Genomic DNA, 144179 nt, shown 5'->3' with positions numbered 1-144179 from the left:
GCAAGCGCTCCATTCTACTCTGAAGGTGATTCTTTGAAAGGAATTAAAAAAAAAAAAAAATTAGTCCAACACAATTCATTAGCAATGCCAGAGAAGGATTAAGAGGAAAATACATTTTATTGATAATAAATTGCTCTCTTTTGCTTTTATAGATATGAATTAAACACATTGCTTGTAGCTACTAAAATTTAATTTTAGCAAAGCACAACTTGCAGATTGAGACAAGAAGTTATTATAACTGGAGAAGATGACAGAGTCTGGTGTCAGACTGATCTTTTTAATTTCCTGCTCTAACCCCTGATTGATTTCTTTTGGCACAGAACTAGACATGTAAGAGATTTCTACTTGGGTGTTAATTAGGATCTTTACCTTGGCTATGCTTCTGACAGTGTTTGCATATAACCCTGTATCTTTCCTAATAGAAAAGATATGAACAATTTTAAGCACCATGAAAATGTGTTAGGGAAACCTAACTCAAGGTTAGAGTTGCTACGTACATTTTTCCCAATGAACTTTTGCTCAAAACACCTCCTAACTTCCTCCTTCCCTCTACAAAACATTGTTCTCCTCTTTATTCTCTGGACTTGTCTACTGCTGCTGCTAAGTTGCTTCAGTTGTGTACGACTCTGTGCGACCCCATAGATGGTGGCCCACCAGGCTCCCCCATCCCTGGGATTCTCCAGGCAAGAACACTGGAGTGGGTTGCCATTTCCTTCTCCAATGCATGAAAGGGAAAAGTGAAAGTGAAGTCGCTCTGTCGTGTCCAACTCTTCGCAACCCCATGGTCTGCAGCCCACCAGGTTCCTCCGTCCATGGGATTTTCCAGGCAAGAGTACTGGAGCGGGGTGCCATTACCTTCTCCAGGACTTGTCTACAGTTCACCAGAATAGAATCATTTGTCCCCAATTGCAGTTACTTTGAATAAACTCATTATTTTTGCTTAATTAAAATTGCTCTTTACTCTGGTTAAAGTTGACAGCAGCCTTACTTGAAGTGTACATTAAGGGGAGAAAGAGGTAAAGAGGATCCACAGAGAAATACAGGGGTGTAGGAAAAGATACTACAGATAATTAGGAAGAACAGATCAGAACAGTAGTTAGGATGTAAAAAGAGAAGAGAAGTCTTTTCTGATCCAGGATGAGATTCTGAATTTATGATTTAATAACCTTGCTCTTACAAATGCTGACTGAAGTGACCAAAATAAAAGAGGGGAGAGTTGCCCGTGGAGCCTGGCAACAGTGGAGGAGTGGAGATCATTTAAGATGTGGTGCGAGAAAGATACATGTGGGAGAGGGAGCAATAAGCTGGTGACTGCATGAGCGCAAGGGAAAGGACCGCCTGAGCAAAGTGAAGGGAATCTTAGTCAGATTGTCCTAACAATTTTTGATTGGAAAAGAATGAATATGAAGTGGCACATTTTGATCCTAAAAAAAAAAAAAAACCTGAGAAGAGTACTGGATGCTGAAACCCACCAAGAAATATAATAGCAACAATGTCAACAACCACCACCACAACCAGCTTCTATGGTGTTTTCTATGTGCTGAGCACAGGGGTAAGGGCTTTATAGATATTGACTCCCTCAATCAACACAGCACGGCTGTCAGGTGGGCACTTTAATCCGTCTTTAAAGATTAGGAGAAACTGAGTCATAGAGATGTTAATGGCACCCCACTCCAGTACTCTTGCCTGGAAAATCCCATGGAAGGAGGAGCCTGGTAGTCTGCAGTCCATGGGGTTGCTAAGAGTCGGACACGACTGAGCGACTTCACTTTCACTTTTCCCTTTCATGCATTGGAGAAGGAAATGGCAACCCACTCCAGTGTTCTTGCCTGGAGAATCCCAGGGACGGGGGAGCCTGGAGGGCTGCCGTCAATGGGGTCGCACAGAGTCGGACACGACTGAAGCAACTTAGCAGCAGCAGCAGAGATGTTAAATTATGATAGACAGTCAGGAAGTGATATGATTATCTTCCTGAACAAGTAGATTCAACCAAACATAATTAGAAGTTAAAAGAGCTCTAATTATGCATGAATAGATTTTCTATAATAAGCAACTTGTTAGAAATTGTGGGGAAAAGAGACCCTTAACAATAACAATAGAGATATAAAGATGTAAGAATAAACTTAAAGATAATATACAAGATTTATAATGATTTTATACAAAAAGTATACTGGAAGGCATAAAGAAATCCATGAATAAATGGAGAGAAATAAAACATTTCTAACAGTCTCCGAATACTGTAACAATATCTGTTCTTCTTGTCTGGTTAGCCTATAAAATGAATCACTATAAATCAACATCTGCTTAACATTTTGAGAAGGAGCTAAGGATATAATGAACATATTTGTTTTAATTTTATTTTTAATTAAATAATACACAAATATATAATCTCATGGATTAAATGAAACTACTAGGGGCAAATGTGGAGAAGGCAATGGCACCCCACTCCAGTGCTCTCGCCTGGAAAACCCCACGGGCAGAGGAGCCTGGTAGGCTGCAGTCCATGGGGTCGCAAAGAGTCGGACACGACTGTGTGACTTCACTTTCACTTTCCACTTTCATGCACTGGAGAAGGGAATGGCACCCCACTCCAGTGTTCTTGCCTGGAGAATCCCAGGGATGGGGGAGCCTGGTGGGCTGCCATCTATGGGGTCGCACAGAGTCGGACACGACTGAAGTGACTTAGCAGCAGCAGCAGGGGCAGATGTGGCTAAACATTGGCACAGTTTGAGGATAAAAAAGGTCTTCTGCTTATCGCTATAGGAAGCAACTCAAATAAAATCAACATTAAAAACTAAATAATAAACTGAGAACATCTGAAAAGATGAATGATATTTATTGGTTAGAATTATTGTAAATCAACAGGAAACACGTGAAAACTCAATTAAAATGAGTAAAGCACATGAACAGGCAATTTTTAGAGGCAGAAACAGAGATAACTGAGCGTATATTCAAGTGTTCTGTCTCACTAGGACTCGAAGATATACCCATTGAGAGCACTATAAGCTATAATTTTCATCTTTGATTTTCAAAATGTTTTGAAATATTTTTCAGTGTCCAGGAAAATGGACACTCTGATATATTTCTGGTGATAGTTATAGACACAAGAAGAGGGAAATGGGCAATAACTACTATTTTCTATATTCTTGTTCATTGGATGAATGAATTAATAGAAGTACTTTTAAGGAATGTCTAAAAGGAGGCAAAAGTTAATTTGAGTTTTATAAAAAATAATTTATAACAAGCTCATTGTATAAACTGGTATATAACATTGGGATATATTTTGTGTAAGTATTATCATGAGGAGCAAAGGATTTTTTAATTTCTCTTGTTCAGTCACAAAGTTGTGTTCAACTCCTTGCAACCCCATGAAATACAGCACACTGGGCTTCGCTGACCTTCTCTATCTCTCAGAGCTTGCTCAAACTCATGTCCATCCAGTCAATGATGCCATCCAACCATCTCACCCTCTGTGGTCCCCTTCTCCTCCTGCCTTCAATCTTTCCCAGCATCAGGGTCTTTTCAAATGAGTCAGTTCTTTGAATCAGGTGACCAAAGTATTGGAGCTTCAGCATGAATCCTTCCAATGAATATTCAAGGTTGATTTCCTTTGGGATTGACCGGTTTGATCTCCTTGCTGTCCAAGGGACTCTTAAGGAAATTCCTCTTAGGGAAAGCATAGTTATTTTATATTACTTTATATTCTATTTTATCTTATTTAAATGCTCACAATTACTTGTTATAAAGAATGATTACTAAACTCATCTCATGAGGCATTTTCTCATTTTTAATCCCAAAGGAACAGTAAGAATAGAGAAAGTGAGACCGAAAGGGGACTTGGAAAAGTAACTGGAGTCTGAGAAAAGCTAGATATTAGCTGTGCTAATATCAACCAAACTCATGAAGTCATTAATATGAGGATATTTTTGTGTGTGTGAAAACAGCCAAAGAACTGAGTGTCACATGAGATGACACAAGAACACAATATGTGTGCATAGGATCTGGAGGTGGAAAGACTGGGAGGACATGAGCTCTGGGAATTCCCAAGAATCATGGGAAAGGGTTTGGACATCAGAGGTCCAGCCAGAGAATTATGCAGCTTTCCAGTGTCATAATAACTCAGATTGAGTTTTATAATCTTCATATTTTTATTATTCTCATGTTTCAAATTGTGTGCATTTTTTCTTTGTATTAAGATAATATCTTTTACCTTGAAAAGTCAGCAAGGAAAGAAAATACAGAGGAGCCATTTCCCATAGGGCATTTTACAAGCTACTCATACCATCAAGGAGAAGGCGATGGCACCCCACTCCAGTACTTTTGCCTGGAAAATCCCATGGACGGAGGAGCCTGGTGGGCTGCAGTCCATGGGGTCGCTAAGAGTCGGACACGACTGAGTGACTTCACTTTCATTTTTCCCTTTCATGCATTGGAGAAGGAAATGGCAACCCACTCCAGTGTTCTTGCCTGGAGAATCCCGGGGACAGGGGAGCCTGGTGGGCTGCCACCTATGGGGTCTCACAGAGTCGGACACGACTGAAGCGACTTAGCAGAAGCAGCATATCATCAGATGTATTTTGCATTTTTCTATGTAAAGTTTTTATTTAGTACCCTATTCTTACTTCCATTTCTTAGTATTTCTAAATGCTTCACTATATTTAATACTCGGCCTCTTGGTTCATGGGTGGTGATGGGTTACTTTTTGTTCTGCTTTGTTTTAACAAATTGAAGTCTGAGTCCTATCTCTTAGTACTTGCAGTTTGATGCCAGTAAGTGGCCTCATGGTGGGGGAGGGATGGGAGCTTTATTTGCCTTTGACAAGTTATTGCTCACCAACCCATCCACCAAACTTATACACTCTAATTGGAGGCTTTATGTAAACTCTGCAGTTAGACACCATTCACTTGGGAATAATTAACCATATAAGTGATCAATTATTCATAACGCTCATTCACTGATGGGATTTGAGAAGCACCATTTGGTTTCCCATAGGTTAATTTAGGTCCTTGATTTTTTTAAATCCTTCATGGTTAGTTTGGAAATTAATCAAACTTCAAGGTCAGTTTCCACTCACCTCTCCTGGTAGGATAGATTATTTGATTAGTCAGAGCTGCTCAAAGAACTCAAAAGACTAAGTGAATTGAAGAGAATAATGGTAGCAAAGGAACGAGTCTTGCAGAAAAAAAGGGCAGAGTGGTACACATTTGGTAAAAGAAAACAAAATCCTTTTTTAATTTTTTAATTAAAGGAAAAAAAAAAGAAAAACCACTATCAGAGTAAAGTACTTTAAAGGAGCCCAGCCTGAATTGGCAGGGTTGTCTCTCAGGTAGCAATGTCACTTGTAAGTTCATAAATTAGCATCTGTTTACCCCCACTTGTTTCTGTCAAGCCCACTGTCGGTACCTGTAAAATAAGGATCATAAGATTCCACACAGAATCAGGAGCACCCAGAGACGTCTGGGGGTCTGTTCCCTTTCTGAGTCTGTGTGCTCATTGGAGGCAGCAAGAAGGGTCTGGGAGCCCGGGGAGAAGACTCTCGCTCCCTTTATCTCACCCTGACCTGTTTCAACGTGAAACCAGAGCTGCTACTCCAGCCGGCAGATAGCCAGGTTCATTGGTTGCTAACAAATGTGTTTTCCCAGTCTCTAGCATTTGTTCTCCTTATTGCTTATCTGATAATACTTTGATCTCAGGCTGTACTGTCACTGAATAAAATACTTTGGTTTGGCTGTCTCAAAAGTTTGGTTCCATGTGGCACATGTGTGTGCACACATCTGAGATCTTATAGAAAGAAGACCTAGAAGCTGAGGAACAAGTGTGTGAATGGGCAGAAACTGCACCAAACCTCAGTGCTTTAACTTCGTTTTCTCTGTACATTGGGTGTTACCTAGGATGCTCTCTCATCTCTGTGTGTAGATAGATCTGTGGGGAGAAGAGTATCCCCCATTCTGTTCTTCCAGACATAATCAAGCATGCCTGAGTCCTGCGGTGCACAGTTATTATCGCTTTTCATCATACAGGTTGGTGCTTCATTCAGTTCTTCATGGCATATTTATTGAGCATTTACTATGTGTCAGGCACCACAGAAAGGATATAGCTAATATCAAGGAGGTTAAGAAACACCTGCACGAACAGAGCTGCCATTCTGCACAGGAGACAAACTGTGCAAAAACCCAGCCCCAAATAATTAGGCTTGTGAGAGTTGGACTGTGAAGAAGGCTGAGCACCGAAGAATTGATGCTTTTGAACTGTGGTGTTGGAGAAGACTCTTGAGAGTCCCTTGGACTGCAAGGAGATCCAACCAGTCCATTCTGAAGGAGATCAGCCCTGGGATTTCTTTGGAAAGAATGATGCTAAAGCTGAAACTCCAATACTTTGGCCACCTCATGCGAAGAATTGACCCACTGGAAAAAGACTCTGATGCTGGGAGGGATTGGGGGCAGGAGGAGAAGGGGACGACAGAGGATGAGATGGCTGGATGGCATCACTGACTCGATGGATGTGAGTCTGGGTGAACTCCGGGAGTTGGTGATGGACAGGGAAGCCTGGCATGCTGCAATTCATGGGGTCGCAGAGTCGGACATGACTGAGTGACTGATCTGATCTGATCTGATCTGAAAGTATGTGTGCTGTGCTTAGTGGCTCAGTCATGTCTGACTCTGCAACCCCATGGACTGTAGCCCACCTGGCTCCTCTGTCCATGGGATTCTCTAGGCAAGAATACTGGAGTGGGTTGCCATGCCCTCCTCCAGGGGATCTTTCCAACACAGTGATCGAACCCAGGTCTCCCACATTGCAGGCAGATTCTTCACCATCTAAACCACCAGGGAAACCCCTGTAGTAAAATATAGGAAAGTAATAAAGAGAATTCTAGGGTAAAGACATCTTGGGGGGGTAGAGGGTCAGAAAACATCTCTCTGAACAGGGGATAATAAAGCTGAGACCTGAAAGATATTTTTTATTTTTTATTTATTTTTTTATTATTATTATTTTTTACTTTACAATATTGTATTGGTTTTGCCATACATCAACATGAATCCACCACAGGTGTACACGTGCTCCACATCCTGGACCCCCCTCCCACCTCCCTCCCCATACCATCCCTCTGGGTCATCCCAGTGCACCAGCCCCAGGCTTCCTGTATCCTGCATCGAATAGACTGGCGATATTTTTAAAAATCCAGATACACTATTCTTATAAATTTTAGTATTAGAATTTCTAAAAATGAAACTATTAATGGCATATCATTCAAAAATAAGTGAAATGGACTGCTCTGATAGAAGCTAGTTAGTGCCATGGCTCTGACACCTCATCTCTCTTGAGCATCCTCCGTCCCCAAGGAGACCTCAGATAGTCTTAGGGACCTACTCTGAGTCCCAGGGTGGGTTATAGACTCGTGTCAATAAACAGCCCTCAGAACGTGACCCAGGGCTCTGTGCAACCCATCTGCAAAGCACGGGCCTGAGTGGGGCCTGTGGGCAGTTGCTTCATGCGGTTCTGCCACGTCAGTCAGACATGAGGGTGGGCATCTCCGACGCAACAGAGTAAACAGTCGTGTCACCTCTGACACAGATTTCAAACTTTCCCCTCATGTCCTAAAATTTCAGATACACGAAGCACCACGAACTGCGTGTCACCTCTGTTCTTTGTCTAAAGCTTCAGTGATCTCTATCCTCCCAGGAAGGCTGGCACACTTGAATTAACATTAGATCATTAATGAGAATAACGAATGCCTCTTAGGTGTGTTTAATGAGAGTGAGAGCTTTGATTAACTGCTGAGAGGCTAAGCATTCCACTTGGACATCTCATCTTGAGAGGACTTCTTTTACTTCTGCTTTTTACCCGTACATTCCTGTTTTGTACTATGTGGGGCAAACGTAGGCAGTTTATACTGTTTGAGTAATCAATGTGGGTGTTTTTTTTTCTTGTTATTTTAATTCCACTGAAATAATTCAAAGAATTAACTACTTCAAAAAGTAAAGTACTTAATTTAGGCTGCCTGTTACTCCTGCTAGTTATATTGGGGTATCCAAGCATAATTGAAAAAATAATAAAATCACTCCCATTATGGTGTGGAAAGAGCATTTGCTTATAAAATATCTAGCCAGTTACTGTACAGTTCAATTCCATTCAGTCACTGTGTCATGTCCGACTCTTTCTGACCCCATGGACTGCAGTGTGCCAGGTTCCCTGTCCATCACCAACTCCTGGATCTTGCTCAAACTCATGTCTGTTGAGTCGGCGATGTTACTGTACACGGCCATTTAAATAGTGACCTATAGGACTTCCAGATTTTTCTTATATACTTGAGCTATATTTCATTTGTAATGAAAAAAAATTTAAGCCATGAATGATTCAAGTCCAACAGCTGCAGGATAACTAAGGATGCACGAATCAAATTTTCTCTTTAGGATCACTGGAATTTAAATAAGACAGAGTCCTTTGGTAAACCTATTATATAAAGATCATAAAAGCATCATCTTTCAAATGTCATAAAGAGCTAATGTTCCCCTGGTGAAATCCAAATAAATGTAAGCTATTTCCAGCTTTGATCTCTGCTTTCATTTTATTAGAACTCCATTTTAACAGCCTGTGCCTAGCATGTTAAGGACCAAGTTGCAAGTCACTATATCAAATGTGCAACATAAAAGAGAATGCGATGAACTGAACACTGTCCTACTTGATAAAATACTCAAGGTCAGGCAGACTTGGGATGGGAAAGTGGTATACAGCAGGCTGGTAGAGAGCAGTGGTGGGGGAAGAAGACCTTCAATAAGTAGGAGACACCAGGAATATAGATTTGTCCCTGCTCATCTCTGGATTTATATCATGTCTATCCTAGTCAATTACATTCAGCAATTAGAGAGAAGTCAGAGTGCATGCATTCCCATCCTAACTTTTTCAGTATTTCAAAGTTCTATGACTTTGGGGAAATTTTCTTAATTTATTTGAGCCTCTTTTTTTTTATTATCTGTAAATGGGATTTAGACAATCTATCTCACAACATTTTGTTGAGACTTAAATGACATTCTTTGACATAAAGCATGTAACTCCACATAATAAACTATCTTAATAAATGCCTGCTGTTATTATAAAACAATCGTTAAGGGATCTTCCATTGCCACCACCTAGGGAGGGTCTAGAGACAAAAATATGGGTAAAAGAGTCTGCATTTTCAAAGGGTTAACAATGTCAAAGCATCTTGTCAAGTTTATTATGGGGTGGGCTAACAGAGGTACCGGAACCTGTGCCAAAACCCTGTTGGGGCTGCATACCCTTTCTCCACCGTGACATGGCTTGGTTTTGTTCAGGGAGACAAACCCCCTGGATTTACTGTCACTGATGGGTGCATGCCACCTTGTCCTGGGCTTCATTTGATCAGAAATGACCAAGCAGCCAGAGAGCATCCTGACTGGCAACATTCTATTCTTGTCAGGTAGACTGACTGCTGTTTCTTTCACCTGGAGTTTACTCTTCTCTAGACATTTAGAAATTTTCCTTTGACCACCTGATGCAAAGAGCTGGCTCACTGGGAAAGACCCTGATGCTGGGAAAGATTGAAGGCAGGAGAAGGGAATGGCAGAGGAATAGATGGTTGGATGGCATCCCTGACTCAACGGACATGAGTTTGAGCAAACTTCTGGAGATAATGAAGGACAGGAAAACCTGGCATGCTGCAGTCCATGGGGTGACAGAGTCGGACGTGACTGAGCAAGTGAACAGCAACAACTAGGGGTGAGGCTCACAGAGAAATGAATTGAGCACTTTTTATGGCCCGGGTGGGTGAGCAGATGTAGAAAACGTGGGATGTGATGGCATCTTTTCTATTCTCCTTCCCATTTTTTTTCTCTCCCATTTCCTTCTAAGAAGGGCATTTTATACACTGAAAAAACCTTAGTCACCCTGGCCATTGTTACAAAGATGGTTTTCCGCAGCTGGGAGTCTTAGAACTTGGCTCACACTTCAGTGTAGTTAAAAGTTCATGGAATACTCTATTACAATATTCAATAAATCTATATTACATACAACCAGTGACTTGAATAGGTCCTAAACTTAATTTATTTTTTTTTAAAGTTAAAGAATATTAAAAAAAAAAAAAAGACTTCTTTAGGTTTTATTTCAACTTTCTGAAAAAAAATGAGCCCACCCATCAGAATTTTTTTTACCTCCTTATTATATGTACAGACTTACCTCAGTTCTCAAAAATGCTTTACTAAGCTTGATTAAGCAAATGGGAGGGGACTGAGTGGCACCCACAGCTCCTGCATCCTGTCCCTGTCCCATGATGCTGCCCTGTGAACCCAGGAGGACTGCAGCCCCTCCCAAGGGCGTCCACTCTCTGTGACCTCCTGGCCTTCAGGCCCCTGGGACTCACTCACGCCTGGCATCCTGCAGCTTTCCCCTTTCTCCTCTTTATGCCAGGGCAGCCAGGGAGATCAGCCCTTTCCTTGTTACCACCAAAAAAGTACTCACCCAAGATACTTTGAGTGCAGCAGATTTTACTACAGATTTAGGATGCAAATGTGGTTTGTGCTACAGAAATGCAAGAAATTGAAATTGATTATTAGTCTTCCCATTTAAAAAATATTTCTTGGCCCTTTACGCAAAATGAGCTCTACCTCAAAAGGCTGAGGACATATTAGTCAGGTCTCTCCCCTCCCCACTTCCTCTTCCCCTCCCCTCCTCCTTCTTCATCTTTTTCTTCCTCCAATTCTCTCCCCTTATATCCTAAATCTAAAAAGATAAGAGACTACTCTGCCACATATTAATCTGACGATATGAGTTTCTCACATCCTACCAGGAAAGTAGTCTTTGTCCTTTGAATATTTAAGCCTCACAATGTGCTCTGCTAACAACAGACCATCAACACTAAGGCAGAAGAGAGCAATAGAAGGATTTATTTCTCTTCTGAAACAAAATATGCTATCCTTCCCCAGGAAAGTAGAAACATCTCTAGGCACCTTGGGTTTTTAATAATGTTTCCCACCCTCCTTTTTAATACTAAGTGCTGGATTGTTGTTATTTTAATCTAATCTTGAGTCTCAAGAAACAGTTAATTCATTTACAGGTTTAACAATTGGTTATCTTTGGTGTGGAGTAGTTTAAAAACAACTATGGTTACTCCCAAGTAAATACAATCCCAGATCAGTTTTCTTTTTCAGTAGACATGCTAGAGTCATATTCTAGATCCCCTGTACTCTGGACATCTGGTCTTAGATGCAGTATTTATGCTCCAGGGTGATCATAACCCATAGGGTTGAGTGAGGATTACAGGAAATAGCACAGCTGGGTGGTATAGGTGCTCAACACATGAACAGAGGAGCTACACACAGCTCTTCAGAGCTGTGGTGTAAATTATGCTGTGAGTTGGCCTGGCTGCTAGCCCTCAGTGTGCATTAGCCTCCAGACACCAAGAGCACAAACGGCCTCCAGGCTGGCAGAAGAGCCTTAGGAATCTTCAGGAAAATTAATCCCACTCATTCAGCAGCACCACAATTCCTCTGGACTAAAAAAGAGATACAATTAAGTGGGGGCATTCAGTTCACTTAGAAGCACGGTCCTTCTTATAGAAGTTTCCACTGTTCTGTGCTTCGGTATAATTATTATTGATTAATTGCCTGAGAATCTTTCACACTGACTCATTTCCTTGGAAACAAATAAAAACAGGACTTCCCAGCCCCTGTTACCACACCTACCTCATCTTCATCGTGAAGTGTAGGGACCCTTTCAAAGGCACAAGTCCCCATTAGAACATTGTCCCTGGCTCCCATTCTCTCAATGAGAAACTCATCAACCCCTCCCCAGCCTCAACTCACATTTAGCAGGCCAGTTTTACTGAGAAGCTCCCAAAGGAAAACAGAGGCTGGGCTTCAGCACATGCCAGGTGCAGAGAGATGCCCTGTTAGGTTGGAGCTCAGAATCCCTGACCTAGCTAAACAGAATTACATAATTTTTCACTAATTTACTCATAAAACGTATCAGCAAAGCTCATTAATTTCTAAAATTAAATTCACAGGGGAACAAATTTAAGGCAAAGTTTTTCCATGAATTTCTAATGGCCTCTGTTAGTTATTTCAGTAGAGATACAGGAACAGATTGCAAGTAAGCCACTTTGTAGAAACAACAGGATGGGCTATGACTCCCTAGGAAATCCAACTAGAAATTACCAAGGGCTAATGCCCTTTATTCCTCTTAGTAGGAGCCAGACCAACATTTAACTTAAACCCTGCAAACATGACCTTCCCCTTTTCATTTAAACATTTCAGAGATTTAAAGAAGAAAATATAAATCACACTAGGTATAAGAAATCCAAATGCCCTAAGAATGTCTTTTCCAATATTCTATGATTGGAAATGCAAATGATTCAGATTTGAAACAAAAGTTGATGGCAAAGTTGTCACTCATAAAGAGATGAATGGTCAGTGTGCTGAATTTCATCTCCAGTAAATATGAGAAAAAAGTATATGTACTGGCATTGCTTTGCGGGAATAGGCTATATAAATTAAATAGTTGGGACCATGAAGGTTGAAATGGGAGGCATGTGGGAGTTTACAGAACTCCTAAACTTGGTTTCTTAATACAATATTAAAATCATGGTCAACATCATTTATTGAGCATGACTGTGTGGTACGTGATTGTGAAAACTACCTTTAATCTTCACAAGAGCCCTACAGGATAGAAATGACTTTTGAGCTCTGAATGCCCCACCAGAGTTAAAAGCCCAATTTTTGGAAGCCAGGGCTGATTTCAAAACCTGAGATTGTATTAAGTGGGGCTCTTGGATTCTTAAAGCATATTTACTGCTCTGACCTGTCACCTATTTATGGTTGAGATCTCTGACTTCAGTTTTTATCTTGAGTAATTCCAAAGACAAGCATATGTCAAATCCTCCCACTCCTTTTTATTTAGACAAATTGATATTTTTGTCTTTGAAATTCTAAATTGTTTAAATGAAAACAGGACAGTCATATATGTGGCTGTTATGTTAAACTCATGCGTGAAGATGCACTGAGATCTTCCAGACACATTTTTCTTTAAGTCTTGACCTATTCTGTAATTATCCCTGTGTATGAACAGAAAAAAAATAAAAATAAAAACACATACACATTCCTACGTTCTCTTTCTCCTCATTCCTTCTGAATCAATGCCCCTATTTTCAGTTTTGAGATGGGCTCGCCTGTTAGTCCTGGGTTCTTGGATAAATTGGTTCAAAGAACTCTTTCCGCACTGTATCTCCAAGGGACATGACAGTGCAAAGAATAGGGCTCAGAATGGCTATAAAGTGCTGAGTCCTAAAGATATCAGTGGTGGGTACATCTATGGCAGCCAACTCCATTTAGGGTTCCTGACCATTGCCCTGAGAAGTGAAAGCTGAGTCAGACTCATCTGTCCCTTTGATGGATGACACTTGACAAGAACAACATAGGCTTCATGCGTGCATCCTCTGCGCCTGGCACAGTGCCCATGTCATCTTAGATGCCCCATATATATGCTTGCATACAGGGCTTCCCTGGTGGCTCAGGCTGTGAAGGGTCAGCCTGCAATGCAGGAGACCCAGGTTCAACCCCGGGGTTGAGAAGATCCCCTGGAGAAGGAAATGGCAACCCACTCCAGTATTCTTGCCTGGGAAATCCCATGGACAGAGGAGCCTGGTGGTATGCTATAGTCCATGAGGTCACAAAGAGTCAGACACAGCTGAGTGACTAACACTTTCATTTCATATGCTTACAAAAAAGATGAAAAAAAATCTAATCTTCTCATGTTTGAGATTCTAGGCCTATATTGTAACATGTTTGATCCTTTTTACTAAACTAAGAGGTCTACAAGTAATTGTGGAAAAATCTATGATTGCTTCATGCATTGCAGACACAGGCTAAAATTATACACACACACATACTTCGTAATATCCTTCATACCTAATATGTGGGCTTTCTGGGTAGAGCAGTGGTAAAGAAGCCACCTGCCAATAGAGGAGATGCAAGAGACACAGGTTAGATCCCTGGATTGAGAAGATCCCCTGGAGAAGGAAATGGCTACCCACTCCAGTATTCTTGGCTGGGAAATCCCATGGACAGAGGAGCCTGGCAGGTGATAGTCCATGGGATCCCAAGGAGTTGGACAAGACTTAGTGACTGAACAACAACAGCGATCAGTGTATCAGAGTTGACTTTGAAACTCTGAATTTCATTCTGCAACTGTCCATCCTATGATCTTGGACAAATTACTTAATCTTGCTCAGTTTCATTTTCCTAATTTGTGACGTGAAATAATAATTATATCTAATTAACTGAGTTTTATGAGAATTAAATTAAATGGCTCAAAGTTTTCTTTGTGGGTGTGATTTTGTTAGGAAAAAGTCAAATAAGTCCCTGACTTTGACATCAGGTTCAGGATGGGTTCTGTGTGCAATATTGAGTGAGGCAGAGGAGAGAGGGTGGCGAGAGAGAAGAGAGGCCAGACCAGGTGGGCAGGGGAACAGGAAGGAGGCCTGTCTGCATCCTCCCTTCCTCAGTCTCTACATAAGTTCGTTCATCAGCTTTTATAGAAGTACTGCTGTTATGTGGGCTTCCCAGGTGGCTCAGTGGTAAAGAATCCACCTGCCAATGCAGGAGACACAGGAGACGTGGGTTGGATCCATGAGTCAGGAAGATCCCCTGGAGGAGGAAATGGAAGGCCACTCCAGTATTCTTGCCTGGAAAATTCCACGGATAGAGGAACCTGGCAGGCTACAGTCCACGGGGTTGCAAAAAGTCAGACATGACTGAGCGAATGAGCACACACACACACTGTTGTAATATATTCTGAATCTGGTCTCACCATTCCACTTACTCCACCAAAGTCAGGAGCAACATAAGCAGTGGAAACTAAAAATAAAAGTTGCAGCATCTCCATGTGGCTCTAGAAAAAAAGCAACAAAACTCCCTTCTGAGGAAACAACTATAGGAATTGCAGTGGGGATGCAGAAAGACCATTTAACCTCTTGAGCCCCAGTTGTATCCTGGACGATGGTAAGCAGTATTCCAGTTCTCTGGGCTGCCTGGCTGGGCAACTGCTGAGGGTGTGTCCTTTCCTCTTTTAAATCATGATGTCTCCACTCACTGAGAGGTAACCCAATGGTGCCTTGATACATTCTTTGCAACATGAAAGAACTACCAAGAACATGGGTACTGTGCTGCTCTCCCAGGGCTCTGTTACAATATAAATTGTATCCAGATTCCCTAGTAGGATATTGACAAAACATGACATAACCCAGGTCACCCTTTAGTTATTCCCATGATGCCATAAAAGTGAAAGTCTTAATTGCTAGTCATGTTTGACACTTTGCAACCCGATGGCCTTGTAGCCTGCCAGGCTCCTTTGAGCATGGGATTCTCCAGGTAAGAATACTGGAGTGGGTAGCCATTCCCTTTTCCAGGGGATCTTCCAGACCTGGGTGTTGAACCTGGGTCTCCCGTGTTGCAGGCAGACTCTTTACCATTTGAGCCACCAGGGAAGCCCATACTGTCTTGAAACCATGCAAATACCCTCCCTTACTGAAAGGAAACCCTCAAGGATACATATCTAGTACAGAAGCAGGGGTAAAATTATCTCGTGGGTGGTTGTTTTGTTTTATTGTTGGTTTTGGGTGGAGTCACCTGGAAGCCCACACAGTCACCCCAGAAGGCCCTGTGGGTGTCCTCTCTGCTCTTCTTTCTTCTCCATTGGCAGTGCTCTCAGTCATTTAAGCTGTTCTCCTGCTTTCAGGGCCCTAATTTTCTGCTAACCAGTTCTTCCCAGTTTCCTACAGGGATCTCTTGGGTTGGGTCTCCTCAGGGCCCAGGACTTGCTGACAGGGGCAATCTTTAGTTTTTTTCCCAAGAAAACATAGCAAGAGGAGTTTTCCCCATTGACATTGACCAACTTCTTCAGTATCATCATGCTGGCAGGTTCGCTTTTGCTCTGTTTTACCAGACAGGGCTGGGATTAGAAAAGAAGAGGGTGGGGAAAAGAATGCCATCCTGTCACACACATGTGAGAAGACACTACCACAGTTGCGTTTTTCTAGGTCACAGTTAATAAACACTGACAAATTGCCTATGAGCATTTTATTCCTGTTATGCTGAGATATGAATATTGGAATTCAGTTTCTCTGTTTTTAACGTTCGGAGCAGTCTGCGATCATCACAGGAGGCAGAGGAGATGGAGACAGCAGGTTAGAGGCACGGTGCCTGTAACAGCTTACCCTGTAGGTTTAATAATATATTCTTTCCCAAGCAGCATTTGCTTCGTGCACCTTATAGTAGATACCCACAGAGTGACTGTCTAATTTGCAAAACCTATAATGAGGGTGAATGGCAGCTAGCAGCAGGCAAGGGCGTCTAGACTCCAGAATCACAATTAAAGTAAAAGGGCTTCACCAATATTTGTCATCACACATTGAGCCTACACTTTGGGAGAAAAGCAAAATACCCAACACATTGCAATAATCACCAGCAGCAATTAACATTCGGTGAGCCTGTTTTTCTCAACACCTAAGTTCTAGTTCACAACAACCTCATTTGCTGTCCTCTCAAAACCCATGAATTCCTTTTCAGGCCAGAGAATACAATTTGTACCCTTGTGCATTGCCCTAAAAAATCAGGGAGCAGTGACCTACAGCCCCTGGGTTGGAACCAGAGCTCTGTAAACTGCAGACAAGTCATAATGGTTAGAGAGCTGAGGAAAGAGAGGACTGAACTTTAACTGGGATTCTCCCCGTGTGTATTTGCAAAAGCTCTCAAGGGTCACCATGTGAGGGTCTTATAACAGCTGGAATTCACTGGCATAGAAAGATAAATCCTTGGCGCTTTCTGTATTACACTGATGAAGCCACACGAAATACATGCTATTTACACTGCCCCTTTCTGAGATGTTCCAGGCCCCCCGATGAAGCATCCTTACTCATGAGTCACCTTCTCATAAAAGTCCTTGTAGGTTATTACGTTTGATGGTGTGAGACTCTCCAAAGAAATGGGTTGGACTAGGTTGGGTCCTTGACTGTGAAACAAAATGTCTGTACTTGCAATTAGTTTGAATTCTGGAATATCGTGTCTTATCTGCCCACCTGAATCTTCCTTGGACGATCCTAGGATGGTGGCTGGCCAGCTCAGTCATATCGTGCCTCTTAAGGAGTTTGCACGCAGAACCATAAAGAAAATGACACAGAGCAGAGTATTGTACAAAGTAATATACATACATAGCTTTAAATAAATAAAAAAAAAACAAAAAACTGAATCTCCCAAGCAAAAAGGGTTTATTGGAAGGATCCTGGGCCTCCAGGATTGACTGGAGACTAGTGACCAGGCAAGACCCAAAGATCTCTGGAAGACAGACAGCTAGAGCCCCAGAAGAGTCAAGCAGCAGCAAGCGAGTGTCTCTGAGATGTTGCGCTGTAGCAGCCACGAAGTGACTTCCAGTCATCTCTTACATCACTGAGTAGTCTGCTCCAAGATTCATGTTGATGTATGGCAAAACCAATACAATATTGTAATTAGCCTCTAATTAAAATAAATAAATATAAAAAATAAACTAAAATACATGAGATTAAAAAAAAAGAGAGATTCAAGAACCTCAGGCTCATGGACTGACTCGACATCAAATGCTCACTCCTTGGCTGCCCGGGTACAGAACTGTACAGGCTGGCCCCTAAAGCCATTGCAGCAGGAGTTGGCTGCTGCCTCTCCCCGTGATCACACACAATGGAAGATTATTTCAAAAGGCAGGTCAAGGTTCCATTTGGAAGAGAGGATTGGAACACCAGTTATGTCAAATGATGACTGCTGTCACTATTTTCTGCTGCTTAACAAATGTCCATGGCAGCATTATTCATAATAGCCAAAAGGTGAACTATATGACCATCAACTGATTATGGATAATCAGATATGATATATGCATACAGTGGAAAAGTATTTGAACATAAAAATGGATGAAGGACTAGTATATGCTACAACATGACCCTTGAGGTCACAAAGTCCATGCTCAGGGGTACCCAGCTTCCAATTCAGTTTAAAGATTGAATTTGTACATTGAGAGGTTGTCAATCTCTGTTAGGGTGGCTTATTTCAAGAATATACCTTTGTTACTTTTATTTGACAAGTCAGGGAAGGCCTTAGAGGGCTAGCTATCTTTCTATGCCCCAGGGATCCCATGAACAAGTAACCACCACCAAAATTCCTAGGAAGTCAAAAGACTCAAATTGCTCCCTCAGCTCTGCTGCCAATCATGGAGAAAGTAAGGGGCAACTGCATAACCTCTGCTCCTGAAAATCCTTCCACTGTCTTCCTTCTCCCCACTGCAATTAGGAGTCATATGTCACTCAGCCAACAGAGAACACTTCTCAAATTCAAGCTTTTGGAAAAAGAAGCTCGTCTTGAACTTCCTGAGGATATAGTTAGGCATTTACTACAGATTCATTCCAGCACCCCTATCCTTTTATGGCCTTGCTTTTAATCAGGTCTACTGAGATACAACTTATATAGAATAATCGTTGAGTCCTGCCGCAAGGCCACAGGTATGAGACCTTGTACCAAGGCCACAGAAGCAGAGTCCAGAACCAAGGTCACCTCCAAAGCTGACTGAATCACTTTGTAACTGTTGCCAATCCCCATTTCCCCCCAACCCTGATCATCAACAACAGCCTTCCTGACTCCAAATTAGGCAAAGATGTTCTTATAGCACCCTAAGCAATCACCTAATGCCAACCTCTCAGCAGGAACTTTCTTTGCCTTGAGGCTATAGAAATTGGCTACTAACCCATGAAAGCATTGACTCTCTCTGCATCTGTCAAGAGGGTGACCCACTGCACTTGCAGTGTCCCTATTCTCTCTGCTGTTTGTTATTAATAAACTCACCCCCTTCTGAAATGTTGTCTGGAAATTCTTTTCCAACCTGCACTCGGACTGCCTCAACAATAATCATCCTCTATTTTAAATGTATTTCACAAGTTTTGACAAACACATGGAGTCTTTTGTATTAGTTTCTTGGGCTTTCATAACAAAATACCATCATATATTATACTATATACATATATAGTTCATATATATAATTATGTTGAGTGAAAGAATTAAGCATTAAACAGTCTTGTGTTTGATTTCTTTTCCTCAAAATAACAATTTTAATATTCATTTGTGTATTTTGGCACAGCTATAGATTGTTCCTTTTTTTATTGCTGAAAGGATATACCACAAATTATTTATACATTCAATTATTGATGGACATTTAGGTGGTTTCCAATTTTTTTAATTTATTTTTACTTATTTATTATCGACTGCACTGGGTCTTCATTGCTGTGCGTGGGGCTTTTTTAGTTGTGAAGAGAGGGAGGTACTCTCTAGATGTGATATGCGGGCTTCTCATTGTGGGGCTTCTCTTGATGTGGCGCACAGGCTCTAGGCACATGGGCTTCAGTAGTTGCCACACGTGGGCTCAGTAGTTGAGGCTCTAGAGCGCAGGCTCAACAGCTGTGGCCCATGGGCCTAGTTGCCCAGCAGCATGTGGGGTTTTCCCGGACCAGGCATTGAACCAGTATCCTCTTGCATTGCATTGCAAGGCAGATTCTTAACCACTGGACTGCCAGGGAAGCCCTGGTTTCCAATTTTGAATTGTTATAAATAAAGCAGCTATGAACATTAGTGTACAAATCTTGTGTGGACATAAGTCTTCATTTCTCTCAGGTAAATATCCGGACTGAAATTGCTGGGTGATAGAGTAAGGATATGGTTAACTTTATAAGAAATTGTTAAACCTGATTTCCAGAGTGATAGTGCCGTTTTGAATCTCCATTAACAATGTATGGCAGTTCTAATTGTGCTTCATCGGCACTTGACATTGCCATTTAAAAAAGAAAATTCTACCTATTCTAATGGATATGTAGTTTTATCATGTTGTGGTTTTAATTTGCGTTGCCTTAATGAGTAACGATTTTTCCAGTAGTCATGTATGGATGTGGGAGTTGGACCAGAAAGAAAGCTGAGGGCCGAAGAATTGATGCTTTTAAACTGTGGTATTGGAGAGGACTCTTAAGAGACCCTTGGACTGCAAGGAGATCCAACCAGTCCATCCTAAAGGAAATCATTCCTGAATGTTCATTGGAAGGACTGATGTTGAAGCTGAAACTCCAATACTTTGGCCACCTGATGCGAAGAGCTGACTCATTTGAAAAGACTCTGATGCTGGGAAAGATTGAGGGTGAGAGGAGAAGGGGACGACAGAGGATGAGATGTTTGGATGGCATCACTGACTTAATGGAGATGAGTTTGAGTAAACTCTGGGAGTTGGTGATGGACAGGGAGGCTGGGCGTGCTGCAGTCCATGGGGTCGCAAAGAGTTGGACACGACTGAGTGACTGAACTGAACTGAACTGAATGAGTAATGGTGTTGAATACCTTTTCATGTGATCTTTTATTGGTGCTCAAATGGGTTTGCCCATTTTTGTTCAGTTGTTTTTTTAAATTATTATTGAATTTTAAGATATATTTGTGTATTTAGGATATAAGTCCTTTATCAGATATAAAGTTTGCAAATATTTTCTCTTTCATCTGTCTTTTCTTAACAGTTACTTTAAAAAAGCAAAGGTTTCAATTTTGATGAAGGCCAATTTATCAATTATTTGTTTTATAGTTTATACTTTTAATATTCTAAGAAAGATAACAAATATCTATGTTTTCTTCTAAATGTTTGATATTTGTAATTGTTATATTTAGGACAATGATCCATTTGGAGTTAATATTTCTACATTGTGTGAGGTAAACATCAGAGTTTAGTTTTTATTTTTGATGCTCTTCCTTTTATCATGTTGATTTAGATTTCTACCTAGTAACATTTTGTTTCAGCCTTAAGAAATTTGCTTAACATTTTTGCTTTACATTTTTTACAAACCAAGACTTTTGGCAATAAATTATCTCATCTTTTGTTTATCTAGAATGGACTTGATTTATCACTTATATTTCAAAGTCATCTTTAGTAGATGTAGAACTGTCAGTTTAATAATGTATTTCAACTCAGAAGACATTACTCTATAGTCAGGATAACATAATTTCTGATGAGAAATCTGCTGTAAAACTTTTCTTTGTTTTTTTTGTATGTAGTACCATGTATTCCTGGTTGCTTTAAATATTTTCTCTTTATCAGTGCTTTTTAAAGCTTTGATAATAATGTGCTTTGGTGTGATTTTTCTTTATTTTTTTAATTTATAAAGCTCTTCATAATATGGGTTTATAATTTACACTAAATTTTGCAAGTTTTTACCTGTTATCTCTTCAAGTGTTTCTCCCTCTTTCTCTCTCTCATCCACTTGGACATTTGTCAGATTGACAATGAAATAAGTCTATTCATTTTTTCCACTGTGCTGCTTCATTTTGGATGATTATTGCTTCATCTTCAGATCCACTGATCATTTCTTTGCAATATCTAATCTGCTCTTAATTGCTCGTAGTGCACTTTTCAGTTTATATACTTCAGTGAAATCTTTAAACGTTTCATATGGGTCTTTTGAAAATCTTCAGTTTTTCTTATCATCATATTCACATTTTTCTTTACATTATTGAGCATATATTTGTAATTATATGCTTGGGCTTCCCTGGTGGCTCAGCTGGTAAAGAATCTGCCTGCAATGCAGGAGACCTGGGTTTGATCCCTGTGTTGGGAAGATCCCCTGGAGAAGGGAAAGGCTACCCAATATTCTGGCCTGGAGAATTCCACAGACTGTATAGTCCATGCAGTCGCAAAGAGTCAGACATGACTGAGCAAACTTTCACTTTCACTTTTCATTTGTAATTAGTATTTTCAGTATTAAAACCATATTTGCTAATTATACCATTCCCTTATTTTCTTACTTTTTCCTACTGTTTCTAGGTCATATTTTCCTGCTTTATTTCATGCCTGATAATTTTTAAATGCTAGACATTGTGAAATTTATGTTGTTTTATAGTGAATTTTGTTGTATTCATTTAAACAATGTTTAATTTCTGGCAGAAAGTAAAGTTACTATCAAGTCAATGTAATGACTTTAAGGTTTTCTTTGAAGCTTTGTTAGGATGGTCCCAGAGCAGCCTTTATGTTAGGTACAAGTGAGTCCACTGCTAAGGCAAGAACTCTCCAAGGATTCTACCAAATTCCCCATGTAGTATGAGGTCTCTCCAGTCTGGCTGCAGGGGGAAAAATATCTATGTTAACTTAGGCTATTATTCAACCTATAGCTTTGGCAGCTTCTTTTTTCTACCTTATAGAGATTCATCTCATGCATACATAGATAAGCTCGTGCTCAAAGCTTCAAGGACATCCTCTACAGATCTTAGTAGTCTTCCCTGTGTACAGCTTTCTTCCCTTCGATATTCTATCCCATACATTCTAGGAACATAAGTGTCCTTGAGTTCCACAGTCTGTCTTAATTCAGAAAGACCACTGGGCTCTGCTTGAGTTCCTCTTCCTACATCGCATTATAGAAACTTGGTTGCAAGCAACAGTAATTGATATTTCATTCTTTCATTTATTTATTTAATGCATAGCCACTGAACACTCACTCTGGGTCAGACAATGTTTGATGCACTAAATACTTATACTGAACAAGCAGAAAAATATCCCAGTGCTTACATTCTAATGTTTCACAAGAAAAGGAAATTTACTGGAAAGAAATCTCTAAGAAACACAAAAAATACAGGCATACCTCATTTTATTGCTCTTTATTTTATTGTACTTTGCAATAAAATTTTTTTCTTTTTACAAATTGAAGGTATGTGGCAAATCAGGCATTTTCCCAACAGCACTAATTTTAAAATTAAAGCGTGTACATTGTTTTTATAGACATAATGCCATCGAACACCTAACAGACTGCACTACAGTATAAATATAACTTTTATATGCACTGGGAAACAAAAGAAAAATTCATGTGACTTGCTTTATTGCGATATTCACTTCATTGTGATGATCCAGACCCAAATCTGCAGTATCTGTGAGGGTCTCCTGTATGAGAGATGTACAGAAAATGCAGAAAGTCAGCAAGATAGCAGGAGCCAAGGTCATGCACAGAATCACCATGTTCTGTACATGCTACTGTTGCTGAGATGAATAATCCCTCTTGTCATTTTCAAATTCTTACATCATTCACTCAAGATTTGAAGTTTTAGAAGAAATGATCATATTGGCAAAATCTAAGATAGTTCTTTCTGAGAACTAGAAGAGTTCTAGAAGGAAGAGAGAAATTCAGGGTCCCTTAATTTTTGCAGTGGAAGTGAGGCCTTGTCTCCACAAAGACTGATAGAGATGGAGACCTCCATCTGATGGGATGATGGAGAATTCCTTCTGAGGAGAATTTGGTATCATTAGGAAGGAGGGCAGTGGTGAGAGGCTGAACAGTCAGAAAGTGGTAACCACCCACTACAGTTGCATGGAGATGGCAGCAGTAAAAAGCAAAAGTAGAGTAGAAACTGAATTAAATAATTAGAAAAAAAAAATAAAGGTTATGTATTCGTTAGCAGAGACAAAATACCCATAAGGGAGAGGAGAGCTGAGTTCTGAGCAGCTGGGGTGGCCATTCGGTCACCAGCGCTCATGCAGGCTAAGTAGAGCTACTGCTGTGTTCTGGATGGCAAAGACTGTGTTCCAGTTGCTCAGAGGACTGGATTTATGGCAGACATGATAATTTTCCCTCCCTTTTTATTCCCATATGCATTTACAATGAACTCATAATTAAACAAAGAAACGGAGTGTGTCTGCTTTTGATATCTGAGAGAACCTTCCTCTCCTTAGCAGTGGTGAAGTTTTGCCAGGGCCAGGAAATGCTGGAAGTCCTCCAAACCGTGTAAGTTCCTTTGTCCCCAGGGACTGGGGGAATCCTATCCATACTCTCACGGAACCTCCTAACCTTCCCCACCTACACTGGGCTTTCTTTTCCCGGACTTAGATTCAATGGTTTGACTATTGTGTCCACCTATGACTCCCTGCAGGCACGATTCCCTCAAAATTAGTCACTGAGCACAGAAGTTTTTTGCTCTGCTATTTACAGAAAGCATTTGTCCTACTTTGATTTTTCAAAATGCAGACTACTTTGGTTGTCTCAGAGGGCCAGACACAGTGGAAGTTCTGTCCAGAGAACAAACTCTCCTTAAGCACAATCGGCTGTGAATCAGGAGTTGTAAAGTGGAGAGAACAATTAAAATCAATGACAATATTTACCTTCCTACCAAGAGTGGCTTGCCCAGTTAACAGACTGCACTCAGACGCCTGCAGTGCGCGAGAACACCCCTGGGCGAGTTGGCTGCTCAGCTGGGGCCACACTAATTGCTTTTATTAATGAGGAGAGCTCCCTTTTCTCCAGTGATGTTTCTTGGACTTCTTTCTCACGCTTGGTTGGTGAAGCATCACTACTACAAGCTAAACCACAGTTACAATGTTTTCGGCCTAATCGAAACCAGCAGAGCATATTTTAAAAGAGGAAATGGGAAAAAAACAGTTACATTTAATTCCTAAGTGGTTCTTTACAATCATGAGCATTTTAGAGTGTGAGATCAAGTTTTTATCAAGTGAGTGTCAAGCAATTACCATGTGACACCCTCACATGCTGCATGTTGGCACCAGGGGTGAGAAGCTAGTTTTGAAGTAGAGCACTGAATTTGGGGGGGAAAAAAAAGGGCTCCTATACCAGTTGCTCAGGGTCATGCAGACTATCACTTAATGTTACTGGACTTTAGCCTTTTTTTGCGTATGAAAAAGGGATGAGGCAGGACCACACTGAATCACAGTCCTGGGGTTGGGGTTCAGTGAGATACTGAATATGAATGAGGTGTTAGGCAAATGCACAAATACAAGAGACTGTCACCCGAAACAGTGGGGGCTCGCGTGCATTCACTCTGTTTATCCCACCAGAAGAGGCTCACCCACCCATCAGAGAGGACATACATACTACATCCCAACCTTGCGCTGAATCAAAGTGTTAGCTTATGTCTGTGCTCGTACCTCTTTCAACTGCTTATGCTTCAGAGAAACACCAGCAGTTTTGTTAATAGAGCCATGGACAGTTACAAAGAAAGACACTCACTTGTTCCAAGATCCAGCATGACCCAGAATTAAAGGGATTATTTGAGGGGAATTATTGTCCTTCTGACAATATTTTCCCTTCAAAAGAAAATTGATTCTCCTACCAGTAGGATAATAATACAAGAAAAGAAAGCATTGTGTCTGGAGAAATATTGCAGATATGGGAAAAGGTGACAAGGAGAGAAGATAACAATAGAATGGACAGGAAAATAGGTAAAAGACTATAGAAGGAAAGAGAGTACTGGAGGGGGCGTGGAGAACAAATAATTAAAAGCAAAAATATATATATATTTGCAAAGAGAAGTGCTAATTTAGCAAGAAAGACCAAAAGACATGAAATCAACTTAGAAAACTGTATAACAGAGAGGTAATTTTGAAATAAAGATCACCCAATACACAGAAGTCTATGTGTGGAAAGAAGGATGGTCTAATTGAAACTATTTATGTAGCTTAAACTCTAGCTCTAGTGGTTTAATACCTCTGTGATTATGGATATAGTTGATACTCTTATAAAGTTTTATTTATTCTTCCGGGTCATATTTATTACAGTCTGTCTCCCCTTAAGAGTTATTTATGTCCCTGTCTGTCTCCTTTCCCAGAGAGTAGATCCTTAGGGGTGAGTCTTACTCAGTTCTCTGTTATCCACAACACCTGGCACAATACCTACCATGCACTAAAGGTTTAATAAAACTTTAAATTGAGTTGAATGATTTCAAGATTTTATTGTCTCCTCTGTGTGTGTGTGTGTGTGTGTGCATGTACATGCGTGCATGCCACATGGTAAGTTCTGGAAATTGCATTTTAGTTTTAACTTCTCTAGTTAGAGATATGACAAAAGTATGCTGAAGTACCAGGAGAACAAGTCTGAAAATCTGTTCACTAAACAATGCCCAGGGAGTAGTTATCTGTCTATTCTTGATGAGGTCTATCTGTCCTCATGTTTAGGGAGTAAGGAGAGGAAGAGGGGATAAGAGAATTCATATCTGTGCTGGCTGGTAAAACAGGCAAAAGGGAGTAGCGTTGTGTCTAGAAAAGAAATACAATACAAGCTACAATCCTTGCTGTTTAGAAAATATCAAATCTATTTAGAGAAGAAAAACTGAAACAAGCAACTATCGATGGGAGCAAGCCACATGTATTTACATAATGGGACTATTTTAGCAGTGAGTGACAGAAGGTGCTACAATTATTCTCCACCAGGACACTAGCTGTGCTTCACTCTCCTCTGTTTTTTTTCTTTAGTTATCCTGAGGGAAACTTCCTAGCCCAGCTCTTCCCGTGAGGTACTCCCACCCTGGCAGTGTTTGCAAATGTCCCCCAGCACCAGCGCCTGACGCTGCGGGGGCTGCTAGGGGCTTAGCCTGCACCAGTTGACGCTGCAGGGGCAGCATTTGAAAGTAATTTACTTTCTCTCTCAAATGACAGTAATGTGCAACTTCCTGATACAAACAGTAAAGCTGCTTCTTTTCTCTTTATCCCTATGTGACAGTCCACCCAGACTGTGAGTGTCTGCAAAGACCAGTGGGTGACTGTGAAAACTCTGACTTTAGCTAAATAAGCTGAACATTGAAAGATCAAGCCTGTCTCACGCACTTGATGTTTCCACTCATGCTGGCTTTTCTCATGCCATCTCCTTAGGCTGAAGAAGGCTGCCATCTCCTATTTACTATAGAAGTTTCACTTCTCATTTTCTCTATGATAATTTTTGGTTTTTAGACCTAAAAATAACCAGGAATTGTTTTTTATTGGAGGACGATGATAAACATAAGAAAAAATATCTTTGTTATATGAAGAAGGAAAGTTCTTTTCAGGAGGCACTGACAGAGGATTTTAAATGTTTTCTTCACTTTTCTAAATCCAAAAGAGGGTAGTGAAACCTAAGGGCAAAAGGAGAGACTGTCATTCTTAAAGTAAAAATTACCTGCTTAGTGATTACTTTAATAAATTGGCTGTGTTCATATCCAAAGTTGCTAATGGATTGTGCTTACGGTACTAGACAATGGCCGTAATTGTAGAGTTTAATGTTGCAAACTTGTGGGACATATTCAAGTGGTGTGAAGACTGTAAGAAAGAAGTGAGAGATGGGGTAGAAGGGAGGAAGAAAAGGAGAAAGAGAGATGATTTTGAAACAAAAAGACTTTGGCATTTACATGGCCTTTATTTAAATCTGGGAACATGAAATTTTGAAGAAAACTAAATTCACGCTGTCAGCTACATACACACAGAAGCCTTTGACATCTAGTTGTCTTTCTCTCTGTCCCAAATCTTTCCATCATAATAGTAAACATGAGAGGTTTTACTGATAGAAACTAAGAACACAGACTTTGGAACTAGATTATTGGGATCAAATTATGATCAACCTCTTATTTACCTACTGGATGAGTTGGGGGAAATACCTAGTCTTTCTAAAGTGCCCTTACTTCTTTGCTTTACGCCTCAGTCTCCTCATCTGTAAATTGGAATGCAGTAAGATCATGCATGCACACATGTTGAGTCACTGAGTCATGTCAGACTCTTTGTGACCCCATGGACTATGGCACACCAGGCTTCCCTGTCCTTCACTATCTCCCAGAGTTGGTTCCATTGAGTCAGCGAGGCCATCCAACCACCTTATCCTCTGTCATCTCCTTCTCCTCCTGCCCTCAATCTTTCTCAGCACCAGGGTCTTTTCCAGTGAGTCGGCTCTTTGTATCAGGTGGCCAAAGTACTGGAATTTCAGCTTCAGCATCAGTCCTTCCAATGAATATTCAGGAACCAGGATTGACTGGTTTGATTTTCTTGTTGTCCAAGGAACTCTCAAGAATCTTCTCTAGTACCACAGTTTGAAAACATCAATTCTTCGGCACTCAGCCTTCTTTAGAGTCCAACTGTCACACCCGTACATGACTACTGGAAAAATCATAGCTTTGACTATGTGGACCTTTGTTGGCTAAGTGATGTCTCTGCTTTTTAATATGCTGTCTAGGTTTGTCATAGCTTTTCTTCCAGGGAGCAAGCGTCTTCTAATTTTGTGGCTGCAGTCACTGTCCAAAGTGATTTTTGAGCCCAAGAAAATGAAATGTGTCACTGTTTCCATTTTTCCCCCTTCTATTTGCCACGAAGTCAACAGACCAGATGCCCTGATCTTAGTTTTTTGAATGTTGAATTTTAAGCCAGCTTTTTCACTCTCCTCTTTCACCCTCAAGAGGCTCTTTAGTTCCTCTTTGCTTTCTGCCATTAGAGCGGTATCATCTGCATATCTGTGGTTGCTGCTGATATCTCTCTTGGCAATCTTGATTCTAGCTTGGGAATGAATTTTGAATGTAAGGCTGACAAGAGCATCTGATGGTTTGAATACGGGATATGAGGGAAAAGAGAGAAAAGGTAATTTATAGGGTGTTTGGCTTAAACATTAGGTAAGTGGTGGAGCCCTTTGCTGAGATGGAGAAGACTGGAGGGAAAAGAAAGGAATTTCTCTTGTATACATTACGTTTGAGAAGCCTATTCAATATCTCACTGCTGCCTGGGCCCTGGCTGGAGGAGTCTGGAATTCAAGTGGGGAGAGGAGATGACATGAGTCTACGAGTCAGCAGTGTACAGATGCTATTAAAAGGCATGGGGTTCTGTGGATTCAGTGTGGGCAGGAGAAGGAAGCTGCCCAAGACCAAGTCTTAAGGTGCTCCAGTATCCACGGGCTAAAAAGAACAGAGGAGGATCCATTATGGAGCCTGAGAATAAGTGACCAGTGGGGTGAGACAAAATCCAGGAGAATGTGGGGTCCAAGGAGCCAAGGGAAACACTTAGAATGGTGCCTAGTGCACAGTAAATGCTCATAAAATTAGCAATTATTAATTCTTGTTTGAAGCTCTGTGATTCCCAAGTAGTCCCGCATGTTCTGACCTCAAAAAGGGTTGAATTCCACGACAGCTCTGACTAATTGAATATGGCAGGAACTGCAGTAGATTCCAAGATCAGATCTTAAGTGATAGAGAAATAGATCAAGCTGAGAATTTAGAAGAAGTATCATATTTGGCCTTCCCTGGTGGCTCAGTGGTAAAGAATCTGCCTGCAATGCAGGTGTCGCAGGAGATGCAAGTTCGCTTGGGTCTGGAAGATCCCATGGAGGAAGGCATGGCAACCCACTCCAGTATTCTTATCTGGAGAATCCCATGGACAGAGGAGCCTGGTGGGCTACAGTCCATAGGATTGCAAAGAGTCAGACACAACTGAAGGAACTTGGCATGCACGCACCATATTTGGCAATGTGAGGGTCATTAGTGACTTTGAGAAGAGAGGTTTTAGTGAAGGGGAGACACAATTCTAAATGAATTGCTCTCCAGAGAGAACAGCAAGAGGAGACAGGTACATGCCAAGTGAGGAATTCTGCTTTAAAGAGGAACAGAGAAATAAGGTAGTAGCCAGAGGAAGTTGTAAAACAAAGGAAGATTTTATTTTTGTAAGGTTTTTTTTTTTTTTTTTTTTAGGATGATTTCTGGTGGTGGAAATGAGCCAACAGAGAATCTAAATTAATGGTGTGGGCCAGAGAGTGGACCCTGAGTAGCTAAGAAAACATCTGATCCAGAGGCCAGGTGGAGACTCTGGCCACAGAGAGGAGCACAGGTCATTCTTCCATTGTTTAAAAACAACAACAACAACAGAAGCAGCAAAGCAAATCTCCAGGTGCAGAGCTGGTAGCTGTCAGATGTTTCAGTGGGAGCACAAGAAAGTTCAATTCTGGCCAATTTCATTTTCTCAGTGAAAAAAGGTCATCAGTTGAGGATGTGGAGGAAGAAGAGGGTATTGGAGGTTTGTGAAGAGAGAAGAATGTGTGAACTGATTGGACTGATTGGATGTGGCCAGTGTGGCAGCCCCAAGGGGTCCTTGGAGATGTATGGTCAAGTTAAAATCTGGGTGGTGTTTTTTAATTCAGCCATTGTTATGAATTTTTGTTCTCAAGTTGTTTGTGTTGTTTATGTTGTCATCAATGATATATAAGAATGCTTTTCCCCTTAATGTAGGCAGATCAGACCTGCCAATTTTTCCTCTGTAAATTCTGAGATTTATATATTCTCAAGAAGTCTCTACCTCCATGCTAAATTATTTAATTCTTAACTATTCTAAAGTTTTCATAATAAAAATTCACAATTTTATTCTATATATGGATTTTTGGGTGTGTGCAAAAGTGTCTAACTTCATTTTTATAAAAATGGATAATAACCTGTCCCAACATCATTTTTCAAAAATCCACCGTGACTCTTTTAAATGCCTCATTGTTCATATGTGCACACTGATTTTGGGCTTTTCATGGTTATTTCCTTTATCATTTTTCTGCACCACCATTACTAACGCTTCATTGCTTTCATCACTACAGTATTTTTCAATATCTGATAGTAAAAGTCACCATTCAAATTTCTTTCAAAATTCTCATGGCAAAACTTGAGAATTTTATCTTCCAGATGAAAATTATCTTTCAGATAAATCCAATTCAATACAATAATTGCCTTGTAAAATGTCATTTAAAATCCTGAAGGAGTTTTGATTGGAATTAAATTGAATTTATGGATTAATTTAGGGAGAATTAACATTTACAGTCTGAGGACTTTCCACTGAGAGACCTGTTATTGTCAGTATTTATTTGGGTCTTCTCTTACGTGCTTCAGAACAATTTTATAGATTTTCTTCGATGAGGAAACTCTGTGTCATCTTAAAGGCATTTTCTGGCTCTGACACCATAAAACAAAACTCATCTATTATCTCCTACGTGGCACCTTGAGGAAATTGATCTTCTTGTGCCATAGTTTCCTTATCTGTTAAAAGGGGACTGCTGTTTGGAATGAATGAGTTAGTACATGTGAGGCACTTAAAATAGTGCCTGGTGCTGCCACCATTATACCTCCTTTCAAAGCTCCACAATCCTGAGACATCCTTTGTATTCTGACAACATCAAACTGCTGCTATTCCAAAAAGGAAAATGTGCCTAACCCTTGCACACATTATTCCAATGTGTCTGAAAATCTAATTTCCAGACTTTCAGCTTCTATAATACATCAGAGAACCTGCTAGGGTGGGTTCAGTTCAGTCAGTTCAGTTGCTCAGTCGTGTCTGAATCTTTGCGATCCCGTGGACTGCAGCACGCCAGGCTTCCCTGTCCATCACCAACTCCTGGAGCTCACTCAAACTCATGTCCATTGAGTCGGTGATGCCATCCAACCATCTCATCCTCTGTCATCCCCTTCTCCTCCCGCTTTCAATCTTTCCCAGCATCAGGGTCTTTTCAAATGAGTCAGTTCTTCCCATCAGGTGGCCAAAGTATGGGAGTTTCAGATTCAGCATCAGTCCTTCCAATGAATATTCAATGGATTTCCTTTAGGATGGACTGGTTGGATCTCCTTACTGTCCAAGGGACTCACAAGACTCTTCTCCAACACCACAGTTCAAAAGCATCAATTCTTCAGCACTCAGCCTTCTTCACAGTCCAACTCTCATATCTATACATGACTACTGGGAAAAAAAAGCTTTGGCTAGACAGACCTTTGTTGGCTGTCTAATATGCTGTCTAGGTTGGTCATAACTTTTCTTCCAAGGAGAAAGCGTCTTTTAATTTCATGGCTGTAGTCACTATCTGCAGTGATTTTGGAGCCCAGAAAAATAAAGTCTCTCACTGTTTCCATTGTTTCCCCATCTATTTGCCTGTGGGACCAAATGCCATGATCTTAGTTTTCTGAATGTTGAGTTTTAAGCCAACTTTTTCACTCTCCTCTTTCACTTTCATCAAGAGGCTTTTTACTTCCTCTTCAGTTTCTGCCATAAGGGTGGTGTCATCTGCATATCTGAGGTTATTGAGATTTCTCCCAGCCATCTTGATTCCAGCTTGTGTTTCTTCCAGTCCAGTGTTTCTCGTGATGTACTCTGCATATAAGTTAAATAAGCAGGGTGACAATATACAGCCTTGACACATTCCTTCCTGGATTTGGAACCAGTCTGTTGTTCCATGTCCAATTCTAACTGCTGCTTCCTGACCTGCATACAGATTTTTCAGGAGGCAAGTCAGGTGGTGTGGTATTCCCATCTCTTGAAGAATTTTCCACAGTTTGTTGTGATCCACACAGTCAAAGGCTGTTGGCATAATCAATAAAGCAGAAGTAGATGTTTTTATGTAACTCCTGCTTTTTCAATGATCCAGCAGATGTTGGAAATTTGATCTCTGGTTCCTCTGCCTTTTCTAAAACCAGCTTGAACATCTGGAAGTTCACTGTTCACGTCCCGTTGAAGCCTGGCTTGGAGAATTTTGAACATTACATTGCTAGCCTGTGAGATGAGGGTAATTATATGGTAGTTTGAACAATCTTTGGCATTGCATTTCTTTGGGATTGGAATGAAAACTGACCTTTTCCAGTCCTGTGCCACTGCTGAGTTTTCCATATTTTCTGGCCTTTTGAGTGCAGCACTTTCACAGCATCATCTTTTAGGATTTGAAATAACTCAATTGGAATTCCATCACCTCCACTAGCTTTGTTCATAGTGATGCTTCCTAAGGTCTGCTTGACTTCACATTTCAGGATGTCTGGCTCTTGGTGAGTGATCATACCATTGTGGTTAACTTGGTCATGAAGATCATTTTTGTATAGTTCCTCTGTGTATTCTTGCCACCTCTTCTTAATATATTCTGGTTCTGTTACATCCATAGCATTTCTATCCTTTATTGTGCCCATCTTTGCATGAAATGTTCCCTTAGTATCTCTAATTTTCTTGAAGAGATCTCTAGTCTTTCCCATTCTATTGTTTTTCTCTATTTCTTTGCATTGATCACTGAGGAAGGCTTTCTTATCTCTCCTTGCTACTCTTTGGAACTCAGCGTTCAAATGTATATCTTTCTTTCTTTCCTTTGTCTTTCGATTCTCTTCTTTTCACAGCTATTTGTAAGGCTTCCTCAGACAACCATTTTGCCTTTTTGCATTTCTTTTTCTTGGGGATGGTCTTGATCATGCCTCCCGTAGAATATCATGAACCTCTGTCCATAATTCTTCAGACACTCTATCAGATCTAATCCCTTGAATCTATTTGTCACTTCCTCTATATAATTGTAAGTGATTTGATTTAGGTCCTACCTAAATGGTCTAGTGGTTTTCTCTACTTTCTTCAATTTCAGTCTGAATTTGGCAATAAGGAGTTCATGATCTGAGCCACAGTCATCTCCTGGTCTTGTTTTTGCTGACTGTATACAGCTTCTCCATCTTTGGCTGCAAAGAATATAATCAATCTGATTTTGGTATCAACCATCTGGTGATGTCCATGTGTAGAGTCTTCTCCTGTGTTGTTGGAAGAGGGTATTTGCTAAGACCAGTGTGTTTTCTTGGCAAAACTCTATTAGCCTTTGCCCTACTTTATTCTGTACTCCAAGGCCAAATTTGCCTGTTATTCCAGGTATTTCTTGACTTCCTACTTTTGCATTCCAGTCCCCTATAATGAAAAGGACATCTTTTTTGGACATTAGCTCTAGAAGATCTTGTAATCTTCATAGAATCGTTCAAGTTCTTCAGCATAACTGGGCAGGGTATAGACTTGGGTTACTGTGATATTGAATGTTTGCCTTGGAAACGAACAGAGATCATTATGTCGTTTTTGAGATTGCATCCAAGTACTGCATTTCGGACTCTTTTGTTGACTATGACCGCTACTCCTTTTCTTCTAAGAGATTCTTGCCCACAGTAGTAGATATAATGGTTATCTGAGTTAAATTCACCCATTCCAGTTCATTTTAGTCCACTGATTCCTAAAATGTTGATGTTTACTCTTGCCATCTCCTGTTTGACCGGTTTCAATTTGCCTTGATTCATGGATGTAACATTCCAGGTTCCTGTGCAATATTGCTGTTTACAGCATCAGACTTTACTTCCACCACAATTCACATGCACAACTGGGTTTTTTGTTTTGTTTTGTTTTTGCTTTGGCTCTGTCTCTTCATTCTTTCTGCAGTTATTTCTCCACTGATCTCCAGTAGCATATTGGGCACCTACCGACCTGAGGAGTTCATCTTTCAGTGTCATATCTTTTTGCCTTTTCATACTGTTCATGGGGTTCTCAAGGCAAGAATACTGAAGTGGTTTGTTAGGGTAGGTTACTACAGAACCTTAAGAAAAGAACAACATTCTCAAGTAATCATAAAACATGTAAAAGAATTATCTGGGAACACTCTGTTGATTATTTGTTTGGTACCATTTTTTCCCCCTTTAGATGTCTACATAATATAAAAACCTAACAATTGTTAAGTTTAAAATATTTTAAAGGCAGAGGAAGACTTTACCATAAATGAGTTCACTGAATATCAGTGTCTTTATATATAAACCAGTATAGTACATCCTTTGAACCAGCCATACAAACACATGACATGCACTTCATATTTAGCAACTTAAATCATACCACATTATGTTGTTTTTCATGTGTTTTAACACTGCTGCTTTTACACATATAACAGCTGCCATTGACTGGTAGAGAGTGTAAATAAAAACGGCAAAAAAAGAAAACCTGTATCTACTACTTCCCTACATCATTTCTCTTTGTCTCCCTCATCTCTCTCTCTCTGCTGAAATAAGGGAAAACATCTAATTATAGAACACAGTGGGTTCTCCTTCTTCTAAGTAGCAGTATAGCACCTTAAGAGAAGAACTACAAGTGTGTTTTGAACCACTGTCTCTGAGAGGCCTGGGATCATTTTTGGAGGCATGTCCTAAGTTCCAAGAGTTCAACTAACTGAAAAAGCACTTAAAAGAGGCAGCCCAGGTCTCTGGAGAATGTCTTCAGGAGAACACGGTAACTAGGGTACTAGGTCACTGCAAAGGTACTTCAAAAAGTAAGTGAAATAGAAAGAGAAAATAGCACATGCAATATTGATGCAGATTGCATTCAAGGAAGAGACAGCTGCAATAGCAGTGCCTCTATAACCCATTGCCCTATTTTTCAGGTCCTTAAACTTATGTCCTCCTGAACCAGCAATTTATGGTTTCTTTTTTTTTTTAATTTTATTTTATTTTCAAACTTTACATAATTGTATTAGTTTTGCCAAATATCAAAATGAATCCGCCACAGGTATACATGTGTTCTACTTCTCAGAGAAGTGTTCATTTCCAAAATTGTTGAGTTCATCATTTTTCACAGAGCAAAATAAGCAAGGTATATTAAAAACAGATGTCTCTGACAGAAAGACGGACATTTCTGAGAGAATTCTGACAGCTAGATATTTCTGACAGAAAGACAGATGTTTCTGAGAGATTTCTGACAAAGACAGATGTTTCAGACAGAAAGACAGATGTTTCTGTCACGTTTGTGACAGAAAGATGGACGTTTGGATGTTTCTGAGAAAATTCTGACAGAAAAACAACGTTTCTGAGTGAAAGATGGACGCATTGATAGGAAGACAGACGTTTCTGAGAGAATTTTGACAGAAAGATGACATTTCTGACTCAAAGATGGACGTTTCTGACAGGAAGTCAGACTTTTCTGAGACAATTCTGACAGAAAGACAGACATTACTGACAGAAAGACGGACATTTCTGAGACAATTCTGACAGAAAGATGGGCGTTTCTAATAGAAAAACAGACGTTTCTGAGAGGTTTCTGACAGAAAGATGGGTGTTTCTGACAAAACGAATGGATGTTTGTGACAGAAAGATGGACGATTCTGACAGAAAGTCGGACATTTCTGAGGGAATTCTGACAGGAAAAACGACGTTTCTCAGGGAAAGACGAATATTTTGATAGAAAGACAGACGTTTCTGGTAGAATTCTGACAGAAAGATGATGTTTCTGACTGAAAGATGAAGGTTTCTGACAGGAAATAGGACTTTTCTGAGAGAATTCTGACAGAAAGATGGACATTTCTGAGAGAATTCTGACAGAAAGATGGACGTTTCTGAGTGAATTCTGAGAACCATGGGGAGCCTGAAGGAATTCTTAGAAAAACAGAATGTTCAAGAGAATTCTGAGAGATGTAGTGTATATGCAGTTTATGAGATAACAAAATTAGAGGCATTCCTGATTGAAAATGGAATTCTGAAAGCACTAAGGTGAGTGAGATCTCTGAGGGAAGAATGATATGAATGATCTGAGAGAAGGATATTGTAAGGGAATTCTGAGACAAGGAGGGTGAGATGGAATTCTGAGAGAAAAAGGATGAGAGATTTCTCATATTAGGAGAGTCAGAGGGAATTCTGAAAGAAAGAGATTCAGATGGAATTCTGACAGTCAAAGAGTATGAGGAAATTCTTAGAATGCGGGGGAATATGAGGGAATTCTGAGAGGAGTGTCAGAGGGAATTATGAGAGAATGGGAAGTTTGTTGGAATTTTGAGACTAGGAAGGTGAGATGGATTTCTGAGAGAAGGAGGTTGGTAGGCAACTTTGAGCTTGAGATGGTGTGAGGGATTTATGAGTGAGGAAATTCTGAGATAAAGAGTATGAGAGGTATTTTGAGTGAGGGAGTGCAAGAGGGAATTCTGAATGAGTAACGGTGTGAAGGATTTTTGACTTAAGTAGTGGGTTTTGTTAATGTTTAGTAGCTAACTGGTTTCTGACTCTTTTAGGACCCCCATGTACTATATATAGCCTGCCAGGCTCCTCTGTCCATAGGATTTCTCAGGCAGGAATACTGGAGTGTGTTGCCATTTCCTTCTCCAGGGATCTTGAGGACCCAGGGATCAAACCAGAGTTTCCTGCATTGCCAGGTGGATTCTTTACCACTGAGCCACCTGGGAAGCCATAAGAGAAAGTGACAGGGAATTCTGAGAGGGAATGTGAGAGGGAATTCTGAGAGGAGAGTCTAAGGGAACTGTTCTGTACATTTACCTTTATGGAAAATTAAACATGTTTGTCAAAATGAAAAGCCATTATGAATTTAACCATTGTAACCAGCTAAAAGCAAAAGATTAACAATAATTTAAGGAAAAAGTATAGCAGAAGAGGTCCCAGAACATCTTATACCCATCACACAATAATGTAATAGTTACCAAACACTCAAACCAGGAAATATTTCTCCAGAAAACTGGCAAGGCTATGGAAAAAAAATATGATTTGCCCTCCCCTCCCACCTTGCAAAAAAAAAAAGTTCCTTTGAAATGGTTATTCAACTTATCATAGCACATACCTTTTAGCCCCTGTGATTTCTTTGTCATTTGTTTTCCGAGAGAGATTGCTCTGCTGATTTTTACAACAGTTTTATGTAGCTAGTAAAGTCAGTTTACACTGCTGACTCTTTGCAATTACAACTATGTCCTAAAGGATTCTCCTTCTGTAGGGACAGGGCTAGAGCTAGGGAACCATAGTCTGTGTGAGACAGAAAGCATATTCTAAGATAGAACTCACCTTTATGGAAATCAACCTGGTTTGGGTTTTATGTTTTCATGCAAATCTATTTATAAAATATAATCCACACAATGTTAGATAAAGTCTACCTTCTAGTTTGCAAAAGACTAAAAAATAAGATATATAATTGGCCATCTCCCTTGCTCAAAAATATCATCTTTTAATACTCCATGCCTTTTCTTTTCAATTAAGCTGATCAAACTGAACTTAAATGCAATAGAATAATAAGAACAAGGCATTCAATAAATAGCTGATTCATTGAGAGAAGTAAGAGGATATTCACAGAGTAACTATGGCCATGATGAGAAACACTGATTAAAATAATACAGTTGGTCTGGTGTTTTTAGTTTCCTAACAGGAAAATGGATACCCTCTCCCCAGAAATCAAGTTCATCATATGGAAAATGCAGGTAAATATAATGCAGTTAAAAATAAGAATCTATATGATTACAGATAAACAATTAGTGAGAAATTGAAAGATTACAAGGAAAGTGGGAAAAGATGCAGAGACATGGGCAAAATTTGACCTGGGAAACTCCACAGAGAGAGCATAAGAAGAAGGGGGTCTGAAGTACATGGTGGTTTTCCAGTCAGTCACTTGCTGTCTGTAAGAGACCATTTTCATTCTGGAAAGGTCTCTTGGATGAGGTGAGTTTTTAAATGAAGGATTTGGACAAAATGGTGAGACTGGCTGTCAGAGCAGAATACCTAATTCTGCAGCAGCAGGGGAGAGTGCCTGCCTGCTAAAAAGAAATGAGGGATGGAGCAAGGAGCCAGTACCTAAGGCTGAAGGAAGAAGAAAGAGATGGGGAGGGTGCGCTGACGCTGTTAATATGCAGCTGCCTCCGGGGACGGGCCTAACAATAACCACGTCAAAACTCAATTCACTACTGAGAGCGAAAGATATTGTGAGGAATTGAAATCAAATGAAAATAAAGACCATCAAAGCATAGAGAGAATAAGGATGTTAAAACGATAAGGGTCCCCTCTCTCTACCAGTGGCATTACATCATCAGCAGACTTCCCTCCTTTCGATTCTAAAACCTGGGGGGCCACGCAACCTTGCTGTTTCCAGAAACAGCAGTAGATGATGCAAAACTTCCCATCAGGAACCAGGCATTTTTATCTTTCTGTCATCCTTAAGGAAAAAATAAAAATAACCATAGCGTGTTTTACTGAGTGCTTCTTGTTTGGCAGGCACTGTTCTAAGCACTTCCTACATGAATTCAGCTATCTTCGGAACAACTCTATTCTATTATTATCCCCATTTTTCACTTGAGGAAAATGAGGTACAGGAATGTTAAGTAACTCCCGTAGACTTACACAGCGAGTAATCAAGGAAGATTGGTTGCAAATTCAGGTAACCCGGCTGCAGAGTCCAAGTTCATGACCAATGCATGTTGCTGTCTCCCCATGATACCAGCAGCAACAATGCAGATGACCTTGGAAACTTTTGCACCGCCTTCCAAGGGCCTCATTGTCATATGCAGGCAGGACACACAGGTGCAAACCAAGCTGTTTCTATTTCGGTGGCATACACAGTGTGAAGACAGGAGTGCTCGTACTTGTAATGAGGGAAATCTGGTTCATTTACCCTTCCTATCTGGTCCATTTCTGAGGACAATAGAGAAATATTTAATGTCATCTCATGCCTCTTCCCAAATCTGAACACCTAGTAGGCTCTTTATAAATCCCCGTTTGCTATCAGATTTAGTTTTTAAAATGATAAGACCATCTCTTACAGATGCCTAAGATAGCTTGCCAAATACCCAGTGTTTACACACTGTTGTCTGTATAGGTTTGAACTTAACTGGATTTTCTAATTATTGCCATTTTTGTTTTCCTGATATTGGGCTTCTATATTTGCAAATTTGTAGAATGGGCTCCTCTATGTTTGTCTTTTTGTGAGCACTACAAGCCATTGCTGATTTACAAGGTCAGGTTCACGTCACAGTAACAGCAGTTTGGGACCAGTGTTAGAAAGGCGGAAGAGAGGAAGAATAATAGGAGTTGTGCTAACTGAAAAAACATAGATAAATATATAGTCTAATTAGAGAAAGGATATCTGAGAAAATCAGTTATAAAAGACTCTAATCCTTCATGAAGAGAAAAATGCTGATGGGAATGTGTTTTCTTTTAATATTTTGATAGAGGTGTTCTCCTTGAAGACAGTATTCACTGCTTAACAGCTTTTGCAATTCTCCAGGCCCTCAGTCCATCCTTGTCTTGGTAATTTTAGAACACAATGTGGCATTTTCTTCTTGATGCCAATAAATTGCAGTGTTTGCTGCTCATCTTCCTTAACAAGAGTTCTTATACTTTTGTAAAAATATATATCTGAGTATAAAGATAGTCGAAGCCCCTACAGATATCTTGTTTTGAAGAGAGACTTTCAAATGAGGCGATAAAAAAATAAATTACACAACAGTAAATTTCCTAAGTAAGCAAGATAATAGAGTCTGAAAACCAAAGGTGCTGAGTGAGCAAGCTTCCACCTCATTCAAAACTAAGCTCTGATGTGACCCGAATGTTAGTCCTGCCGTGTGTAAGATGCATTATTGAGATGGCATCATCTGTTATTGGCATTAGTTATTCAGTTTGTATGACATTTTTCATTACTAACCTTCTCTCTTCCAAAGCCTATAACTCAGTGGTAAAAATTTATATCTTCCATTATTTTTAAAGGGCCAAATTTGGCATACAAATTCTAGTGCTTAAAATGGAATTTTATTTCAGTAGAAAATTGGGCTGCGTTCAAGTAAGATTCTGTGAAATATTACAGAAGCTTACTAGCTTAACTTTTACATTGAAGGATGAGAGACATAGCTGATATTGTGGGAAATAATATTTTTATTTCTGCATGCACAACACAAACGGACTTGCAACCATATGAAAATATTGATCTGGAAAGCTGGGAGCCCCCAGAAGATTCAAGTCCTTTTCTGGGTGCTCACTGAAGGTATTTCTCAGAATGAAGGTTCTAGAATACGGCCTTCAGTATAGCCTTTATGTTTTAAGGAAAGCCAGGGGACTTGTACATGTGAACTGCCCACAAGTGAAACCAGAGATGGGATGGATCGCACCACGCAGGTGGCTCTAAGGATCCAGGGCCAGAGGCAGTGTGCGCAGGAACTTCCAGTGGGCTTTCAGTGGTGTGGTCTCTCCCCAGAGAGCTGTTCATGATGTCATTAGTGGACATCAGGTCATTGACCCAAGACAGCATTTGTCAACATTTTAAAGTCACATCCCCCTATAACTCACTTGATAAACTTGTCATTTCCCCAAGACTCTTGTCTTGTCCACAGTGCTCAAGGTTAAGTCTTATTAAAACGGAAATATAATAGTCACCCTAACACATGACTTCTCATTTGTTTACTTATTATTAATTAGTAATCGACTAATTAAATACATTAGATCCTCCTCTAAAAAGAGGTTTTCACTGGAGGGAAAAGAGTATGAGGAAAAAATGCCTTTCACCATGCCTGGTATGTAGTAAATAGCAAGATCTCAAAAATGTTAGTTCTCTAGCTGGGTTACTGGTGGTAAAGATGGAGAAGGGAAACCAGGGTCTCCACCCATAGTGGATTCTGTACCTACTTGACAATGTATACTCAGGCTTGACTTGACTGTAGGTCTCTGACAGTGATTGGGGAAAATGTTACTGAGCTGATTGTCCAAGAGAAGCTGAGTTGTTTCTAGCTAAGAGAAGAAAGGTTATAAGAGTTAAGGAATTCATAGAGTTATCGACTCTAATACATTGCATGAAGTTATTTTTTTCTTCAAGGTGTTGGTATCCTGAATCTTCATATTTCCTATGGTTTATTTTACATGTCATCTTTTCTACTGTCCATTCAAAGGCAAGCTCTTTACAGAAAATACAGTCTTCTTTAAGCCTCTAAGAGCCCCCAGCCTACAGCTTTAAGTGCCTGGGCTGGATTATGACTGAAGGCTAGTCTTTGCTCCATATTGTGACACCACTTTACTCCCTTTCTATGGTTTCAAGCAATGCCAAGTACACAATTATCTCTCTTAGGTTGCTTTAGCATTGTTCATATACAAGAAATTGATTCAAGTTGTGCTTCATGTTGGGTAGAAAAGAAATAAATACTATATCTGTTCCATCTCCCCAGGAGTAGATACTCTTTGGATGGAGTGAATAACTAATAATACAATTCTAAGTAGAGCACAAAATGCTCTATTCAGAGCAATGTGCATTGACCATATCCCTAAGTATTAAATATCTTTAATATAGCAGTATAATATCAGTATATTAGGAACTGGAGTTATAGGAAATCAACTGCCTGTGAATTATAAGGTAAATTTTGCTTTGTTAGATATTAATTCAAAAATGGCAATGCCAAAGAATGCTCAAACTACCACACAATTGCACTCATCTCACACGCCAGTAAAGTAATGCTCAAAATTCTCCAAATTTGAGAATTCACCAATTCTCCAATCTCACGTTCAGCAATACATGAACGATGAACTTCCAGATGTTCAAGCTGGTTTTAAAAAAGGCAGGGGAACCAGAGATCACATTGCCAACATCTGCTGGATCATCGAAAAAGCAAGAGAGTTCCAGAGAAACATCTATTTCTGCTTTATTGACTATGCCAAAGCCTTTGACTATGTGGATCACAATAAACTGTGGAAAATTCTGAAAGAGATGGGAATACCAGACCACCTGATCTGTCTCTTGAGAAACCTGCATGCAGGTCAGGAAGCAACAGTTAGAACTGGACATGGAACAACAGACTGGTTCCAAATACGAAAAGGAGTATGTCAAGGATGCATATTGTCACCCTGCTTATTTAACTTATATGCAGAGTACATCATGAAAAATGCTGGGCTGGAAGAAGCACAAGCTGGAATCAAGATTGCCGGGAGAAATCTCAATAACCTCAGATATGCAGATGACACCACCCTTATGGCAGAAAGTGAAGAGGAACTCAAAAGCCTCTTGATGAAAGTGAAAGAGGAGAGTGAAAAAGTTGGCTTAAAGCTCAACATTCAGAAAACTAAGATCATGGCATCTGGTCCCATCACTTCATGGCAAATAAATGGGGAAACAGTGGGAACAGTGTCAGACTTTATTTCTTTGGGCTCCAAAATCACTGCAGATGGTGATTGCAGCCATGAAATTAAAAGACGCTTACTCCTTGGAAGGAAAGTTATGACCAACCTAGATAGCATATTCAAAAGCAGAGACATTACTTTGCCAACAATGGTTCATCTAGTCAAGGCTATGGTTTTTCCAGTAGTCATGTATGGATATGAGAGTTGGACTGTGAAGAAGGCTGAGCGCTGAAGAATTGATGCTTTTAAACTGTGGTGTTGGGGAAGACTCTTGAGAGTCCCTTGGACTGCAAGGAGATCCAACCAGTCTATCCTAAGGGAGATCAGTCCTGGGTGTTCATTGGAAGGACTGATGTTGAAGCTGAAACTCCAGTACTTTGGCCACCTCATGCGAAGAGCTGACTCATTGGAAAAGACTCTAATGCTGGGAGGGATTGGGGGCAGGAGGAGAAGGGGATGACAGAGGATGAGATGGCTGGATGGCATCACTAACTTGATGGACATGAGTTTGGGTGAACTCCAAGAGTTGGTGATGGACAGGGAGGCTTGGTATGCTTCGATTCATGGGGTAGCAAAGAGTCAGACGTGACTGAGCTACTGAACTGAACTGAACTGAATTCAAAAAAATTTTTGGCTTATTTGGAGAGATTTCAGTTGAAGGCAGGCAGGGCCTTTTGGCCATTTTGTTCATTTCTGCATATGGTCTTACTTAGATCTCAGGTACTTAAGTGTATGTTAATGAACAATTTGCATTCTTAAAAGACTGTTACAACTAAAAATTTAAACTATCCATGTACTTACTTTCTATGAACACCATTCCTATTCATTTTATTCATTTATAGCTCTTTGAGAACTATAAATTCCAAGCCAATGAAATCATTTGATTTCTTCCTCAGAGGAATTTTGAGTGAGGAGAAAATTGGTTCCATTTACATCATGTGTGTGGCTGGCACTCACATTGTGCTAGGCTCCACTCATTGAGCAGAGCTCTGATGTATAGAAAACGGAGCTCAAAAAAGTTAACCTGCCCTAGATGCTGAAAAACAGTGTGGCTCAAATACCAGATGATACACCAGATCTGACTGAAGGTCCCCAAAAAAAGATCGTGTGTCCACCCCTCCATACACTGTCACACTGGCCCTGTGTCCAAAGCCACCTCAGTGTTCATCAGGAGTAACCAGGAAGCTATGCTTCCCTGGTGGCTCAGTGGTAAAGAATCTGCCTGCCAATGCAGGAGACACAGGTTCCACCCCTGGTCCAGGAAGAGCCCTCATTCCATGGAGCAGGTAAGCCCACACACCACAACTACTCAAGCCTGAGCTCCCAACAAGAGAAGCCATGGCAAGAGAAGCCCTTGCACCACAACTAGAGAATAGACTCTCTTCTCCACAATAGAGAAAGCCCTCACACAGCCAGGAAGACCAAGCACAGCCAAAAATAAATAAATTAATCTTTATTTTTTAAGAGTAACCAGGAAACAGTGGTGACATCAAACAAGACTAGCGCACTGAGAGTGCCACTCACCACCAACCTCCCACCTGCTCTGGGGTGATGCTGATAGCACACCCCAGAGCTGCCAGGCCCATCCTTCACCCTCACTTTATCCTTCATTGTCTCTTTAGACTTCATCCCCTTTTCCTCTTCCACTCTTCATGCTCTCGCACCACAGAGGACCTTCTTGTTTCCCAGGAAGCCAAATCTCCTCACTCATTTATTCAACAATATTTATTGAGTACCTCATGTGTTCCAGGTTCAATGAAGGGCTCAAAGTTAGCTCCTTGCTGCAAACGGCTCTTTACTGCAGGGGAGGCTCACAGGGAACCACTGACACACACTGATTTAAGTGCTATACTTGAGGTTTTCTCAGTATCGATGACACACAGAAAGGCGTGAACAATTATGCTTTGGAGAGAGATGAGGGACCAGACCAAAATACGAATAAAGAGGTGTCAAAGCAGAGTTGAGAGGAAGGTGCATTTTATCTAGGATTGCAAGAAAGCATATAACTTTACTCATAAATTAATTCACACTCTGCATGATAGATTCATTTTTCTGGATGTCTCATAAAAATCTCAAACTGAGCTGACCACTCCTAAACACACACTGACCCACATTTGACCTGCTCTCCTGATTTCCCCATACTAGTTTTTGGTATCATTAATCAATAGCATCAGATCTTGAAACTGAGCGGCAGCTCTGATTTCTGTGTCTTCTTTATACCTCACATCCTAAGATCTCCAGGATGAATTCATTGTCCTCAAGAAATGTCGACTTGACCCATCTCCTCACGAGAAGGCCACATCAACCTTTTCTTGGACTGGTTATTGTAGACTCTTTATGACAAGTCACTTCTTAACAAGGAACAGGTAACATATGTATTTTTTTGGCCAGCCTCCAGCTGTACTGGGTGCCCTCCTGCCCCGTGTACCCACTGGGTAACACATACTGCACCATCAGGTGTCTGCACTGATCATGGTCCTCCCTTTTTTCCTGTGTTCTCTTGTGGAGTGTGTGTGTGTTTGTGTGTGTGTGTTCATATGTGTGCACAAAGACTTGCAGCCTGGAAACTCCTCTTTTTTGCTTTAATGCAGCCCTCCTCAGTGGCCTTTTCATGTGGAAAACTCTTTTCAGCACTCTAATCCACTGCTGTCTCTATAATTTTTCTACCCCCTTACCTGAATATCTTCAACAAAACACAGCACAATGAATTGTAAAGAATTATTTGAACAATCTGAACACATTAGGATACAAGCAGAAAGTAACTTGAGTATTTTGGGTCATTACTGCCTTTTAAACTTGCACTTTTGAATAGCTTTTTTTTTTTTTCTTTTTCCTCCCCCTCTATCCCCTTGGGTAATCTTGGAGTGACCCTATAGTTTTTACAGCATGCTCAGGTACTAACTGATGATGTAGGCTTGCAGAAACGTAAAGTGCAGACAGATCTACTATCGATCATTGATTCTGTCCGTCATTCAACAGAAAGCACAGGGAACTGGGGGTGACAGTGGTGAGTTCAGTGGAAAATCCCCAGGTCACATGGTTAATGTGGTGGTGTGCTGGCTCAAGGCCCGCTGTGGGTGCCCAGTGGCCACAGGTTGTCTCTTTATTTTGCAGGGATTGGCAGGGAGGTGGTCTTCATCAAACCTCTCTACTCGTCCTCTGCCACCTGGGCCATCTTACTGTCATTCCCTGAACAAGTTAACTTCTCCCAACTGGCCATGAATGACCCCTTCATCCTAGCTTCTGGCCATCCACCAGTGGGGTCCTTCTCTGATGGTCACCTTGCCTCAGAGATATTCAATTCCACAGGAGTTTTTTCTCAAAACAAACATAATTTAATTTTACTTTAAAAAATTTTTAATTCTTTTGACCATTCCATGTGGCATGTGGAATCTTAGTTCCCTAACTAGGGGTCAAACCTGTAACCCCTGCAGTGGGAGCATGGAGTCTTCACCACTGAACCTCCACGGAAGTCGCCAACTTTTTTTTTATAGGTTACAAAATATGTTTTTTTTAATTAATTAATTTATTTTAATTGGAGGCTAATTACTTTACAATACTGTGGTGGTTTTTCCATACATTAACATGAATCAGTCATGGGTGTACATGTGTCCCCATCCTGAACCCCGCCTCCCACCTCCCTCCCCATCCCATCCCTTAGGGTTGTCCCGGTGCACCAGCTTTGAGTGCTCTGTTTTATGCATCGAACTTGGACTGGTGATCTATTTCACATATGGTAATATACATGTTTCAATGCTATTCTCTCAAATCATCCCACCCTCACCTTCTCCCACAGAGTTCAAAAATCTGTTCTTTATATCTGTGTCTCTTTTGCTGTCTCGCATATAGGGTTGTCGTTACCATCTTTCTAAATTACATATATATGCGTTAATATACTGCATTGGAGTTTTTATTTCTGACTTACTTCACTCTGCATAATAGGCACCAGTTTCATCCACCTCAGAACTGATTCAAATGCATTCTTTTTAATGGCTGAGTAATATTCCATTGTGTATATGTACCAAAACTTTATTATCCATTCATCTGCCAGTGGATATCTAGGTTGCTTTCCATGTCCTTGCTATTGTAAACAGTGCTGTGATGAACTTTGGGGTACACGTATTCTTTCAATTCTGGTTTCCTCGGTGTGTATGCCCAGCAGTGGGATTGCTGGGTTGTATGATTTCAGAATATTTTTAGATTTACAGAAAAGTTGTCAAGATAATAAGAGAGTTCCCATGTACCTCACACCTAGTTGCCCTTATTGTTAACTTCTTATATCAGTGTGGTACATTTGACACGACTAATGACCTAATATTTGTACTTTATTATTAACTGATGTCTATACTTTATTCTGGAGAAGGCAATGGCACCCCACTCCAGTGTTCTTGCCTGGAAGATCCCATGGACGGAGGAGCCTGGTAGGCTGCAGTCCATGGGGTCACACAGAGTCGGACACGACTGAAGTGACTTAGCAGCAGCAGCAGCAGCATACTTTATTCAGTTCATTATTTGGTGGGGTGGGTGGGGGAGCTTCCCAAGTGGCGCAGTGGTGAAGAATCCAATTGCCAATGTCTGGCCTCGTGTCACCTCAGGCCCCCCTTAGCTGTGAAAGGTTCTCAGCCTTGGTTTTGATGAGCTTGCTAGTTTTGAGGTGTACTGATCAGGTTATCTGGTAGAATGTCCCTAATTGAGAACATTTCATATTACACTAGAGTTATGGGTTTTAAGGAAGAAGACCACACATGTAAACTGCCATTCTCATCACATTATATCAAGAGTACATACTGTCTGCATTAATTTTACTGTTGATATTGACCTTAACCAACTGGCTAAGGTAGTGTTTGTTCAATTTCTCCACTGGAAAGTTACTCTTTGTATTTTCCTCTTTCAACAGTGTACCCATTGGAAGGAAGTCACTATGCTCAGCTCACATAGTGGTAAGTTTTGCTTCACCACTTTGAAGACAGAATCAGATCAGATCAGATCAGTCACTCAGTCCTGTCCGACTCTTTGCGACCCCATGAATCGCAGCACACCAGGCCTCCCTGTCCATCACCAACTCCCGGAGTTCACTGAGACTCACGTCCATCGAGTCAATGATGCCATCCAGCCATCTCATCCTCTGTCGTCCCCTTCTCCTCCTGCCCCCAATCCCTCCCAGCATCAGAGTCTTTTCCAATGAGTCAACTCTTCGCATGAGGTGGCCAAAGTACTGGAGTTTCAGCTTCAGCATGATTCCTTCCAAAGAAATCCCAGGGCTGATCTCCTTCAGAATGGACTGGTTGGATCTCCTTGCAGTCCAAGGGACTCTCAAGAGTCTTCTCCAACACCACAGTTCAAAACCATCAATTCTTTGGCGCTCAGCCTTCTTCACAGTCCAACTCTCACATCCATACATGACCACAGGAAAAACCATAGCCTTGACTAGACGAACCTTTGTTGGCAAAGTAATGTCTCTGCTTTTGAATATGCTATCTAGATTGGTCATAACTTTCCTTCCAAGGAGTAAGCGTCTTTTAATTTCATGGCTGCAGTCACCATCTGTAGTGATTTTGGAGCCCAGAAAAATAAAGTCTGACATTGTTTCCACTGTTTCCCCATCTATTTCCCATGAAGTGGTGGGACCGGATGCCATGATCTTCGTTTTCTGAATGTTGAGCTTTAAGCCAACTTTTTCACTCTCCTCTTTCACTTTCATCAAGAGGCTTTTGAGTTCCTCTTCACCTTCTGCCATAAGGGTGGTATCATCTGCATATCTGAGGTTATTGATATTTCTCCCAGCAATCTTGATTCCAGTTTGTGCTTCTTCCATTCCAGCATTTCTCATGATGTACTCTGCATATAAGTTAAATAAGCAGGGTGACAATATACAGCCTTGATGTACTCCTTTTCCTATTTGGAACCAGTCTGTTGTTCCATGTCCAGTTCTAACTGTTGCTTCCTGACCTGCATACAGGTTTCTCAAGAGGCAGGTCAGGTGGTCTGGTATTCCCATCTCTTTCAGAATTTTCCACAGTTTATTGTGATCCACACAGTCAAAGGCTTTGGCATAGTCAATAAAGCAGAAATAGATGTTTTTCTGGAACTCTCTTGCTTTTTCATTGATCCAGCGGATGTTGGCAATTTGATCTCTGGTTCCTCTGCCTTTTCTAAAACCAGCTTGAACATCTGGAAGTTCACGGTTCACATATTGCTGAAGCCTGGCTTGGAGAATTTTGAGCATTACTTTACTAGCGTGTGAGATGAGTGCAATTGTGCAGTAGTTTGAGCATTCTTTGGCATTGCCTTTCTTTGGGATTGGAATGAAAACTGACCTTTTCCAGTCCTGTGGCCACTGCTGAGTTTTCCAAATTTGCTGGCATATTGAGTGCAGCACTTTCACAGCATCATCTTTCAGGATTTGGAATAGCTCAACTGGAATTCCATCACCTCCACTAGCTTTGTTTGTAGTGATGCTTTCTAAGGCCCACTTGACTTCACAGCTACAGAAATTATTTTTCACACTTAGCTTCTTCTGCATAGGTGGCCTGCCACTTACTGTTCTCTGAATTTGAGGCATTTGCCCCCCAAACTCTAGGGAGAGTTGTATTTATTTTCCTATTACACCATCATAGTTCCATGATTCTGCAAGCATTGTCCTGGACCAGCAGCATCAGCATCACTTGAGAATTTGTTGTAAATGCAATCTCAGCCTCACCCCAGACCCACTGAATCAGAGATTCTGGGGCTGGGTCCTGGCAGTCTGCATTTTATCAAATCCAACACCTGTTTCTGATGCAAGCTGACGTTCAAGCACCACTGTGGTTAACAGTTTGTGTGTACTCTACCCTGAACTTGACTCTAAGCTCTTGTGGACCAATCAGCCAGCTTAGCACATAACTTAACACAGGGTAGGAGCTCAAAAATAAGCTGTGATTTTATTCTAGATTATTTTCTACCATTGAAATTGCACTGTTTTATTTTTCCTGCTGTTGGGCCCTGAGTGCTTCCTCGTCTTTTATGAGTTCCTTCAATTCTGTTCATACCTTTTATTAAAATCTCTTTAGTTAAAACTTTTTGAGTATGCCATCTATTTCCTATAAAACCCTGATGGATACAATGACCTCAGAGTTTATTCATTTCTGTCAAGGACTGCAAATGGAACATTTTTTCCAAAGAAGAAATCACTAATGATGTGCTTTTAGGCTTTCATTATTTAAGAGTGAAGAACCCCCCTACACTGTTCTGAAGAAATAGCTGGATTGAGCTTCTATGTTCTGTGTGCCAGAATTATGCCCAGTTCATTGCACATTATCCGTTTAATTCTCACAATAATAATCATGAGGTTTTATTATTTCAATTTTACTGGAAACCAAAGGTCAAACCAGTTGTGACTTGCATCATATTATAAAGCTAGAAAAAGTACAACCAGAATTGTAACATCTGACTGATGACAAAACCAATGTCCTTAAGGCCCCTGCGGGCCCCAAGCATTGTCCCTCTGCATGGGCGACACTGCAACTGCTACACCAGAAGGGGCTTGCTGATGGGCCAGGCAGGGGCAGGGGAAGCAACGCTGCAGACACCTGCACTTCAGTTTCCGCTTCCCAGACAAGAACAGAGAACTTCAGCTGGGGCCCAACAGCACTACGGTGAAAACCAGATCAGCAGAGAGATGAGAAGTCAAAGTTAAGGGCATGAGTATCCCAAAAATGTGTGTTTAGGATTAGGCTGGAAAGTCAGAAGAAAGTTGCATAGTATTTACAGATGAAGAAAGATAAAAATAGACCATATTGCAACTCAATTTCAACAAAAGAGGCAATTAAGAGAGACAAATTATAAGGATGGTGCTGTGCTGTGCTTAGTCGGGTCCAACTCTTTGTGACCCCATGGACTTTAGCCCACCAGGCTCCTCTGTCCTTAGGGATTCTCCAGGCAAGAATACTGGAGTGGGTTGCCATGCCCTCCTCCAGGGAATCTTCCCAACCCAGGGATCGAACCCAGGTCTCTCCCACTGCAGGTGGATTCTTCACCATCTGAGCTACTAGAGAAGCCCAAAAATACTGGAGTGGGTAGCCTATCACTTCTCCAGGGGATCTTCCTGACACAGGAATCGAACCAGGGTTTCCTGCATTGCAGCTGGATTCTTTACCAGCTGAGCTACCAGGGAAGACCCATAAGGATGGTACCAGTTAGCATTTGGAGAGAGAGTGAGATTAAGCTATTTTGTCAACTTTTTTTTTGTTTTAGCTACACCTCACAGCATGTGGGATCTTACTTCCCTGACCAGGGACTGAACCCATGTCCCCTGCAATGGAAGTGCAAAGTCTTAACCACCGGACCACCAGGGAAGTTTCCTGTCAATGCTCATCGCTGGGACTTATTTCCCTGGCCTAGTTACCCGTGGGCAGAGGCTGGCAGTCACTAGAACATGCCAAGACAGCGCATACAGGGATGCAACGCCAGATGGGGGAGGGAGGGCTTAACTCCTTATCACACTAACTAATGGCACTTCTCTTGAGTACAAACAGCACCCACCCCCCACCCCAAAAGGAAACAGTGGATCTTAACTCAGTCTCCACTGAGCACAGCAAGACTTTGCCTTCCATAAATAGTCTTCTTAAGAACCTGCCTTGAAAATCACCTTTTAGTGAGTGGTTCATATAGTCATAAATAAATAAATGTCTGTTGAATAGGAGGGAATGGGAATCATAGCTAGATTGGAATGTCACCTTTTTGATTACAGTGCTCTGAATTGTGACACTTCATCCAGACTCTGTGATTTGTGCCGGGGAGGTCGCGGTGAAAAAGTCCTCGTGGAGCTTATCGCACTGCAGCAGGAGGGTCAGACAAGAGAGAAGTAAACTTTCTATCATGGGAGATGCCACAAAGGAAATAAACAAGATAGGATGGGGAACAGTGTGGTGGTCAAAGACCTCAGAGGAAGAAATACTCGGGCAAAGACGTGGAGGGTTTTAAAGAAAACACACACAAAGACTGCCCGCTCAAAATACACAGGCAAAGTTTTTCAGGTGGAGAGAGCAGTGAGGGTTAAAGTCTGGATTTGGGAAGGCTCTTGGTGTGTGTGCCCCAGGCACAGAGCGCAAGGTGGGAGAGGGCAGGAGATGAAACCGGAAAGAAGGGTCAATTTGAGACCACATAAGAGCCCTGAGGATTAGGAGACTATGTTGCCTCACCAATTTAGGGACAATGCCCCTTATCAGCTCGGAAGAATGAAAACGATGCCCCTTTCCCTAGGCAACAGAATCCTCCTAAAAGAAAAGAGGGGAATGAGAGGGTAACAGGCAGGAAGGCTAGGGGTCTCTAAATGGACAAAATAGGCTGCAAGTGTCAGACATTTTTTCTCTCTCTCTTAAGTGGCAGGAGGAAAAGAACTATAAGTGTCAGATTTTTGGCTTCCCTGATAGCTCAGTTGATAAAGAATCTGCCTGCAAAGCGGGAAACCTGGGTTTGATCCCTGGGTTGGGAAGATCCCCTGGAGAAGGGAAAGGCTACCCACTCCAGTGTTCTGGCCCGGAGAATTCCATGGACTGTATAGTCCATGGGGTTACAAAGAGTCAGACACGACGGAGCAACTTTAAATGTAAACGTAATGTGAGCCCTGGAAGAGCCCGAGGCCTCTCGGCCATGATTCTAAGGTGCCATCTGGCCCTGGGTCTCGGAAGGTGGATGCACTGTCCTTTCTTTGCTGCGGATCAGGTCCCACTCCTGGCAGGCTGTCAGGAGAGCTCTCACTTGGCAGGTACGGGCTCCCTTGATTTCATAAATGCACAGCCTGTAGTCAAGAATTTCCAAATGTGATTAAAATGAAACTGCCATGGAAATTAGGTCTGGCGGCCCATCTTTCCAGTACTTAGAAGGAAGAGCGCCTCCCAGACCTGGCAGGCGACCTCAGTGACATGGTTTGGAATAGATTTAGGAAGGGCTGCCAGGTAGATAAGAGATTTCAATAACTAGGCAGCCAAATTAGTCATTAGAAGGACTGGGTACCAGGGACGCACCAGGGAAAACCTCCTGACCTCTCAATAGTCGAAGTCATCGAGATAAATGAGCTCTGAAAACAGTGCTTCATTTGAGAAGGAGGACGTACTTTATGATTAACTCCAGATGACCACAGTCTCCGGAGGCTGACCAAACCCTGTTCCTGGAAATCAGAAAATGATAACTTTGCAGTAGCTTCTTTGGCCAGTCCAGTCCTTGAACAGTTCAAAAGAGGGAAGAATTGGCCCCAAATGTCCTATATCAGCAGAGAAACAGAGATAAAATTCATTTTCCTGGACAGACCAAATCACTACATACAGTTTCCTCTCTCAGTGGTTAGTCGTGCCATGGAAGAGATGGTTCCAGAAGGATAAACAAAGGTAATGCTTTAAGCAAACGGACCGTACTTGCTTTTGAGCTTAATGATGGTCTGCAGCCAACACGACCACAGCCCACTTCCTCTGTGGCTGGTCTTAATTGAAACTGACGGAGCTGTGGAGCTAGCTGGGTTTTGCATAAATCATCATCGGTAATACACTTTCAAGGGTAATCACAACATTAATATACCAAGCAGGAAGTGAAATAATTAAAATTTAGCACAGTGCAGTATTGAAGTTTCCAAAATTAATCTGAAGCACCTTTCCTCAGTACAAATGAGCAATTGCTTCAGTCCATAGAAAGGGACATTCAAAGAAGTACTACATAGGCCATCAGCAACAAAAGAAATTCTACTCTTCTTCCTACATTGTAAATTGTCTGCTTATATTTTAATTCCTTTTCCTTTCTTCTTTAGTGTGCAAGTTTTTTTTTTAACCTGCCTTTAAGCTAAATACATGTCATAAAGCCATGCAGAATTAAAATCTTGCAAATCTGGGAGCATTAAGAGAGAAAAATTGTTCCCTTATGACCCTTAGGAAGACAATTCCAGCCCAGAGAGTGAACGAGCATATGTACCTAGGGTGATAAGCATCTCATTTCAATATATCTGCATAGAAGGTAATAAAGTACCCAGGCTGGGTCCCCTAGTGAGCCACAGGGGTAAGACAGTGGCACTAAATGGCTCACTGCTTCTGATGGAGTGTCTTTAATGCTGGATGCCTTGAAAGATGATAAGCAAAAAGCTCCCTGTTGTCCTATGTAATCTCACAGGCAGACAGCTTGACAACAGCAATATTTTGCAGAGAACCACACCCCAGTGTTCCAAGACTGGGAACACCTTGACCTAGAAGCACAAAAATATCAATTGGACTTTGAGTAGGGGCTCCCTCCAATGGGCAAGACCCCTGGTACCCAGACAGCGTCCCAGCTAAAAGTCAACACTCCCTGAACTGTACAGCCGGTAAAGCCTGCACTCTGTCAGGAGTAACTTACCTCTTAACTCACACTGGTGTTTCTTCCTTTCTCCTCAATATCACACCTTCCGTAAGGAGTTAGAGGTCTCTGACTGCCTAGAGAAAAAAGTGCTAATGAGTCCGCATCACCCTTGTAAGAATTACTTGAACAGGCAATTTCATCTAGACGTCAGTGATGACAGCAGACACAAAAAAGAATATCCAGTGGTGGAATTTCAGCCCCTGGGGAAGGTGAATTAGCAGCGAGATATGGGCTAGGGCCCCCATGCCTCTTACAATGCATTGTTCAAGTCGTACTCCTGACGCTGCCTGTGATTAGAGTTAATTCTTAGGACTTATCATTTGAAATGGACACTGCCATTTCCTACATTAAAAAAAATCCTCTAGTAGGATTGGTCACCCTCAAGTGATGGGATATGGGAGAATAAATGTAGAGTAAGGAGAATTGTCAGTTAATGTCAGGTTTCTTCACTGTTCACCTGAACTATCATAGCATTGTTAATCAGATACACTCCAGTACAAAATGTCTTTGGTGTTAAAAAATAAAATTTTATAAATTAAAAAAAAAAAAAAACAAACATGTTTCTGAGGATCAACCAGCCAATGAGAACTCCCAGCAGACCATGACCAGAAAAATGACTTCCTTTGGAAAATAGTAAAAGCCTTTACCATATTACCTTGTGCCCTTTTGAAGGAAATTTTACTCTTGTATGTTCTCAGTACAACTCTTCCTGTTAATACCAGAGAGCTCAGATGCAAACAAGTCCCACTGAAATTCTATAGACAGAACCTAAGCACAAATGGGTACTCATGTCCTTGACCAAACCATCAGGGTCTTCAAATGTTTCTCATCTGTCAGATATCCAAAAACTTGTGCTACTGTTAAATCTCCTGTCTCAACTTCCTTGATGCTCAACTTGCTTGATGACAAAGTTATCAAAATTCAACTTGATCAAGCATCAAGCAACTTTCTCTCAATTTCAAGGGAGAGAAAAATTTAGCTGATACGGATGCCTTCAATTCACATCAAGTCAAGGTATGTTGAATGAATGCCTATTATGGGAGGAAAGGCAAAGTGGGAAGCAGAGGAAAGGAGGAGGAGGAGGAGAAGCAGCAGAAGCACAGGCTGAAGAAGGAGGAAAGAGAGGAGGGGCAGGAGCAGATGGAAGCAGAGCAGAAGCAGAGGGAGAGGGGGGTGGGGAAGAAGGAGGTAAAGTCAAGTGGAAACTGCCCTCAGCTTCACTGAGCATCATTGCTGTGAACATCTTCCCTGTCATCTTCAGATGCTGGCTGGTCACTGCCCACCCCCAATAGTGTGGTGATGACCCCTAGTCACATATACTCATACATAGGAGCTCCCATATTTCCAAGACATTCAGCATTTGGTTCCAATGTAGCCAACTGTTAGCGTCATTTTGAAGAAGAGTCTAGTTCCTTCCCCTCCAGGAAGTGCAAAGTGTCCTATAATATGTATAAACGGCTGTGATGGTACAGCAAGAGATATTTGCTTCCAGATTTTATTTTGGTTTTGATCAAGTTGAATTTTGATAACTTTGTCATCAAGCATAATTAACAAAAATAATGTAATTATGGAGTACATAGCACAGGTGAAACTTAATTATTTGGACTCCCAGGAAATGAGCTCTTACCAACAAAGTAGCAACTTGAAGGAGGACCAGGAAACCGAGTGGCATCCTCTCTGATTTAGCAGTGATGCCATCTGTACTGGGCTGAGTCCAAGCAAGCAAGCAGCCAGCCAGGAGGTTAAATGCAGGAGCAGTGGGTCACAACTCCAGGGAACATCTGGTCCCTTGAGTAGCCAAGGCAATTCCATAAATGGTGAGAGCCAGTGGGCCTTCAGAGAAAACATAAAAAATGAAAAGGTTAACATTTTTCTCCTGCCAGCTAACCTGCCCTACTTTGGCTTTCTTTCACAAGAAAATACAAGGCAGAGTGTATAATAAAATAGTTGATATAGACTGTGCCCCTCCAAATTCACGTGTTCAAACCTTATACCCAGTGTAATACTATTTGGAAGTGGGGCTTTGGGATGATTAGGTTGTAAGAACAGAGCCTCCAGGAATGGGGTTAGTGCTCTTATACAAGAGACCCTAGAAAGCACCTTTCTAGTACCTCTTCCTCCAGGTGAAAAGAGTCATGTGAGAACCAGGAAGCTGGTGCTCACCAGACACTGTACCTGCCAGCACCTTGAATTTGGACCTTCCTGCCTCCGTAACTGTGAGAAATAATGCCACGGTCACACAGTCTGTGTTATTTTGTTACAGCAACCCAAACAGACTTAGACAGTGGTAATTAGGGGAGTAAAGTTTCCCGCTAACCAGTGTATAACTTGAGAACAGAACCGGCACAATGCACCAAGTTACTGTTCAATTTAATACGCGCATTTACCCGTTAATTCTGCACCAACTTGGGTCTGAACTTGGGACACATTGCTACCGAGACCAGACCCAGAGATTACAGAGAGGTCTTGGTTTTCCTGCCCTTCAAACCAGGGGATTTTAGAAGCTGATTCAGAGACCGAGTCCTCAGAGGATAGTCCCAAAGTTAGCAGCTGGACAGAGATGGGAAGTGGGAGATCCCAGCATATGTCTGCGATCAGATAAAATTATCTGATCACCAGGGGCTTCCCTGGTAGCTCAGAGGTTAAAGCGTCTGCCTGCAATGTGGGAGACCTGGGTTCTATCCCTGGGTCGGGAAGATCCCCTGGAGAAGGAAATGGCAACCCACTCCAGTACTCTTGCCTGGAGAATCCCATGGACAGAGGACCCTGGTGGGCTACAGTCCATGGGGTAGCAAAGAATCAGACACGACTGAGCGACTTCACTTTCACTTTCCCTATGGAAAGCAGTACGGAGGTCCTTTAAAAAACTAGAAACAGAGTTACGTGTATTATCTTCCAATCCCACTCCTGGGCATATGTCCAAAGAAAACTCTAGTTTGTAAAGATACATGCACCCCCCATGTCTGCAGCAGCACTATTTACAATAGCCAGGGCATGGAAGTGACCTAAACTGTGCATTGACCCATTGACAGGTGAACAAAGAAGGTGAGGGGTGTGTGTGTGTGTGTGTACATATACACACATAGTGCACACATACATTACAGAATGGAACATTATTCAGCCATAAAAAAGAATGAAATAATACCATTTACAGCAACAAGGATGGACCTAGAGATTATCATGCTAAGTGAAGTAAGTCAAACAGAGAAACACAAATATCATATGATATCACTTATATGTGGAGTCTAAAAAATGGTATAAGTGAACTTATTTATAAAACAGATATAGACTCACAGACATAGAAAACAAACTTAGAGTTACCAAAGGGGAATGGGAGAAGGATAAGTTAGGAGTTTGGGAGTAACATATACATGCTGCCAAATATAAGAAGAGAATGAACAGGGCCAGCTGTAGAGCACAGAGAACTATATTCAATATCATGTCATAACCTATAGTGGAAAATAATTTGAAAAAGAACATATATATATCCATATATGTATATATAACTGAATCACTTTGTTGCATACCTGAAATAGAGCATTTTAAATTATACCCCAATTAAAAAGTTTAAAAATAGTTTAAAAAATGACATTTGTGCCAAAATTTCAAGTAGTAAAGCACTTCAGTTTGTGCATTCAGTAGAGGTACAAGGGATATGGAGAAAGAACAAGCAAAGTGCCAGGTATTTTTGGAGCATTCATCAAAGTCTCCTCATGTGGGAAGCAAATGAGTTTTTCTTTGGGTTTTGATCTTAGTTTCACCTCAAAAGGAAAACGCCTTTTTATTTGGCTTATTTGCAATTTTTTAAAACTTATTTTGTAAATATTTCATAATATTTAAAACAGTATATAATGACTGCATGCTCTTGCAGCAGAAAATAATTAAAATACTTGGCACTTAATGGCACTTTTCATTATTAAATCTCTTTGTAGACATTAATTAAGGAAAAGATACTTCATTTTTTAAAAGTTGCTGTTAGGCTCCTGTCAGTGAATTTCATGAATGTCGGTTGCAACAGGAAGTGAAATATGTAGAATCCAAAATACAAATCTGCCGAAGTTTTTCTTGAAAGATAAAAATAAGCCTTTGTATGTTTTCCATTATACCTTGTCCCTTTGAATAAGTTTGCAAGTAACTTTTATTCATGGCTCTATATTAATATTGGGTTTTCTTTGGTTATAACTACTGTGATGTCATATTAAATACTTCATATTTTATGAAGTATTTTCCATTATTCAAATGTAAAAGCTTCATAAATAAAGGCACCAAAACTACGTATGTGCCAGGAGAAACATTTGTTCAGTTGGCAAATAGGCAGAGTAGGTCCCTTTTCCTTCCTGGAAAGCAGAGGTTAGTTTAGCAAGAGGGATGATTCTTTCAGTCATTCTCCCTTCTTCCCTCTACAGGGACAAACATGCTCATTTCCAGGATGAAACTCACGGCTTGTTTCAATTATCCTTCCAGAACTCTTTCTCTTCATCTGTTTCCAGTGTCTAGAATTTTTAAGATAATCCTTTTATCATATAATTTGATGCAATAAACATTGCCTCCTACTTCTCATACAAAATAGTTGCCTGCAGGTCAGGATCCTCAGCGTTTTTCTTCATTTCCATCCTCACCTGCGTTTACCCCTTTCACTTCTGTCTTGGAGACTAGCTCCTATCTCAGTCAAGCTCATTACTCCATCAACACTTAGCATTTCCCTATGATTCCTCCAGCAGTCAACTCCTTCTTTATAGAGGTTTGTCATTAACATCTATCTTCCTTCTGATTCCTCGCAGGAATTCTTTAAATGCAAACCATATCTGTTGAATACATGGCCTCTAGGTACTATCTCGTCCTCTCTTCCTGTTGGGCTTCCCACAAAAGTAGCCTTCCATATGAGCAGCCTACATCATCATCTCCATTCCCTCACTCCCATTTATTCTTAAAATACAACCAACTGCTTTCCGCTCTCACAACTGCATGTTGGCACTCCGTGAGGCACACCAGCCGCCACATACCAGCCAACTCCAGGAGGTACTTGCCACCCATTATCTCCTGTCTGGGCTCCTTCGATGTCGTTCTTTCTTGGTTCACCACGTACAAGCTCAGTGCTCCTTTTCAGTCTTTTTCAGGTTCCATTTTCCCTGAATGTTAGTGTTTCCAGGAATTCTGCCCTATGACTTCTAATCACTGTTTTCATCCTCTCTGAGGGACTCTATCAATCCTAGGCCATGCCTGCATCCACACGCTTTGCCCCGTTCTGCTCTGTTTTCCCATTTTTTGTTTCCTCTGCCTGGGGTGTCATTCATTTTTGATGAGTCTAAAGAACTGCTTACCAAGACCTAGTTCAAACAGAATTCTCAAATGTCCGTTCTTTCTTCTCTCCAACCCCCACCTCCCCCAACCCTGACAGAATTAGTTGTCTCTCCCCAGCACTCCCATGGCATCTTACATGTATTTGTGTATATGTGAATGGATGTGTGTTTATATGTGTGTGTGTGTTGCTTAAGTTATGTTTGACTCTTTGTGACTGGAGCCCACCAGGCTCCTCTGTCCATGGGATTCTCCAGACAAGAATACTGGAGTGGGTTGCCAAGCCCTCCTCCAAGGGACCTTCCTGACCCAGGGATCGAACTTACACCTCTTATGTCTCTTGCATTGGCAGGCGGGTCGTTTACCACTAGCACCACCTGGGAAGCCCAGTGTGTGTGTGTGTGTGTGTGTGTGTGTGTGTATTACATATAATACCACAAGATTTGTCAAGGAAAGAGATTCCAGCTTAACTATCTTTGAATTCTCAGCACATAGAATAGTTGCAATAAGTCATATTAAGATGACTGTTTCATATTAGAGGACAGGAGAGAATAATAATGTGGATTTGGTTCAAGGTTACTTTTTCTTTGTTTTACTCCAAAAGCAGCTAATGAATATGGCAAAGGTTATTAATCAGACAAGGACAGTGGGGCTGAATGTAGCTCCCATTGTTTCTCTTTGTATCTCACGGAGATGTGCCCAGTTTTTAACTTTGCAACTCAGTTAAGTATCATACAGCTTAACAGCCAGGGCCCTAGCAGCAGACTGCTTGTTGTGCCAAAACTGGGTCAAACTTTGTCTGTACTTGTACTTTAGGGCCTAGGAATTTTCATATATGTCTTTTTATCAGTTTTTAATGGTCAGGTCTACATGATTTTCATAAATATTGAATTATTAGTTAGCAAATGAATACATGACCATTTGGCTAAAGTAACATACTGACTTGTAATCCATTGCCCAGACACCCATTGAGAGACAGGGTAACTCAGACACACTGGGTATGATTGGTAAAAAGCTTGTCATCATGCATTACTTGAGATATGCAGTTATCTGTGACAACCCAGAAACCTGCCGAGTCCAAGAAGAATGATTGAGTTTGAGAAATGGCATTTGCTTTCTCTTTCTCTCATTGTAATTTTGATATTTCATTCTATTTTCAGACTGGTACCGTGAATGATGACTGATCATGATTCCATTAAGAAACTCACTTGTAAAGGAATGGGGAATAGAGTGGATGAATGCATGTGTGTATGTATGCATGTAAGCTCATTCAGAGAAACTCAATATTCATTCTGTTTCAACTGAACTTGGTGACCTAATACTTCTATTTTATATAGTATCACTTTCATACACAAAATAGCAGCACAGCTGCTGATAACTTCAGTAAGGATTTAATAACACGGCCAAAGATTTCTAGAGATACAAAAGAAATATGGTTAGCTAAATAATAAATGCTTATGAAGGGACTTCTATGTGCCAAGGACTATGAAAGGCTGGTCTAGAGAGTCCAGGAACTTACAGATATGCTGATAAGGCAAAATACATAACACATGAAATAGGGAAGAGTGTATTTAATCTTGTGTTAAATTATATGATTCAGATGAAATGCTACATAATAAGAAGGTTATGTGAGCACACCATGGACCAGCACATTGCTGGAGGAGAGGCAGACAGCTCTGGGTTTAAGTTTTGCCTCTACGAGTTAACATTAATCTTAGGCAGGGCATATCTGATTTCTAAGTCCAAATTTCCTTAACCGTAGGAGTAATTCACCTATTCTATTAACTTGCCAGTTCTGTACCCTCCAGAGTTTTCTTCCATGCAGTGCTGGCATCCCTCAAGAGTAGGTGAGGCAATATCAATGCAAACATATTTAATTTGTTCATGACGTGTGTGAAAGTGTTAGTCACTCAGTCGTGTCTGACTCTTTGAAAGCCCATGGACTACAAGCACGCCAGGCTCCTCTGTTCATGGGTTTCTCCAGGCTAGAGTACTGGAGTAGGTAGCCATTCCCTTCTCCAGGGGATCTTCCCCAACCCTGGGATCGAACCCAAGTATCCCACATTGCAGGCAGATTATTTACCATCTGAGCCACCAGGGAGACCCCTTGTCTGTGATGGTTATGATCAAATCAGAGAAAGATGCAAATCGTCTCTTCCCAAGAGGTACCTGTACACTCAGTCTCAGCCCGACTCTTGTCCACAAAGCCCAAAGTCTTCCTCTTTAGGATCTGCTGCTCTGTCATCCAAACTCCTCCCAAACCTGTCTCTCAACCTTCACCCAATTTTGGAGCAAGTATGGCTACATATTATTCCCCTTTGATTACTATTTCTTGTTTACTTGCAGGTATAAAAATATGACCATGATGTGGAGCCAACCATGTGAAGACAGGGGGAGTGTTTCTTGGAGGAAGAAGCAGTAATTTCAAAGCTCTGAGGCAGAAACAAGTGGGATGTCTTCAAGAGAGACAAAACAGGCCAGTATACGTGGGACAGGAGAGTGAGGGAGGCAGTGATGGAACGTGGGGGAGGGAGCAGCAGGAAACAGGGATTTCTTCTAAGAGCAACACAAAGTCATGGGAGGTTTAGGCAGTGGGGTTTGATTAGTTTCATGATTCATTTGTACTGTCGGGTCTTTCTGAGGGAGCAGGAGGGAAATCATGGAACAGGTTAGAAAAATATTTCCATGCTCTTAGCTGGAGATGATGATGTTTAGCCTGAGGTTATGGCAATGGACTTTGAACAAAAGGAAGGACTCGACATATATTAAACAGAGATACTAAAAATATGTTTCCAAAAAGTGTGATGCATTTAAGCAATGGAAATGCCAGTGTCCCTGGGAACTGAGCCAGAAGAGGGATGGAAGTCTGGGGAGTAAGCAGGGTTCCCATCACAGACACCAAGTTAGGAAATTTGCTGTCATGTTTGGCAGAATCTGCTGTCAAATTAGATATGGGAGACAAAGGGAAAGAGATGAACAAAAGGGAACCCATTTCCAGGCCTGTGACCAGAGCAGCTCAAGATCTAGTTGTACCATTTATTGAGAAGAGAAGTCCTGGCAAAGAGTGTATTTAGGGAGGTGGAATCCAGAGTTCTGTTTTAGATGTGATAAGACAAGGATATGTAACAATAGTATGGTTGCTGGACCAACTAAATGGCCGAAGGTGCATAAAGCACTTAATCAATGAGACTTGTACATGGTAAGAACTCAAAAAGCTTTAACTGTTACTTCCATTGTCAACATTACTATACACGTAATACACTATCTTCATCAACTAAAAAGCTTACTAAAAGGCAGCCCCAGTCTTCTATGACCTCACTTTCCATCCGTTACTGACACTAACAGTGTAGGATGCAGTTTGTAGAAAATGTCAGCTGGCTCCTCCCCCTTTTGCACACACAATTGTTTTGTGAAGGGAGATGAAGTGGAGCAGAGGTAACCGACATGTACAAAGTCCCTCTACATCAGGTTTCTTTTTTTTTCTTTTCCCCATGAAGATTAAGGGTTTTTCACAGATGGATTACATTCTTCTCATCATTAGTTAAGCCCATCTTAGTGGAAATTCTACTTAGGAAAGTATCTGAGAAAGGCAGATCAATTTGACTATGCAGAGAGCTCTGCTTCATATAAAATCAGAGCATCTGTGTGACAGGAAACAGAGGTGCAAGACCCACGCCTGCTCCCAAACCCGCCCCTCCCCCCTCCAGTTGATAAACCGTCGCCCTCTTGACGCGTCCATATGCCCAGAAAGGAGCAGCAACACAGAAAATAATTGCAACACGCAACACATAATTTTCACTTGCCCTCAGGACATAAAATGCATCAGGACACCTTCTGTGAGTTGGCTGAGGGGGACCAATGATTTAGATCCTCACTCTTTATTTATCAACATCCCTGGAGCAGAAAGCAAAATGAATAATCCGTGAATGGACATCACTTCCAGACAACGTGCCTCTAAAAATGAAAGCTGAAAAGCACAAACATCTGTGTGGAATGTAGTCCTGGATTTGTCTGGGCGGTGGGTAGACAAATATGGATGTACTTGGCCATTCTTCCAAGCACCAGGAAGGATGCATAGGCTGAAGTGGTCGGTCGCTGCCATGTTCTGAACGCCAGTGGGCCATCAGCATGCCTGGGTGCCGTGTGGGACATCTCAGATGCTCCTCTGGATGGTGGTCAGTTGCCAGATGAATTTCTCAGGCTGAGTCTGATTCATCCAAAATCTTAGGTCTTCATATGGTTCACAATGGCTGTTTGTTTGTCTGCCCTGCAAGAAGCTTAATTTATCATTTTTAATTGACAAGGAAATGCTGAGTTCAATCAAAGGCAGATGTAAGAAGGGCTGGGAGTCATTGAAAATGCTACTGGGGAAAGGTCTGCGCCCCGAAATGGTATTTGGCTCTTAAGGAAGCACAGATGAGGCAAGCGTATTTGGGAATGTTTGTTGCTTTTTGTGACTATACCTCATTTCCCGCATCACCTGTACATCATGTTGGTGACATTTTCTCTGGTAATTATACATTTTCTTCCAGCAGCAGAGGGAATGTTCTGTGGAAGGCACAGGACTGTCAGCCCATGAGCTAGTGCTTTTCAGGAAACTTAAACAAGGACCCCCAGGGTCCAGATGTGTTCTTCTTCAGAGAATAATGCATAGCCCAAGCAGAAGAGTCCATAAGTAGAATCTTGAAAAATCTAAAGCAGAAGTACTGAGGGTTTAAGACTGAGATGTCAAAGCAGCCGCCCCCAAAAGAAAACAGGTTGCAATCCATCCACAATGCTCTGCACATTGCGGCAACAGTAGGATCATGAGGGGCAGGGATTCTCAAATTTAATATATATGAACTGGATATGCATTTGAGAACGGACTCCAAGATGTAGGGTTGGGTACAGTGAGAAAAGGTGGAGTGTAATCACAGAAAGCACATTGAGAAATCATTGTCCCTCTCTTTTCTTTTTTTTTTTTAATTAGGGAAAAAGTTATTCATATTAAATAAGTGTCAACCTGGGTCAAGTCTTTTTTCAGGGAGCTAACTACGCCAAACCTCTTAATTATAATCACAGCAGTTCAGTGTGATGGCATCTCCAGAGGGCCTGCTTGTGCACTGTTCGGTTGAGAGGACTGTATTATGCTCGTCCCAGCATCCTGATCTCAAGGTTTATTTAAGTCTGTAAATAGTTTCATGCTCCTATCACTTGTAAGAAAGGCATGAAAAAGACCAAATAGACCTCCAGCCTCCTGGTGTGGTCCCTCCCTGAGATTGTCTCCTTTGGAGTTCCAAAACTTCGTGTGTGTGTGTGTGTGGCCACACCACACAGCTTTCAGGATCTTAGTTCCCCAACCAGGTATCGAACCCGGACCTTTACCAGTGAAAGTGTGGAGTCTTAACCACTGGACCACCAGGGAATTCCTGTGTTCTAAAACTTTATCTCTGGATCCTTCTTTTCAGCAACATGCAATCTGTGACAGCAAATGGCACCAAGAATAAAACAAGAGGGAGATCTCCCTGGCCAATGGTGGTCCCTCTTCATTCAGGACCTGGGTCCATGGAAAGAAATCACACAATTTCAGAATCTCCCAGGTATTGAATACCGCAAATTCCTCAAAGATCTTTTAATGCACAGAACCAGCGCCAAGGTAAACAGAGGCAAAAGGGTTGCCTTCTATGGGAGCTTTTATTAATCTATCCCTGTGGCCTCTGCTCATGTAAATGACACCCAGTGAGAGTCCTGTATTAACTCTACCTGAGGGGAACAGGGAGGTGGGACCCTGGGCCCCTCCCCCGTGCACCAGCACCACCAATGGGGGATGCAGGGAGACAGGGTGTTGTCTTATAACCAGAGTCATGTGTTGTCTGCTGTGTCTTTGCTCTGTCCTTTTTTATTAACCCCAAAGATCCTGTCAAATGCTCTTGGTAGAAGAGGGATTACCAAACTAGAGCTGACACGCTCAGCTCCAGAGCCCAAGGGACTTTGACAGATTTCTCCAGTCGAACTGCCTGGTTTTAGGGAGGGCTTGGGATGTCACCTGCCTTGCTTCCTTAAAGCAGGTAAAGTAGTTCCAGATATGGCTGGTGGATTTCAACCCCTGCACTAAATGTTTTCAGTGGCAAGAACCCACAAATCCTGCTGAGACACTAAAGGTGACCAGTATCAATGCCAGTTTCAACTGTGATCCCTGTGAAATGTCCTTTCAGGGCTGGATTTGTATCATGCCCCCAAGATGCCAAGAAACCAGTCGCAGAGGAGAACATACATACTGATTCCATTTCTGGACATTTTTCAGGGGTGTTGTAAGAGAAACTTACAGAATTGTGTACTGAACTGAGTGGCTTTGACCTTCTCCAACTTTCTAGAATTGATGGAATGTCTCCATTTAAATCAGCTGGCATCAGCAAAGTGCAGAGTCTTAATGAAACTGCTTCAGATACTGACTTTAAATGACTGAACTACAGTGTCACTTTCAAAAGTGAATGTTTCAAACCCATATGGCATTTGTGGCTGTTCATGGCTCTGCTGAAAATCAGAGTTAAAACAGGATCACATTTGCAGACCAATAGGGGGCAGATGGGAGCCAGATGCCAGGGGAGAGACTCAACCTGCCTGCCAGCTGGAGTGGCCACAGGAGGCAAACAGCCCTGATGGAGATTCTATTCTAGGCGAGCTGACAGACCACGCCAGCGAGGGGCCCCCATGCCTCACTGCATTTGCACAGATCATCAGGGTAAACCTGCAGCTCTACCAGGAGAGGGACCAGACTCTCCCTGAAAGCCTGAGGGAACACAGAGCATCATTCTTACCTGGGTCTCTACTGCAACAGCTAAGGAGAAATGGGAGACATGGTGACGTGGAGAGGTTATTCCAGTAGCTACATGTGAAATGGTATCATGGGCATTGCTGTGAAGCATTACTGAGGCTGTCGAATACACAATTCTAGTCTTAGAAGGATATTGTCAGGGAGACATTTATGCACAGACCAAGCTGCCTGGCTTGGAGCCCTTCTGTAAGGAGGACCCTGGACTTCACAGAATACACCAGCAAGCCACTGGTCTCCTTGAGCTGAATCTTTGCTTTCCTATTCTCAACTATATGGCCATGCAAAGACCTAGAAGTCACTACCAAACCATAACATGAAGGTCCAAGAACACTCAATTCTCGTTCCTCTCTAGCCCTGATCCTAGCCTAAAGGTTATGTCTCTATTCCTTGAAGGAGTGAAAATAATTAAACCAGGAAGCATCTACCTGCCATGCCTTACATGTTTCACTCTTGCACAGGTCAAAACCTTTGAGGAGCTAGTGAGGTATATCTGGGGGCCTGGACTTTTATTAAAAGATCAGGCTTATGGGTGTGTGTGACAAGCCACATAGAAATTCTGAAAAATCTGGTATGTAAAGAACCCCTGAGAAACGAGAGCAGAACAACTTAACCCATGTCTACACGTACTCACTGAGACATTTAGACACCCGTGTGCCTCCTTGGGCCAGCTGGCCAGAGAGCAGCCGGTGGCCGGGACTGGGGGATGTGAGGACGTGGCCCAGAGGCCACGTGTGTCCTAGAGCAGTGTGACACCGGGCAGCGAGGCACCTGCCCGCTTGGTTGGTTTTAACCAAGTGGAACAGGCTGTGACCTAGGAGGCCTGGGAAAGTTCTTCCTTGAACTGGGTCAGGAAACACTGAACACAGGTGAGCTGTTCTCTACAAAGTCAAATGTGATTTTATTGCACTTACTGATTACCAGTGTGATTCATTGGTCTCAGCCATTGGACATCTGTGTCCACAAAATGCAGGGCACTCAGCCAAATGTAGGAATGTTCTGATGAAGTTTGGAATTTGGGTGCAATATTTTCCATGCTCGGCCGAACTGCCAGTAGAAAGCAAGACACTGCCTCATGAAAAGCACCCCAGAACGACTCACAGGATACATTTTCCTGGAATTGCTAGTGACTAAGCACTTTGCCTATTATCATGGCTGAAAAAATAAAGAGATGACACTGCACAAGTAGCGTTAGCACCTTCCTTTTGAATTGCTTTTTTTCTTTTGTGTTAACCCTTCCAGAGCCTCTTTTTCTACTTTCTCATTTTGCTTTTACAACTTCCTGTAGAGAGGACAAGGCTAGTATTACATAACTTCCAAGAGAGGCAAATCATACATAAACAGGTTAAAGGACTCACTTTAGGATTCCATTACTTCAGATTATGTGTGTATCAGAGAATCCTGGCCAGACACTGGGCTGATTTTAAGTAAAGGGAATTATTACAAAGGCATAGGCAAGGAGGAGGGAAACCCCTGGGGATGGCACAAGAGGCTGGGGCTGGGAAAGGCTGCTCTTACCATCCCTTTGCCTGAGGGGCCAGAAGAAGTGGAAATCACCTAAGAGGACCCTGGAAAGAGGGTGAACTCAGCCATGGGATGCAGCCCACCCAGAGCCAGTGGCTTGGAGGAACCCCCCCAGGGAATAAATACCCAACCCAGTTCTCCCTGACACTCCCCACTGGCCTCTGTTGATCTCCTCACCTCTCCTCCCCAAACACTGACCAAACCCATCTGAAAGACTGAAGGCAAGGAAGCCTACTAGTGGAATCCCAACAGTGGAGCCTCCAGGGGGCACTTCTGGGAAGAGAGGCTCTACAAAAGATGGTCTGTAGAGTGAGCCTCAGAGAAAGCCAAAGCTTCTGGTTGCTAGTTCCAAGGGCCCTCAATGCCTCATCTTTCACTGTCATTTCCCAGATAAGTAAGAACAGGCATATTATCACCAGGGTTATAACCACCCTTGCTGGTGACTGACAATATTCCCAGGTTTCAGCCTAACAAGGGTGGGCTTCTGCTTTCAATTAAGTGCAACTCAGAAAGCGCATTTCATCCCGTGGTGAACTATGCACTGGGTACATTCTCATGAGAGACGTATCAACTAACACAGTGCTGCCCTTTATAACTGTTCTCCAGAGCACTTTTTTATGTGTGGCCCCATCCCTCACACACACACACACACACACACACACACACAGAGGCACATGCACTCAACAGTTCACATCAGAAGATGAGAACAAAGCACAGCTTGTGTTTCTAGCTCAGATGCCACAAAGTTAATTTTAGCTGGAAAACTCCTTGACAGACTTCCAGGAAAATACCACCCTAAACAGCAGAGCTCCTGTTAACATCTGACCATCTGCCTGCTGTTTGCTCAGTGACATCCAATGCCAATCTCTTAAGTCCAGATTCTCAAACTTCCTCTGAAATTAGTCACCTCAGTAAGGCTCATGATGACACAAAAGCAGCTGTTACTGAAGGGAACTGTGGCATGGTGATGGTATTTGGGGAACAAGTCAATGGAAGCATGGATGGATGGGTGGGTGGGTGGGTGGTGGACGAATCGTGTTAGCTGTAAGATGGAAGAATTAATGAGGGGGGTGATTTACCTAACTCCCCCCCTCACTATTCTTTTTTTTTTTTTTTAACATAATTTTATTTATTTAGTTTTGGCAGTGCTTGGTCTTTGTTGCTGTGGGGGCTTCTCTCTAGCTGCGGCGTGCGGGCTTCTCTTGCTGTGAAGCACAGGCTCTAGGGCACACAGGCTTCCATAGCTGCAGCACGTGGGCTCAGTAGCTGTGGCTCCTCGGCTCTGGAGCACAGGCTCAATAGTTGTGATGTATCAGCTTGGTTGCTCCATGGCATGTGGGATCTTCCCAGATCAAGGATTGAACCTGTGTCGCCTGCATTGGCGTTCTTTACCACTGAGCCACCGGGGAAGCCCTCCCCTCACTATTCTTGGTGACATGAACCTGAGGTACCTCTAAATCCTGAGACAAAGGGGTCTCTGCCTGAAACCATTGACTTCAGACACAGAAAATATTATAGAATGTATTATAGACAGAGAGATAGACAGATCATGATAGATGACAGATAGATAGATAGACAGGTTGTTGTTTAGTTGGTAAACAGTGTCCGACTCTTTGGGACCCAGTAGACTGTAGCCTGCCAGGCTCCACTGTCCAGGGGATTTCGCAGGCAAGAATACTGGAGTGGGTTGCTATTTCCTTTTTCAGGGAATCTTCCCAACCCAGGGATCAAACTCACATCTCCTACATTGCAGGTGGGTGCTTTACCACTGAGCCACCTGGGAAGTCCTATTAGATAGGTAGGTAGGTAGATAAGCCTGAATTAAGTAGACAGATGTATAGATAAGTAGCTAGATAGATAAGCCTGCATCAGATCCCTGATGGCTCAGTGGGTAAAGAATGGGACATGACTGAGCAACTAAGAACACACGCACCCATTAAGAACTCTGTTTTGAGTTTTGAGCAAGCCGACATCACTTAACTAGCTGTGGAATGTCTCAGTGCTTCTACAAGGAATTTCACCTCCCTCTGCTCCTCTGCCTAAGGTGCAGGGATGCAGTGGCAGTGACAACTGCCTTCAGGCATCACAGGGATGAAGATCACCCTGTAACCCCCAAGTGTCTGGGTACAGCTTTCTCAGGAAAAAAAAAAAAACCGAGGTAAGAATTGAACTCAAATATCTATAACCAGGTTGGTTAGAAAATAATGCTTCAGAGAAGTTTATAATTTATGATAGAAAGATATGACACAACCCTGAAGGAGAAGAAAGAACCCGTGTGCCCTGGAATCTGGAAAAGACAGAGCACAGGGCAGAGGAGGGGAAGACGTGGGAAGGAGAGAGGCCGGAACTTGAAACCCCTCTCCCTGGCGAGGATCACTGATTTCAGTAGCATTTTAGGTCAAGAGCACTATCCACTGATAGAAACAGGGCAGAGTCATCTTTGCTAGGAGATTTGAGGAATTTCTAAGAATATGCACCTGCTCGTGTCACCCTGCCCCCAAAGATTTTTGAGCCTGGGACAAGTTCCAAGAGCCCTGAGGTTAGAGATATTATGGTCACGGCTCCTATGCCCACCACCCTCCTTGCCCTGGGCCTGTCCTGCCTCTCCTGGCCCATAGAGAGCTCCTTCCATTTGTCTGGGTGACTGTACATATTAGGCAGAGGTTCTCTGGGCTGCTTGGAGGGGGGATGGAGGCAGACCCTCCTAACCCCGGCTTCCCCAGCCTCTGGCCCTTCCATGGGGAACATCAACACAAGATGATGACCTCAGAAGCGTATCTGAGGACATGTGGGCTGCCCTTCTCACTAAAACCTGGTATGAAATTCTTTTGCCAGATTTGCTTCAGGAAATGAACCTGGATGTGGATGGCAGGGTGGTGAGAATCAGGAGAAGCTGGAGAGAGGTACCTTCTGCATGGGGAGACACAATAAGGAAAGTCAGGGGGCAGCAGGCTGGCCAGGGTCCTGGGGACACCTCTGCCCTCAAGTCCAAGAAGAAGATGGTCCCCCCCACCCCAGGCAGGGTCTCGCTTAAGCACTGGAACCCCCTATGCCAATATCTGCTGAATCGACTCAGAGTGAACTGACCTGCATCATAATTCCAGGCACTGCACCAGAAGTGACTTCAGTTGAGTTATGTCTTGTTTTGTTCTGTTTTAGGAAACAAGCTATATGCGGCCTGAGAACATATTGCTTTCGTTGCTGTCTGCTCTGAAGCTCAAAGATGTCACCCCAGATCTGGAAGTCTGACCTCACAGGCCCGGCTGGCTCTGTCTGGCGCGGGGGCAAGTTTCTCTAAAGCAGGGCCGTTCTCTGCTGGCTTGGGGTCTGGGCTTGGGCACCAGGACTCGGGAATGTGATAAATAATCAGCAGACAGTCTGCCTGTCAGGTGATGCTCTGCTCATCTTGGGATGCAGCCGAAGAGGGAGGTGTGAGAGCTGCCGAGGGAAGGGGCCAGGGGGTTGTGAGCAGGCCTGGGGCTCCTCCATGTGACACTGCCTGCCTGACCGCTGCTCTGAGAGCCCCAAGCTTGCCGGTCACCAGGCGCTGGGATCCCGCACTGGTTCACAGAAGCAGCAGCGCTGTCTGGGTCATTCCCAGCCCTCCTCCCACCACCACCACTTATCCTGACCTGCTTTTCTGGACTCATCTGGGAGGGGTGCAGAGTGTTACAGTAAGCTCCCGGCTCACACCCTCACTGAAACTTCTGGGCCAGGCGAAGCCTGCAGAGTGTGCTGAGAGCCAGGCAGCCCCAGAATGCCCTGCCCTGCTCCTCCACCTCAAGCCTTGTTTAGTCAAGTATTCTAAATCAGTGATGTTCAAACCCTCCTCGGTGGACCAATAGCCTCAGCATCACCTGAGAGCTTGAAAGAAATACAGATGCTCAGACCCCACCCAGATCCTCTAATCAGAATGGGCCTCTTACACGATCTCCAGTGACTCACATGCCTGTTACACTGGAGACAAGCCAGCTGCAGAGGATCTGATAAAACAGGACAGATCCTGGTAACGGGAGCTGAAGGACGTCAGGAACACAAACCCACCGCCGCCCATCCCCAAATTATCTTTCTCGCCTGTGTTGAAATGCCAGTGTTCATCCTTTTAGACCTTCATCTTCTGTCTAAACTCTGCCATTTTCATTAAAATACAAACATTGCCTGGGAGGGAAAGCACATGGGTCCCTTACTACTTAGTCAGAAAATTAAGAAGTTTTTAATGTGCCTGCTTTATGTGCCCCACATAGTACAGGATGCTAGGGGTGAGTGAGTTTAGTGCCAAATAATTACTTTTCCCCAGAGACAAGGGGTCGGGAAGATCCCCTGGAGAAGGGAATGGCTACCCACTCTAGTACTCTTGCCTGCAGAATCCCGTGGACAGAGGAGCCTGGCAGGCTACAGTCCATGGGGTCACAAAGAGTCAGACAGGACTGAGAGACTTTCACTTTTCAGAGACAAGAGAGCTGGGCATTCAGAGAAGAGCGGGCTTCTCTCTGGCAGGAGGGATTATTCAAGGGCAGAAGAAAGGGCTCTCCTAAGACAAGTGTGACCTTCTGCTATATCTTGATTTGACCCAGCTTGCCTCTAGGAGCCCATCAAGACCTTGAGTTGATGCTATCATTCCCATTCAAAGGCATCCTTTGTCATTTCAACTTAATGGAAAAACCCAATGGCATTTTGAAGACAAAATGTCCAGGTGCATATTTATTTTTAGAAGGAAATGGACCACAGCACATCCATCCTGCAAAAAATGAAGCAAGCCACCGCTTTGTGTGCTGAAGCAGAGAGCGGTACCTCAAGGGTGGAGAGATGGAACTCACTGGTGAATGGGAAGTGCCTCCTCTTACAGATGCTCTCTCAGGAAGCACACAGCATCCATCGAGCGGCCAGGAAGTGCAGTTAGTGCCAACGCCGAAGGCACTGGAGGGAAAAGCGAAACCTCTCCTTAAGCTTCCTGTGTTGGTTTGGGTACCTATGGACAATTAGCAACTATTTCCATTTCTAAAATCCTTGGGATACAGGATGATTTGTTTGCGTATTTATTTCATCCATCACTGAACAAGGTCATCTTTTAATGAGGTGGACTTGTCTTTGTGACCTAATAGCAGTAGTAACGGCAGTCAGCGAGCACTTGCTGTGTGCCAGGTGCTGATATAAGTGCTTTATGAGTCGAGAGTCGTCATCCACGGGTCCTTCACATTGCTGTGTGTCCTGCAAGCAGAGACACTGCCTTTGTCCTCGATGATGTTTTCCCAGCTTTGGGAGATAAAGAAGATAGAGTGTCTCCCTCCAGAGACAAGAAACAGACTTACTGTCCAAAACAATAAACATTATGTCCCCCTGTGAAACAAAGGAGAAGCGTGCTGCCCCCTGTTCTAAAGGATTCCCTCAGCCTAAGCTGAGAGTTCTGGAATGCGTTACTGCGTGTATCCAACTGTCACCTGGCCCTCTTTGCATCGTCCTGTGGGAACTGAGGCCCAAGAAAATGTGCTACTCTGGCTACTGCTTGTCCACTTGCCTCTGACACAGGGGTCTCATGTCTCCTGCCAGCATCAAGGAAACTGTGGCGGGATAACTCATTAGATTGTGAGCAGAGGAAAATCTCAGACTCTACCCCAGTTTTGGCAGAAGTTCAGTTCAGTTCAGTTCAGTTGCTCAGTTGTGTCCGACTCTTTGCGACCCCATGGACTGCAGCACGCCAGACTTCCCTGTCTATCACCAACTCCCGGAGCTTGCTCAAACTCATGTCCATCCAGTCGGTGATGCCATCCAACCATCTCATCCTCTGTTGTCCCCTTCTCCTCCTGCCTTCAATCTTTTCTAGGATCAGGGTCTTTCCCAGAAGTAATATCTTGGCAGAAGTAATTAATCCTCTGGACAACCTTGAGAAGATACTCTTATTTCCACCATTTTACAATTTAAAAACAAAATCAAAAAACTAATAGTCTATATTTTCTTAGGTCATAAATATCATGGTTGTTATCACTCAACTATACTGACACATCCACAGGGGGTCCCAATACTGAAATACCGGCCTGAAAGAGGCTTTCCTTTCAGGAAGTGTCAGCTTTCTAGGCCTTCTTTTTAAATACTGCAAATACTGCTGAGAATTACACTCAGTTAATTTCTACCCCTAATCTGTATATGAATTAGACATAGCCTAAGAAGTAGAATGTTAAAAGTGGGCAGAGGGGTACAGACAAGAGACATGGGAGACGTATTTTTGCTGCTTTCCTTATTTTTGACCTGGACTGGCCCAGTAAATGCCCAGTTCTTTGCATCACAGCGAGGATAAAGTACATCAGAATTCCATAGACGTGGTTCCCCTGCATGTTTACAGGGGTCAGAGTGTGTCTGAAGAGGGACAACATCTACTTGGGCTGCTCTTGGTCATTCCACTGGCATGTTTCATGGTTCAAATGATGTCCTGTCACTCCATCCATGACACCTAGAGGCCACAATCCCCTGAGGTGTTGGCATAAGTGGGGAATCGGCCAAGAAGACAAAATCGGCCACTACTGCTTGCTGTCTGAAATAGACTCGATAGTTTAATGCTCACGTAAGACTCAGTACAGCTGCACTTCTGCACAGATGTAGGTAGACGAGGCGTAATGGAGGGCTTAAATATATACTTTGTCTCTCATTTTTATAAACATGGTCCTGAAGGCAAAGAGGGAGTGAGGCCTACATTCACTTTGTCATCCGATGAGCATTTACCAAGTACCTTGGTATGGAGTTCAACAGGCATCCAGAGATGAATGAAATATAGGCATCAAGGCTGTATGTTGTCACCCTGTTTAACTTATATGCAGAGTACATCATGAGAAATGCTGGAATGGAAGAAACACAAGCTGGAATCAAGATTGCTGGGAGAAATATCAATAACCTCAGGTATGCAGATGACACCACCCTTATGGCAGAAAGTCAAGAGGAACTCAAAAGCCTCTTGATGAAAGTGAAAGAGGAGAGTGAAAAAGTTGGCTTAAAGCTCAACATTCAGAAAATGAAGATCATGGCATCCGGTCCCATCACTTCATGGGAAATAGATGGGGAAACAGTGGAAACAGTGTCACACTTTATTTTTATGGGCTCCAAAATCACTGCAGATGGTGACTGCAGCCATGAAATTAAAAGACACTTACTCCTTGGAAGGAAAGTTATGACCAACCTAGATAGCATATTCAAAAGCAGAGACATTACTTTGCCAACAAAGGTTCGTCTAGTCAAGGCTATGGTTTTTCCTGTGGTCATGTATGGATGTGAGAGTTGGACTGTGAAGAAGGCTGAGTGCTGAAGAATTGATGCTTTTGAACTGTGGTGTTGGAGAAGACTCTTGAGAGTCCCTTGGACTGCAAGGAGATCCAACCAGTCCATTCTGAAGGAGATCAGCCCTGGGATTTCTTTGGAAGGAATGATGCTAAAGCTGAAACTCCAGTACTTTGGCTACCTCATGTGAAGAATTGACTCATTGGAAAAGACTCTGATGCTGGGAGGGATTAGGGGCAAGAGGAGAAGGGGACGACAGAGGATGAGATGGCTGGATGGCATCACTGACTCGATGGACGTGAGTCTCAGTGAACTCCGGGAGTTGGTGATGGACAGGGAGGCCTGGTGTGCTGCGATTCATGGGGTTGCAAAGAGTCTGACACGACTGAGCGACTGATATGATCTGATCTGATCCTACCCCAAAGTTACAATTTAATTCAAACTAACACAAATACACAAGCAATAAAACATTGCAGACTAAGGAATAGATAAGATAAAGCAGACAGATCAAGCCGTGTCAGGACTCAGACCAGGAGTAGTTGTATCAGGCTGGGGAGGAAGATTAGGCCCTTCTTAGAGAATGGACAGAGTTTTCCATAGACAAGGGTGAGGAGGTAGAGAATTCTATGCTGATGAGACAACTTAGGCAAGTTATCGAGACTTGTTCAGGGTGGACAGTAGTGCAAATTGACCAGAGCATAAAGTGCAGAAAGGTAATTAGGGAAAGGTGAGGCTGGAAAGAAGGCCGGGTCAGATAGAGAAGGGTGAATGCCAGTTGGAGGCTTCAAGGCTTTATTCCAGGGGGATCCAGGAACCACTGACCATAGGTTGTCCAGGGGTGGAACACACAGATATTACAGAAATGTATGGCACATAAATAGCAAAGATTATTGACTATAAAGCCAAACCTTAGGGAGAGGTCTCAGGTCAGAAATCCACAAAGCAAAGAACTATTATTTTCTATACAGAAAGAGAGGAGTTACTCTTTTGAGGGAAGGGTGATTTTAGTTTAGGGAGTCATTAACTTGGAGTTTATCCAGTCTCTTAGTGTTCCATTTCAAACAGCATTAACTATAATCTGTTATGTTCTTATGTGGTTGGTTGGCTCCTTCACAGAAGAATTAATAGCTCTTCAATTAACAATCACATAACTTAGAGCCAAGCACAAAGTAGGTGTTAGTAAATATTTTAAAGCAATACATTGTGCTGCATGCCTGCTAAGTTGCTTCACTAGTGTCTGACTCTTTGCAACCCAATGGTTTGTAGCCTGCCATACTCGCCTGTTCATGGGATTCTCCAGGCAAGAATACTGGAGTGGATTGCCATGCTTTCCTCCAGTGGATCTTCCCAACCCAGGGATCGAACCTGTGTCTCTTAAGTCTCCCACATTAGCAGGTGGGTTCTTTATCATTAGCGCCACCTGGGAAGCCCATATATTACATTACACAAAACATTAAAATATCTTCAGTAAGTTAAGACTGCTGCTGCTCCTGCTAAGTCACTTCAGTCGTGTCCGACTCTGTGCGACCCCATAGACAGCAGCCCACCAGGCTCCTCCGTCCCTGGGATTCTCCAGGCAAGAATACTGGAGTGGTTGCCATTTCCTTCTCCAATGCATGAAAGTGAAAAGTGAAAGTGAAGTCGCTTAGTTGTGTCCGACTGTTAGCGACCTCATGGACTGCAGCCTACCAGGCTCCTCCGTCCATGGGATTTTCCAGGCAAGAGTACTGGAGTGGGGTGCCATTGCCTTCTCCAAGTCAAGACTAGATGCATCTAATGTCTGCAACAGGTATAAAAAAATCTGTACAAACATTCACTATTTCTGATTGAATGTCTTTATCCAGAGTTAATTATTTTTAATAGTCTGGTGATAAACACAAATATATTTTTATGGCAAATATGTGGCTTTTTAAATTACTACCATTAATACCAGAAAACCAAGTATATTTAACACTTCCATTTGCCTGAAACATCAATGCTAGACATATGACCTATTTAAACAAACAATAATTAACCTATTCACACAAATTGTAGTAAAGAGAACTAAATTTGATCATTTTCTCTCCCTGCTGTTACATATTTTAGTTTGCATTTTTTCTTTATCAAGAGTACAAATCTATATGTGTGTATACAAACCACCAGAAATAGATATGCAATATGGCTGTTAAAAAAACAAGGAAGTCATTAAGTCATAAAAAAGACTGTGAATCTATAGAATTCATCCTGTTGATTAATTCAGAAACCTCAACAGCTGCATGCCTTTGAATGCTTTAACTTGTGTCAATAAAATAGTGAAACTGTTAAATCTTTGCAGACAGGTAGAAAATGTGAATCTTAGAGCAGTGTCTGTTCAAATTTTAAATAGCTTAATGAATTTAAAAGAGAGCAAAGATTCATTCTCATGAGCACTTAAGTGATTCTATCTACTTGTGGGGATTTAATTAATGACCTATCTGATTGCCCCAAACTTTTAAAATTGGTCACCTCCAGCAAGAAGGCTCCTGAGGGTCCACTGCCGAACAGCCTGCCACTGCCCCCCAGCCAAGGGTTCACAGCAAGGCTGGTAAAGACCAGGAAAGGACAGATATCTCTGAGTATCATGGTGTAGTTTGGAGGGTGGGAACATTTCCAAATAGGCTATGCTTTACTTTGTGGGTGAACATTGCCTACCAGGGCACAGAGGAAAAGGAAGTCAGGCCCCCTAAAATAATAATTGGCCAGAATCTTGTTGTACCAGCAGGAGGAGAATCAGGATGGTCAGTAGGATGGGCTTTTGGGCCAGAAAAATCTGAGGTTGCTTACTAGTGGTGGGTCTGTGAATAAGGAACCCCACCTCCTTGCATCTCAATTTTGCCACTGTGAAAGGGGTAAAATACAGAGGCATACAGGAAGGGTCTTGTTCTGGGGTACAAACACCTTCAGATCTCAGTGTTAAAGCACTGCAGAGAACACAGCCTGGATCTGGATATTTATAGTGGCCACAAGCAATGGCAAGCCAAGCATTACAATGGAGGGATTTCACCTGATTAATGCAGAGGCTCTGGAACTTTATTTTCAACTTTATTTGATTAGCAGCACTCCTCTATTTGCTGTCTTCTGAAAACACTTAATAGGAGTCAAAGGGAAGATCAGGAAAGGAGAGAAGGTTGTGGGAAGGAAAGGTACAAACTGTAAAATCCTGCTTGTCTTCCTGCATGGGCTTCATTTTCTCTCTTTGAAAGTATTTTTACTTCAGGTACATGTGGATTAGAAATGTCTTAAATAGGAATGTATAGTAATTCATGTTTTATATCAACACTTATCCATGCTGTTCTTTATAGATAAATTGATAAGTCTTTTAAAATCTAGATGAGTAAAGCTTAATGCTTTTTATTGAAGTAACTATCATTTGGAGAGATCTATGCATAAGTGAAAAATGACTTTATCAATAATGTTCCTTTCCTCATTTCAACATTTTAATTATATATTTCTTTAATATTTCCTAGAAAAAAATAATTTAGCACCAAAATGTATTAAAGCAAAGGGTATTTTTCACCTGAGCACAATGTAAGAATTCTAATAAACCACAATATATTGGGGGTATTTTAAATGAATGGATGCACAAGAGAACTTTTAGAAGTCTAATCTGCTCTGTAATTGGACTTGATAGAACTGCTTTCCTTGAGAAACTCAATAAATAGTACCACTCCCTGCTGGTGTTCTGTGGCTCCCTACAAACACAGCATGTGTGTGTGTGTGTGTGTGTGTGTGTGTGTGTGTGTGTGTGTGTGTGTGTGTATTTTACAGGAGGGCTTCTCCAGAGAAAGAAATGAAAAGATATTGCTCTATCAGTCAGCAAAACAACAAAGCCCCATGCAGCCAGCCACTGATCCCTGGAAGTCAGAAGCTGGGCGAGGACCAACTTTAAAGACCACTTTTAATACCACTGAACTGTACCCTTAAAAATGGTTGACACTGTAAATTTTATGTTACGTATCTTTAATCACAATAAAAAATTGACAAGAAAAAAGAAAATGCTGCCTCGCATAGTTATGTGGTTGGAAAAGCGAGGAGTGTCTTAATAGCTTTTTCAGGTAATGGTGGATATCCTTCTGTCCGCTGGACTAAAACCCAGCAAGTGGTTTCTTAAAAGTTAGCTGCAAATGTAGAATCTGAAACCTTATCAGTAAAGCTTTTGTATTCTGTCACATTTTTAAAACCTTTTAAAGTGCTTACAAAAGACAGGATAAAACTACATTGTCCACGATGGCACCACTAGCCACATATGTATGGTTTTCAGCACTTGAAACGTGGCCTAGGGAGACCAAAGAATTGAATTTTAAAGTTTATTTAAATTTTATTTCAAAAACGTAAACCTGGTTCAGTTATTGGAAAAATTTTCAGTATGTTTGGGCCAACTTAAATATGATCATTTATTCTTTCAACTTAACTGTTGTGAAATCTAAACACAGATCAAGGCATTCAGAGTGCAAACGTAGGGCTCCAAATGAGATGTGCTGTAAATACACAATGAGTGCTGAATTTTAAAGACTTAGTAAAAATAAAAGAATATAAAATATCTCAATATTTTTAAAAATTGAGCATATTTCATACTGAATATATGTTAAAATGACACTATTTGGGATATATTGGTTTAAATAAAATATATTATTCAATTTGAAAAAAAAAGTTTCTGTAAAGGAAAAGTGAAGGATACCTGACTCAGGTTATTCTTAATTGACATAAGGGATCACCCCAGAAGTCTCTAGTTTGTATTCTGCCCAGAAAAAAAAAAAGAAGTGAGAATCATTTCCATTGGAAAAATGAATCATCATCGGATGCATACATAATTTGGTGTCAGTATCTGTATCTCCAAAAATACATTAGCTTTGATCACTCCACAAAACAGTGAAGGGTAGTAATAATAGCACTGAAAGGAGTGAGTTCATTTTGAAAGTGCTCTCCAATGTTAATGCATTTTACATTGTTACAGTATTATAATACAGACCACAGTCTGCATTTATGCATGAGAAATATCAAAGTAATAAGAGCCTTCTCATACATACACACACACATATATATCCTATATAATGTACATATATACGTGTGTGTATTAACTATATATTTCTAAACTTATCTCTCTATATATTTAGATATATATACTGTCAGAGGGCTTCCCCAGTGGCTGAGTGGTAAAGAATCTGCGTGCAGTGCAAGACACAGGAGATGCAGGTTCAGTCCCTGGGGTGGGAAGATGCCCTGGAGGAGGGCATGGCAACCGACTCCAGTATTCTTGCCTGGAGAATCCCATGGACAGAGGAGCCAGGCGGTCTATAGTCCATAGCACATGACTGAAGTGACTGAGCACTCTCATACTGTCAGAGCCCTAATGAAAGCTCAGGAGTTTCTCCTGGTTTCTTCTTTGTTTGTGTTAAATCTATTTAAGTATGGTTTTGCTAATAATTTGGCAATTATTAGGTAAATTTGAACAATCTGGATGGTCAAACTGATTATTTATGTTACAACATTCTAAAGCCTTAGTGATCTGCACTTCTGCCCATATTTTTTTTTTATCTGTGTTTCTAGACAATTGTTTACTTAATCCAATGTGGACAGAAATCTTTGTGCATATTTTTAAGGCTGTTTTCATCAAAGCTGCTGTTTCCAACTGAGCTACACACCACCAATGCCAAATGATCAAATTACTCACACAGAAACCATAAATGAAATCCATAGATAATTTGCAGACCTCATTTCAGCCAATGGTTTTAGCTCTTTTTCTCAGCAGATCTCTCCTGAAAGCTGCTAACAGGCTGATTGGAATTTTATATCCTCTCCACTCTCTGGTGGAAATGCTAATAAGCGATGAAATGGCTAAAGCCCAGTGCACAGAGGAGGAGGAGGAGAAGCAAGGAGCTGAAAACCCTCCAGCTTCAAAATCGCATCCTGAATAATCAGCAATTGACAGAAGCTCTTCACACGGTGCTTTCTCCACACTCACGAGCAGACTGGGCTGACTGTGAAACCTCAATGTTACGCATACACTTGTTTCAAAATTGCTCGACAGACTGCATTAGGAGGTTAGATGAAAGCCTGATTTGCCATCACAGCCAGTCAGATTTCTCTGCTAGTATTAGCTATCTTTAAAACATATTTCCATGGCAACTAGTTTAAAAACATATTTGACTGTAGAGGCGCTTCCGTTATGAAAGCAAGAAAAACCCAAGCGGCCTCTTCTTGTCAGAGCTCTTTTCCACCAGTGGAGCAACTCAGGCCAACGAGGATGAGAGCAAAGTTCTCTTCAGGCTCAGGACTATGGAGCATCCAGTTGCCTGGGTCCCATCCTTCCACGTTGCTGAAGGAGTCACTGCTTCTCTCCATGAGGCAAACCTCCTCCTGAGCTTAACCCGCTGACCTTTTCTGAACCCATTTCTGCTGATGGACATTTTTCCTTCAGGCTTCCTTTGATTTTTCCACGTCTGCACTAGTTTCAAAGGCCAGTCAGAATACAATTGCTTTAGAAGTGAGAGACAAAACTCCGTTTGCTTTTTAGAAAAAAGAAGAAGAAATACTCAGGGATCTTTATACAAACTGGCCTTTTTGTCACTACCATGTCTTCTTGGGTTGAGGCTTAATCCAGGGACGCTGGGACCCTGAGTTCTTGACCTTTTATTAGGAGAAATCATGAATTTTCTGTCCTATTGGCTGTGGGGACCAGACCCACAGTGAACCTCTCTCAGGGCCAAGATGAAATGTTAATAATAGTTCTTGGCTAGTTCTTCACCTCCAAGAAACTCAGGGTTTTCCCAGGCATTCTCTGTAATCTCTCCTAGATGTAGATCTAAGTATTACTAATTCTTATTTTCACACCTTGTGGGGAAGAAACAGCCTGTAACCTTTAGCCCAGAGGTAGACTCTGTGTAGACTGCATTGACAGACAGAGCCTACAACGTGATGGTTCTGCTGTAGCAATAGGGACCACACATCCAAAGGTCTCCCCTCCTGTACCCACAAGATGTTGCAAATCCACACTTCTTCAGTTTGAGACTTTATCTTCTAAATGAGATATAATTCTGCAAGCACCAAATTCTTTTTGAATTAAGGCAAGATAGGTATGAAACAATCAATGAGAACAATACTCATGAGGGCCCAAAAATCAGATTTGGGCCCTAATATTTTGTAGCAAGAATATTTCACTGAAAGGGAAGTAGGAGACAGAAAGATCTAGAATTAAAAAGAACAGGGCCAGGTTGAGTCCTTGCATTGCAGGATATCTCAGAATGGATCCTCTGTTCTGGAAGGTTCTCTCTGTTTTCTCAGCTTCTCCAGGGCCCAGCTTGCACTGGGTTCTCAGTGCACTCATCTCTGATTGAGGCCATATCGATATGCAGCTGGTGTCCATTTCAGCTAGCTTCATGGTGCATATTGATCACTGTCACAGATCACTCATTCACCAATCTTCATTGATCACTAAATGGCTGGAATTAATAGACTATCCAGTGGAAGGGCTATTTATTTAAGGTGCATAGGCAGAGGCAGTGAGTCCTTGGGGAACTTTTATTTCCCACTGTGCAGTGAGTGCCTCATCACTCCCAGTGAGTATATTTATGTGAGAATGTATACACTTCGGTGTTTGTGTACATAACAACTGAAATGTAGCATACCCAGGACACTTGCATTAATTTGAACATCAATCTGGAAATTGATGGAGCCACAGTAAAACCTACTTTTGGATTACCTATAAAGAGTTTATTTATTGTATATGCAACATTTCAGGGAGAAGGTGTAAATGGTTATGAGAGGAAAATAGTTTTAAGTAACTTCAAGATTATAATTTCAATGCTTTTCTTTCTTTTTTTCCCAAGCAAGCTATTCCTGTTTGTTTATCAAAACAAGTCTCCTAAGAAAACTAACTAAACCCATTTGGTTATCTGTATTCTGGTACTGTGTGTCCTTGAAAGTGAAAGTGAATTCGCTCAGTCGTGTCCGACTCCTTGAGACCCCATGGACTGTAGCCCACCAGGCTCCTCCATCCATGGAATTTTCTAGGCAAGAGTACTGGAGTGGGTTGCCATTTCCTTCTCCAGGGGATCTTCCCAACCCGGGGATCAAACCCTGGTCTCCCACATTGCGGGCAGATGCTTTACCGTTTGAGCCACCAGGGAGTGTCTTTGGGTAGTGGGAAACTGAGGGTTTGGCATCCAATTCCAACTTCCAACATTTTCCCCCCATTATCATCTGTAGAAGCATTGTGCATGCTCAGTAGTGTCCAAATCTTTGCAACCACATGCACTGTAGCCTGCTAGGCTCCTCTGTCCATGGAATTTTCCAGGAAGGAATACTGGAATCGGTTGCCATTTCCCCCTCCAAGGAATCTTCTCAACCCAGGGATTGAAATCAGGTCTCCTGCACTGGCAGGCAGATTCTTTACCACTGAGCCATCTGGGAATCCCTTTCCCCCCATTCCACCATATAATTCTATGCCACTCACAAACCCACGTTGTCACCTGTGCTTATGATTCACTGACTATAGATAGGAGGTTCCAACAACCCCCTCCTTGACTCTGAGTTCAATTAATTTGCTCAAATGACTCAACAGTGTTCAATGATTACTGGTTTACTACAAAAGGATGTAGGAAGGAAAGGTGTGACAAACCTAGACAGCATATTTAAAAACCAAGATATCACTTTGTTGACAAAGGTTCTGGGCTCCAAAATCACTGCAGATGGTGACTGCAGCCATGAAATTAAAAGATGCTTACTCCTTGGAAGGAAAGTTATGACCAACCTAGACAGCATATTAAAGAGCAGAGACATTACTTTGCCAACAAAGGTCTGTCTAATCAAGGCTATGGTTTCTCCAGTGGTCATGTATGAATCTGAGAGTTGGACCTTAAAGAAGGCTGAGCACTGAAAAGTTGATGCTTTCGGATTGTGGTGCTGGAGAAGACTCTTGAGAGTCCCAAGGACTGCAAGGAGACAAAACCAGTCAATCCTAATGGAAATCAACACAATATATTCATTGGAAGGACTGATGCTGAAGCTCCAATACTTTGGCCCCCTGATGCAAAGAGATGACTCACTGAAAAAAACCCTGATGCTGGAAAACACTAAAGACAAAAAAGAGAAGAGCACAGCAGAGGATGAGTTGGTTAGATAGCATCACTGACTCAATGGACATGAATTTGAGCAAACTCCAGGAGATGGTGAAGAACAAGGAAGCCTGACTTGCAGCAGTTCACGGGGTTGCAAAGAGTTGGACACAACTTAGTGACTGAACAACAAGAAGTCAGGAATAGCTAGATGGAAGAGATGCAAAGTGCAAGGTGTGGGGAGGCTCCATGCCCTCTCCAAGCAGCCACTCTGCCCAAGTTCCCACATGTTCACCAATCCTCCCCCATCCTTTGGGTTTTTATGGAGATTTCAATACATATTCATGATTGATTAACTCATTGACTATTGGCGACTGATTCAACCCTCCAGTACTTCTCCCCTCTCAGGAGGTAGAGAGGAGAGTGGGACTGGGACAAGAAATTCTAACCCTCTAATCATGAGGTTGGGTTCTCTGGCAACCCGCCCCATCCTTGGATTAGGTTCAAGGACTTCCAAAAGTTACCTCATTAGTGAAAGAACTTTATCACTCTTATCATAGGAAAGAGTATTAGGAGCTCTGTAACAGAAATAGGATGAAGACCAAAAAATATTTATTATAAATTGCAGTATCACAGAAACCCAGCTTAAGGGTAATCATGGCCCACTGTGTGGACTGGGAACTGTGGGTATGTGAACTGGGCTGATAGGGAGGGCCTACCCGGAGTTCATGTACCTGTGTTGTCTCTTGTTGGAAGGGATCCACACTGGGGCAGTGGGTGATGGGAAGAACAGGGACTTGCGTCTTTTAGATTTGCTTCTCTGGCAGCCTCTTGGATGTTATCTGAAGGCTGAGGAGAGAGGCATGATAGACAGATACTGAAGAAGTTGCTATTTGCATTCCTAATATTTGCAGTACTGACTCTATCAGGCATCAGGCTTTTGTCTTATCTGATGACTTGTTAGGTGAGAAAATGGGGGCAAGGGTAAGGAGAAGAAGCTTTCTTGATGAGGCACCTGTGATTTCACATCACTGGTGGTTCGGGAGGAAAGAACAAGGGGGCTGCCACTTGGCGGTGGTCAGGACGTGTTCCCAGAGCATGGGACTCATATCTCAGTGTCCCAGATACAATCATGGACAAGGGGCAATGTGGGGGCTAGAAAAGGGGCCTGGGAGAACAGAGGAATAAGGATTAAGGATTCAGTCAAATTCAAATATGGCTTATTAGAATTCAAAAATTGTTTGTTATCTTTTTAAAAAAGTTAAAAAATATAAGATAAAGACCCACATTTAACTACAAAAAAGGGATTAAAGTGGCATTATTTATATCCACAATTGATATTGCCACAGAAAAGTTGATCCCTGAAAATAATAAAACTAAATTTATTTTTTAAAATATTTGGAAGTGGTATAATACAGTGAAAGGAGCATATCAGAACCTAACACCAGTTATTATCTGAATGACTCTGGGCAAGTCGCTCAGTGAGCAGATGAAACCCGTTTTCCCTCCCATCTGAGCACACACATTGATTATGTTGCCCAGCCTCTCCACCAGCCCTGAGGGAACATGTGATGGAGCTCTGACAAACGCACCATGGACAGAAGTAATACATGCTGCTTCTAGATCCCATCCACTATAACGCCTTGTGCCTGGGAAGCTGGCATAAATCTGAACATCAGTTTGAACCTGATCTAACTCAGAAGGAGCTAGAATAAACCTGATGCGGGGTTAGCAACAAAGCCTTTATTAACTGTGTGAACAGTATTTCTGACAGGACCATGCAGAGTATCCAGCAGAAGACTGCAGTTCCCTACTAGGTGGTAGAGGCCAGACCCTGATTGACTACACAGAAGGCCATTCACCAGCCAGGAACATCTGTACTGGATGCTGCAGGAGCCAGAAATTCACTCTTACTGTCTTAAACACTTAGATTGGGACTTATGTGCTATACCAGTTAGCATCATTTACATTAATTAATCTACCTGAACTTCAATTTCTTATTAATAAAAAAATGAAAGAATATTATGTAATTTATAGAGGGCACTGTGCTTACTTGTTCAGTTGTGTCCAATTCTTTGCGACCCCATGACTATAGCCTGGCAGGCACCTCTGTCCATGGGGACTCTCCAGGCAAGAATACTGGAGTGGGTTGCCATGCCCTCCTCCAGGGGATCTTCCCAACCCAGGGATGGAACCCAGGTCTCCCACATTGCAGGCAGATTCTTCACCGTCTGAGCCACCAGGGAAGCCCATGAATACTGTACTGGGTAGCCTATCCCTTCTCCAGGGGAATCTTCCCAACCCAGGGATGGAACCCAGGTCTCCCACATTGCAGGCAGATTCTTCACCGTCTGAGCCACCAGGGAAGCCCATGAATACTGTACTGGGTAGCCTATCCCTTCTCCAGGGGATCTTCCTGACCCAGGAATCAAACCGGGGTCTCCTGCATTGCAGGTGGATTCTTTACCAGCTAAGCCACCAGGGAAGCCAATTTATAGAGTAGCTATAATTAATTATAGAATTAACTATAGAGGCACACAGAAAGTGCTAAATAAATAGAAGAATATAGTATATAGGCTCTTATTCAGGGTTTCCCTTCATTTAGATCCTTTTCTCATAATTCGTAAGTTAAGTTTATTTTCCATTAGTGGGACATGAATCATATGATGAAAGTGAAATGCAGCTTCAAGCTTAGATGGAAAGAAAGAACAATTTAACGACCCAGTATGGACATCAGCTGTAAGATATGGGACCTTGGGTACCATTCTTAAGTTTTCTGAGCCTTAGCATCCTCATTTGTAAAACAGGTATAAGAATTCACACCTCACAAGAGATATGTGAAAATAAAATGAGGCAGCAAATGTAAAAGTAGCCCTTACTCTTTGGAGTTCCATAAAAATGCATGGTTTACTATTATAGATTAGCCATTTTAAACTCACAGAGCCCAGCAGCTTTTGTGCAAACATTATCTTCCCAAACAGTATATGATTTTCCACTGGATTAGCAAAGTGGTTGCTTTATATTGTATGCTTTTCAATTCTGGTGGATACATGTGATTAATATCACCTTTCCATTTTCTCATATGTTTAAGTTGATGAACCAACAGCAGTAATGTATTTGAAATGTTACATTTTCTTTTTGTTTTAAAGATGGAAAGAAGACATTGCTAGCAGTAAATCATGTATGCCCAAATTGAACCTGATGGGTCAGGAAAAAGTAAGATCTTCACTTCTCTCCTGTCATTGAAATCTCCTTTGGAGAGAGATGCATTGGGAGCTCGGGCTTCATGAGAATCAAACACAATCTTGGCAGGTGTCAGTTAAGCTCTGCAGTGAATCTATGATCTACTCTAAACTTCTCGATATATTCTCTTAATTTTACGATTTATAATCTCTGAAAACACCTCACATGAATTTTATTACTGTGAATTGAAGGCTATCAAAAAGTCAAGTTTTCCTGAAAGAGCATTTGGTATGTTCCTTACATTGGCACACCATGTCAGCCATGGAGATGCCTATTTTTCTCTAGATAGAGAGTTAAAATTCTGAATATTTAAAATACGTATGCCTGGACCCTGAAGAAGAAAGCTGAAGTACCTGGTATCTTAAAGGAGATCAAGGGCCCTATTGAGTGGATGCAGTTTGCAGCCATGTGGAGGTGGTTGGGAGGAAAATACTTTCAGTTCATAGTTCAGCAGAAATATATGGAACTTCAACGAAATAATCAAATTGAACACTGCATTAAGGTCATGTTGATATCATGTGCTTCCAGATACAATGTCATGAGACAAGCACTTCACCTCCGTGTTATTTTAAAAACCCTCAAAACAAAAATAAACAAAAATATCTAATGATGAGAAAATTGAGGAATATTCTATGAAAATGAGGAACATGCTGCAAAATGTCCAACTAGTACTCACAAAACTATAAACGACATGAAAAATAAGGAAAGCCTGAGAAACTGTCACAGACCTGAGGTGACCAAGAAAACATGAAAACTTACTGCAATATGGTATGAGGACCCTTGTCTGGATCTTGGAATAGAAAAACATCATTAGTGGGAAAATCAGTGAAATCCAAATAAAGTCTAGAATTTGGTTAAGAGTAATGTGCAATGGTGGTTTCTTAATTTTGGCAAATATGCCATGGGAATATAGATTATAACATTAGGGGAAACTAAAAGTGGGAGAGACGTATACAGGAGCTCTCTGTACTACTTTTGAATTTTTTCCTGTAAATCTGAATCTATTTAAAATAAAATGTTTATTAAATTATATATGTATATGATTTTAATACGGCAACAAAAATCAAAATGTAACTTGTAATGAAATTTTATTTTTAAAAGCATTAAAACAAAACTTTAATAAATTGTTGTAACTATATTATTTTAATGAATAGATTATTTATCTATGAGACATCATGATGGTGACAGTATAATTTTCGATCTCTTGAAACAACCACATAAAAACAGATGAAGCAAAATAGTAAATACTATAGATTTATAGCAAAATAAAAAAAAAAAACTGACAAAATTTACAACAAATCTGACTGACATGGTATCTTCTATGAATGTTGAAAAGCCAAGCAGATGGGGATGAACCACCAATAGCCACCAGAACTGCGTGAAACCAGAATCTGTGCAGGAAGAAGCAGAGGGAGCATGAGCTGGATCTGAGGAGAGAATCCCAAGAGAGTCAACCAGTGTTCACTGGAAGGTGTGACCAGCTAACGTGAGAAATGCACCTGAAGCTGGGAGAGATTGTGCCCAATCTACAAGCAGGTGAGCGTAAGGCCCCTCAGTGAGGTATAAAGGGCCAGCAGTCAGCATCCTTAAGAACAACCAGGCTCCCCAGACAGAACTACCGCAGCTCCTCCATGACAAGGCTGCTAAATGAACAAAAAATGCTAGAACTGAAATTATAATTGAGCAAAATAAGGACACAAAGGTAAAGAAAAAGAATTTCCAAATAAAAGTCAGAAGGGAGAACAGAGCCAGGAAATCTCAGAGAGAAAACTGCCCTACTTTTTAATACTATATGACAAAAAAGCAAACAGAAGAAAACAATAGAAGAGGGTAGTCCATGAAGTGAACATTTGTTCCACAAACCTGTCAAAAGTTCAAAAAATTATTTTCTTGAAAGTGGTCAACATAAAACAATTAAGCAAAATAAAACAGGCAAAGCCATGTTGAGATCAACAATAAGGAGCAAAATATCATATAGATATATGGACATTTCAAAAAGTCATGCTGACCAAACAAAATCTGTACCTACTATTTCAAAACAAGGTAATAAACCTTGAATAATTGACATCAAAGAATAACTTAAACCAAAATTTTATAAATTATGAAATGAAGTGACAGAACCCAGTAAAGAATTATAAATTATTTTTTAAAAAGGTTATTTCAGACTATTAGACTAAAAGTCATACCAGACTACTGTAAGTGACACAGATAAAATAATGTCCTAAGAGAACCAGAAGATGAAAAGAAGGAAGCATTCTAAAATCATAAAAGAAATCAAAGGATAAAAAGATTCAAGAGAAAGTGAAAAGTATTGATGATAAACAAACAAATCCAAGCAATAGAAATCCCTGAAGAAGAAGATGAAACAAGAAAATATCACAGGATGAAAGAACATAAACTATCTATATTCTTGATAGTAATGACTGAAGCTAGACTAGGTGGTAGATAGAATGATGGCCCCCAAAATTGTTCACCTTGTAATTCACAGGATCTGTGACTGTGTTATCTTTCTATGGTTAAAGGGACTTTGCTGTTGTCATTAAGTCAAGGATACTGAGGTAGACAGATGAGCTGGCAATGAGTGGGAATATGCTGGAAAGGTAGAATGCTATTGCCAGAGATAAAATACCTGAAATTAGGATTACGGAGAATTGCAATCATTGGTACAGACATTCTCAACCAGAGTTCCCTGAGAGAATTAAGCTTTTATGCCCAATGTATCTAAAATATGTAAAGAATTAACTTCACTGCTATGAATTTAGAACGGTACTAGTCACATACCATCTTTGAGAGATTTGAGAAAATATTCATTTAAATCACCTACAGCATTCTATGGATCAGACAAAGAGCCCCATCTGAGAAAAACTAGAGGGTCTATCCATGGGAATAACTGAAATAGAAATATTTCAATAGAATAGAAAACAAGATCATTTTTAAAAGTTCAAAGAACAGAGAAACCAAGATATTGATATGATCATCTGTGAGGATACTGAATTCACTAAGGTTAAGATAAGAATAGTATTGAAGTTGAAATTCCTGAAAAAGAGTGACCTGGGAGTGGATAGGTGACAGCAACAAGGAAAGGTAGTGGGAGATATAATCTCAAGATGGAAATAGAAAAGCAGGCTTTCAGGGAAGAGCAAGGAGAAAGAGAAGTTAGCAATGAGGACAATGAGGAGGTTTGGCTACTTCCCCTCCAAGTCCAGAGGCACAACGGCTATGAAAGGGGCAACAGCCCCACTGAGGGGCTGCAGGAAAGCAGTGTCCTCAGGAGAGAGTCAGTCCTTCAGCCATGGGGTGAAAAGCATTCAGAAGATAGATGGAGGACAGATCACGTTGTTGACTGTTGTTGTTCAGTCACTAAGTTGTGTGAACAACACACAATGGGTTGCTCTTTGTAACCCCATGGACTGCAGCACACTAGGCTTTCTTGTCCTTCACTATCTCCCAGAGTTAGCTCAAATTCATGTCCATTGAGTCAGTGATGCTATCTAAACATCTCATCCTTGGCTGTCCTCTTCTCCTTTTGCCTTCAATCTTTCCCAGCATCACGGTCTTTTCCAATGAATCAGCTCTTTGCATTAGTTGGCCCAAGTATTATTGCCAATAATGGACCCTAATTTCCAGAGAGCACAATGGAAGGGATCAAGAACTGAAGAGGAAAGCTGGAAGGAAACAGAATTGAGCATGTACAGAGCCTGTGGGTTTCTTGTTGGGAGATGATGTTTTGACCTGCAGTTTGGGGCTGCAGTGGCTGACATACAGAGAGATAAAGGGCATAATAAAATTACTTACTATGCAGGTTCACTGGAAACTGTGCTGGTGAGTGTTGTGAAGGAGGGAGAGGTGGGTTTCAGGGATTCCCTGCTTTCAAGAAGGTCTCAATCAGGTATAGTCTTAGATCTAGTGTCACTAACCTATGTGATTAACTAAACTTTGGAGGCTCACACACCTTTTCAAGAATCTTACAAAATGACAGGTTTTCTAAAAAAAAAAAAAAAATCAGATAAACTCAAAATGGTGAAAATAGTTTTAAGGTAGAGTTTTCAGAGCTAAATACACCCACATGTGTGTGTGTCTCAGCCACTCCCATCTTGGATCCATGAATTCAAGATGAGAAGATATGATTTAGATTTTTTTTTTTTCTGTGACAAAATGATTAAATGACATATGCTAAATTTAAAGGGGACTAATTTTTTATCCTTCCTGGGAAGTTTATTTGCATTTGAACACAGACAAGCTGAAGACACAACTTAATGCACAGGCACTATTTGGGGACAGGAAGAGAGCTAGACTGACAGATAAAGAGGGGCCTTTAAAATCCACCATCACTCACACCAAGGCATAGATAGCATCATCACTTAAGAAAAACCCACCTGTGTGTGTGATGGTGGGGGAGTGCTTTAAAGGAATTGTACAAAGCAGCAGAAACAAATATGGGTCCTGACCTCAAAAAAAATGGAAAACTTAAGACCTTAGTTTCAGCCTGAATATGTGCCTTCTCATCTCACCTGTGCTTCCAACTCTCCATTAGGATCGTGGGTCAATCATTTAGATTCTCTGTATTTTAGTTTCAGCACCTGTAAAGTAGGAATCACAGCATCTGCCTACAGAGGATTCAAGATCCTCTGGTGGCTCAGATGGTAGAGTCTGCCTGCGATGCAAGAGACCCAGGTTCGATCCCTGGGTGGGGAAGATCCCCTGGAGAAGGAATTGGCAACTCACTCCAGTATTCTTGCCTGGGAAATCCCATGGACAGAGGAGCCTGGCGAGCTACAGTCCACAGGGTCACAAAGAGTCAGACACAACTGAGAGACTAACACTAACCTTGGAAATGTTGCTATTAATTCCAATCAGGGTGGTCTGTACACCTGTCTTCTTTTCTTTCCCAAAGTCTTTGGCCGAGACCAAGAGCAGAGAGAGCAAAGCAAAGACGTGTGATGGAAAAGGAGTCATAGGAAGTCACTGGCCCTCCGACCCACCGTCATCTTAGTGGAGATGAGGAATGAGCTCCTTTCCCCTGGGACTTGCTTTATCTGGACCTGAGACTTCAGAGGATCTACTCTTCTTGGCAGCTAAAAGCCAGGAAAATCAGTTCTCATATTTTAAAGGCCAGTGTTCATGAAGCAATTTGTGAAATGAAATGCTACATAAAAATAAGAAATGGGGTAGTTTCTGGAAAGGGAGGAAGCGAGGGTCAGATATCTTGGAAAATGCTAGCTTCTATTTCATCAAAGCAACACACACACATACACAATGTTAGCCCTTCAGTCATGTCCAACTCTTTGCAGCCCCATGGACTGTAGCTCATCAGGTTCCTCTGTCCATGGAATTTTCCAGGCAAGAATACTGGAGTGGGTAGCCATTCCCTTCTTCAGGGAATCTTCCCAACCCAGGGACTGAACCCATGCATCCAACACTACTGATGGCAGATTGTTTACCGTCTGAGCCACAGAGTAGCCCTAAGCAAAGTAGACTGGAGTTCTATATCTTAAGAGTTACTTGCACCCTTCAGAAATCACACAAAAAAGTTTCCAAATGGTTTTCCTAAAGTGGAATCTGCAGTTTATTCAGGCCTTCAATTAATATGTGGGTTATTTGAATTAACAATGAAAACATCTGCTCTCACTAATTTTCCTCTTTTAATATTAAATCAAGTCATAGTTTAATATCATAGATTCCAAACAGCTAAAGATTTCAAACTTCATTGGAAATCTCACCTAATTTTTAAATGACATGATTGATAGTTGTTTTCTAATGTGGAGAAATATAATTTGCATTTCTTCTTCGGTGTCAAGGTTGGAGAGCCCTTTTATTTGTCAGAATGATAAACTTTGCATGCAAAAGGTTACAAAGGAAGAAGCAAATTGGTAGATTGACATTTTCATCTAATTTAACACAAACATAATTACAGGTATAAAAATCTGAAATGGAAATAAATTAGAATTATGCTACTGCCATTTTGGACTGTGTTTCTTTTGAGCTAAAAAGAAGAGAACCCATTGACTTGAAAGGGGAGTGATATAATTGGGTATCAAAACCAATAAATAAAGAAAAAAGCTTTGAGACTTTTCACCTACCTAGTTACAAACTTTCTCACTTTTTCATTCTAGTTGAGCTGGCATAATAAACACAACAAACCAAACCATTTGTCTTCCTCATTCTGAGTTCTCTTCTTTAATTGGATTTATTTGTTTTTCAAAAGACCCATACTTCACATAGATGGAGCTCATTGGCCTTTAGCACCAACAATCTGTCATGTAGATTCCAAATCAACCTAGGAAATTTGTCATAGAAGGCACAAGGGGATTGTTGCTGAATGGTTACCTCTTCTGTTGACAACTCGGCCTCGCCCTAGGAGGGCAGGATTTTGATTTCAAGGTCAGAGACCGTTAATTTCCTCAAGTCATATTTTCTAAAAGCCAGGAAACTCAATATTCAGGAAAGAAAAAATTCTAAATTGTAAATGGAATATGCTCATGAACTAGGTACACTAGCCTCTTGTTAGAGCTTGAAGTTCTTTAAAAAGTTACCAGTTAGCTAGTAAATGTTAGAGCTGAGATTCTAACCTTGGTGTGCTGCACTTGAATAGTCAGTTAAGACAATCTATCTATCTGATATCTGTTATTCAGCTTTGGTATCAATCATATATTTATACATCATTATACAAACCATCTATATTATACACACATACCATGTGGGGTTTTTTTTTTACATCATACATATTTTTGTATTATGCAGTCATATGCATAACCAAGTGACAATGAAAGTCACTCAGCTGTGTCCAACTCTTTGCGACCCCATGGACTATACAGTCCATGGAATTCTCCAGGCCAGAATACTGGAGTAGTAGCCTTTTCCTTCTCCAGGGAATCTTCCCAACCCAGGGATTGAACCCAGGTCTCCCGCACTGCAGGTGGATTCTTTACCAGCTGAGCCACAAGGGAAGCAGGCATAACCAAAGTGAACCTTAAAAGTTAGCAATAACAACAAAAATGACATGAGTTGCAATGTTAAAATTATTCAATATTAGCTAACCAGATTTGAAACGTGCTATACAATTTTACCTTACTGCGGCATTTTCCTGAGTGCTATTTTGACTCTAGTTTGTACATGATTTGGGGCTGAACACAGCAGAAAGGCTTGCAGACTAGGGACAGAGTCAAGGCACTGGTGGGAATGGGAAGAGCAGATGAAGCAGAGCCGCTCTTGGGAGCACAGAGCCCTCCTCTCTGTGCCCTCAGGTTCCAGCTCCCATGAACAGGGAGGTGTCGTGACTGGAGGGAGGAAGTGTGATTAATATCCTGGCTTACACCTTGACACCTCGTTTAGCTGAATCAACTCTAGTCAATTTGGGACTTCCCCTGAAGATTGACTTGTTTTCCTATTAAATGCCCAGGCTCTGTAGAAACTGCTTGGCTTCCCAGCAATAATTTGCATGTACCAGTCCCCACAGACAGTGTGCAAGGAGGAGAGAGCTCTGTAGGCACATCACAGGGCCTCCTTGCTGCCTGACATCCCGCTGAGGTAGCTGATATGGGGCAGCAATGACCTGTGTCTGTGTCTGGCCTTGTCCGCAAAGAGAGAAGAAAAACATCCCTCCCTCCTGTAACATCAGGATAATCTTCAGACCCTGGAGTCAGGCTGGCTGGACTTAGATCCCAGCTCTGCCAAGTGACTGTGTGACTTGGAGCAGATTATAAAATACTTTGTCTCAACTTCCTTAACTGTAAAACAATGAGGAAAATAATAGAGCCTGCTTCTGAACTTGTTATGGGGATTAAATAAAACAACACATGTAAAGCTCTTATAAGAGTGCCTAACACACAATAAGCCCTCAAAATATGCCAGCTATTAATGTATGCAAACTTTAGAGAATATCTCCTTTAAAAGTCATAATATCCTACACTTCAGTAGCATGGAGAATCTCATATTCTTTCAGCAAACTCCAGATGCTATTTTCCAAAAAAATACAGTCTTGGCAAAACCCTAGTATCATTCGTCAAGCAAAATACTTGTTACCTCTTAAAATATTTATTTTCTGTTGGAATTACCAGAATGAAGAGAAGTAAAAGAAATGGCTTGCTATATTACCTATGCTGCCATGGTAGGAGTGACGTAACTGTGATTATAAAAGTCACATACACAAGAGTTTGGCTACACAAGTCAGCTTTAAAAGAGTTATCCTCCCATGTATCATTTCTCACTATATCACCCTTCTTTCAATCATCATATTGTTTTGTTGTTGTTGTTTTGTTTTTGCCACACCACATAGCTTGCAGGATCTTAGTTCCCTGATCAGGGATTGAACCCAGGCCCTGGCAGTGAAATCTCCAAGTCCTAACCACTGGACCACCAGGGAATTCCCTGAATCATAGTATTTTTCAGCTTCTACAAAATATAGTTGTATTCAAAGGACATGCAACTGAGCTGGGTAGGGAAAGCATGGATGAGTGACAAGCTAAATAATAAAACGAGACAACAGTCCAACAGATGTTAGATTCCGAGAAACACTGAGTGAGCATCTATCTGCAAGGCCCACTTTATGGAACTCTGGGGACCTGATATAGAGAATATGAACAGCAGAATCTATGGCCAAGAACTCAGTCTGGTAGAGGGTAAACATATAGTAGTATATGAGTACTTCTAATTCAAGAGATACTCTGGTGAGTGCTAAATTAAAAAAAAAAAAAAAAAAAGATTGTTAAATGTTAAATCAGGGTAGAAAGACTCTCATTTGAGGACATAAGCAGCATGTATGGATGAGAGAGAGGTTTGGGAAAGAGGAAAGAGTGTGAATAGGGATGTGCAAACAGGGTTGCCCAGGGCAGGTCTGGACTCTTCAGTGAGAGCAGGGCATGGGGCGAAATGACGTTAAAGATGGATTGAGCCACTGTATAAACAGTTTTATGTAGAAGGCTGAGAAGGAGTGACTTGATTCAATCATTGAAGGTTTTTAAAAAAAATAACATAATCAGAATGTCTGTGGGAGAATAACAAACCTGAGGTGTAGCAAAGATCAAAATATGAGGGTATTTGAGACCTTTCAGCCTTAGGCTGAACCTCCTTATGACCCAGGCTTCTATCACTCTAAGCTCCAAATTGGTTAATTCCTGCCCTGCCTTCATTTCAGGGCTCTTGTGAGCATGCACGCAGAATGAAATAGGGTGTGGTGACTAGGGTCACTGGCTGGTGGTGGGAGAGACTGCCGACCTTAGGACCTCTATTTATGGAGTCCACAGAAGCAGTGAGAACCTGTGCTGAGCAAAGCAGAATCACACAGGACATTAAAGGATTGGACTGTTTTTCTTCCCTCCAGTTCCCAGATAATTTATTCATTCATTGGGTTTTCTGTTGGAAGGTATTAACATCATCTCAAGAATAGCATTTCTGTAGGACTTCCCTGGTGGTCCCTGGTTAGAACTCTGCACTTCCACTGCAGGGGACATGGATTTCATCCCTGTTCAGGGAATTAAGAAGACCCTGAAAGGCACACAGCACAGCCAAAAAAATGCATTTTTCTATCACTTTTCACCACTTTCTTATATATTTGGGAGTAACCATGGTATGACAAGCAGACACCATTTAAGTAGTTCTATGCTTAATTTCCCTCACCTTGCATTTCCATTAAAAATCAGATAAAGTGTTTTTTTTAATCAACTAAAAATGGGAATGAATATAATTAAATCTTACATTGTATAATACCATGGTATTGAAAATTTTAATTCTGAAATTCTCTACAAAATATCTATCTATTTATTTTAATCTTTGATACATTCTACTCTTTTATAGTGCATACGCTGTGGACCCTATTTCTCTGGATTCCCTTTCTATCAATTGACCATTGTCTTCTTCCTATTAGGATGCACGGAAGTCCTTCAATACCTCCATTCTTTCCTCTGTCCTCTTACAAATCCTAGCTGCTGCCACAGCCTTTATTAATGGTCCTTCAGAGGGGAATCCATCTCTGCTGGCAGGCTCTGGAGCTCACGCACAATGCTGGTTTGTGCTTCTTGCATATGCTAACAAACATGCTCTTTCTTCCCAATGGATGTCACAGAATAATACATCTCTTAAGCCGAAATAGGAAGCTGGCTTTACAAGCTGAGGCTGTAGATTTCCAGGTATGTTTCCTTTATAGTGATACTATTCCTGTTCCAAAAGGCTGGGGCTTGCCCTGTGTCACCTGACTGATTGTAGAACAGTTCTACAAATTCTAGTCTCAGGCAGCCCATCTCAGAGCTTCTGAGTGTCCTGTAAGGAAAAACTAAGGATTTCTTCCACATTTTGGCAGGAAAAGATACACTCAGGACTTATTTTCTCTTGAAAATATGTAAAGCTAAAAGATTCTTCAGCCTGTGACAACAATCTCAACAAAGGCATTACGGTTTTTTAAATGAAGAGTTTGAAAATATTAATGCATGTCATCAGCAGAGGCACAGTCCTCATTTTCCATCCGGAATGTTACTTTATCACAAATCATGTAAATTGGTAGCTGATTGTAACTACTTTACTCCTTTGATCACTGTGCAAGTTGACAGCTGATCACTGTATGATCTCCTGAGGTGTGGGGATCAGGAAGTCCTGCATACAAACTTCCATGCAATTTGTATCCCACCCTCGACCCCACTCATTCCTAGGCCTTTCCTTTATCGAGCCCCATTTACTCGTACCTGTCTGCACAAACCCTGTCACACATAAGGATACAGGCCTGAGCACACACAGAAGCAAGTCAGCAGTGCTGCCTTTCTGGAGGTTATGAAAAGTGCCCTGTGGAGTCCGCTCCCCACCCCAGTCCCTTCCATCTGCAGGAAATAAAAAATATTGAGCCAGAAGAGATAAAGTTTTCTAAGTTTCAGTCCAAATCTTATGTTGGCAAAGTTTTCTATATCTCTGTACTCTGTCACCCTCCCCCCCAGTTGTTTGGTAAAGGGAGAAAGAAGTGTGTATGTATTTGGAATACATGATGCTACTGAGGACCAAACAATACTTCTTTGTTGATATCAAATACAAAACTCCTCTTTCCTATTTTCCAAAGCTGATCACGATATGTTCTCATGAAACTTCTAACTGTCTTTCGTAATTGCCCCTATTCTCCATTCTCATGATTCAAGTGCAGTATTAATATTCCTAGTCACTACATATCAGTTTCTGACTGATGAAGAACAAGTGAAGTCTAGATATTCCCAGTTTTGGAGAACCTTCTACAGAAGATTCTATTTTCTAGCGGGAGCCTCCTGACCATACCTGTCAGTATGTCCTTTCTACCTGATTAAAACTCTGCTTGTCCTCTCAGACTTATTTCAAGCCTCATTTACTACAAAAAGACTTCAGTAAAAATGCTTCATCCCACAGAGATTATATTATTTTCTGAAAATGTGTTATATACCACTTGGATCACCATTTGGGGCCTAATTCAATACCGCCTAATAGAGTGACTTAAGTTGGCAAATACTTGTCTCTGTACCAAGATGGTAACTTCCCCTGAGGAAGAATTGATTTATTTTTTTAATGTCCCAGTGGATCAAGAACACTTATCTTCATAGACATAGGAGATGGAAGAGAAAAGACAACTAATTGTCCGCACGATATCCCTTCTACCCTTCTTTAGTAATAGAACCCTAGTGTGTTACCTGGTAGACTTACTTCCTAACTGTCCTTTCTTCTAGCTATAAAATGTGACTAAATTCTGTCCAATAGACATAAATGATGTGTATCTAATAACAGCTCCTTAAGATATGTCCTCATATTAATGTCCAGTGTGAATGTTACCTTATTTGGAAAAAGGGTCTTTACAGCTGTAATTAAGACTCTTGTGATGGAGAGATTATCCAGGATTATCTGAGGGAGCCCTAAATCCAGTCATTAGTGTCCTTATAAGAGAGAAGCAGAAGAAGATTTAACACACATAAAAGGAAGGTTATATGACAACCTTTTGTTGACAAACCTTAGCTGGTACTGATGACAGCAGAAGACAGAAATAGAGATAGGATTACCCACAGATAGAAGACCATTTGGTTTAATAATGTGATCCAGGTGACATACACAAGAGACCCACAAGGTTTTTGAAAATATTATACCACAAGAAACACTGCCATCTTGAAAGGGAAAGAGAGAGAATAAAATGTAAGAATGGTTGGATGATTCCTAAAAATTCTACAGAGAGAAAAAAGACTGAGGAAACTAGCCATCTTCAAGCATATACTATACTTCAAGAAAACGAGAGAATGACTCATAACAGAGGCACAGGTGCCGACGTACATCTTCTCACTAGAAATAATCTCTTCTCTCTCTAAATCCCCTTGCAAGTATATGTTACTTGCTATATTGTTGGTGTGATGTCATTGCTGACCTTATCTATTCCAAAGAATAGAAGCATATAAAGGGCAGAATCTAGTTTGCTGTATCTTTATTATATTTACCGCAGTGCTATAAACAATGTAGACAGTCAAAATTTACATATATCAAATGGATAGTGTTTCTTACTTCTGGATTACAGAGACAATGTCTTGATAATTCCCCCAAAATATGTGTTACCTCATGTGTTTTTCCTAAAGAAATTACGAAAGTTTCAACTTATTGATTCAAGATGGGACTGCAGGCAAAGGTCAAGATGGAATGAGAGCCATGTCTTAAAAATGCTGATGCAGGGTTAGAATTATCAAGTACCATCTTCTTACTGAACCCTGAAAAAATTCTGAAGTTTCAAGTAGTTATAAAAATCCATCTCACTGAGAGAAAGGATTCTTTTTTGTAATGCCTTAAAAGGTTTACTGAGAAGAATAAAGTTAAATATAACCACAACTAAACCTAAGTGTGGTTTGGCAACGCACATGCAGAAATAGCACTAAATCAACAATGGAATAATATCACTGCTGACTCTTATGTAATGCTGACAAAGGCGGCAGCTGACAGTGAATATTAGAACTGATGTCAGCAGAAGATGCTGAACTTTTAAGCCCAAAGACATCACAGGTGAGATGGCTGTATGCTGGAAGTGTATTCCTTTAGAGGAAACATTTTGTTCAATGCTTCCAAATCTCAGTTCACCCAGGTCATTCCAGGATAATCAAGGTCTCACTTGCCATGAAATTGAAAAGAAACACTGCCACATACAGAACAATGAGGAACAAATCATGAGGTGCTTACTGGGTAAAAGGAGAGCGTGTACTGAAGACCATGAGCTCAAGTACAGCAGTTTGGGGAGGGTCTTAGAAATTGCGTGTGTGCACGCTCAGTGGCTCAGTTGTGTCTGACTCTTTGCCACTTCATGGACTATAGCCCACCAGACTCTTCTATCCATAGGATTTTCCAGGCAAGAATACTGGAGTGGGTTGCCATTTCCTACTTCAAGGGATCGTCCTGACCCAGGGAGTGAACCCTTGTCTTCTGCATCTCCTTTGTTGGCCAGGGGGATTCTTTATCACCAATGCCATGTGGAAAGGAAATGCTAACCCACTCCAGTATTCTTGCCTGAAAAATCCCAAGGACAGAGGAGCCTCGCGGGCTACAGTCCATAGGCTTGCAAAGAATCAGACACAACTGAACCACTGAGCACGCATGCACTTAGAAATTAGTTCAACACCCCCAAATTGTGGTTTATCTTCACAAGTAATCTTCAAGACAGTGACTCTTGTCCCCATCTTACGAATGAGAAATTCAAGGCTCAAAGAGATTAAGTAAGTTGCCTCAAGTAATTATTTAATTAGACACAGATAAGCCTTCAAATCATTGTCTATATGGTTCAGTCATGTTAGTAACATCCTGTTAAGAGCTTTTGTTCCTCACCTACTTTCAGCATGTTTTCCAGTTTGGGGCCTGTGATTCTAATGACAAAGAATAAAGAGAGCATCTTCATATTTAACTAAAATTTTCCATTTATAATGTAGTATTTAAGACCACTATTTTAATCTAATTATAACTTCTGATAATAAGTTAATCTTTATTCCCTCTTTGCTTCACATATTTCCTTTCTTACGTTCTTTCTTGCTTTCTTTCCTTCCTTCCCCTCACTCTTTTTCTTTCTCCCCCCTCTTCTCTGTTTCTTGTAACTTTTTCATTAACAGATATTCCAAGAGACCTTAAAAATAACTGCTTCTATAGATGAAACAAGGAGCCATTATTTATTCTCAATTAATAGTTGAACTGTACCAATAACAAGGTTTTGGCACTGTTCTTACAGAGAAAAGCTATGCTGGGTATGGTAATGCTTTACATCAGGAATACTGTTTCTTGAAATATCAGATTAGCTACCGAGAACTAGTTTTTCCTTCTAAATATCATCTGTGACCAACATCTTCCTTGACTTACTTCTCCATTTCACCAAAAACTGTTGTCTGTTTCTTAAAATGCATTCTTCTCTTGACCTCTACCTGGTTCTTTGCTAAATCTACCATTGGAAGCACCCCTTGTTTATCTAAGCTCTAAATGTAGGAGTTCTCAGAACTTGGTTCTTGACCCTTTTCTTTATATAAAATAGAGGAGAGGATCTCATTTTACTTCTAAGACTTAAATTATTATATCATGTATAACATATATTCCTAAATTTTATTCCTAAGATAGTCTTTCTTTTAGACACGTAACTGCAACTTCTCATTCTATGTTTCCCCATAGACGTCCCACATATAACCTAATTTAACCTATCTGGATCTAAATTTTTGAGATTTTTTATCCCCAAATATGCTTCAATTCCACAGTTTCTTGCAAGTGTTCCTGACAGCAGTCTAGCTGTCACACCCACCCGACCCCTATATTTGATCAAGCACCAAGTTCCCAATTTATGAACACTTAGAAAACAGTCAGAGGTGATTTTTCTCAAATATCTGAAGGTAGGCACTGTTGGCATTGGATCAATGGCTTAATAATATCAGGACCAGCATTCTTTCTTCTTGTTACCTCATTGCTGAAAGATGGCTACTTCTGTTCCAGGCCTTATATACCCATCTAAGGCAGGAATAAGAGGGAAAGACATCACTACCCTCTCTGCAACTTTTATCAGGAACACAAATGCTTTCCTAGAACCTTCGCAGTATTCTTCTGCTGATGTTCCCCCATCCAGAACTAACTGTGGCCCTTGTCTCTCTCACAGCTAAGAGGGAGCTACATGTAAGAAGCAAAGGAGAAGGTGATGAGGAAGTGATGGGGCAGATGCCAGGTTTGCACTGAAAGAAGGTCTGCTGGATTTTCTTTTGCAAAGGTCTGGTCTTACGTATCTTTCAGGGGTGCAGGATATTCTCTGCTTGCCCTCTGAATCAACCCTCTGCCCTCGTCATCCTGCTCTCTGCCCTGGGAGTCTGACCATGGGGGCTTGTGGGGGTAGAGACAGGGGAAGCCACAGAATTCCTGAGAGTGACCAGAGAGAGAGGTCTGCCTGGGCTCCCTCCATGCCAGACCCAGGCTAACATCAGTGCCTTTCTCTGCTCCAGTTTCCGCCAGATGGCCCAGTCCTACGGCTGAGCTCTCTTTTGGCTTTGATAACAACGCTCTCCCCTGGCCCCTCAGGCCATGGGCTGGTGAGGGCACACCCTGCCCTGCCCCTGTTTCTGGCTCTTCATTGAGGACCATCAGGAGTCTGTTTCTCCAACCAGCGCTGCTCCTTTGTAAACAGCCCCTTCACTCAACCTTCTCCCCTTCACTCAATCACCCCTTCTGAGTGAGCCATCTGTTTTCTGCTCAATATAGTAATCAACACTATAACATCATTCTTATTATTAATGACAACACCACACCCTATACAGAATGAGACGAAAGCTGGCTGGATGTGGGCGTGGAAACGGGAGACTCACACAAGGCCCTGCTGTTCAGGAATGTGGTGCTAGCAAGGCCATGGGTTGAAAGACATGCCTTTGAAGTTCCCCTTCCTTCCACCAAATTCTTCGTGACCACTGAATGGGCAGAAAATACATCCTCCAAGTAATTTGTCTTCAACTTAAAACATTAACTATCAATTTTTCTTATGCACCACCCCAGACTTGTCAGAGGACTCGTGCGCAGAAGGAAAGCAAGGGATTTAGCACCATGTGGGTGGTGGAAACTGCAGCTGGACACTGGCAGTAGGACATCATCCTAAGGAATGGAGCAAATAAACCTCTCAAATGTGTGTACACAGAGGAAAGGGCTTTCCTTCCACTCCTCAGGAGTTATATAGCATTCCTTTTGGAAACTCAAGATTTTCAAAATTTCCTGAAGCCTTTATGACACTCCTTTCTACTCTACTCTGCAAATTAGTTGACCCTGAAATTACTTGACCATATGTGTGGGGTTTTGTCTAGCATCTCTATTCTGTCATGGGTCTGCCAGTGGGTTCATCTCCACATTATGGCTTCTTTCTTCTTCACATCCTTTAATGGTCTCTTGGGTTAAAAGGAGGTTTGCTCCTTGTGTTCCAGATTTGAATGTGCTAGAAATAGAGGAGGCCAGGGATCCTGATGAATTTGCATATGACTTTTCCTACCCATCTATTACTGCTGGCTATTAATTAGATCTCGATTTTATGTTTTCTCCCCACCTTCATGTTTTGTGTATTATTATTAATGCCCATATTTAAAAGTAAAATACAACAGGTACACATCTGGAACTTCAATGCCTCATCCTCTGGTTACTATGCACCAGTCCCTCCCTATTTGCTATATGCTCCCCCTTCCCAAGCCAAAGTTTTAATGTAAAAGTCTGTCTTTCTGATTACTCTAGATGTAACAGTATCTAGGGTTTTTTTTGGGGGGGAGACAGGAATAAAATAATTTGTCGAGAATCATATAAATGCTGTAATAAGAATTTTAAAAGCATAATTGTTATGAAAATATTTTCATAGGTTTCTCTACCCAGGAATAAATAAGTTATCTTTCCTTAAGGCATTTATTAATATGCTGATGAAAATTTCTGGATACAGTACTGACAGTCACGATAATGAAATCCACGGGACTAATTATACTGTTACCCTCCTGCAGTATCTTAGATTTAATTTAAATGACTCACAGCCACAAAAGTATAAGCCTTAATGCACTGGTATGATCAAGTATAGTTTTTTAAAATGGAAAGGACTTTATAAAGGAAGTTTGAACATTATTTATAAATAAAGCAGGGTTATCCTTCAATATCTGTATTCTATCAGGGAAGACTTTATTTTTTTATCTTATAACTTTGCTTGTGATTTATTTGCTATCAAGCATGACAGATAAAGGAATGCTAGAACTTTATGGAGCTGGAAGAAATGGTCAAGTACATCTAATCAACTCTCTTATTTTACGATGAGGAAGAGAAGACATGGGTCAATTGCTTGACTCAGGTCATGCACTTTGCTGAGACCAAAGCCTAAGACAAGGATTTCTCTGGCCATACAGTGGTTACAACACCAAGCTTCAAATGCAGGGGGCATGGGTTCAATTCCTGGTCAGGGAACTAACATCCCACATGCCACATGGCATAGTCAAAAATAAGAAAAAAGCCTCATATAGTTTTGCTCAAAGTCGAATGCAACAATTATTAATATTAGGCATGCTTTAAGTACTGGATAAAATGTAGATTCCTGAGACCCACTGCCATACTTACCAATAAGAATTTCTAGGCTAGCATCCATAAATCCACACTTATACAAAACCTCCCTAGGATAAGTCTTATCTACACTGATGTGTCAGAACCACTTTCTGGAGGTGGTTCTCCTCTTCTGGCTGTGTTTCCCATGTAGCCTAGGCACTGGAGAGGGGGAGAAATGAGAAGATGCCCATGGGGTTAAGTGGTATTATGGGGCAAGGGGACAAAAGCCATAGAATAAACTGGAGGATCAACCCACAGGGTCCATGTTACTTGAACATTTGGGGAAAATTTTACTTTTATATTAAATCATATATTTGTAATACTTGTACTGAAAGAAAAATGTGTTAATAATGCAAATGTTAAGATTAAACTACAAGTTGAGAGGAAGGGCAGAAGATGAGGCTGAAAATTCCAACCTTCTAATCACATAGTTAGTTTTTCTGGTGACCAGTCTCTGTTCTCAAGCTACCTAAAGCTTCCTATCATTAGCATAAACTTGCCTGTTACTGAAAGGACTTCTTTATGAATAATAGAACTCCCCTATGACTAAGAATGAAAGTGAAAGAGGAGAGTGAAAAAGTTGGCTTAAAGCTCAACATTCAGAAAACTAAGATCATGGCATCTGGTCCCATCACTTCATGGCAAATAGATGGGGAAACAATGGAAACAGTGAGAGATTTTATTTTTGGGGGCTGCAAAATCACTGCAGATGGTGACTGCAGCCATGAAATTAAAAGGCACTTGCTCCTTGGAAGAAAAGCTAAGACCAACCTAGATAGCATATTAAAAAGCAGAGACATTACTTTGCCAACAATGGTCCATCTAGTCAAAGCTATGGTTTTTCTAGTAGTCATGTATGGATGTGTGAGTTGTAATATAAAGAAAGCTGAGCACTGAAGAATTGATGCTTTTGAACTGTGGTGTTGGGGAAGACTCTTGAGAGTCCCTTGGACTGCAAGGAGATCTAACCAGTCCATTCTAAAGGAGATCAGTCCTGGGTGTTCATTGGAAGGACTGATGCTGAAGCTGAAACTCCAATACTTTGGCCTGCCTGAAGCAAAGAACTGACTTATTGGAAAAGATCCTGATGCTGGGAAAGATTGAAGAGGACAGGAGGACAAGGGGATGACAGAGTATGAGATGGTTGGATGGCATCACCGATCTGATGGACATGAGTTTGAGTAAGCTCTGGGAGTTGGTGATGGACAGGGACAGCTTTTATGCTGCAGTCCATGAGGTCGCAAAGAGTCAGACACTACTGCGTGACTGAACTGAACTGATGACTAATGAAATTTCAAGTTTCTTTTTTTTTTTTCAATCAGGGATCAAGCCTGAGACCCCTGCAGTGAGAACAAGAAGTCTTAATCACTGCACCACTAGGGAAGTCCACAAGGGTTTTTGAAACTCTGTGCCAGGAACCAGAAACAAAAAACAAACATACACACACACACACACACACACACACACACATATATATATATATATATATATATGGACAGACACATATAGCCATATATCATATATATAAATTAAATGTTATTATTAATAACATATTATTAATATTACATTTTAACATATAATCAATATGTAAAAATTATATATATAATATAAACTATGTATTATAATACAAAGTTATATACATAGTATATATAATATAGATATGATTTTTATATCTATGTAACTAATAAACAATTTATAATAATTTATAAATATATAGATATAAATATATATAGATGATATTTATATATATTTATTATATAAATTTATGTTTATATAACTTCATATTATACATTTTGCACATTTAATAATTTTAACATAAAAAACATAATATATTTATTAAAAAATATATAATAAATATATGATATAAAAGTATATATTATGAGTATATGATTATAATTATATAATTCATATTATATTAATATTATAACATATTATTATTATATGTAATTATTACATATTATAATAATGCCACAATGTTATAGTATATTTTTTCCTAATGTACTTTAGATATGAAAATCTTAAATATGCCAATATGTCTGTATCCTCTCTGACTTAGATATATTCACCATATGCAGGCAAATCCTGCTTCATCTCATTTCCATACCAGGGACCATAAATTCCTAAAAAGGAAAATCTGCACTTTTATGCTTTTTTTCTTTTTCTCATTTTAAGTTCTTATTAGTTAAACTCCTATGCTAACTGGTATCAGGCCCATCCTCAATTGAAATTTTGATTGTCTCAGATTGGGCTTAAGAATCGTTTTAGGGTTCTCCAGAGAAACAGAACCAATATGATATCCTGATTGAGAGAGACTGATTGTAAGGTCTTGACTCACATGGTTATGGAGGCTGAGAAGTCCCATGATTTGCCCTCTGTAAGCCATAGACCCAAGAAACCCAGTGGTGTAAGGTTCAAAGGCCCAAAAGAGAGGGTAAATGGTGCAAGTTCCAGTCAAAGATTGAAGACCTTAAACAAGGGCACTGAAGGCAGAAGATTGATACCCATCCCAGGTCGTTAGAGGGAAAGAGCAAGTTCTCCCTTGCACCACCTTTTTGTTCTATTTATTCAGGTCCCCAGTGAACCACATGGTGGATATCCACATTAGGGAGGGCAATCCACTTTACTTAGCCCACCCATTCAAATGCTAATCTCTTCCAGAAACCCCCTCACAGACAGACCCAGAAATCCAGTCAAATTGACACATAAAAAGAACTCTCAGGAGAATCAAGGATTATTTTTGTGTTAGGACATCAATGCTTTTTTGAGAAGGAATGTAGCTAATCACTAAGATTTACACTTTCATGGCTGCTCAATCACACAATTAGGTGTGTCTGACTCTTTGCAACCTCATGGACTGTAACCCACCAGGCTCCTCTGTCCATGGGATTCTCCAGGCAAGAATACTGGAGTGGGTTGCCATGCCCTCCTCCAAGGGATCTTCCTGACCCAGGGATCCAACCTGCATCTCCTGTGTCTCCTGCACTGCAGCAGATTCTTTACCTGAGCAACCTGGGAAGCATTTACATTTACTTACATGGTTGAAATTAAATCTCAGTAGACTGTGAAATAAGAGGCTTCTGGAAGCTTCCTGATGGGAGAGACTGACTGTGGGGAAACTGGGTCTTGTTCTGATGGGCTGGGCCATGCTCAGTAAATCTTTAATCCAATTTTTTCTTGATGGGGAGGATTGTGTTCTCTCCCTGTTGTTTGACCTGAGGCCAAACTATGGTGGAGATAATGAAGATAGGTCCTTCAAAAGGTCCTGTGTTCCACTGCCACACTCAGTGCCTCCAATTCTGCAGCAGGCCACCACCAGCCCACGCCTCTGCCAGAGACTTCTGGACAATCAATGGGCAAGTCTGGGTCAAGCTCCTTTCTCCTGGGTCCTGGTGCGCACGATGTTTTCTTTGTGTCCTCCAAGAGTCTGTTTCCCCAGGCATGTGTAAGTTCCGGCGGCTCTATTGTGGGGTTAATGGTGACCTCTTCTAAGAGGGCTTATGCCATACCCAGAAAACCAGAAAATTAAGGTCAGAAAACTAAGATCATGGCACCCAGTCTCATCACTTCATGGCAAATAGATGGGGAAATAATGGAAACAGTGACGGACTTTATTTCTTTGGGCTCCAAAATCACTGCAGATGGTGACTGCAGCCATGAAATTAAAAGACATTTGCTTCTTGGAAGAAAAGTTATGACCAACCTAGCATATTAAAAAGCAGAGACATTACTTTGCCAACAATGGTCTGTCTAGTCAAAGCTATGGTTTTTCCAATAGTCATGTACGGATGTGAGAGTTGGACTATAAAGAAAGCTGAGCGCCAAAGAACTGATGCTTTTGAATTGTGGTGTTGGAGAAGACTCTTGAGAGTCCCTTGAACTGCAAGGAGATCCAACCAGTCCATCCAACCAGTCCATCCTGATTATTCATTGGAAGGACTGATGCTGAAGCTGAAACTCCAATACTTTGGCTGCCTAATGTGAATAACTGACTCACTGGAAAAGACCCTGATTCTGGGAAAGATTGAAGGCAGAAGGAGAAGGGGACGACAGAAGATAAGATGGTTGGATGGCATCACCAACTCGATGGACATGAGTTTGAGTGAGCTCTGGGAGTTGGTGATGGACAGGGAGGCCTGGTGTGCTGCAGTCTGTGGGACCATAAGGAGTTGGACACAACTGAGCAACTGAACTGAACTGAGACTGTGAGATCTTTGAGAAGAATATATCTCATTCTTCTGTCTCCAGAATCTGGTACAGTATCTGTCACATGTTGAATACATAATTACAATATTTTTTGAAATATGTATTTCAGATATTAATTTAGAAACTCAATACAAACAATGACATGTAGCCAAAATCAAACTGCTAAAACAAAATGATAATTTGTCCTCATACTTATGGCACTTAGCTCTTCAAAGGTTAATTGAGTTAAACTAGAATAACTAAGTGTTGCACTTTAGATTCCAAATAATAATAACTATTATTATTACATCCACATTTGACATCAAATTAACAGGTGTTTTGACATCTTAAATGATAATCACATTTTCAAATCAACCATGCAGTAACCCAAACTGCTACAAGTGACCTGAACTATCAGAATAAGTTTTCTTCACTTCAGATTCATTAGTTATATAATATTGTCTTGCTTTTGGTATGCAAAAGGATGGGCTACACAGTTTGAATATTTTATAACAAGTTTGAAAGCATTTGTTGACCATGTAAAGGATTTCTCAGGATTAAATTTAACCAACTGATTTTTCCAAGTATCTATCTCTTCTAGAATTATTTTTTAAATGAGCTATTTAATTAACATAAACTGATTTGTTGTAGATTTAGATAGTCTCAAAATACATCTTAAACTGATTTAATGTTTGGGATGGAAGCTTGAAAGAAATACCAAGCAACATAATTTTAGACAGAAATAGTAACTATGTCTTTTTCAGCTTGAGTAATATGAAATACTGGAGAAGGCAAAGGCACCCCACTCCAGTACTCTTGCCTGGAAAATCCCATGGATGGAGAAGCCTGGTGGGCTGCAGTCCATGGGGTCGCAAAGAGTCGGACACGACTGAGTGACTTCACTTTCACTTTTTCACTTTCAGGCATTGGAGAAGGAAATGGCAACCCACTCCAGTGTTCTTGCCTGGAGAATCCCAGGGACGGGGAAGCCTGGTGGGCTGCCGTCTATGGAGTCACACAGAGTCGGACACGACTGAAGAGACTTAACAGCAACAGCAATATGAAATACATAAGCGAAAGGCATTAGTCAAATCTCACTGTGAATGGTGACTGCAGTCATAAAATTAAAAAACACTTGCTTCTTGGAAGGAAAGCTATGACAAACCTAGACAGTGTATTAAAAAGCAGAGACATCAAACATCACTTTGCTGACCTAGGCCTAAATAATCAAAGCTATGGTTTTTCCAGTAGTCATGTAAGAGTTGGACCATAAAGAAGGCTGAGTGCCAAAGAATTGATGCTTTTGAACTGTGGTGCTGGAGAAGACTCTTGAGAATACCTTGGACAGTAAGATTACCAAACCAGTCAATTCTACAGAAAATCAACCCTGAATACTTATTGGAAAGATTGATGCTGAAGCTGAAGCTCCAATACTTTGGGTACCTGATGCAAAGAGCCGATTCATTGGAAAAGAGCCTGATGCTGGGAAAGATTAAGGACAGGAGGAGAAGGAGGTGACAGAAGATGAGATGGTTGGATGTTATCATCAACCAGTGGACATGAGTTTGAGCAAACTCCGGGAGATAGTGAAAGAAGCCTGATGTGCTGCAGTCCTTGGGGTTGCAAAGAGTCCAACACAACTGAGCAACCGAACAACAACAGAAATAATAACAGCAAAAATGAGGTCGACTACAATTTCAGTTACTATTTACTGAGTGGTTACTGTTAATTTTCTGAAGACTCTGCCAAATGGGGATAAACTGGTACCTAATTCACAAAGTTGAGTGGTCAGAATGAGATAATAATGCAGGTACAGATCCTGGCCACTACCAGACTCATAGTAACCCTCTATTCGACCCATTCCTCATGACCTTAAAGAATGCTGTGTCCTCTGAGTCTTTCATAGAGACCACCCTCTGGAAAATTTCTGAGCCTCACACATCCCCTAAATGTATGTTCTAGTGTTCCAAGATCCCTGAGTATTTTATGCCTTTTCTGTCATCTGCCATGACACTCATTTCTCTTTTATCAACAAAGGTCACCACTCTGTCCAGAATTCCTAGACCTACCCTAGCATTGAGTCTTTCCTACCCTCTGGGCTCCTTGTCTGACTGTTAAATCCTGTATCTCAAAATAATGCCTTCAGGTCAATGAATTCTTGCTTTAGGAATTTTACTCTCTAGTCCCCTTGATCAAGATCCTCAAAATCCAGGCCCAGGGGTATACCTCTAGATCCTACTAGTCCATCCTAGCTGGTCCTTGCAGTTCCTTCAGGGTGTAATACTCTTCTTCCCTTCCTTGTCTGCAGGTTCTGTTGGGGTTTAAGCCTACTTAATTGGCCTGGTGGGGCTTCCCTGGTGGCTCAGTAGTAAAGAACCCACCTGCCAATGTAGGAGACTCAGGTTCGATCCCTGGGTTGGGAAGATCCCTGAAGAAGGAAATGGCTACCCAATCCAGTATACTTACTTGGGAAATCCCATGGACAGAGGAGCCTGGTGGACTGCAGTCCATGGGGTTGCAGAGAGTTGGACGTGACTGAGTGACTAAACAAAAGCAGTAACAATTTTTGGCCTGGCATCCAAGAAAGATGGTGGCACAGTTCCCTTGGGGAGTGGTATGGGCACCTGTTGCCTTGTTGAGAAGCCTCCAGAGTATCTTCCTACACTGGGAAAGTGCCAGCTCTTAGAAGGGCAAGGGGCCATTTCTCTAAGTGTCACAAGTCCAGAGGAGTGTACAGAGACATAATCTTCGGGGGCATCTGTCCAGATGTCCCCAACCATGCTTCAGGGTCTCAGGTTTTTTCAACCAGTGGCCTGGCCTTTGCATCACAGGCTCTAATTCTGCCCCATGCTTGCTGCTCAGCTGCACCTGCTCTCTACTGCAGGATGTAGGGGCCTTTTTGTAAGCTACTGAAGAGTCCTTCATGTTCTTACACATCTTTTAACTTTTCATAACCCACCCTCAACTCCTCACATCCCTGTGGAAGCCATCAATGCAATAACCAGCCAACTCCACTGTCGTTAGGCGGTGTCCTCTGAATGCTTTCAAATGTGGGAATCATTGAGGGCGTAAAGGTGTTCCCTTCTGCCAGGATGTTTCCCCAGGTATCCACCACCTTGTGCCAGAAACCACCTATGCTCCACATGTAAGTTACATTGGGGGTTCCACTGAACTTTTTTCTTATAAGCCAAAAAGGGAGGGATCTAGTCTCTTGCTGCTGTTGCTGCTAAGTCACTTCAGTCGTGTCCGACTCTGTGTGACTCCATAGACATCAGCCCACCAGGCTCCCCTGTCCCTGGGATTCTCCAGGCAAGAACACTGGAGTGGGTTGCCATTTCCTTCTCCAACGCATTAAAGTGAAAAAGTGAAAGTGAAGTCGCTCAGTCATGTCTGACTCTTAGTGACCCCATGGACTGCAGCCTACCAGGCTCCTCGATCCATGGGATTTTCCAGGCAAGAGTACTGGAGTGGGGTGCCATTGCCTTCTCCGGATCTAGTCTCCTAAATCCATCTTATTTTCTGCTTTCCTGGAATCACCTGTGTCAATTAGGGTCCTCTGGGAAGAAGATACCAGAGAGAAGTGTGAGAGGGTTTTCAGGGAAACGCCTGTGGAGGATGAAGGGGAGAAGGAGTCAGCATAGGTGGGAGAGCCTCAAACCACAATACAGGTCTGGTTTGACAAAGAGAGATGGGCACAGGATGAGAAGTTGGTCACAGAGCTTCAGACCGCAGTGCAGCTCTGAAGAGATCATGGCCATTCCTCTGGGGGTCAGAGAGCAAAGACTGGCCATTAGAGTAAGTCCTGCGTTGGGCAAGAATGACTAGTCCAAGGCTTTGGCCATGTGTGGTCCTTGGCTGAGAGCAGCCCAGGGAGATGGTTGCCTTGGTGTCAAGCCCATGGTGGGTCTGAAATGTGTGAGTAGCTGGAGGCGCTCTGATAATTCCACTGCTTGAAACAGGTGCATTAGAAGGGGATCTGAATGAATAGAGCATTTGAGTGCCTAGAATGTTCCATTCTGACCTAGGGGATGGTCATATAAGTGTGTGCACTTTATGACAATTAATCTAGTCATGAACTCAGGACTTGAGTTCTTTTTTATATGCCTTTTATATAAGTACATTTGTTATGCAAATATATTTACTTTAAAGATGTCAAGTAAAGAGATGAAGCCACTACTCTGAATAATTCTACCTAGACATTCCAAAAAATCTTACCCCCAGAAATAACCACACAGTGAATTATAAGTAGTTTCAATTTTATGTATATTATTCAAAGAATCACCTCATTTCTCCCACCACACTCTGTACTATCTCAATATAATGAGTTATCTCTGCATGTTATAGAGTAACTGAAGAAAAAAACTCTTATTTTTTTGAACCACAATATTCTCAGAACTTCTAAAATTCTTAAAAATATATTTTCTTCATGCATGATTTTAGTCCGCATTAAAGTCCTGTGTGTAATGCATTCTTGCAGAGTTTCTGCCCAGACCTGAGGTCTGATCATTGCTGGGATGGAAAGTGAGTGCCTGAGATTTCAAGTTCTCTTGTACAAATCTGTAGCTGTTCAAGTGCCTTAGATAGAATTTGGATCAGGAGACTGGAACAATGGCCAAGCACACCCCCAGTCCTGTTGGTATAGTCCATTGACTTCTTGCTCTGACAGCCACAACTTAAGAGCCTTTATCTCAAAAGTCACAGCAATAAATGGAAACATAAATAGAATAGTGTGAATTCAGTACCAGCCAGAAAGCAGTGACTAAATTTGGAAGTAGGCTGCTTTTGTTTTGCCAATTTGGCATTAGGATCTCTGCTTTAGTCTTAGAGACGCTCCATTATTCTGGTCATGGCCCTCTCTCCAAAAGCAAGATCAAGACATTCTCACAAAAGTGGGAACATTTTTCCTTTTCGAAAAAGAGGAAGCAAAAAGTACTTTTGAAATTTTCCAACCATGAACTCCATGTGAAAGATTTAGAAAAATAAAATGTTGAAAACCTGTTGGAAATGGAATAATTGTCTTTTTTCAGTACTCTTAGACATTCTATCAGTCTCTTTGTCAAATTCCACCAATGCCTTTTAATTAATGAGCATTTCATTAATAAGAAGTCAAAATTTTTAAAATAGAATTCAATTTGTTCTCTCTTGAAAAATGACACCCAAATCCTATAAAATGAAGTTGTAAGAGTTGCCCTTCTAAAGTGTGTTTTGATGGAACTACTTTTCAAAATGCAATTAGAAAGTATAGATAACTTCATCATTGTGACATAAATTCAACACAAGATTTTTAGAAGGATTTTTTTTTTCTTTGTAACAAAGTCACATTCTTTAAGATTAATGTGACAGAAAACGTGCTCTACTTCTGCCCTGCTTCTGTCCTAGAGAAGTTTTCAAGCTGGCTACATCAGGTTTCCAGGACAGATGTCAGACCCATGTTTTGGGGCTTTTGTCAAATAAAGCTTCATGTCGTGATCTGGCCCCAGCAGCTGACAGAAGGGAGCTCTCTTCAGTCAACAAGTAAAGAAACATTTGGAAAAAAATCTGTAATACCTGAAAAGAAATTTCACACATCATTGAAAACAAAGGAAAGGAAAGCTAAGTAGATTGGGATTGAAGCTCTTTTTAAAATCGTGTTAGCCCAAAGCGTTCCAGTCAGTAGTCTGAAGGCACCACAGATGAGGACAGATTTACCACTTGACTTCCCTGACTAACAATCTCTAAGCTTGAAGGAATCAGTGTAAAAGGGAATGGTGAAGCTTAATGCATTCTGAGTTTTTCTAAAGGCGGTGTGTTGCTTAAGCATGAATTCTCAGGATATAAAATGTAAAGATAAAGTAGACTATCTTGACTGCATAACAAATTTAGAAACAGGGGGAAAAAAACTGAAATAGTGCCCGGAAAAAGCCATGGAGTCTTTCTAGAAGAAGAATGTGGAATAAAATAAATGCCTAGGGTTTTGGCTTGGAGCTATGTCTATATGACAAGATTGATTCAATTATTCTGTGGCTGTTTCCTTTTTTGTTTAAAATAATCCAATAGCTGCAAAAGCAATCTGGGAACTGCATGGTTTATGGGATCCAGTTTTCAAGATAGGAAAGGAAATGATAACCAAACTGCATTTGCGGATAAACCATTTCTGTAATCAAAATGTCTATGATGAAGGTAAGTGGGGAAATATTTATTACTGTCCTTGTTTAATCTAAACTCCTTTTTTATCAAATTAACCTAGAGTGGATGCAACTCAAGTTTACAAATAAGTGATGCCCATTTCTGTTTTAAAGCGCTGGGCTAGAGAAACTGTCCCCTTAGATGGAATTGTAAAGCTGACTACCACTTGGAATTGGTACTTTGTTTTCCACAAACACTTGTAGCATAATCCATATATAAGTAGGATGAAATAAGGTGCATACTTCTTTCTTTCCATGGAGCATGTACATTTCATATAACCTGGGAGTGTGAAGAGGGAGAAAGGGTGCTGTGGGATACAGAACCAACAATAGATGAAACAGCTTCTGAAAAATAAAGTCAATATTTCCAACTAATTCATAACCTAGCTGCTCATCTTTTCTCAATCAAAGGCTGAGAAAAGGGAAGGCAAGAATTTTTCATGGCTCCTTCCCTGGCAGCCATGAACAATACTCACAGGTATCTGAGCTGAAAGCACCAGCCCAGCTGTTATGGTGAAGAAGAGCCACTCCCCAGTCTTCCTATCATGTATTCTATCTTGGAAATTAGCCATGAGAAACAAGAGAGATGCAAACATGATGTAGTTGATGAGATGTGCATGATGTATTGCAAGACAGAAAGTTCTTATATGGAAGAAATCAGTTTAAGCCACCATAGAAAAAAAAATTCTTTGCATTACTATATGAGTTCCAAGCTTTGATGATGGTCAACACGGCATGGATCTTCATGGTATGTGGATTAACGTGGAAGAAAAAAAAAAAAAAATCCAGCAGAAGCCAGGTCTACAAAGGACAAAAGGATTCAGTGGGAAATGCTTGTCAAGCTGTTGGAAACACAGGGTTTCTATCAATAACCGATTGAGAAGAGGCTGCTAGCCCTGTTGCTGTACCCCAGCCATATTTGTAATTGTTGTGAAGATGTATAAACTTGAATGTCCACCTCCCACTCTAGCTTCCTGACCAGATTACAGCCTCAGCAGCAACTGTGCTACAGTTTAGCCAGTTCAAATTCCCCACCAGCATATTCTGACATCACCTTCATCTCTCATCATGTCTTCAGTAGTTTTTAGCAGTTCCCAGGATACTCACTCTCTTACTCTCAGGCCCTATCATTTAAGCTGCTGCCCACAGATTTTGTGAGGCAGCCACCTTCCCTTCCTGCTGCTGCTCCATCCTATACAGGGGAACTCCAGTGGAATGGCCAGCGTCTCCACCTTTGAAACCTTCCAGAGCTGTGTTTGCCATCACTGAGTTCTTCACAGAAACACAAGAATGTTTTTTCCCATGAATTCTGTGCAATATCGTGTCACCTGGGCCTTTATACAGTACTGTAGGTGCCAGGAGTGATTCTGGGTCCTTGTCAACCAGTCCTTATAGCTTCTCAGGAGTCAGAGCCCATCTCTTGGGCCAGCAGAGGAACCAAAATGCTCTGCCCTCATCTCCTCACTCATCATCACTTTCTGTTCAACACCCAGCTCTCCCTCACTCCTCCCTGCTGCCCTCAAATACTTCTTTTCAGCCCAAAGGAGCAAACTAGAAAAGCCGCCAAGCATAGGAATGGCAATCTAGGAGGAGGAGGGATGAAGGGCCACCGGCCTGCCACACCCAGTCTCTAGAGTGTTGCTTATGCTGCGCTGTCATATGAAGAAGTTGTTCTCAAAAAGTTCACTCCTACTGGATGTGAGTCTCAGAAGGCAAGGTACCCACTGTGACAAGGCACACAGCAGGCATTTTCTGGTAGATGCTTCCATAGGCTCTTGCCCCAGGAATCAGGGCTTTCAAAGACCCAGAGGCAAACACTGCTGCTCATTCTTAAGGCCCTGAGTAGGCTTAGGATGGACCTAGATAGGTTCACATGCAATAATCTGATGGAGTGTTACCTGGAAGACATCCAACTGGAGCTCTCCGGGAAGCTGGCTCCTTTTTATTCGCTGTTTTTATAAGACATGTGTCTGACAAATCTTGAGATCTCGACATCAACTAAGCAGAGCAGGGAGGAGCAGATCTCGACGTCAAGTAAGCAGACTGGAGACAAACAGTCTTTGGTATGAGAAACTGCCATTCAGTGACTGTGAGCATGGGCAATTTGCTTAACTATCCTATCCAAGCCTCGTTTTCTCATCTATAAAATGGATGAGACTTATAAAATGGACTATAAAATGGAAATAATAACTAGAGTTGTCAGTGAAGACTAAGTGAAATAACACTCATAAGGGAGTGGCCTCAGGTACAGTAGGTGGTCAGTAACTGTCGGTGACCATTTACCAGCATCACAGACTTAAACACAGACAAGCCTGGAGCTGACTAATGCAAATGTTAGTGTCTCCTTCAGAGAATATGTCCCCCAAAGTCGTCGTTAAATGAAAGTAGGAGCAGACACTAAGCACTGTCACCTACAAAAAGGAAAGATAGATGCTGCAGGCATGGCAGTGAGTTGCCTAAAGTCTGAGGATTCTGATAGAAGAAGGCTGTAGGAGCCAGACCAGGACTGCAGCTCAAGTCACTGATATGGAAGCAATTAAAGAATGTGATAAAGGCTCTCTTTCAGCCACATGTAGTTTGATTTAAAGTGGAAGCAATAGGAAGAGACCTGGTGACATCTGGAAGGTATAAGCAGATCTGATTTTAAGTTCAGAAACATACAAGAGTCGTGTTAAACACAAGGGGAGCTGTTGGGTGGTGGGTGGCTCTGTGCGGCTGAGAGCCTCAAGGGAAAGTGAGTTACTGACACTACAAGGAGCCTGGGAGGCAGAACTTACTGGCTTGGCTGGGCTCACTTCATCTCCTGCAGCTGAGTAGGGAGGTGTGAGCAGGAATGTGGGAGAGACCCAGACCAGGCTTCACAAACTCACTGAGTGTCCCTGATGACCCACTACGTTGTTCTCCCGAGGGCACCACATATATCACGCAGGTGCTCCACGGCCCAAGAGCACAAAGTCAGCCTCCCTGCTCATCAGCTCAAGTGAGCATGACAACCTGACACCCTAGCGCCTATGGAAAATGGGATGGCCTGTGTGTCTGGAGCGGAACACAAGCCGGAGACTCACAGGCATTTTCCAAGGCGGTTAGAAGACAAATGGAAGAGCATCAAATGAAAATCGAGTGTCCCTGTCTCCATTTTGCAGATTGTAATCTGTGAAAGGGTAACTGATACTGAAAAATAATAACAGAGGCAGATATAACAAGGTAATAGTTTGAAAATGATGAGTGTGACTTTTTCCTTGCCTTTCTGAGTTCATGATCTTCACCCACCTTGGCCCGAGACAACCACCTGCATGGAAAATCAAAATTTCTTCCAGAAATGAACAGGGGAAGATTGAAGTTGTACTTGGTTTCTGACAATGTAGCAACATAAAGCTTTACTAATACTCTAATTCGCTTTATTCCTTACATTTCTTCTTCCATGGTATAAAGAAAATAATCCTCCTACCTATGTTGTGACTAGAGGAGCAAGTCAATAAAGCTTATGATTCTACTGCAGATGAAAGACCTTACACAGAAGAAGGCAGTGGGAACCCGCAGGAAAGAGGAGAAAAAGAAAGGGAGGAGGGGAAGACCATTACACTGTGTGACCACTTTATTGTGCAACAGACAGTGCCTGTCTTATCTGGGCTTCAACCTAGCCTGGTGTGGATATCACATATCAAACCATCAACATTCAGGCTGAGGACAGATAGGGGCTCCTGGGACTATACCAGCCTGTACACAGTCACAACAAAATAATCTTGGTTGTTTGGCGAAGTGAGGGGGAGACAGGCCTAAGTTTTAGCTTCCCTGGACCACTCTTGGTTCCAAACAGCACAGAAGAGACCCAGGTATACTGAGAATCTGGCTGGGGTCCATGCTTAGAGCATCACCCTCCCTGGGGCCAGGTGGCTCTGGATTGAGGGCTCTGGCCTAGACAGGAGCCAAATGAGAGTCACCCTCAGAATTCAGAAGGCTTCCTAGCACCCCTGGGAGAACAGTTGGAGGCTAAGTGTCCTGTAGAGTATGACAGGCATTGACAAGGAGGGAGAAACAACAGCCAGAATGCAGCCACAGAGGTTCACAGGGTGCAAGACATCATTCCAGAAGCCAGGGAGCCAAAGGACACCATGTCTGAGAACCCTGATTTTGCTTCCACCATGAGATCTTGTAAGTCTCACCATTCTTATCACTTATCCAGATGACTTTTTGAAATGAAACTAGGTGCCAAGCAGATGACACAAATCTGAGAGATAAATAGTGTTGGGGTTCTTTTCCTAAAAGACTGAGCTGAAGGTGCCTTTTTAAGACTGCAAATCAGAATCCAAAGTATTAAAGTTAGTTGCAAATTGTACTGGCTTGTTTTTCTCCAGGTAATTCAGTTCAGTTCAGTTCAGTTCAGTTCAGTTGCTCAGTCATGTCCGACTCTTTGCGACCCCAAGAATCGCAGCACACCAGGCCTCCCTGTCCATGGCAACAAAACCAGATTAGATATAGGAAAAAAAAAAAAAAAAAAAGAGCTACATAGTCTCTGCATATTATAGCTGGAAGGAATGACGCTAAAGCTGAAACTCCAGTACTTTGTCCACCTCATGCGAAGAGTTAACTCATTGGAAAAGACTCTGATGCTGGGAGGGACTGGGGGCAAGAGGAGAAGGGGACGACAGAGGATGAGATGGCTGGATGGCATCACTGACTCGATGGACATGAGTCTGAGTGAACTCTGGGAGTTGGTGATGGACAGAGAAGCCTGGCGTGCTGCGATTCATGGGGTCGCAAAGAGTTGGACATGACTGAGTGACTGATCTGATCTGATCTGATCTGATGAATGAAATCTGCAGTCCTACTCTGTAGCTGAATAAAACAAGAAGTGGGAATGCACAGACCAACCAGGAGATATACCAGGCATTTGTTCCTCATCAAAGTGAACCAGGAAGGGGGTGATCCACAGCAATAACAAGGAATGACAGTGTTAAATGCTGACCTTGTTCCTATGTATAGTTTTTGAGAGATTACATGAACACGGATGAATGTCACTATTGAGCTCACCCTAAGAGATGAGGCTGATATCATTTTAAAAAATAATGCTTATGGTCAGTGACTAAGAAGTAAACACATCTACTGCCTGAATTCAGGAAGTGATGTTTCATAGTGCTTCTCAGTTATTAGTTATACACAGGCGCCTACATCAGCTATCTGCTACCACATAACCAATAGCTTAAAATAACAAACACTTACAGTCTCTGAGGTTCAGGGATCCCAGAGCAGCACAGATGGGTAGTTGGATGGTTCCAATTCAGGGCCTCCCAGTTAAGCTGTTGCCTTGCAGTCTGCAGTCCCCTGAAGTCTGGGTCTAGAGGATCAGCTCCAAGATGCTCCCTCTCATGGCTTTTAAGGCCACGAGGGCTTAGATCCTTGTCATGGGAGTTTCTTCATAGTATAGCCAGAGGGTCTTCGTGATGTGGCAGCTGGCTTCCTCAGAGTGAATGATCTGAGCGAGAGAGAGAAGCAGAAATGACATCCCATCACTTTGCAGCATTCTATTTGTCCCACTGACCAACTGATACAACATGGGCCATGATTACACAGGGCAAGAATACCCAGAGCTGGGATTGCTGGTGCCATCTTGGAGGCTGCCTGTATGAGTCCTTGTAAAGGAGAAAAAATTCAACAGACAGCCCCTGCCCCCAATAAGTTCTTTGTGACTTGAACTTGCAAAAACATGAAACTAAATTACAAACCCCTTTGGCATAAATAAGTTGTACAAAAATGCACTATAATATTTTAAAGCTTTGTTTTGCTCATTCAGAATAATCAGGCCTCACAGAAATCTGCAATCTTCTCAATCCCGAGATACACATTTTAATAAGGTGTCCCTTGATAATTCCACAACCATCTAGCTTGCTCAATGGAAGATAAGTTTCACATTGCAGTGTTATTGAAAGCTGCATTAAATAGATATCTAATCCACTTACTGCTAGAATCAACAGAAAATTCTGCATTGCTTTTTTACTGCTACACTTTTTGCTGATGAATGGCTGCAAGTTTGCCTGTGCAAAAATGGAATCTGCATAATACATCTGCTCCCAACATAAATATGGTACTGGCTGCCACAGCACAAGTTCTTTGGATTTCGGCATGCCTATATTCTGTAGGCCCCAAAATGATTCATTTTCCCTCTCCCCTTTTTGATCTGAACTACTGATCTGAACTTCCTTTTCAGAATGCTATGATATCATTTGCCTTTGGTTTGGCATAAAAAAGATCATAAATGAAACTGCAAAGCAGCCACTGAAATCACGTGGTGATGCTGTTTGAAGGCGAATCTCTAGATGGTACACAACATGCTCATATTAATTAATTCTAATCACGGAAATTAAAAAGTGACCTCAACTTGTGTCCTACTAGTACAAATATTTTCTCCACATGCAACTGTTTCCAGATTTTCGATTTATGCTGAGAAGCATAATCGAATGAAAAAGTGCCAGTTTTCATTTAGAGCCACATCAGGATGTTACCCCAAGAGAGGGGAGGGGAAAGGCATCCCTAGAGATCACCCCTGGGTCTCCACCAGTAGCGCTGGTTCCGTTAGTCCTGCCGGTGTGGGGGCCATGCTGAGACCCAGGGGCCTTCTGTTCTGACTCCCTCTTTCTTGTGTCCTGTCTAGATTGTGAGATTACCCCGTTTTCACGCCAGGTCCAGCAAGATGAGAAGTCATCATTTTGAAGGATTAACTGAAGGGGCAGAATGACTGTGGGGATTAGGAAGCTGTTGTCACAGTAAAGTTAGCTCAGTATTGGAAAACAGTTTCTATATGTTTGAGGAGATTTTGAACCACTTGCCACTGAACTTCCTTTGACCATCCAGAAAAGAGAGCTGCTTAACAAAGGATTTTGTAGCTTTGACATGAGCATGGCTTTCAAGGATGGGACATTGGGACCATCAGCCACAGTCCATTATGTTCTAACAGTGAGTGTATCAGGACTCCTTGTCTATCTGAGCAGGTAAAATAATCCTCAAAAAATGTCCCCTAGCCTTGGCCTTCACCTCACAGGAACCCAGGAGACGGAGCTCTGACATTAGCTGCTCAGCTCCGTCTGTTGGTTTATGGCAGCTGACATCAATACCAGTCCTGGAGAGATATAGCTCATGGGTCTTCCTGTTCACCCTCTCTCTTGCCTGCTGTTAGGAGATGAATGGCCACTTACTCATTGAAAGAGACAAGAAATTAAATCTCTCACACAGAGCCAAGAACACACCAACTTTAGGCCTTTGTTAAATCACAGCTGCAGATGGAGAAAGGCCCCCTACCCCCACTCCCATCCCACTCCCAGTTTCTGGCTAATCAGTATGTGGCTTGGGGCTACTCGGCAGAAGAACTTGGAGTACTGTAAAGCCATGCATGCAAAATACTGATGTTGACTCTGCTCCAGGCCTTTGCTTTTTAAAGATATGCTTTCAAAACCCTAAACATTTGGAGGGAGGATGGCTGGAGACAAAGAGAGAGAAACTGCTTTGTTATGAAATCCCTTGAGATAATTCTCTGATGTACTCAGGATTCAGTTCTGGTGGGGAAGTTCCCAGAAACCCATTTTACCGAGGGTCATGTTAGTGAACACTCTTTGCTGCTGAACTGCTTCAGGGGATCCGAACTAAAGCATCACGAAGAGAAGGAGGAAAGGAGAACAAGGAAATCCTCACAGCAGCAGAGCAGGCTTGGGGCACCCACAGCCAAACTTGACCCACCAGCAGTCATCTCAGGTCCCCTGGCAACACTTCGGTGCTTCTGGGACATGGCTGGATTCCCCTTTCATTGATGATGAAAATGCATCCTGTAGAGACCACGAAAGGGATCCCTGGAAGTGAGCTGCCTGTTCACACTTTAGCCGCCTGGGCTGGGAGGAGACAGCAGGGGCTAGAATCTCATTAGACCTGCAGCCAGGGAGTGGTTTAAAGCATTATTATGTCGTGAAGTTGTCAAGGTCACTGGCCAGGCTGCCTCTCTGGAATCCTGTGGTTCCTGATGACAGGTTCTTTCAACCAGGTAAGGAGCGGAGCGGTGGCCGGCAGCCTGAAGCACAAGAGCAAGCAGCCTAGCTCGGCTCAGGAAGGTGACTGCACGCTGGGCTGAGTCGTGGGGGGCGGAGGCGGGGGGGCGGCGGCGGTAGTAACAACCCTTACTGTCCACTGAACTAGCAAAAAGACTATCCCCAGTTCCACCACTCACAGTTCTGGAAGAGTGCCTGCCTGCCCTGTCATCACCCTGACATCTGAAAGAGACACCCATCACTCTCTGAGTGCTCAGGCTGAATTACCTATCCCTTCATTTCCAAATGGGACCCTGTATTAGTTCCCTCAGGATGTATAACAAAGTGCCACAAACTGTGTTGTCTCAAACGATGGAAATTTATCCTCTTACAGTTCTACTGTCTAGAAGTCCAAGATTAAGATGTTGGCAGGGCCAGGCTTCCTTCAGTGCCTCCGGGAAGGACTTTTCCCAATTTCTTCGCACATCTCATAACCCCCGGTGTTCCTTGATTTGCAGTGGCCTCATCTGCCTTCCTGCTATGTCTTTGTGTCTTTACATGGCATGTCTGTCTTTGTCTAAATTCCCCTCTTATAATGACACCAGTCATATTAAATTAATTTGATTACATCTTCAAGACCCTATTTCCAAATAAGGGTCATTTACAGAAACTGCCAGTGAGGATTTCAACATATCTTTTTGAGGAACATGATTCAATCAACACAGGCCCATTCTTCACTCTGTACCAAGATGGGAACACACATGACTTTCCCGGGTTCACAGCTGGACAAACCCTGCTGCCACCAGGCAGATGGTCAACCAAAGTCAAGGTGTTAAAATGGAATCTTTGAAGAAGCGAAGGCCAACCCTGTGCCCTTGGAAGTCGAGGTCAGCTTAGGATCCTGAGCCTGACAACGGCTTCCATGGCTGTTCCTGCCTTTTTTCCTGAAGTTCCAGAGGAGAAGGTGTAGACCTTCACCATAAAAGTTAGCTGGGAGGGGCTGTCCTTCCTGCGACCTCAGAAAAATGGATCCTGGCTGTCTGTTCAGTGGTGTTCTTGAAGAACTCTAGACCTACTGGGCAAAGCCTTCTCAGCTTGGGAATCACTCAGTCTGCAGAACTCAGAGAAAAAGTGCCTGGTGAGACGTGCCTGCCTTAGCTCTCCCAATAGAGGCTGTTCCCTAGGACTAGCACAGCCCTTTTGCATTGTCCTCATGTCAGGACCCTGTCAGAAACTCTTCCAAAGGGTGGTATTCTTGTGCGTCGAAGCCACAGGGTGGAGATCTCACTCTCAGAAACAAAAAAGACCGGAACACCACACCTCACCACTTGTGTGCTTTCTCTAGGATGTTCAGAGAGGGAGGCTCCGATGCTTTTCACCAGACACTAATATTGTGTTGTCTAAAACATCACCCTTCATAACTGGATTAAGGTTACTGACTTTGAAACAGCAATTTTCTTTTTGGAAGCAAGGATACTGTCAATATCAAGTGCTATTGTTGTTCAGTTGCTAAGTCATGCCCTACTCTTTTGCAAAGCAACAGACTATAGCCTGTGAGGCTCCTCTGTCCATGGGATTTCCCAGGCAAGAATACTGGAGTGGGTTGCCATTTCTTTCCCAAGGAGATCTTCCCGACCCAGGGATTGAACCCATTGACAGGCAGATTCTTTACCCCTGATCCACCAGGGAGGGCCAATATTAGGTGGGAAAAGGTTAATGGGCAAACAGCAGAATTGGGAGAACATACTTCTCACAGCCAAGGGAGAGAAAAAACAAAACAAAATAAAACCAAGGAGAGATTTGGTGTTCATTCCAAAATTCTTTCCCCTATTTGGGGATTATTTCTCTCTCACATCTTGAAGCCAGTTTGGTCCTCAAAAATATGTGACTGTCATTTAGTCACTTGCTGTGGGGTTTACATATATGATCTGACAGACCCCTAAAGAGATGGTCTAGCATGGCAAGTAACTGGTCCCAGAGCCAGACGGTTGGGCTCAAGTCCACATCCTACCTTCTATCTCCTCACATGACTCTAGGAAGGCTGGCAAGTCTCTGTGCTGTGAAAAAGGAGATCTGAGCACCAACTTCCCAGAGCGATTGCAAAGATTAAAAGAAATAACCTGTAGAAACGCTCAATAAATGTTAGCTCCTGTTGTTAGGTAGGCTTCCCTGGTGGCTGAGTGGTAAAGAATCTGCCTACAATGCAGGAAACGCCAGGAGATGCACAGTGGATCCCTGGAGGAGGGCATGGCAACCCACTCCAGTATTCTTGCCTGGAGAATCCCATGGACAGAGGACCCTGGTGGGCTACAGTCTACAGGGTCGCAACAAGTCAGACATGATTGAAGATGACCGAGCACACACTGTTAGGAACTATAACTATCCCCACTTTATATAAAAGGAATCTGAGCTTTGGGAAGAATGAATTGTTTGCTCTGGTCACACAACTAACTGTGGAAGACAGGACTCAACCCTGGATTTGAAAGCTCCCCAGACCCCCACCACAGCATGACTATTGCACATGATCGCCTCCCTGACAATTTGGACCAACATCACCTTTCAGGTTTCTCCTGGAAGTCCAGCACTGTCCTAGCTTCCCCTCTGGCTCAGAGCTCAGGGCTCTGCTTTGGAACCCATCTTCCCTAGCAAGCACGTCATAGTTCAGTCTAAAGCCCCACCTTCAGCCAGATGCTTTCCTTGGAATCTCCTTCAGCCAGCACTGCTCTTGAATTTCTAATGCAAGAGTGGCCACACATGTCTACTGAAACAGCAGCAGCTGATAATAGCTTAATTCCTTGTCCTTCATTCATTCAATGATAACACAGATTTTCCAGGCACTATGGGTCAGGCACCATGTTGCCACTGATGACACAACCCAAGCTCATGGCCCCAGTCCTCACAGTGTTTATGGTCTAGAAAGGAAGGAAGACATATGGGTAATTAACTCACACATAAATGTTATGAACTGAGGTACCATTTATGAACACTGAGCAGTGGGAATGCCAAGGAGGAGATGCTTTGGATGCGTCTAGATGATTGAGTCTGAATTCATAAAGAGGGTATCAGAATTGCAAAGCATCCTGGAAAAGAAGAAACAGGAAAGAGAGATGGAACAGGTTTGAACTTGAGTCACCATGGTGGTACGGTCAGTGTGGCAAAGCTTGCTGAGCCTGGGGGAGGGTGATAGGATACAGCTGGAGGTCCAAGTAGAGTCCAGAGGGAGAGTTTCTTGAAAATCTGTTGAGAAAACTTAGTTTTTCTGGTGCTGAAGCTGAAGCTCCAATACTTTGGCCATCTGATGTGAAGAGTTGACTCACTGGAAAAGATCCTGATGTTGGGAAAGATTGAGGGCAGGAGGAGAAGGGGTCGACAGAGGATGAGATGGTTGGATGGCATCACCAACTCAATGGACATGAGTTTGAGTGAGCTCTGGGAGTTGGTGATAGACAGGGAGGCCTGGCGTGCTGCAATCCATGGGATCTCAAAGAGTTGGATGTGACTGAGTGACTGAACTGAACTTCCTGCATTGAAGGCAGATTCTTTACTGTCTGAGCCACCAGGGAAGCCCCCAAATCTGGGATGAGGCCTGGAAATTCCCATTTCTAACATTTCCAGGTCTCTGCTCCCACTAGCACCACACTTTGAAATTCCCCTGAAACGGCAAAGAAAATCTCTTGAAAAAGATACGTCATTGAGAAGTTGGGAACCAAAATTTAATGATTGCTGCATACCTCTCTGATCTTGTGACTTTCTCTCTCTCTCTCTTTTTCTTTTTCTAGCCTATTCACCATGCTATCGGCATTTATCTCATATAGCAGGCAAGCCTCGGTGCTCTGCACTGGTTACTCCTCTTGCCTGGCATCCCTTCCCTCATATCCCATGCTTACTCCCTCGAGGCTTTTGGATCTTTTCTCATTGAAACATTTTCTGGAAAATGGTTTAAAATACCACGCCCCCTCTCCCCAACACAGGCACACGTACACACACACTATCCCCCTAATCCAGCTTCATTTTTCTCCATAGCATACATTACCACACTTTACACTGTATATTTTACTCATTTGTTTGAATAAATGCATGTGTCTCACCCATGAAAATCTGAGCTCTATGAAGGCATGGATTCTAGTGTTATTTGTTCATTATGGGGCATCTAACAGAACAGTACTTGAAACACACAGTAAAAATACTTAATATTTCTTGAATGAATCCATCAAATTGATTTTCTCACACTCTGTTTTAAGACCAAGGCTTGCTCAGTCATTTTCTTGCTCAGGAAGGCTAGTCAAATGGCTCTATGTCACTTATTAATAAAACGGGAATAATAACATCTGTTTTACCCAGATTTCAGAGTTTGAAGAAGAAAAACTGAATTATGAAAGGGCTGTGAAACACTAACTGTAATGCAAATGAAAGTTGTTTTTAATTATTTTCCAATTCCCACAAAAGAATATGACACATATATGCAAAGGAGCCATTACTATGACCAGTATTTTTCAGGCATACTTGAATAGGCAGATTTCTTTGTTTCACTGTGTATTCATAAATAACTCTTTGTATGTGCCATAGAAATAGAAAAAATACAGAAGCTGCTAGTAGTGAGAAAAATAAATAGAAAGAAGTCAAGTGTAAGATTATTCAATTGAATATATTTAGTTAATGTATAAATAATAATGAGTGACATTGTTACAAGGCAACTTAAGGATTGTTAATTCAATATCATCTAGTAAAGTAACAGGGAAAAGCAAATGTTCATCAATTTTATTTATATATATATATATAACTCAAATGTCCCTATGCTATGCTATGCTAAGTCACTTCAGTTGTGTCTGACTCTGTGTGACCCCATAGACGGCAGCCCACCAGGCTCCCCCGTTCTTGCCAGGCAAGAACACTGGAGTGGGTTGCCATTTCCTTCTCCAATGCATGAAAGTGAAAAGTGAAAGTGAAGTCGCTCAGTCGTGTCCGACTCTTAGCGACCCCATGGATTGCAGCCTAACAGGCTCCTCCGTCCATGGGATTTTCCAAGCAAGAGTACTGGAGTGGGGTGCCATTGCCTTCTCCAAACTATGGGTTCAACTGAGATCACACTGACTGAATTCATGGTCTGCTGGCCTATATGCAGGCTTCCCTATACAACAGGCCATCGGAACAGACTGCTCCATTTATCCCGAGATGCTGTTGGGTATTTCCCTTTTGCTTATGATTATTTCAGGGTTTTCTGTAGCACCCTGCTTACTGATGTCTAGCACCCATAGCCCTTAAAGAAGGTGCCATGGGAACAGTGCTTTAGAGATTAGAGAACCACTTCTCATCACCTCAAAGTTACATACCCTACAAAGAGCCCAGGGTCCTACCCAAACTGAAGCCATGTTGTGTCAGCTTCCAGAAGGATCAGGTTGGCCCCTCTCTTTAGGTCTAGCATCTAAACCCTGGGGATCTAGACCTTGAGCATCTAGACCCTAAGAAATGACAAATGAAAAGACAATAGCCTTTTCCCCTTCCTCCATGTCATGCAGTTTAAGGCAAGTCTCATAAAATGATCATTATCAGAAAGCATGCCTTCACATGACCACAAAAAGTCCTTACTGTTACACAAGCCATAAACAGGCTTTATCTTAAATTTCTTGAAAGCTTTACCTGGTGTATTAACTTCTCTCAGAAAGCAGACACGGTGTTGAAAGATAGGAAGCAGGTAAATGACACTCTCCAGCTTCAGCAGAACTAGTGACAATTATACTTGAATTATGATTAGTGGAGCTACAAACAGCTGTTTTCCAGAGCACTCCTGACTTCCCCTTTGCCCATTCTGCACTCTGGGTGAGTTTGGTCCAGAGGTGCATATTTTCTGCTTTCTGGCAAGAGGATAGAGTGTGTGCATGCTAAGTCACTTTGGTCGTGTCCAACTCTGTGCGACCCCAAGGACTGTTGCCCACCAGCCTCTTCTGTCCGTGGGGATTCCCCAGGCAAGAATACTGGAGTGGGTTGCCATGCCCTCCTCCAGGGGATCTTCCCAACCCAGAGATCGAACCTGCGTCTCTTATGTCACCTGCGTTGACAGGCAGGATCTTTACCACTAGTGCCACCTGGGAAGTCCATTAGCAAGGGGACATTTGTACAATTCTTCATTGAAGTGGTAAAGAATGACTCTTAATTTTTTCACCTTTGATGGGAAATATAAACAATCTGGACACCCTACCTTCTAGAGACGCACAATGGAGGGACCATCTCAGGTAACAGCCCTCACGACAGTGCTCCAGACGGGGGTGCTGCTCCCACTCCATTTCTCTACTGAGCAAGTGGCAATGCCTTTACTTCAGGCCAAGCACAGGGAGTCAGCGGGCTTTTGCATTTATAGTTGAGGAGTATTCCACATCTAACAAATGGATAGTTTCTTCTTAGTTAATAACACAACACTCTGACTTCCCTGGCAGTCTAGTACTTAAGACTTTGCCTTACAATGCAGGGGGTGTGTGTTTGGTCCCTAGATGGGGAGCTAAGATCCTACACACCTCAAGGCCAGAAAACCCAGGAAACCTGAAACAGAAGCAATATTGTAACAAATTCATAAAGACTTTAATAACGGCCCCCATCAGGGCTTCCCTGGTGGCTCAGTGGTAAAGAATCTGACTACCAATGCAGGGAACACAGGATGGATATTTGATCCAGGAAGATCTCACATGCTGCAGAGCAACTAGGCCTGTGCACCACGACTACTGAGTCTGTGCTCTAGAGCCTGGGAGCCACAACCATAGAGCCCACGTGCTGCAGCTACAGAAGCCTGAGCACCCTAGAACCTGTGCTGCTCAAGAGAAGCCACTGCACACCTGCACACCACAGCTAGAGAGTATCTTGTGCAGCAACGAAGACCCGGAACAGCCAAAAATCTCAATAAATAAATAAAATTATTTTTAAAATGGTCGCCATCAAAAAATTTAAACATAACCCCCCCCATAACATTGTAAATCAACTATACTCCAAATTTTTTAAAAAATAATTTTGTTAAAAATAAAAGTGTAGTTTTCTTGTTTAAAACAAAAAAACCTCATTGGAAAGATCCTGAAATTCAAATGTCCTAGAACCTTTCCCTTGATAAGATATACTCTTATTTCCATTTTTCTTGATTTTTCACTCTCCCCCTGAAAAACCCACATATTTGCCTGTGAGCTGTGGTCTGTACAGTGCTCATAAACTGAGTATCCGATGGTGAAAAGGCCATGTGTTATTAGCCCAGCCTGGAAGTCATTATGAAATGCAGCCACAGAAGCTGGTAGAGTCAGGACAGGCACTGTGAGTTCAAGGGAGTCTCTTCCATCACACACTTAAGGAGACACAATGCCACTAGCGTTATTTACCTTCAGGTACAAGTTCAAAAATCTCATTATTGTTTCTTGTGAATAATTTAACAACTTCACATCTCGTAAATTTTAAAAAAAATGGTAAGAAAAGAAAAGGAAATGACAGAAAATTGAAGTCATCTTCTTTCATTTCTATTTTGTGTGATATTTAAAAGCAAACTGAGGGCTTAAAGGAGATGCTACCTTGCAGACTAAAAATAACAACAAAATGGAGAAAACAGGAGTGAGGAGATAGGATGAGTAAGAGACCTTTATCACCCGCAGCTTTGTCTTTCCCCAGGTTCTATTTCCAGTAACCTATTTGCTTGCTCAAAGGTCTAGCACTTTTTGTGGAGCCCAAGAATGATAAGAGGGAAACTGTAAGCAATAGTTCTGCTCAACCCCAGTCTGAAATTGGAGGTTTGAAAAAAAATAGGGCACACATAATGGAAGCCACCTCTTGAAGGACATCAGAAAAGGGATTTCTAAGTCATTTCCTGTCAATTTAGCTCAGTAGCTCAGTCGTGTTCCACTCTTTGCGGCCCCATGAATCACAGCAAGCCAGGCCTCCCTGTCCATCACCAACTCCTGGAGTCCACCCAAAACAATATCCATTGTGTTGGTGATGCCATCCAAGAATCTCATCCTCTGTCGTCCCCTTCTCCTCCTGCCCTCAATCTTTCCCAGCATCAGGGTCTTTTCAAATGAGTCAGCTCTCCACATCAGGTGGCCAAAGTATTGGAGTTTCAGCTTCAACATCAGTCCCTCCAATGAAAACCCAGGACTGATCTCCCTTAGGATGGACTGGTTGGATCTCCTTGCAGTCCAAGGGACTCTCAAGAGTCTTCTCCAACACCATGGTTCAAAAGCATCAATTCTTTTGCACTCAGCTTTGCTCACAGTCCAACTCTCATATCCATACATGACCACAGGAAAAACCATAGCCTTGACTAGATGGACCTTTGTTGGCAAAGTAATGTTTCTGCTTTTGAATAGGCTGTCTAGGTTGGTCATAACTTTCCTTCCAAGGAGCAAGCATCTTTTAATTTCATGGCTGCAATCACCATCCACAGTGGTTTTGGAGCCCAGAAAAATAAAGTCAGCCTCCCCATCTATTTCCCATGAACTGATGGGACCAGATGCCATGATCTTCGTTTTCTGAATGTTGAGCTTTAAGCCAACTTTTTCACTCTCCTCTTTCACTTTCATCAAGAGGCTCTTTAGTTCCTTTTCACTTTCTGCCATAAGGGTGGTGTCATCTGCATATCTGAGGTGATTGATATTTCTCCCGGCAATCTTGATTCCAGCTTGTGCTTCTTCCGGTCCAGTGTTTCTCATGATGTACTCTGCATAGAAGTTAAATAAGCAGGGTAACAATATACAGCCTCGACGTACTCCTTTTCCTATTTGGAACCAGTCTGTTGTTTCATGTCCAGTTCTAACTGTTGCTTCCTGACCTGCATATAGGTTTCTCAAGAGGCAGGTCAGGTGGTCTGGTATTCCCATCTCTTTCAGAATTTTCCACAGTTTATTGTGATCCACACAGTCAAAGGCTTTGGCATAGTCAATAAAGCAGAAATAGATGTTTTTCTGGAACTCTCTTGCTTTTTCCATGATCCAGAGGATGCTGGCAATTTGATCTCTGGTTCCTTTGCCTTTTCTAAAACCAGCTTGAACATCTGGAAGTTCATGGTTCACGAATTGCTGAAGCCTGGCTTGGAGAATTTTGAGCATTATTTTGCTTGCATGTGAGATGAGTGCAACTGTGCAGTAGTTTGAGCATTCTTTGGCATTGTCTTTCTTTGGGATTGGAATGAAAACTGACCTATCCCAGTGCTGTGGCCACTGCTGAGTTTTCCAAATTTGCTGACATATTGAGTGCAGCACATTCACAGCATCATCTTTTAGAATTTGAAGTAGCTCAACTGGAATTCCATTGCCTCCACTAGCTTTGTTCATAGTGATGCTTCCTAAGGCCCACCTGATTTCACATTCCAGGATGTCCAGCTCTAGGTGAGTGGGAGTGATCACACCTTCGTGATTATTGGGTCATGAAGATCTTTTTGTACAGTTCTGTGTATATTTGCCACCTCTTCTTAATATCTTCTGCTTTTGTTAGGTCCATACCATTTCTGTCCTTTATTGAGCCCATCTTTGCATGAAATGTTCCCTTGGTATCTCTAATTTTCTTGAAGAGATCTCTAGTCTTTCCCATTCTGTTGTTTTCCTCTATTTCTTTGCATTGATTGCTGAGGAAGGCTTTCTTATCTCTCCTTGCTATTCTTTGGAATTCTGCATTCAAATGGGTATATCTTTCCTTTTCTCCTTTGCTTTTCACTTCTCTTCTTTTCACAGCTATTTGTAAGGCCTCCCCAGACAGCCATTTTGCTTTTTTGCATTTCTTTTTCTTGTGGATGGTCTTGCTCCCTGTCTCCTGTACAATATCACGAACCTCCGTCCATAGTTCATCAGGCACTCTGTCTATCAGATCTAGACCCTTGAATCTATTTCTCACTTCCACTGTATAGTCATAAGGGATTTGATTTAGGTCATACCTGAATGGTCTAGTGGTTTTCCCCATTTTCTTCAATTTAAGTCTGAATTTGGCAATAAGGAGTTCATGATCTGAGCCACAGTCAGCTCCCGGTCTTGTTTTTGCTGACTGTATAGAGCTTCTCCATCTTTGGCTGCAAAGAATATAATCAGTCTGATTTTGGTGTTGACCATGTGGTGATGTCCATGTGTAGCGTCTTCTCCTGTGTTGTTGGAAGAGGGTGTTTGCTATGACCAGTGCGTTTGATGGCTCATGAGCGCGCTGGCTGCTATGGCGCACGAGCTCGGCTGAGAGGAGCGACCCCATGTCCAAGGTCAGGGGCAGCGGCCAAGAGGAGCTACCCCATTTCTTGTATAACGTAGCTATTTAAATTAGCATACAATCATTGCAACATTTCTAAATAAAACGTTTTTTAACCTTCAAAAACAAAACAAAAAAACAAAGGTTTGTGAATAATTTATAACATTTTGTGAAACTGTAGCATTGATGCATTTCCTTTTAATTTTTAAACTTATGGAAAGCATTGTAATATTAACATATCTTGTGAGTGAAAGTCAGTCAGTTGTGTCGGACTCTTTGTGACCCCATGGACTATACAGTCCATGGAATTCTCCAAGCCAGAATACTGGGGTGTGTAGGCTTTTCCTTCTCCAGGGGATCTTCCTAACTGAGGGATTGAACCCAGATTTCCTGCATTGCATGCAGGTTCTTAATCAGCTGAGCTACAATATTTCTTTTTAATATAAGATTACTCAATTACAAAGTAAGAGTGATTATATTCAAATCATTCCATTTGCCTTAATTCTTTCAAAAGTAAAAAAAAAGAAAAAGTGTCAATAAATGCTAATTGTTTAATATTTCTGTTCATATAATTTATTTATGATATTAAAATGTTCACTGAAAGCAATCACAAAGTCAATATATGTTGAAGGACTTCTCTGAAGTGGGGATGCAGCAGTTTAAAATTTGGCAAAAATGAACATCAGCATCTCAATTATAGTAGATGACATGAGTTACTACGTAATCTCCTTGTATCCAGAGGAACAGAACCAACAGGACATACAGGTAGAGATAGAAAGTGAGATTTAAAGGAAGTGACTCACAGAATTATGGAGGTTGGCAAATCTAAAACCAGTAGGGCAGGCCAATAAGCTGAAAATTCAGGTAAGAGTTAATGTTGCACTCTTGAGGGCTAATTTGTGGGGCAGGCCAATTGACTGGAAACTCAGGCACGATTTCTATGTTGCAGTCTTGAGAGGAAATTTCTTCCAGAAACCTCAGTATTTGTTGCTAAGGCCTTCAACTGATTGGATGAAGCCCACCATATTATACAGAGAAATCTGCTTTATTTAAATCTTCTTTACTTAAATATTGTATATGTCAATCATACCTAAAAATGCCCTTACAGCAACATCTAGCTGGTGTTTGACACTATAGCCTAGCCAAGTTGACATGCAAGATTAACTATCACAGTCCTAAAAGTAGCTAGTGTTCTAGGAGCAAAGGTAGGAGCTGAAGTTTCCTTATCTTACTTTCCCACAAGAAACACTATCTGTCAATAACTTAGTCCTCATAGAAATAGGGAGAAGGCAATGGCACCCCACTCCAGTACTCTTGCCTGGAAAATCCCATGGACGGAGGTGCCTGGTGGGCTGCAGTCCATGGGGTCACGAAGAGTCAGACACGACTGAGTGACTTCACTTTCACTTTTCACTTTCATGCATTGGAGAAGGAAATGGCAACACACTCCAGTGTTCTTGCCTGGAGAATCCCAGGGACAGGGGAGCCTGGTGGGCTGCCGTCTACGGGATCGCACAGATTCGGACACGACTGAAGCGACTTAGCAGCAGCAGCACAGAAATAGATTTCTTTCTGCAAGAATGTGTCTGTGTATGTATATAAAAGAGAGCTAGCAAAGTAAAACACATGATCAATAATGACTTTATTTCTATTTGATTATAAATTTTAAAGGGAGCATCTTTCATTCATAAGCCCAGGGATTTGACATAAACATAAATTTATATTAGTGTTAAAACTGTAAAAATTACTCTTAAAAACTGTAAAAAAGTATTTTTTAAAATCAAATGGCAGTCTGATAACAGTGGTTTACCTTAAAATAAATTAACCTTCACACAGATAATTATTATAAATTCTATTAACAACAAAAACAACAACAACAAAAAAATCCAACTATTTCAAAGTACTGAAAGTCTCTAAAGCCAAACAAAAACTAGGGTCAAGGAGGAGGGAATGGTGAAGAAAGGGACTCACTGGGTCAGATTCACATTTGTATAACCTCTCCTGGGGATATCCGCCTTTTCTGTGAAGCACAGGATGGTTACAACTCAAGAAGAAAGTGACATTCTTATGGTGTAAAGTGCTCTGATAATGAGTGAGTGAAAGTTGCTTAGTCGTGTCTGACTCTTTGTGACCCCATGGACTATACAGTCCATGGAATTCTCCAGGCCAGAATACTGGAGTGGGTAGCCTTTCCCTTATCCAGGGAGTCTTTCCAACTCCGGGATTGAATCTAGGTCTCCCGCATTGCAGGTGGATTCTCTACCAGCTGAGCCACCAGGGAAGCCCAAGAATACTGGAGTGGGTAGCCTATACCTTCTCCAGGGGATCTTCCTAACCCAGGGATCGAACCTAGTCTCCCCCATTGCAGGCAGATTCTTTACAAGCTGAGCTATCAGGGAAGCCCAATAATGATAGTATTTGAGGCTATAAGAGTCATGGGAAATTAAAGGGAAAAATTTTGGAGAGGTGGTAGCTACAAAGATACTCAAAATCCACACATAAAGGACTGACTGACCCCTAACTGTACACGTGCAGAGGAGACTACAGAGGCTCCAGCAGGCTGAATGAAGGCTGAATGAACTGGGCACACACTCCAGGGGCTACCCACCACAGAAGACAAAGCAGTTGAGTTTGAGTCTTTCTAGTAACCTTGTAGACTACAAGGAGAAACCTGGGATATTAAAAGACTGCGGTCTAGTGTAGCCATGTGACTTTGCTAAGGCTTTGGTTTTTGTCCCGAAGGAGCAAATCAGTAATAAAGTGGGAAAATGTGGTTCAGACCACTTAAGTGTGGGATAGATGCATCATCATTTGGTGAACCATGACAAAGAATAATTATCAGTGGCTTCCCAGCCATGATCAATCTGTGCCAAGGGTGAGAAAATATTTTCATCAAGATGGTATCTGATAAAATAGAGATCAGCCTTTTTTTTTTTCATTTGTAGAGGGATCAAAAATGAGGGAAAGAGAAATGGTGAGTCTTCTTAATTCATAAAGATCCAGATCCAAATGGCCTTGTTAAGTTGAAGAAATGGTTATATTAATAATCTAACAGAATACAATCTGGTAGACAAATGTGTAGGCAAGTGAACCACACGCACAAATAAATATGACAACAAAGCATGAGACAGACTGGAAGAGTGGCTCTTAAACGTCCTGGTCTTAGGACCCCTTCATTCCCTAAAAAACTATTGTGAACTTCAAAGTGCTTTACTGGTGTGGATTGTATATTCTTGTGTGCGTCTGTGCTCAGTCATGTCCGACTCTTTGCGACCTCATGGATTAGAACTCGCCAGGCTCCTCTGTCCATGGAATTTTCCAGGCAAGGATACTGGAGTGGGTTGCCATTTCCTACTACCAGGGATCCTCCAGACCCAGGGTTCCAACCTGTGTCTCTTATGTCTTCTGCATTGGCAGGCAAGTTCTTTACCACTAGCATCATCTGGGAAAACTGGACTATATATATTAGAAACAGAAATTGAGAAAAATTTGAAATGTATTTTATTCATTTTTAATAATTCATTCCAGTCTTTATCAACACACAGGTTTTTATGAAAAATAAAATAGCAGCTGATTAGCACAGCATTATTTTACATTTTTGCAAGTCTCTTTAATGTCTGTCTTACTAGAAGACAGATGAAGTCTCATATCTGATTTGAAAACCAACATGGTGAATTGTCATCTATCATGTTGCCCCAGAAAATACCACTCTATACTCCGGAAACATTATAAGCAAAAACTGCAAATAATGTTTTAATATTATTATGAAAATAGTTCTGAATCTGTGGGCCACCTGAAATGGTCTCAAAGACCCCAGGAGAACCCCCTTACAGAGAATTCACATGTAAAATGAATATTCTCACACTCTGGGTAACCTCTGAGACTTCATCGGACATACTTCCTTTCTGGGAACCCTTATCGCCAATCTTTCAAGCCTCTTCCTTACAAATATCAGGTCATCCCACAGAATCATTCATAGCTTCCCACGAATTTATAGTTCCACACCTCTGTTCATTTTTCCTTCTAAGCAAAGTGGACAAGCATATGTATCACTTGAAATTCTGACCACTGGGGAATTTACCTTCCTGGTCACACTTGTGGGATACCCCTCAGGTAAGGTATAACCCTGCAGCATCCCACTTTGGACTGGTTCTAGCATATTGTACTGACGCATCTCTAAATCAGGCTTGAATATTCTCCTCAGTTCCCGTGATGCCTCAGTTGTAGCTGAGGGAGAGGCAGGCAGTGCAGATGCATTAAGACTGTGAGCCATCTGACCATGTGGCATACTGGTGCCTTCCATACCTGCTCTAACCTAACTCTATAACTGATGTTGATCCACTGTCCAAATTTATGGCTCAGTGGGTCAAAACACACCCTGCTTCTGATAGACACTCGATCTGCTTGACCACTTGGTATCCCTGAAGTTCGATGGTTTCCCAGGTGGCCCTGGTGGTAAAGAATCCCTCTGCCAAAGTAGGAGATGCAAGAGACGTGGGTTTGATCCCTGATTCGGGAAGATCCTCTGATTCAAGAAGGAAATGGCAACCCGCTCCGATAGTCTTGTCTGGAAACTTCCATAGACAGAGGAGCCTGGTGGGCTACAGCCCAGGGAGTAGCCAAGAGTCAGACACAACTGAGCACAAGGCTTAATAACTAGGGGTTATTTCTTTCAAAGAGAATAAATATTTCCTGGAAAAAGTACAGTTCTGCTCTGGGATTCAAGACACTTGCACTGTGATTCTCCTAACAGGGCTTCCCACAAGATCCCTAGAGTATCCCAATCTATCATACTGAATACTGAACAATGTTACATTCACACTGACATAAGGTCCAAGTAGTGGAGCTTCTTACAATGCAGCCCTGGTTTAGTTGCTCCCAAATGTGATAAATTGTTGCCTTCAAAATCCCCAAAGCTCCTTTCTTAAGTGGTGGGAGTTTTGAAAAATATAGAAACTTGTCTTCACTTCGGATGTAATATCCTGACGTGCCCTGTATTACAGGAGTACCAGAAATTTCTCTGAGATGACAAGCACATACATTTTCATTGGGTTTATATTCCACTGTCGACAGGCATATATCTTACCAGGTGTTTGGGCTCTACTGTTGTGTAACAAATCACTCCAAGACTTAGCCACTCAAAATAACAACAATCATTTCATTATCTCTCAAGGTTTCTATGGGTCAAGAATAAGGGGAGGGTTTGGCTGGGCAGCTCTGGCTCAGAATCTCTCATGCAGGTGCAGTCAGATTGTGGCTGGCACTGGAATGCATGGGGTGCAGAGGCAGCTGGAGGAAGGCAAGGTATCTCCCTTCATGTAATCCCAGGTCTCTCTGTATGATCTTTCTATTTCCTTACAGTATAGAGTCTTTCTGCTTCGATAGCAGGTGGAGCCTTCTGGGACAAATAATTTACTGAATAGAATGGAAAGCATTTTATTTTTTATGACAGAGTCGGGTAGGACACGTCGTACCACTTTCTGATGTGCTCTTCTGGTTGAAGGAGTTAGAAAAGCCCACCCAGTTTAGGGGACAGGAATGTAGAATTGACTCTACTTTTGAGTGGGAGGCGTGTCAGAACCCCATTGTATGAAAAGTGCATGGGGTTGGAGATAACGATGCAGTCATTTTGGGAAAATGCGATCTACCAAACCAGGTATCATAGGTATCGACTCACTCTTGCCGCAGAAGTGCTGGAACACGTTATCACCTATCAGAGTGAAAATGAAATGATGAGATGGTCACGGTTTAGAGGACAGATGAGCACGAGAGTTTGTTTTGCCTTCTTAGTAACAGCACAGCAGCACAGAGCATAAGGGTACTGCTGTTGCCTTTCAGATGAAGGCAAACCGCTTCTAGTTGTTCTCTGTTTATTAGAATAGTCTTCAAAAGCGTTTTCTGGAAAAACAGCTGCATAGCAGGTGCAGGGCAGTGGTGGTTTTAGAAAAAAAGACTACACCTAGAACAGTAAGTAGAATTTGAATCACCTCCTGATGGCTTTACAATAATCCCGTCATTCTAGACGCTTCCATTTTCTGCACAGAAAAAAATATGTTGCCTTATTTGAGAATAAACTAGAAATCTCTGAATATTTTATGTCTTTGTATGTGGCACTAATGTGTGTTGTAATTCATCATGAGGAGCAGTACTGCTTATGTATAACTTTTTAGTTAGACATGCAGTTGCAGAGTCTTACCTTTGGCCCACCCTCCCATAATAGCCTTCACTCTTTTTATCAGACAGTTATTCTGGGGAATCTGTTAGTAGCCAAATTTGTATGTTGCAACTATGCCTTCAGGCACCAGAGAAATAACTATGGTGCATAAAATGCACATGGACACTGTGACCCACTGTAGACAGATGGCGGCCAACTCCACTTGACCCCAATCTCCATTCTGAATCTTAAATAGATTTATATAATTCAAAGTCAGTAGCCAATAATGCTCACATTTCCTTGGCGTTTATTTCCTCAACTCAGAGTTTTTCTGGTAAAGTGGCTGTAAGTCTCTTTGAGAACACGTAGAAGGAAACTTGCAAAGTACATAGTCATTCCAACATCTTAGGATATTTCTGCAAGGATCTGTGAACTGGTTCATGTCTGGATGTTGAGAGAGTGACCACAACTCTCACTCATGTAACTCAAATCATATTTCATTTCCAGATTTAGGTGTTTTTTTGGTTTCTTTTTTTTCAAATGAAGCCTAACTTTACAAGCCTCCCTATTTAGTGAGAGTTCTAGGGATTGTATGATCAATGATCAATTTGTTGTTGTTTAGTCACTGAGCAGTGTCCAACTCTTTTGCAACCCAATGGAGTATAGCCCACCGGGCTCCTCTGTGGGATTTCCCAGGCAAGAATACTGGAGTGGGTTGCCACTTCCTTCACCAGGGGATCTTCCTGATCCAGGGATTGAACCTGCGTCTCCTGCATTGGCAGGTGAATTCTTTACCACCAAGCCACAAGGGAAGCCCCCGTGATCAATTAACGACCAACAAAGACATTCATGGGTCAAACTGTTGTGATGACCACAATAGCCTACTGTTTATTTCAGTAATAGATGACCATTTTCTGGTGATTAATTGTAGCCACGGGACTCTGCCAACAGGAGATTCCATCAGACTCTAAGTCAGGGAACTAGTTTCAAAGCCAGGACTTTTTGAAACTTTCATACTGAGCCTAACAGAGACATGCATTCCCTAGCATTTTTCAAACATATTAATCCTTACATAGCTAATATATATTTTGTGTGCATGCTCAGTCACTAAGTTGTGTCTGACTCATTTGCAACCTTATGGATGGTAGCCCACCAGGCTCCTCTGTCCACAGGATTTTTCAGTGGGTTGCCACTTCCTTCTCCAGGAGAGACCCAGCGATCGAACGCACAGCTCCTGTGTCTCCTGCACTGGCAGGCAGATTCTTTACCACTGAGCCACCTGGGAAGCCCAATACATATTTAATTTCTTGGTTAACAGAGTGTCCTTGAGGATCCTTTCTGGGTACGTGATAAAGGTGAAAATGAAAGTCTCGCACAAAACTTATTGAAAATTTCCATCTCCCTAAGTTTCTGGCTTCCTCCTCTACAGTATCTAATAATTTCTGATATTTCAGCCTCATTTAGTGGAAGCATCACTGCAACTACCAGGAAACAGGAAAAGGGAGAGTTTTGGCTCAAGACTCTATAGTAGAAAACAGAAAAACATAGAGTTTTGACCCAAGACTGTCTCAGAGTGGGTTCTCAGTGTTCACAGACTTATCTCATGATTATTTCTTGAGTGTATATTATTATATTCCAAAACTTGGTAAACCAATATTTAAATTTTCTAGACTCTTTTGAGAAGGTTTTGAATACTAATAAATATATCTGTACTGATTAGAAGAAGCTATGCAAGACTTAGAGGAGGGGTTGGTGAAAATAAGTTATCAACTATATCCAGTAAAAAGACCAGTTAAAAACAAGTATCAAAATAAAACTAGCTGAGATCCAGACCTTTGAAACATGTGTAATACTGAGATTTTCCCAAGCTTTCAAATCAGACAGAGCAAGGTGAGGAAGTATTTCTGTAGTATTAATAAAATGAAACACCCTTTCTAAGTTTTACTATTTTTTTTCTGTATAGTTATAATATGCATATGAGTATAGTAGTACAAAGAATTTACAGCTGTAAACAGAAAGGATGTTTGCTTTAAAATATTATTGATGAAGTGTACATTCAAAATATTTGAATTCCACTGATCTAGAAGACAGAGCACTAAGCCAAAAGTTATGTACAGCACTATAGTTTAAAAAAGAAGAAAAAATCATATATATGTTAGATTTTATATGTACATATAGTAGAAAAACACACCCCCACACAGACACATACATGTATACAGGTACATGTATCTTTCTAAGTTGCATTGTTAGACTATTCAGTTCTAATGGCCCAACTTTAAAGCCCTCATCTGATATAAACACAGAGCTGACATTTATTTTGAAAAGCATTTGTTTCCATTCACTGGATGTATGAGCTTGGCAACCACCTCAATGGCAACAATGTAAGTTAAGAAAAATCTTATCAATGTTCTCCTTTAAAAGAGATTTGTAAGATGAGTCGGACACGACTGAGCGACTGAATTGAACTGAACTGAACTGTAAGATGTAGGTAATGAATATGATGAAGAGTGGACCAGAAAGACCAGGTGAAACTCATCAGACATATTTCAAATTCTACTTTAGGTTTTCAGCCAGGTTGTTAAATATGCAAGATATTTCCTTTTAATCTAAGTGGCTTAATCTCAAAGATGAATGTTCTTAAAACCCATTCTACATCATATGGACTTGTGATAGACAGAACAACAGAGATTCTGGAGATTATTTCTGTAATAATTCTGAAAAGCACTTAAGGAAAGATTGCAGATCTTTTATATAAAATCACTTACATTAATAAATATTAGTCAAGGTCAGATAGTTTTCCTAAGAAATATAAATTAGTGAATTAAGACAGTGCACACAGTATGAAAAAATGCAATGCTGTGTATAGTACATTTCAATGACATTTCTTATTTTCTTAAAAATAAATCGAAATTGCTGAAATGCAAGAGCAAATCTATTTTTGACTGAGTCATATTTTCAGTCATAATTTAAATAAAAATACTTCACCTAAATCTCCCCATTCCTCAAAAGTAATACAATATTTTCCTAGACATTTTCATCACCCTATCAGAGGAGAGATGATGAATCTCGAAACACAATCATCAGCCAAAATGACGTCATGCAGGGATAGTCAAATCCTAATAGGATAAGGATACTGAATGACTGGGAATTATGAATAACTGAAATATTTTAAACACTTTTCCAACTTTTCCCAATTAGATTGCTTCTTAAAAATTCAACAAGAAACGAAAGTAAAATGAAGAAGTGCATCTGCTAATCTGAAATTGAGACCAGAGGAAGATCACATAAGTGGTACAAATGTCTCCTTAGAGATACTTCACTATGTAGAAACCTATGGAAACAAGTTTCTTGAGACGTTTGTTGTTCACAAGCCAATAACCACTTCCACACATCTGAATATTGCTCACTGTGAAATACACTACTTTGAATGGATGTGGGAGATTTGCCAGCTGTACATTTCAGTCAACTTCCCTGTATCTCAGATGGTAAAGAATCTGCCTGCAATGAAGGAGACCCAGCTTTGATCCCTCGGTCGGGAAGACACCCTGGAGAAGGGATTTGCAACCCACTCCAGTATTCTTGCATGGAGAATCCCATGGACAGAGGAGCCTGGTGGGCTATAGTCCATGGGGTCACAAAGAATCAGACACACCTCAGCGACTAACACTTAGCACTACCACATTTCAGTCAGGTTGGCTAACTCTAGACTAGTCTTATTTTTCTTTTATTCTAACACTGTCATTTATTATACAATGTAAATTAAATAAATAGAAAATATTTGAGTAACAAGGGATTTTAGTAGGAGGAAAGTACCTTGATTTTCCCTTATTTTGAGTGCTGTGATTCATAACTGAATTCAGAATTGTCCTTTTCTGCCAATGATAATGTTTTTAATCCTAGAAGGTTAAGGACTCTGTTTTCTCCTGTATTTTCCTATAACTTCTCCTTTAATTTTCCATGGATGATAATGATAACAAAGCAACAATCCCACATTTTTATTCAGTTCTTACTAGGTGGTACCAGACATGCTAGTGATTTCATGTATTATCTCATTAACTCTCAGAATAACTCTAGGAGGTAGGTATTATTTCAAGGCTCTATTACAAATGAGGAAACGAAAGTTAAAGAAAGGTTAAGTAAATTATCCTGAAGTGGAGTGACTCTAAGTGTCACACACGCACTTTGAGCTGTCTGATGCACAGCGTATGCTCTTAACCACATCATACTGTGCTTCCTAGAAATGAAATGCCATATCCTATACCAAAGACAGAATAGCTTTTTATAGAGTCGGATGTTCACCTCTGACTCATTTTCTCTTTTATACAATTCTAATAAGGGTATGGAAAATCCTGGGGTGAACTGTTTCTAGACTTCTCATGCAGCTCTTGATATGTGCTTGCAGAGATCAGAGATCGCGACTCACTTTGCCTCTGTCATCCTGGAAGTGGGGTGTATGTGACATAGTGACACCCAGGTTTCAGACCCTCCTTCCAAAGTTCTGCAAGCCTTGGACTGAGGAAATGCTCGGGGTGGTCAGGGGAGCAGGATTGAGAAAAATAAGCCAAACGTAGCAATTTTTCTCTCCAGTAGAAGTGCACAGAATGAGAGTCTTCAGTAAATTATTTATGTAATGTATATTTATGATGCAAATTTGGTCTAAAAAGTGAATTATCAAAAACAAAGTGGTATTTACAAAGAAATTCCACTAAAAATTCCCTTTGAACATCTAAAATAAGATTTATTGAACACATAATTTCTAGTATTTTGAAGTGATAGTGAATTATCTGTTTACCATAGTCAGGAACACATTTATTTTATAAATAAGAATCCCTTATATTTACTAAATCAACTCAAGTAGATTTTTTTATTACCAATTTACAATATTGGTATATTTAATTATGAAAATATGAGGGAATTTTTA

General features: G+C 41.6%; 1 long non-coding RNA gene across 2 annotated transcripts; it reads right to left on the bottom strand.

The window, feature by feature from the left end:
* Window positions 1-62966: 62966 nt before the first annotated feature.
* LOC129624102 (uncharacterized) lies at window positions 62967-122731 on the bottom strand. 2 transcript variants are annotated; one of them, XR_008700754.1, is made up of 3 exons: window positions 122636-122731; window positions 120128-120380; window positions 62967-63384 (listed from the first exon to the last, which is right to left on the bottom strand). It is a non-coding gene; the product is annotated as an uncharacterized LOC129624102 (long non-coding RNA). The 2 variants fall into 2 exon arrangements; XR_008700753.1 differs by lacking the exon at window positions 62967-63384 and adding an exon at window positions 118060-118196.
* Window positions 122732-144179: the final 21448 nt, after the last annotated feature.

This window comes from Bubalus kerabau, chromosome 12 (assembly GCF_029407905.1).
Source record: "Bubalus kerabau isolate K-KA32 ecotype Philippines breed swamp buffalo chromosome 12, PCC_UOA_SB_1v2, whole genome shotgun sequence".
NCBI classification, from domain to species: domain Eukaryota; kingdom Metazoa; phylum Chordata; class Mammalia; order Artiodactyla; family Bovidae; genus Bubalus; species Bubalus kerabau.
Note: the sequence above shows the minus strand (reverse complement) of the source record. Positions and strands in the feature narration are given on the sequence as shown.